General features: G+C 34.0%; 24 protein-coding genes, 4 long non-coding RNA genes, 1 other non-coding gene and 3 pseudogenes across 36 annotated transcripts in view; 15 read left to right on the top strand and 17 right to left on the bottom strand.

Moving 5' to 3' along the window:
• The window catches only part of LOC9308608 (bidirectional sugar transporter SWEET7), a 6,720-nt gene extending 4,800 nt beyond the window's left edge, over positions 1 to 1,920 (bottom strand). The window contains exons 1-5 of one of the 3 annotated variants that reach the window (XM_021021942.1): positions 1,668 to 1,920; positions 1,546 to 1,582; positions 789 to 1,170; positions 482 to 601; positions 55 to 239 (exon numbers count right to left, since the gene is read on the bottom strand). In XM_021021942.1, the coding sequence (XP_020877601.1) occupies positions 55 to 239; positions 482 to 601; positions 789 to 1,170; positions 1,546 to 1,582; positions 1,668 to 1,716 (773 nt within the window). In that variant the 5' untranslated portion in view covers positions 1,717 to 1,920. Of the gene's footprint in view, positions 240 to 481; positions 602 to 788; positions 1,171 to 1,545; positions 1,583 to 1,667 lie in introns of all 3 variants that reach the window. The other 2 variants (XM_021021944.1, XM_021021943.1) reach the window with 2 other exon arrangements.
• Positions 1,921 to 12,214: 10,294 nt separating this feature from the next.
• On the bottom strand, positions 12,215 to 13,464 carry LOC110227417 (annotated as a pseudogene).
• A 3,953-nt stretch (positions 13,465 to 17,417) lies between these two features.
• Positions 17,418 to 20,453, bottom strand: LOC9310719 (protein KINESIN LIGHT CHAIN-RELATED 1). Its single transcript, XM_021022158.1, has 4 exons — positions 19,565 to 20,453; positions 18,813 to 19,426; positions 18,153 to 18,444; positions 17,418 to 17,877 (listed from the first exon to the last, which is right to left on the bottom strand). Exons 1-4 carry the CDS (start codon positions 20,254 to 20,256, stop codon positions 17,640 to 17,642), a joined length of 1,836 nt encoding a protein of 611 aa, XP_020877817.1. The 5' UTR covers positions 20,257 to 20,453; the 3' UTR covers positions 17,418 to 17,639.
• A 1,246-nt stretch (positions 20,454 to 21,699) lies between these two features.
• On the bottom strand, positions 21,700 to 23,731 carry LOC110227142. Its single transcript, XR_002330931.1, has 4 exons — positions 23,598 to 23,731; positions 23,261 to 23,360; positions 22,541 to 23,093; positions 21,700 to 22,222 (listed from the first exon to the last, which is right to left on the bottom strand). It is a non-coding gene; the product is annotated as an uncharacterized LOC110227142 (long non-coding RNA).
• A 59-nt stretch (positions 23,732 to 23,790) lies between these two features.
• Positions 23,791 to 25,628, top strand: LOC9310718 (F-box protein At5g25290). Its single transcript, XM_021020486.1, is given in 4 exon segments — positions 23,791 to 24,637; positions 24,639 to 24,857; positions 24,860 to 25,498; positions 25,500 to 25,628. Coding segments are annotated over 4 exon segments (1,230 nt in total). The 5' UTR covers positions 23,791 to 24,394.
• Positions 25,629 to 29,462: 3,834 nt separating this feature from the next.
• TRNAG-CCC lies at positions 29,463 to 29,533 on the bottom strand. The gene has a single exon. It is a non-coding gene; the product is annotated as a tRNA-Gly (tRNA).
• A 91-nt stretch (positions 29,534 to 29,624) lies between these two features.
• LOC9308607 lies at positions 29,625 to 30,243 on the top strand. Its single transcript, XM_002874604.2, has one exon. It carries the CDS (start codon positions 29,740 to 29,742, stop codon positions 29,983 to 29,985), a length of 246 nt encoding a protein of 81 aa, XP_002874650.1. The 5' UTR covers positions 29,625 to 29,739; the 3' UTR covers positions 29,986 to 30,243.
• A 1,210-nt stretch (positions 30,244 to 31,453) lies between these two features.
• Positions 31,454 to 33,204, bottom strand: LOC9310717 (BTB/POZ domain-containing protein At3g05675). Of its 2 annotated transcripts, XM_021020199.1 has the most exons (3): positions 33,005 to 33,204; positions 32,875 to 32,913; positions 31,454 to 32,712 (listed from the first exon to the last, which is right to left on the bottom strand). In XM_021020199.1, the coding sequence occupies exon 3, from the start codon at positions 32,693 to 32,695 to the stop codon at positions 31,844 to 31,846; it is 852 nt and encodes a 283-aa protein (XP_020875858.1). In that variant the 5' UTR covers positions 32,696 to 32,712; positions 32,875 to 32,913; positions 33,005 to 33,204; the 3' UTR covers positions 31,454 to 31,843. The 2 variants fall into 2 exon arrangements, with proteins under 2 accessions (XP_020875858.1, XP_020875857.1); XM_021020198.1 differs by lacking the exon at positions 32,875 to 32,913.
• Positions 33,205 to 33,907: 703 nt separating this feature from the next.
• Positions 33,908 to 36,484, top strand: LOC9308606 (plant UBX domain-containing protein 10). The gene is made up of 4 exons (XM_021022421.1): positions 33,908 to 34,883; positions 35,212 to 35,382; positions 35,480 to 35,662; positions 36,096 to 36,484. The coding sequence occupies exons 1-4, from the start codon at positions 34,029 to 34,031 to the stop codon at positions 36,321 to 36,323; spliced, it is 1,437 nt and encodes a 478-aa protein (XP_020878080.1). The 5' UTR covers positions 33,908 to 34,028; the 3' UTR covers positions 36,324 to 36,484.
• Positions 36,485 to 40,494: 4,010 nt separating this feature from the next.
• LOC9310715 lies at positions 40,495 to 43,068 on the top strand. Its single transcript, XM_021021033.1, has 8 exons — positions 40,495 to 40,840; positions 41,153 to 41,304; positions 41,816 to 42,083; positions 42,160 to 42,256; positions 42,349 to 42,473; positions 42,557 to 42,641; positions 42,728 to 42,854; positions 42,978 to 43,068. The coding sequence occupies exons 2-8, from the start codon at positions 41,155 to 41,157 to the stop codon at positions 42,993 to 42,995; spliced, it is 870 nt and encodes a 289-aa protein (XP_020876692.1). The 5' UTR covers positions 40,495 to 40,840; positions 41,153 to 41,154; the 3' UTR covers positions 42,996 to 43,068.
• Positions 43,064 to 45,658, top strand: LOC110227282 (ATP-dependent DNA helicase PIF1-like). Of its 2 annotated transcripts, none has more exons than XM_021021032.1 (3): positions 43,064 to 43,633; positions 43,717 to 45,357; positions 45,479 to 45,658. In XM_021021032.1, the coding sequence occupies exons 1-2, from the start codon at positions 43,087 to 43,089 to the stop codon at positions 45,354 to 45,356; spliced, it is 2,187 nt and encodes a 728-aa protein (XP_020876691.1). In that variant the 5' UTR covers positions 43,064 to 43,086; the 3' UTR covers position 45,357; positions 45,479 to 45,658. The 2 variants fall into 2 exon arrangements, with proteins under 2 accessions (XP_020876691.1, XP_020876690.1); XM_021021031.1 differs by having other exon boundaries at positions 45,473 to 45,658.
• LOC110227284 lies at positions 45,617 to 46,054 on the bottom strand. The gene is made up of 2 exons (XR_002331067.1): positions 45,881 to 46,054; positions 45,617 to 45,789 (listed from the first exon to the last, which is right to left on the bottom strand). It is a non-coding gene; the product is annotated as an uncharacterized LOC110227284 (long non-coding RNA).
• Positions 46,055 to 48,353: 2,299 nt separating this feature from the next.
• Positions 48,354 to 53,118, top strand: LOC9310714 (oligopeptide transporter 7). The gene is made up of 9 exons (XM_021021030.1): positions 48,354 to 48,489; positions 48,563 to 48,955; positions 49,258 to 49,412; positions 49,509 to 49,606; positions 50,581 to 50,850; positions 51,133 to 51,432; positions 51,570 to 51,825; positions 51,972 to 52,154; positions 52,249 to 53,118. The coding sequence occupies exons 1-9, from the start codon at positions 48,459 to 48,461 to the stop codon at positions 52,855 to 52,857; spliced, it is 2,295 nt and encodes a 764-aa protein (XP_020876689.1). The 5' UTR covers positions 48,354 to 48,458; the 3' UTR covers positions 52,858 to 53,118.
• A 960-nt stretch (positions 53,119 to 54,078) lies between these two features.
• LOC9308605 (N6-adenosine-methyltransferase MT-A70-like) lies at positions 54,079 to 57,702 on the top strand. The gene is made up of 7 exons (XM_002874600.2): positions 54,079 to 55,234; positions 56,044 to 56,142; positions 56,364 to 56,447; positions 56,532 to 56,863; positions 56,936 to 57,152; positions 57,245 to 57,324; positions 57,398 to 57,702. The coding sequence occupies exons 1-7, from the start codon at positions 54,149 to 54,151 to the stop codon at positions 57,567 to 57,569; spliced, it is 2,070 nt and encodes a 689-aa protein (XP_002874646.1). The 5' UTR covers positions 54,079 to 54,148; the 3' UTR covers positions 57,570 to 57,702.
• Positions 57,550 to 58,875, bottom strand: LOC9310713 (2-keto-3-deoxy-L-rhamnonate aldolase). The gene has a single exon (XM_002872489.2). It carries the CDS (start codon positions 58,786 to 58,788, stop codon positions 57,712 to 57,714), a length of 1,077 nt encoding a protein of 358 aa, XP_002872535.1. The 5' UTR covers positions 58,789 to 58,875; the 3' UTR covers positions 57,550 to 57,711.
• Positions 58,876 to 58,968: 93 nt separating this feature from the next.
• Positions 58,969 to 60,875, top strand: LOC9310712 (putative F-box protein At4g10740). The gene has a single exon (XM_021021878.1). It carries the CDS (start codon positions 59,073 to 59,075, stop codon positions 60,243 to 60,245), a length of 1,173 nt encoding a protein of 390 aa, XP_020877537.1. The 5' UTR covers positions 58,969 to 59,072; the 3' UTR covers positions 60,246 to 60,875.
• A 2,133-nt stretch (positions 60,876 to 63,008) lies between these two features.
• On the top strand, positions 63,009 to 68,258 carry LOC9310711 (serine/threonine-protein kinase BLUS1). The gene is made up of 21 exons (XM_021022686.1): positions 63,009 to 63,126; positions 63,217 to 63,439; positions 64,011 to 64,265; positions 64,348 to 64,472; positions 64,570 to 64,614; positions 64,923 to 65,004; positions 65,065 to 65,133; positions 65,227 to 65,397; positions 65,481 to 65,546; positions 65,631 to 65,699; positions 65,807 to 65,878; positions 65,976 to 66,253; positions 66,376 to 66,497; positions 66,590 to 66,684; positions 66,869 to 66,925; positions 67,009 to 67,110; positions 67,203 to 67,257; positions 67,344 to 67,399; positions 67,496 to 67,563; positions 67,656 to 67,707; positions 67,834 to 68,258. The coding sequence occupies exons 1-21, from the start codon at positions 63,098 to 63,100 to the stop codon at positions 67,876 to 67,878; spliced, it is 2,136 nt and encodes a 711-aa protein (XP_020878345.1). The 5' UTR covers positions 63,009 to 63,097; the 3' UTR covers positions 67,879 to 68,258.
• On the bottom strand, positions 68,105 to 69,891 carry LOC110227656 (ankyrin repeat-containing protein BDA1). Its single transcript, XM_021022687.1, has 2 exons — positions 69,505 to 69,891; positions 68,105 to 69,355 (listed from the first exon to the last, which is right to left on the bottom strand). Exons 1-2 carry the CDS (start codon positions 69,815 to 69,817, stop codon positions 68,334 to 68,336), a joined length of 1,335 nt encoding a protein of 444 aa, XP_020878346.1. The 5' UTR covers positions 69,818 to 69,891; the 3' UTR covers positions 68,105 to 68,333.
• Positions 69,892 to 71,681: 1,790 nt separating this feature from the next.
• Positions 71,682 to 75,946, top strand: LOC9308604 (FACT complex subunit SPT16). Of its 2 annotated transcripts, XM_021021425.1 has the most exons (3): positions 71,682 to 71,826; positions 72,024 to 72,095; positions 72,477 to 75,946. In XM_021021425.1, exon 3 carries the CDS (start codon positions 72,501 to 72,503, stop codon positions 75,729 to 75,731), a length of 3,231 nt encoding a protein of 1,076 aa, XP_020877084.1. In that variant the 5' UTR covers positions 71,682 to 71,826; positions 72,024 to 72,095; positions 72,477 to 72,500; the 3' UTR covers positions 75,732 to 75,946. The 2 variants fall into 2 exon arrangements, with proteins under 2 accessions (XP_020877084.1, XP_002874642.1); XM_002874596.2 differs by lacking the exon at positions 72,024 to 72,095.
• Positions 75,947 to 79,261: 3,315 nt separating this feature from the next.
• Positions 79,262 to 81,471, top strand: LOC9308603 (F-box protein At4g00893). The gene is made up of 2 exons (XM_002874595.2): positions 79,262 to 79,516; positions 80,145 to 81,471. Exons 1-2 carry the CDS (start codon positions 79,488 to 79,490, stop codon positions 81,241 to 81,243), a joined length of 1,128 nt encoding a protein of 375 aa, XP_002874641.2. The 5' UTR covers positions 79,262 to 79,487; the 3' UTR covers positions 81,244 to 81,471.
• A 333-nt stretch (positions 81,472 to 81,804) lies between these two features.
• Positions 81,805 to 84,541, bottom strand: LOC9308602 (annotated as a pseudogene).
• A 3,257-nt stretch (positions 84,542 to 87,798) lies between these two features.
• Positions 87,799 to 89,227, bottom strand: LOC9308601 (annotated as a pseudogene).
• On the top strand, positions 89,097 to 89,764 carry LOC110227416 (F-box protein At4g12382-like). Its single transcript, XM_021021511.1, has 2 exons — positions 89,097 to 89,102; positions 89,155 to 89,764. Exons 1-2 carry the CDS (start codon positions 89,097 to 89,099, stop codon positions 89,632 to 89,634), a joined length of 486 nt encoding a protein of 161 aa, XP_020877170.1. The 3' UTR covers positions 89,635 to 89,764.
• Positions 89,765 to 93,731: 3,967 nt separating this feature from the next.
• On the top strand, positions 93,732 to 95,583 carry LOC9308600 (DAR GTPase 2, mitochondrial). Its single transcript, XM_002874594.2, has 7 exons — positions 93,732 to 93,936; positions 94,040 to 94,225; positions 94,323 to 94,473; positions 94,555 to 94,625; positions 94,798 to 94,894; positions 95,001 to 95,191; positions 95,271 to 95,583. Exons 1-7 carry the CDS (start codon positions 93,766 to 93,768, stop codon positions 95,523 to 95,525), a joined length of 1,122 nt encoding a protein of 373 aa, XP_002874640.1. The 5' UTR covers positions 93,732 to 93,765; the 3' UTR covers positions 95,526 to 95,583.
• LOC9308599 (protein IQ-DOMAIN 1) lies at positions 95,512 to 97,703 on the bottom strand. Its single transcript, XM_021023880.1, has 5 exons — positions 97,469 to 97,703; positions 97,150 to 97,392; positions 96,526 to 96,813; positions 96,319 to 96,441; positions 95,512 to 96,215 (listed from the first exon to the last, which is right to left on the bottom strand). Exons 1-5 carry the CDS (start codon positions 97,574 to 97,576, stop codon positions 95,685 to 95,687), a joined length of 1,293 nt encoding a protein of 430 aa, XP_020879539.1. The 5' UTR covers positions 97,577 to 97,703; the 3' UTR covers positions 95,512 to 95,684.
• A 13,743-nt stretch (positions 97,704 to 111,446) lies between these two features.
• On the top strand, positions 111,447 to 112,713 carry LOC9308598 (uncharacterized protein At5g39865). Its single transcript, XM_002874593.2, has one exon. The coding sequence runs from the start codon at positions 111,597 to 111,599 to the stop codon at positions 112,572 to 112,574; it is 978 nt and encodes a 325-aa protein (XP_002874639.1). The 5' UTR covers positions 111,447 to 111,596; the 3' UTR covers positions 112,575 to 112,713.
• Positions 112,714 to 113,034: 321 nt separating this feature from the next.
• Positions 113,035 to 115,370, bottom strand: LOC9308597 (GTP-binding protein BRASSINAZOLE INSENSITIVE PALE GREEN 2, chloroplastic). Its single transcript, XM_002872482.2, has 3 exons — positions 114,051 to 115,370; positions 113,802 to 113,969; positions 113,035 to 113,560 (listed from the first exon to the last, which is right to left on the bottom strand). The coding sequence occupies exons 1-3, from the start codon at positions 115,269 to 115,271 to the stop codon at positions 113,156 to 113,158; spliced, it is 1,794 nt and encodes a 597-aa protein (XP_002872528.1). The 5' UTR covers positions 115,272 to 115,370; the 3' UTR covers positions 113,035 to 113,155.
• A 5,430-nt stretch (positions 115,371 to 120,800) lies between these two features.
• On the bottom strand, positions 120,801 to 123,371 carry LOC9308596 (polyadenylate-binding protein-interacting protein 12). Of its 2 annotated transcripts, none has more exons than XM_002872481.2 (9): positions 122,639 to 123,371; positions 122,378 to 122,488; positions 122,246 to 122,290; positions 122,101 to 122,173; positions 121,902 to 122,014; positions 121,745 to 121,804; positions 121,546 to 121,662; positions 121,304 to 121,365; positions 120,801 to 121,209 (listed from the first exon to the last, which is right to left on the bottom strand). In XM_002872481.2, the coding sequence occupies exons 1-9, from the start codon at positions 123,005 to 123,007 to the stop codon at positions 121,149 to 121,151; spliced, it is 1,011 nt and encodes a 336-aa protein (XP_002872527.1). In that variant the 5' UTR covers positions 123,008 to 123,371; the 3' UTR covers positions 120,801 to 121,148. The 2 variants fall into 2 exon arrangements, with proteins under 2 accessions (XP_002872527.1, XP_020878669.1); XM_021023010.1 differs by having other exon boundaries at positions 122,378 to 122,491; positions 122,639 to 123,174.
• A 1,122-nt stretch (positions 123,372 to 124,493) lies between these two features.
• Positions 124,494 to 125,346, bottom strand: LOC9308595. Its single transcript, XR_002330872.1, has 2 exons — positions 125,033 to 125,346; positions 124,494 to 124,874 (listed from the first exon to the last, which is right to left on the bottom strand). It is a non-coding gene; the product is annotated as an uncharacterized LOC9308595 (long non-coding RNA).
• Positions 125,347 to 126,233: 887 nt separating this feature from the next.
• On the bottom strand, positions 126,234 to 127,630 carry LOC110227674. Of its 2 annotated transcripts, none has more exons than XR_002331361.1 (4): positions 127,429 to 127,630; positions 126,992 to 127,148; positions 126,843 to 126,899; positions 126,234 to 126,744 (listed from the first exon to the last, which is right to left on the bottom strand). It is a non-coding gene; the product is annotated as an uncharacterized LOC110227674 (long non-coding RNA). The 2 variants fall into 2 exon arrangements; XR_002331360.1 differs by having other exon boundaries at positions 126,992 to 127,145; positions 127,429 to 127,628.
• A 6,336-nt stretch (positions 127,631 to 133,966) lies between these two features.
• Positions 133,967 to 135,185, bottom strand: LOC9310706 (pectinesterase inhibitor 5). Its single transcript, XM_002872479.2, has 2 exons — positions 134,642 to 135,185; positions 133,967 to 134,388 (listed from the first exon to the last, which is right to left on the bottom strand). The coding sequence occupies exons 1-2, from the start codon at positions 134,849 to 134,851 to the stop codon at positions 134,047 to 134,049; spliced, it is 552 nt and encodes a 183-aa protein (XP_002872525.1). The 5' UTR covers positions 134,852 to 135,185; the 3' UTR covers positions 133,967 to 134,046.
• Positions 135,186 to 135,325: 140 nt separating this feature from the next.
• On the top strand, positions 135,326 to 136,700 carry LOC9308594. Its single transcript, XM_021023829.1, has one exon. The coding sequence runs from the start codon at positions 135,541 to 135,543 to the stop codon at positions 136,261 to 136,263; it is 723 nt and encodes a 240-aa protein (XP_020879488.1). The 5' UTR covers positions 135,326 to 135,540; the 3' UTR covers positions 136,264 to 136,700.
• The last annotated feature ends 554 nt before the right edge of the window (positions 136,701 to 137,254 follow it).

Here is a 137,254-nt window from a genome sequence, read left to right as displayed (position 1 = left end):
TTTTATATTCATAACCTTGATATTGTTCTTAAAGCTTTTGGATACAAGAATTAAACATTGTTAAGTTCTTGGTTGGTATTCGCGGTTTTCTCAGATTCAGTATGAGCGATCGCACTTGATAAACCGATGTAACCAGATTGTTTTTCTCTTTCCGCCAATATTTTTTTTGTGGACTTATAGTAGGCACCGTACAATATTAATTGAGCCAGTCCAAATAAACATCCTATTCCATTTGGTATCTGCAAATATCATCCATTATGAAAAACAACATTAAATTACTCTCTTTTCTTCAAGAAAAAAAATTAAACAATTCAAATTTTACAACCTACACACAATACTATATACACATTTTTCTTTCAGTTTTCTTTCATGAAAATTCTTTACTCAGGTATATACATTTTTTTTCTTGTCACATAAGTTTTAAATATAGTTTTATAGGTGCAACATGAAATTTTTATGAAAGAGACAGAAAAAAACTCACAGCCATGAATGGGTCGAAAGGCATGAGAGCATAAATGGTCCAAACGCCTGCGTTTAGAAATCCAGCTACCGATAACCAAAACGGCATGAACTCCACACTTTTTGTTTTTATTACCATTTTCTTTATATTTCATGCAAGGACAAATGAAAATGGTTAATGAAATGTTGGTTCCTACCATAATTTAGTCAAAGAAAAATAAATACATGGACCAACAAAAATAGGGAAGAGATTTAAAGAGGAAACAATAACTTCTCAAAGAAGAACACAAGCTTCTAAATAAAAAAAATGAAAATGAAACGTTACGTACCATAACAGATAATGGAGAAGCGTACATCATAACGTTGAAAACGCAACATACGATTCCAACACTCATAGTACGTTTTTCGGTAGTGTGTTGGAGAGTAAATACCAAAACCGCGAGAATAGCTATGAACGCGGTTTCACCCGCTATAACAGCGGATATTACCAACCGTTGTTTTTGGCGGCCACAATAAACGAAAAATATGGTAAGGAAAACGATTTCGATCAAAATCCCCGTTCCGTTGATTGTAACGACCAATGTACTGTCCGGGTGCACCGTTGGTAGCCCGTAAAGAACCCAAACCAAACAGTTTATGAGAGTCGCTAAATACGGTATTGGTGAATATTCCTCCACTGACTTCTTTTTCACTATCCGGACAAATGTTGGCCTGATGTAATGAGACATTAATTAAAAGTATTAGTCCTTTATTATAGATAAATACTTTTTTAACTTTTCTCTTGTTTTGGAAGAAAATCTAGTACATAAATAAAATGTCTTTATTGTTATTATTAATATCATAGGAAAAAAAGATTATTCTATGAGAAAAAAAAAGTTTCAACTTTTAACATTATGATTACACAGAAAATTTAGAAAGCTTTCAGTGAGAAAGAAAAAAAAAACTCTCAGATCTTTCAAGAGGAACCCATGTGTTTAAATTCATGAAATAAGTTTGGTTTTCTTTAAGAAATTCGATTTTAGTTTTTTTGAATCTCTCTTTCATTGTTTCTGGAATATTATTTAAATCATATAGCAAAATACTTACGTTGGTGACAAGAACAGACATAGAGCGATGAAGTTTCCTGCAAACAAGATCATCCCAAGTTAAGAAGAAAAACAAAACATGATATTAAAAATAACTTGTAGATGTGAAAAATCTGGACTAACCTATTATCCCCACAATCTTCCGAAGAAGGTTTAAATGTGCAACCACCATAATTTTGAGTGTAATTGGTGATGATGAAATTTTTCAAAAAAAAAAAAAAAATGGTGGTGATGAAAAAGAAAAGAAATTAACTAATTATCGAGAAATGTGAGAAACCATTTTTTTGCTTATAATCAGAGAAGAATGTTGGTCGATTGGGTAGTGTTTATATAGAGAGAGATCATAGAGAACGCATAAGTGAGAATACAATGCATGCACCGTGTGAAAGAAAAAGTAAGTACAATTAAGTAACTCTTGTTTTTAACTTTTTAAAACTAATTTTGGAGAGGGTATTGAATTAAAAACAAACATTTATTAGACTTGTGTATAAACGAAAAATGTATTGGTATTTATTCATTTGCTTCACTTTAAAATATGTTTGAAGTATTTACATTAATTATAAAGTAAGCATCATTTAATTTGTTTGCTGTATTTAGTTAAAAATGTAAGGGAGTGTTATTGGTTTGTGATTTAGTAATTAAGTAACTCTCGTTTTAAACTTTAAAATTAATTTTGGAGGGTATTGAATATAACACACACATTTATGAGAGTTGTATATAAACTAACAAATGTCTTGGTAATTATTCATTTGTTTCAATTTTAAAGATGTTTAAAGTTTTACATGTAGATAAAGAATTAATTTGTTAGCTTTTTAGTTAAAACATTATTTATTATCTACCTAAGAAATATTCAAATAAAAATTGTCAGAAAAATAATAATAAAGTTTATTAATTTGTATTAAAAGTTGAAAATATCAAATCAAATAAAATTTTTTAAAAACATCACTTAATATAATACAAAGGGTGTATATATTTTTCTAACCAACGTAATAAAAGAGTTAGTTTGTTATTATTATAAACACTAGAGAATTAGATTTTCTCACTGCAATTTCAATGTTAGTAGATTGGCTGATGTTAACTTTTTAAATATATAAAGACCAGAGTCAAAGCTCGTTATGAATATTAAGTATTATAAAATAAAATTTAAAAAAGTATCAGTGTGTCACTAAAAATTTTATACTCCGCTAAATTACATTTGGCTTTATCTCATAATGCATTTTTATTTTTCGTGAGCTTTATTACAATGCATTTATTAGGCACATATCAAATTTAATTTTAATTTGGGGATGTCAAATCTCAAAGAATACCTTTAATATTGTGAGATTTTTCTTCTTCCTTTCTTAAAGGAAAATCTGACGTTATTCAAAATTTTTTTTTAATCTTACTAATGTAAAAGAAGAAAACATGAGTAAAATTTTTAGTCGATTTCGAAGCACTACAAAACAAGCTTTTGTTAGGTAATTTTGGTTTCGAAAATGTAATTTTTGAGACGGATTCTCAGGTTCAAATGAAGGCTATTCAAGATTCAGCTTCGGGGCTGCGACTCACCAACTATATGGCAGATATTCTATGGCCGCGAAGAAGGCATCGGAAACCTTCATAAAAAAAAAAAACTTTTGTTAGGTAATTTGATCATGTCATCAGTATTGTATATTTGTATATGATACGAAAACAATCATTTAGAAAAATAACTAGGAGGCAAACTAAATGTTGTTCTTTTTATCATGCCCATTTTTCTCCCAACCAAACCTCTAGTATACAATTCACAGTTAAAATTAAAGGTTTTGGTATAGATCATTTACCGATTGAATTACTAAGAATAATGTGGTCAAACATTTTAACTTTTGATAATTATGTTCAAATAGTTTTTACCACCAAAAATATAAGAAACTCACATTCCAGAAGGGTCGGTGAAAGAAGTATTTCTCAAGAACCTTACGTCATTAGGTTAATGTATATACTAGGAAATGTGAATGGATGTATGTCTATATCCATGTAACAAACAAAAATACATCTACATGTGTGTGGATGTGTATGAAATTGTATATGATCTCTGTTTATTTCCTTGCAAGAAACCACAAGACATCTATATTTATATACGTAACTAAATTTGATAGAAGAGACCTCTTAGAATGATGTAAAATGACATCTACCAACACACATTTAAACGTTCAGGGCATTTATTCATCTATATACAGCATGATACAAACAGAAATTTCCAAAGGAGAGTAAGTAATAATGTTTTCTTCTCTAGTTTTAGTAAACAATAATTACAAAGCTTTCAACCTATAATATTATTTAGAGTCAGGATTAGAGTAGGTTTGAGGCCTTTTGCGAATTAACACGAAATCTTTTCAAAAGAGAACATTGTGAAACATCCTTCAACTTTTTCTTAAGTAAGAAACAAAATCAAGCTAGCATGGCGTAAATTAAATCTATAACTAAGAAAATTATAAGAAAATTTTGCAAGATAAATTTTGTGTCAAACAAAAAGGTAACAACGATAACATTATGTCAATCCGTTTTGAGTAGAAACGCGTCCTGTGAGTAGGAATATATGAGTGGTGTTTTGTGAGGATTGTTCGATGCTTAAATGATGAGTATTTTAACCATAAGATCGGAAACTAGAATGAACCAAAAAATAGAAGAAAGATAACAAGTCCTTGTTAGTCATTTTTCAGCTGCACTCCAGTCAAAAGATTTTTTCTGACAAATCAAACTCCAACCTTCACAAATGTCGTTGGTGCCGGCGGTGTTAAATTTTGTATACACAAAGTCTTTTTTAACAGATTTTTGTAGGTTGGAGTTTGATTTGTTTGATTTAATCTAAACTAGTTTTTGCAGTTTGTAGAAAAATTGTATATTTTTGTCACTAAAGACATTTTTAGTTGCCAACCAAATTAAGGAAACTCAATTCATAATCACTAGATTACAATAGAATTGGTTGTCACATATTTCTACCGTATAATTTATGAATTATGTAAGAAATAAAATTGATAGTCATAAATTTCTTATGAAGCCTCTCTGTTTTTGATGTACGTTGGTTTTTGTCTGGACCGTCGTAATCCGAATATCATATCAAGTTTCGACTGCATTTGTCATACAAGTCACATAGTAGCTGAAACAAAAATCAAATTTGTACAAGTAAATAGGAGAAGACTTGCAAGTATCCTACTTTATAAATTACACAAGTTAGAAAAACATTTATGAAAAAAAAAAGTGATTGAATTAAAGAAATTCTCAACCTCAGAACTTGAAACCAAGGCTGGGCCATTTCTTAACAGAATACTCTTTCTTGGGAGGTCTTGCGTTAGGATCAATCAGATTCTGGAGCGACTTGGCTTTGTAGTTCGGCGACGGCCCAGTTTCCTTCAAAAGCTCGGCCAGACGCTTCTTTTCGTCCTCAAAATCCGGATTCGCTCCCGAGCTTTTCCTCTCTCAGCTTCAGATCCTGCTCTAATATCTCAACTCCTCTATCCTGTAAATTACAAATAGCCATCACAAAAAAAGTCTTTAATGTTTTGGCCTAGTAGTTTTCATTAAGGATGTCTAAACTAGTTTAACCAATCCAAACTAAACCGAAACCATACCCAAAAATCTGTACTCAACTGTGGTATCTTTATCATTCGTGTCCAAGTTTTCTCATGAAAGTTGTAAACAACAATTATGATTTTGAAAACTAATAAAGTATAAAAAAAAAGGACATTTTTAGTTCTCAACTTAAAATAAGTATCATTTAACCATTTCATTACCATAAATTAGTTCTTTCCCATACTACTACTACCATTGAATTTTATGAAATTCTTTTTGATAGCTATAATTTTCTTATATCTCTGTTTTTTTAGGATCAAATTCTCAGGGGCTCTCCAAGCTCAATATTTTTTCTCAAATGCTCCTCTTCTAAAAAGAAATTTCTTTTTGATTTATTTTAAATCGAAATATGAGACAAAGACTTTGTAACCCTTAAAAACTTCATCTATTTACGACCCAACCAGTCTAATCGGATCATCAATTATCCGAACTCACACTTATTGGGTCATATCCAATTAAAATCTTTTTTTTTTTCTTTAGGGTTCGTTCAACCTTTGAAAGAAATCATTTGACACTTAACAGTTTTTTTTTTTTTTCTACTTCTTCGACGTCAAACTTGGTATAACTACAGACAACTACGTCTTTGTGTAAGTTAAAATCAAGTTTTCATTTTGGGTTTTGTATAAAAACGATTGAAATTAGGGATACCATAATTAATCGTTAGTCGATTTGTTTGTGTAGAATCTGAAGTGATGGAATGGAAGTGCTAATAGAATCGTTTGAATGGATGTGTTAATCTGATCGATAAAATAGAAGTGATAATCTAATCGATTGATTTTGTTTGTACGTTTGTGCAAGAGAGTAGTGGCTCGAACAAAAAACCCAACTGTATCGAATCCTATAGAACCAGAGAAAATCATGGAATAAGAATATGGCATAAGTGGATTATGAAGCAACAAATTCAATTTCTCGCAGGGATTCAACAGTATAATCTATACACTTTAGACAACTAATAGAACTTGGTATAACTATATTTTTTTGTAACTTATATAGAAATTTGGCATAACTACGTCAGTTTGTTAAACTTAGTACAACTTGGTTAATATAGTTATTTGAAATTTTTGTATAACTAGGTAAAACTTGGTACGTAGTTGTTCTACCCAGATTTTGTTCTCTCTCATCCTTTTTCTCTTTCTATAGTAGAAAATAAAAAAATTGAAAATTTTCAAAATTTTAAAACCGTAAAAAACGTGGGTCAAACTGCTCTCGGTCAAACTACGCCGTCATAAATTGCAAGTGGGCGCCGTAAAACAAGTACATCTGCCAGGTGGCACTGCAAAAATGAACATAGTTATTCCTAGTTTTCAAGTTGTACTCGCATATACACAGTTGTACTTTTTGAGATTTTTTGAATAATTAGTTATACTTGGATTGAAACTAAATTTTTTTAGTTATACCCATGATTTTAGTTATTTGAGGTACATTTCCTATGTTTTCATGCAAAAATATCTGTCAAAACGTTATTTTTGTGTGTTTTGCAATGCAATGGGGATAACAATAACAAAGTCATCTTAAAAGTATAAGGTCTTTCTTATACAAAAATGAGTTTAATGAAAACTATCTTATAAATTTTGTTAAACTAATGTTATTTAAGAAGATTTGTTAAATTTCTAAAGTGCATATGAGGATTTTATAAATGGTCTAACTAATTTATTAAACAATTTGTACAAAAATGAGTTTAATGGAAACTATCCTATAAATTTTGTTTAACTAATGTTATTTAAGAAGATTTGTTAAACATTGGTTAAATTTCTAAAGTGCATATGAAGATTTTATAAATTATCTAACTAATTTATTAAATTACATATAAAGATTTGTTAAATTGGTCGTAGTTGTACCATTAAGAAACCAAGTTTTATCAAGTTATACAAATATAGAGTATCAAACATTAAATACAGACACAAATACACAAATACGGACTGATATGGAATGTTATGATTGGTCGGAACAGTCAATTTTCATTGTTCAAAATAATAGCTTCTTATTGGTCAAATTATTTTTGTTATTTATTATTAAATTTGATTTTATAAGGGTAAAATAGAGTTTTTGTATTTTATTAAGAGTAGGAGAGTATGTGAGATTTTTGGAGAGTAAATAGATTGACAAGTGAGGAGTAAGGAGCTCCTCAGATTTGGACCCGTTTTTTTATGTAGGTGGGTTTTGTGGACCGTCGTAATCTACTAATTAATATCAAAGAGGGAGTGAATTTTAAAAGATTAACATTAAATTTGTTGAATATGACATTATATACTACTAGGTTATCGCTGGGAAACTTATTTACAATTTTTTAAAAAAATTTATGTATTAAATTTACAAAATAAACATTTGATTGTGTTTATGTATTAAATTATTCAAATATTTGAATTATTACATAAAATTTACCGTGTTTTTATGTTATATCATAAATATTGTATAAAGATGTCAAAAAGTTTTGTGAATAAAAATGTAAAAAAAAAAAAAAAAAAAAAACTGTGATTAAAAACACTTTTGAAACATATTTTATGAATGTAAAATTATATATTAGTGACCAAATACATGACGAAGAGTTATAATAAAGAGATGAGACTGTCCAAAAAGTTTTCTAGGTATACTATTGACATAGAACACTAAAAAATCTCATTAAGGGTATAAATATCTAAACAATCCTATACTATTATTTGGGAAGTACATCCTATAAGTCGTAACGTTGATTTTGTAAGAAATTACAATGTATTCCATTAGAGATCTCTAATCATAATCATTTTAATTCCATGTCACTAATATATATTAACGGGTCAACGGGTCAAAGGTTTAAAGATATTAAAGAGATTTTGTTTAGATTTTACAATTGTTATAAATAAAATTTATAAAGAAAATGTTGTTATTCACGTATGATAAAAGTATTCACTAATCAAAAAATAGAAATAGATCATTTTTATTTACATTAATCACGCATCAAATATTTTATGTTATTCAGTTTCCATAAAATCCTTTGAAAATATTGTTGGTAGTTATAATTTGTTTAGATCTAGATATAAATTTGTGCTATTAAAATTTATTTAATAAAAATTTTACAAATTTTGTGGTGTACATCTAAAATTTAAAACCTAAATTGCTAACTACTCCGAGTTTGGTAACTATATTTTCGTTTGTTATTTTTAGTATTTATTAAAATTTTAAAAAATAAATGCTACATAATCTATTTTTCCATTTATTTTCTATAAATGTAAAAGAAATTTCTAAGATTTTCATAATAAATACAAAATTTCTAAATATATTTAATGCTGAATATTCTTAAAGTCGAGATCATACTCAAATCTTTTTATTTCCTTAAATAAGGCTTTTTTGTTAAAAAACAAAAAATTTATATCTTTAGTTAATTATTTTAGTTTGAATATGTAAATATTAAAAGATTTAATCAAAAGACTATCATTCAATTTATTAAGATTGCTCTACATGCTAAAAGAATATTCTACTAGAAGATTTTAATTTCTTAACCCTAAATCGACATCTCCTCTTCATTATATAAGATCATTCATTTATCTGAACAAGACATCCATTTTTTTCTTTCCAGTTTTATATGATTTTATTTTCTTTCTAATTTTGCTCAATCAAATTTATTTGTTTCAGTTTAGCTTTCTTATTATCACATTATATATAATTTCATATACATTGATGTTAATATCGTTTTCTAATATAATTTTTTTTCTACATTATGCAGGTGCATATTATATTTGATAATGGAAAAGCATATTTCACATTTGATTGGGATGTAATTTTGAAAGTTCAAGGTACAGTACTTTTAATTTTCCATTGATGCTACTTTGATATATGCTTTAACCAGATTTTAAGATTGAATACTATAAAATTACAGCGAAAAAATGATAAGATTTGTAAGCTTAGATTTTTACTTTCAAATATATTAAAACTTGTTAACAAAAATATATTTGAAAGACTTGCTAACAAAAATTCTTTTTAATGATATTTGCGTTTTATCTTGCGTCTTGTCGTTGTTAATTCATAGATTTATTCCGTAATCAAGAAAGAAGAGATAAAATTCTTATCAAATATTCGTTTTCTTTTATTTTAAAACAACATGATACTGGGCCAAACAAAATCCAATATAGCCCACGTAAAAACTTAAACCCAATACAACTACAGTTAAACCTCTATAAATTAAGGGAGATTCGCAAAAATGCCCCTTTTTCAATATTCCTTTTCAAAAATGTCCCCTTTGGCTGTCCATTTTTAAAAAATACTCATTTTTATGTACAAAATGACTAAATTATCTTTCTTTTAATAAAATATTTCACAAATATATAAGGAAAACATGACAATGTGCACACATCAAAATTACAAATTTGATTTTGTAAAAACTTGTAAAACCTTTAAAATTTTCCCGTAAAAATTTTTCCCGCCAAAAAAAAATTTTTGCGGGAAAAGTGATTTTAAGGTTTTTACAGGGTATTTATAAGGTTTTACAATGTATTTTAAAAGGTTTTACAACGTATTTATAAGGTATTTATAAGATATTATAAGAATTTACAAGCTATTTTATAAGGTTTTACAAGTTATAAGGTTTTACAAGTTTTTTATAAGGTTTTACAAGTTATAAATACCTTATAAAACCTTATAAGTACCTTGTAAAACCTTTTAAAATACATTGTAAAACCTTACAAAACACTTGTAAATACTCTGTAAAACCTTTAAAATACTTTGTAAAATTTTCCCGCCAAAAATTTTCCAGCCAAAAAAATTGCGGAATCACTTTTCCCGAGAAAAAAAAAAATTTGGCGGGAAAATTGTGGGATCACTTTTCCCGCCAAAAATTTGTGGGATCACTTTTCCCGCCAAAAAATATTTTGTATTTTGTGGACCTAATTTTGTTTCAAATAAGGGTAAAATGGTCATTAAAAATTAAAAGAGGGCAAACTTAAAAATGGACTCTCAAAGGGGGCATTTTTGAAAAGGGGTATTGAAAAAGGGGCATTTTTTAACAATTTCTCATAAATTAATACTCGATAAATTAATAAACACAATAAAATAATAAATTTTGCCGGTCCCAAGTCGGGCCAGTGTAAAAATTTACCAAATTCGATAAGATAATAAGATAATAATTTTTTTCAAATCTCTATGTAAAAATATGGTCCCAATAATATCATAAATTAATAATCGTGTGAATTTACATATATATATAAAAAGATAATATATTTTTAGTAGTTTTTAAAAATAAATTTCTATTCATAAAATAGCTAACTTATGTAAGTTTTCAAAATTTAAAAAAAGTATAATTTTTACTTAAATAATCGTATAGGCCGTTCAAATATAACAGTTGAAGTCACTATGTTACATATTTTTTGTATATGTGAATTTATTTATAATCTAGGTTATTATTGTTTTTAAAAAATTATCTTTCTTCTAAATATTAAATATTCAAAGTCTAAAATTACCAAAGTTAAAGCATCTAAAGCATTACTTTTAGTCTTTTATTTAAATCAAATTATTTTTTCTCATATTTAAAAAAAAATATAAATTAAAAACAAAAACTCTCTATAAATTAATATCACTATAAATTAATACATTATCATGGTTTCAACATTATTAATTTATAGAGGTTTTACTGTTTTTTTTTTTTGCTCTCAATGACACAATGCAATTATGAATACCTAATTGAACCAAATATATTGTTAATCTCATATAAACAAAAATACAAATCTAATGCAGCTAAATATATTTGATATACAATACAATATTCTCTCCTTCTTTATTACCAAGTCATGTTTTTCAACCAAGTTAAGATTAAACAACATTTAATTCCTACAATAAAATAACCCAATATGATATAGAATATAGATTTAAAATTTATCATATAATATTATTTAATTCTACAAACAAAATATACAACCATCGTCAAATGAAATATATAACATTATATCCAAATAGTAATAAAAATTAAATATTATGATATATTCCCTTTTATACTATAGTAACTATACTATTATACTATATTATTTCTTATTTTTCGAACAAAATATACAATTTAATTCATAAAAAAATATTAAATCTCATGCTGTATAGCACGGACCATGATCTAGTTAGATCTATTATTTCTATTACCAAATATAGTCTAGAAAATCTCACCCTAGTACTATCCATGTAACCAATAAAATATACAATATCTTTTTATTTAATATATTATAGAACCAAAAACTATATAACGAAAAAATAATAAAATATCTTAAATAAATAAATATTATAGAACTAAAATATATATAACTTGTTAGGTAAGAATTTGAATATTATCAATTTTGATAGTAGAAAAACATTAGTCCATACATCATGCTCGTGATTTTGATATCTACGGATGACAACTATGACATCGACAAACTTCTTCTAAATAAACAAGATATGTACTTGATTGGTATGTCAGATTAACACTTGAATCAATAGAACAATAATTTTAAGCTGAATATAAATGATATTTTTCTAAAACGACAAAAATATACTATTATTTAGTTGATAAATGAACCTTCTCTAATATAGTTACAATTTTAAAACATGCAGAATAAATGAAAAAATCGTCTGTTATCTTCCATGTGCAAGTTTATGTGAGTGGTATACTGAGATAGTATACCTCTAATATAGGCTTCGAATGGTAAAAGCAGTTCAAGCGTTGCAGATCATGCAGATCTTGCAGAAGATGCAAGACAAGTGCAAAACATGCAGAACATGTAGGACAAGTACAGATCATGCAGATCAAGCAGTTCAAATATGAGTTCGAATGGTGAAAGATGTTCAACATGTACAGATCAAATTATTAAATAATAAATAGTACACAATATAACTAAAAATTTATTAAGAACTACATATTGTTATAAATTTTATTAAAAAATACATATATAAAATACAGTTTTATTTTTAGTTTATTTTTTATTTTATTTTATATAATGTTATAATATATTATGCTATGTATAAATAAAATCATATAAAACTAAAATATATTAATCTATTAAATAATTTTAAATATTAAACATAAAATATCCAAATACAACACATAAGAGTGAAAAAAAAGACAATATATAAGCAAAAACGAATTAAATTTAATGGAAAGTATTTTGATTTGCCCATAACATATCAGCAATATTTTCTCTTATATTTGCCATATGATTTCGGTCAGGTATACTACCTCTCTCCATGTCATCAAGATCATTCTCAGAATTTACGTTGTTGATATTTGTATCTCTCATTACTTCAACAAAATCCTCATCAAAATAATTCAAAATTCTGATAAAATTATGTAGTCCCATTGTAGCCGTTACCACTCTTTTTTGAACATCAATATCATATCTGGGAAATTCACAAAGAATCCTCCATTTTTCTTCCAAACTCCAAATGTCCTCTCAATAACAGAACGTAGAGATGCATGACATCGATTAAACAACTCTTGTTTATTCCTAGGAGGAGGACCATTGTAGAACTGTGACATGTGATACCTAACAACTCCGTTCCGCGAAGATCTATAAGGTGCCAAAAAGCCTTGTTTATTTGGATACCCAGAATCAACTACATAATACTTGTCTCTTGGAGGCAAAGGAAATTCAGAATCATTATTTTGTGCCATCGTTAGAACTGCTGTATCGTGACACGATCCAGGTGCTCCATTCCAAACATATGTAAACAACATATTTATATCACATGTTGCCATGATATTAAACGATGTTCTATCGTGTCGATTTTAATACATTCCTTGTAGTTCAGGCTTCACCTTAACACATACATGAACTCCATCTATAGCTCCAACAAATCCACTGAAATATGGCCAATATCTTCGATCCGTTTGTAGTTTTTCAGGAATTCGGCGTAGTTCTTGTCTTGTTGGAGTCTTGATATAATCACAAGCAAGTAACTCTGTCGCTCTAAGGACTTCAAAAAATTTCCGATTCACTGTTTCTTGCGTTCGTCCAAATCGTAACCCAACATCTCTTTGAACTTCATTGTGTCCACATATCCGTAAAAACATGGCAACACTCTCTTCAATGCTAACATTCAATGTAGGTTGTAATCCATAACGTGTTTCCATTACGTCACATAATGATCTAAAACAATCAAGAGACATTCGTAGTAACTGAAGACAAGCAGCACTATCTTCTTGTATTCGACGCCAAATATTTCTCCATCCCAACCCGCCATCTGTTTGAATTGGCCCTCTTTCAAAATTTCGATTGTAGTAACTCAATGACGGTTGAAATATTATGTAAATATTACACATTTATGAAATATAAACAATGAAAGATAGAAATTTAGAGTTATCTACAATCAAACATAATTTACAAATTAATATGTATGAAATTATTATGCATATCTACATCATAAAAAGCATATCATTTTAAATATCATAATTTTGAATTATTCTATTTGTAAGTATATATAAAAATAAAAGTATCTATTAAAAATATATTAAAAATAAAAGTATATATTAAAAAATAAAAGTATATTTTAAAGTATATACTAAAAATAAAATATTAATTAAACTAATACTAAATAAACTTATAAGAAGCAATATAAATTTAATTACTTTAAATTAACAAACTTCTTTTACTAGAATATTGCAAAGTAAAGATGTAGTAGTAAATTAAAAAGTTAAAAATAAATTTTTTTTTTAAGAAAATAGATTGATGCATGAATCTATAAATGATTAACAAAATATATATTTATGTTGTTTGGCTAATATTGTTCCTTACGATTCTACATCATATAAACGAAATTTTAATCTACATTATTGCATGAAAAAATAATAAATAATCATAACTAATGACATCAATAAATTTAACATAAACATCAAAACAAAATTAGGATAAAAAAAATTAATTTATACCTGTAGATAAGGCTCCCTTTGATTTTCAACGTTGCTATTTCCACTTGAACCACTTCTTATAACACTGTCATGTAAGACATATTTTTTTAGATTAATAGTTTTACCAATTTTATTATTAATATGCAAATATTTAAAATTATAGGAATTATTTTTTTAGAAGAAAACTCATCTATCTATTTAAATAAAATTTAAAAATTGATTTATACTAAAATAACATACATAAAGTTGATTTACTAATTTGTTTAGTCTCTATATTTTAAAACCTTGAAGAAAAAATTAGGATAGAGATATAAACTACACAATTATAACAATTTATAAAAGATATTTATACTATACATAAATAAATAAATACAATAATATTTATTTCTAGTTTTGTAAAAAAAAAAAAGCTACATTCTACAAAAAAAAAAGCAACGTAAAAATAAAGAAAGAGAGAGAACAAGACACTCACCTTTTTTGTAATGTGATGCAATTGGTGAAGTACAAAAGAGTGTGTTTGTGTTTTTATAGAAGAATGATACTATTATTTATTTTGATTTTCGTTTTTTGTTTATTAAAAATTGATGATCTGCTGTTGGACCACTTCAATTGACGTATGGGAGAGAATTCTTTAATTTGACCTGCTTTTATCACTAAAAGACAAAAAAATTTCTCTACATGCAGACGGCCCACTTTTCTACTTTTTTCCCTGATTGGTAAATTAAATACAGTTCACCTGTCTCACACGTTGGACTGCCAAATTTCTGTCATAACAATCAAAGCCATAGTATACTGACTGATATTTACTCAGCGGAATCACGTTTTAAAAAAAACTATGGGAAAAGTAACTATATAGTTTTTAGGTCAGTGCAATCATTCAAATTTTTGATGTATTAAACAGGAACAGCTAGACAATGAAAAAAGCAAAAACAGCCATCAAGCAAAAGATCGTAACACTCAATCTTTCCCCAAATCTCTCCTTCGCGCCTTTCAACCGTAATCTCTGCACACCAAATTTCTTTTTTCTGGACACCCTTCTCCAAGAACAATATCAACTTTTTACCGCAACTAATCATCGTTGACTTTGAACTTATTAAGGGTAATTTTTCAAGACCCTTCACCTCCCCCCAAATTCTTTGCTTTAGATCATACGTTATCAAAATATTTTTACCACGTTTATAGCGATACATTATGTCGTCTATAACACAACCGTGATACTTATAATGCAGGATCTCATCCGTGTCCCATTTATCTGCAGGCCCAAGTATGATTAGACAGTGGTACCAGATCCAAATTCAAATCTTAAGTGTCACATTCAACATGTCCAGTTTTTCGCATGTGTAGAAGGTGCAAATGCTCATATCTCATAATATATTACTCTCTCCGTTTCAGTTTAGTTGTCGTTTTAGGATTTAAATTTTGTTTCATATTAGTTGTCGTTTTAGGTTTTCAATGCAAATGTTTGGTGAAAATTCCAGTTTTATCCCTATTTTTTTAATGTTTTGGTCAATGATATTTTTTATAAAATATATTAATAAAGGGTAAAACAGAAAATTTAATGTTTTTCTTAATTTGTGTGAAAAAATCTTAAAAGACAACTAAAACGAAACGGAAGGGGAGTAGCAAATATTTGTCTTATTTCATACCAAACAAAAATTGTTTTATTTCTGGCCCAAATTTTAATTAGATTTATTACATTAAATGAGGGACAGGGCTCAACGTTTTAAGGACTTAGAAATTAATTATTTATGTTTTGTGAATCTGCCAAACTGGTTATAAAAAATAAAAACTTGCCTGACGTTGGTGGGAAGCTTTTGAACCACCTAGGATCCTTCTCCGAGACTGGTTTTGTCCCATGCTCCCACGTTTCCGTTCGTGTATCAAACACCATGATAATTCTCGACTCCGGAGCATATGATGGTTCATCTACGGACTTTCCGATTACATTTATCTTCTCGTTAATGACCTTAGATCTCAATATCCCAGATAACGTACATGTTGGCAACATGACGTGCTACGTGAGTTCGACAGTCAATGCATAACGCAGTAACTAGATGGTACCGGTGGCCAATTAAAACGATCGTAAAGTCCGCCCATGACAAAGATGTTGGAACCCACAACATCATAACTTGCCCATACGGGCATAGGCGGGAGTGACAAGATAGGGGCCAAACCTAACATGTTTGTTTTGTTTTTTCGGTTAAGAATGTACCAACGAGTAACATTGTTTTCGATTTCTAGCACATTGACATACATACAATATTCAGTGGAGCCGAGCAAAGATCGCCTCTTGTATAGTTCATCAGTCAAAGAAATCAGAAATCGGAATTTCTTACACACAAGGGAGAGATCTGTTGGGTATGTTTTTTCAAATTGTTTTGGGCCTTATGTTTTCAAAATGGGCTGTATAATTCACGTTGGTTTTGTGTTAATACTAAGACCTGTTTCCAACAAGATCTGCGTAGTTGAATCTCGAGACACGTGCTATAATGTCCATGATGAGGTCATCTGGAAGTGACATCATCATAGACGGTGATGTCTCATCATTGGCGACTTGAGAATGCATTTCGTACATATACAGAATTAGGCTCAATCAACAATATCCTGATAGGAAGAAAACAAACTCATTTGCTGTTTTGGGTTTTGCAAAATGCAGATATATAGAGCCATGGAGGCAAGGGCAACTATACCTAGATGCATGGTCATGATGCTAAAATAAAGCATAGAGATGTGCAAATTAAATCTAATGAGATCTTACAGTTATGAATTATGTTATGTGTGTTAACCATTTGTCAAATGGGAAAATAAGGTTGTAATCTTTATTATAATTATTCACATATAGATTAATTAAATCTTATTCAATTTACTATTTAATTTTAACTTATAAATAGGCAAATTTTCATAATATTATAAAGTTATCATAAATTATAAAATTTTCATATGTGATATTGCAAGTTTTTCCTTCTTTTTTTTTTTTACTATAAGAGTATTAAACATATGAAATTTTAATTTTAAAAGGATAAAATAGTCTTTCAAATTTATTGAAAATCTTCTCTCTTTTTCTCCATTTTTAACTCCTTCATTTCGGAATTAGATCTTCAAAAGATTTTTTAAAGATTTTTTTTTCATTTAATTCATTAATTTCTATTGATAATTTTCTTTACTTTTTTACTTTTAATTTTGTTAAGTTCTTTGTTATTTATGTAATTTATTAGTTATTACTACTAAATTTAATTGATTTTTTCACAAAATATTAAATGACACATCCAATAATACATTTTCAAAATGCATTTGGTGATAGATTTTTTCACATTTTACTTCACATTCGTACAAATTATATCACGAAGAAAATTATATTTTGAAATGTAAAATTTATAACGGGGCATTTTACTTCATATTCGTACAAAATATCACGACGCAAACATTCATGAAAAATAAAATTATCGGAAGAAAGAAAAAAGTGATTGATTTAATGAAATTCTCAAACTCAAACAAACAGCTCAACACCTTGGCAGTATTTCACCAAACTCAAATAAAAACACTATACATGAAATTAATTCATCAACCTCAGAATTATGATACAGAAAACAGATCAGATAAAAATGATAACAATAATAAAATAAAATATTGAATATATATGTGGATGATTTATTATATATGATACTTTTTTCTCAGAACTTGAAACCGAGGCTGGGCCATTTCTTAGCCGAAGACTCTTTCTTTGGAGGTCTTGCGTTTGGATCAATCAGATTCTGGAGCGACTTGGCTTTGTAATTCCGCGACCGCCCAGCTTCCTTCAAAAGCTCGGCCAAACGTTTCTTCTCGTCCTCAAAATCCGGATTCGCAGTCCCGAGCTTTTCCTCTCTCAGCTTCAGAACCTGCTCTAATATCTCTATCGCATCCTCTATCCTGCAAATTACATAGCCATCACAAAGAAAGTCTTTAATGTTTTTGTTCAGTAGTTTTTATTAAGGATGTCTAATCTAATTTAACCAATCCAAACTGAACCAAACCCAGTTGGGCATTCCGAGTTTTCATATCGTATCAACCGGGTTTCGATTCCAGTTTAGGTAAAGAAACCCATCAAGTTCACACATTTTGACCCAAACCAGTTGTGTGATTCTGGTTTTGGTAAACCAGTACATCATCAGTGTTATGTCAGATAGTTTTCTTTAATAAATTACCTTCCCATGGCGTCATAGGTGGCAGCCAAATTGCTGTAAACGCCGAGAGTGTCTTGATCGCATGGTCCACGTTCTTGTTCAAGAATCCCTCTTGCTTCTTCAAACAGCTCACCCGCCTCATCAATCTTGAAAAGCTGAACGCAGGCTAGTCCCATCTGGTTTAATACAACTCCGAAGAAGGCAGATTTCTCACCTGCTGCACGTAGCTTTGTCACAGCGCTCTCAAACGCATTTCTTGCGTCCTCGTACCTCCCCAACGTGTAATACATAACTCCCATCCGTGCCTCTAAGCCTGCAAGTATTTACATACAAAGCCAAACTAATGTAAAGGAAGCTTGTAGAGAATTGAAAATATGATGCTTATATAGCTGAAAACTCGTATGTAGATTCATTTTCTTGTCTGTCACAATCTACTTCCATATACTAAAGCCCAGATAGGCAATCAGATGCTTAACACACTAATAATTAGGGTAAGCCTAAACCAGGTAGATTCAAGCCAAGCAAAACCAGTAACGTTAATTCAAGCGGCTTTTACTTATATGGGTGACAACACAAAGATCACTACTTCAAACCCAATATGAGACCAAAATCGCACAATTTCAAACACACTGCAATAACAATCCAGCTAAAAGAACATTCATGGTTTTAAATAAGTTTTACCTGCAATGGCGCTCTGCTGTCCTGGTTTATCCTCGAGCAATTTCATCGACTTCTGAAGTAACTTCAATGCTTCCTCAGGTTCATCCACAGACTCATAAATCGCAGAAATCTCTGTTAATCCACCAGCAATCTCCTCCACAGTTGTCCCAGGCACTGGCTTGTTGTATATCCTCAACGCATTCTCACAGTAAGACTTAGACTCACGGAGTTTCCCTGTCCTATGGTAAAGCTCAGCCAATCTAACAAACACTGATGCAACCGTCGGATGAGTCTCTCCTTTAGAAGCCTTAAACACAGTGAGAGCCTTCTGATAAGAGAACACAGCTTCATCAAACCGGCACAACGACATGTAAATATTCCCAATGCTAACATCAATGGATGCAACCTCAGACTCTTGTCCACTCGCAATCATAGCCATACTCGCAAGAACAAGGTGCTCGAGCGCGTTTTCGTAATCTCCTTTAGCCTCACAAATGATTGCCATCAGCCTCCTATCAGCTGCCTCCTCCAGTGAAGCAGGTTCACTATGCGCACGGTGAATCTCTAGAGTTTTCTTGCATAACTCTTCCGCTTTATTGAACTGCATTGCTTGAACATATGCTTCTGCTAAGTACCTGAAATTATCAGAAATTTCAGAAACTTAGATCTAACCAAAATAGTAACTTTTAGCAAACGTAACCTAACACCGATACTATATTGGTATTAAGAATCTCAAGAGTTTAATTAACCATTATATGCTTAATTAAGAGAACCTGCAAGTTTCTCCAACTCGTGGATCTGTATCGCCCAAAGTCTGGATCTGGATCTTAAGACCTTCTTCATAACAAGCAATAGATCTATCGATTTGACCAAGCATAGACAACGTATCACCAAGTTGCATATGACCGGAAAACGCAGCGAGAGAGTGGTCAGGACCACGGGTCGGGTCAGGGACCTGAATAGCTCGCTCAAGAGGTGGTACTGCTTCATCGAATCGACCGAGACTACAGTAAATAGCTGCGAGAACATGAAGACTCATAGCTAGGTCAAGAACAGGTCCGCCATCGCTACCGCCGGGAATAGGTGGAGCAACGGCGGCGCAACATCGCTCAAACGATTTAGTTGCTCGGATCGCGTAATCTAATGCTTTATTAGGACCTTCACCAGAAGCAATAGCGTCACGAGCTAATTTGAGAAGGAAAGGACCGAGATCTGGATTATCTAGAGATGGATCGTCGACGTCGATAACGGCGGCGGCTGCGGCGGAGGAGGATACGGTTGGGGAATCTTTTTTGCCGCTGGATCTACCTGGTGATGGTTTGGATCGAGATGGTGTAGAGGAAGGAGTCTTCTTCATCGGAGTTCGCGGCGGGTTTGAGAGAGGTTGCGTGTCTGGTACGGCTACACGTAGCGGCGGTGTATCGGCTGGTGTTTTGACGGAGACGAGACCTGGCATTGCTGGCATGAATGTGGGAAGTGAGAGAGAGAGAGAGAGAGAGAGAGAGAGAGAGAGAGAGAGTAATGGCGGATTTGGTTTTGGATCGAATTTTGAGATCCAAGTGGAGAAGGAGACGAGTCAGTCAGTGAAAGAGGTAAGGGTAGTTTCGTAATATTGTTTTTGATTGGGGGAGATAATGGTCATGTTGTTGGAAAATATTGGTAATAAAAGTACTTAGTGAGACAAGTGATAGATAGATTTTACAAGATAGAGAAGTTTGCATGCCAAGGTTCCAAGATTTTTACTGTTCTTTGTTCTCAATCAATAAGTTTTTTTTTTTGGGTTTTGTTAAAAAAAAAGTTTCTAAAAATAGTCAATTTTTGCAACTTTATCTTTTATCTTTAAAAAAAGTAGAATAATTTTATGGAATTAAAAATAATACGCAATTTAGTCATTTTTTCCTATTGTCAAGTTCTTAAAATTTTGATAAATAACATATCGAATCAAAACCATTGAGACGAAGAGTTCAAAAATACCTTTAGAATGTTAAAAATCAAATGTGGGTGATCGTAAAAACGTTTATAATATATATATATATATATATATGCTAAATTGCGTATTATTTTTTGATTTCATAGATCACAAAGAAACTAATTTTTTGTACTATATCACTAAACCACCATCATTTTGGTAATTCAATCTTTTTTTTCCTGTTAAAATAATTAATATAATATATTATTCTGTGTTTTTATAAACGTTTTCGTAAATTCAGTAATACATAACAAAATCAAAAAATTAAAAAAAAAGTAAGAATATTTTGATCTATAAAAAATAGGAATACGAAAAAAAAAAAAAAGAACTAAAAACACAATTACTATTAACATCGAAAACAAAAACTTAAAAATGACTTAATGAGGACAAATATAGGAAATAAAAGCACAATTTTCTTATTGGATATCATTTTGGTCGATACATGCTTCATCATCCTTCGTTGTACTAGGACACTAGGTAGTTGCAGTGGTAGGTGATCACCGTCAAAAACAAAGTTCGACGTTTCTCACAAATTGTTTCAACCAGTATGATACTGCCAAGTGGAAGTGACAGAGTAGATAGAACTCGTGCCAGCTATTAAAGAAATAACTTTAAAAAATGTCTGCTTGGTATTTTGGTAATGATGGACCAACTAATAAATTAAGACTTTTAAACACTAAATAATGAGGGAGATAACAGAAAGAGAACCAAAACCAGCTAGGTTTTTGTTGTGTCAATCCATAGATCATGTGGTAAGATACGCTTGACGGTCCATGTCACCAAAATTTGGAGCAAACTTTTCTATCTTATTCTAATTTATGTTTGGGTGTGACTTCATACTTCGGCCCATTCTTCCTACCCATTGGGCTTGAAATTTGGCCCATTCTCTTTCGATAAGAAGAGAAATCGACGGAGACTTGAGGAAAGCCACAACGCTTGCTTCACTACAAGAAATATGTACATTATTAGCAAGAGAGAAGAGCTATTATATGTCATCAATAGCGTTTTCATAAACGCTGTCTTATGCCCCTGTTATGGTAGATCCCCACATACGATAGCGTTTTTAGCACCCTACGGTAGACCCCCACTTACGATAGCATTTTCGTATAATAGCATTAGTCGAATGCTATAATATACTTTGTTATTACACACGTTTAGTGCTGTTTTATATACTGTCGTAACATATTTTCGTTATATAAATTAATTTATTTTATAAAATAAATTTTATATTGGAATCCAATTTTATAAAATTTACTTAATTGGACATATATATAACTTTTCTATTTTATAAATCATCAACAAATAATATTACATTAACTAATTAGTCAAACAAGTCTTACATAACACCAAGTCTTATACTAACATCATAAGGAAAGAGACAAACTTCAATCTCTTCAATTTCTTCCCCTCTATCTATTTCACCTCCTCATCAATTGTTCCTATTAGAACTCCCGTCCATAGGCTACATGAAACAAAAGATTTTTGAGTGACGACACTTCATGAAGAACTATTGAGTCACGTCATGATTAAGATAACACAACTGAAACAAGAACCATAAGCTAGTAAAATAAAGAGGTTTCAAGTAAATGACAAAAGAACAAGAAGACAAAAGACCATCTTAGAACTCTTATTCACTAAGATGAAAAAAGAAATCGACACATGGGAATGCATCTACCAAACATACACATATGTATACTACGTACTTGGTTAGCATGGACATAATCATGATAGCCATAGAATTAAGCTAATAGGGAGTTTAAAACTTGAAAAAACGTCTTACCACTTAAGCTCCTGCAGCCACATGCAAGCTCCTTCTCCTAAACACCTTCCTTCTCACTTGTATGTACTAAACAAACATAAATGAGCAAAACCAAGACCTTTAGGAAAATTAAACTCAAACTTAGAAAGTAGTATATAAATGACAGACAATGAGTTTATTTCCAAGCTCTCCATTATCATCTAAGAGCTTTAACTCTTCGGAAGCATCAACAAACGTTTTTAGAGATACTTAGAAGTCATAGAAAGAACCTTTCATGGCCTGAGATTGATAATTCAACAAAAATTATGGTTGGTCTAGTTTTCCAACTCTGCTCGATGCTCCTGCAAAGTAAATATTATGGTTGGTCAAGAAAAGAAATATATTTTTGCACTCTGTACCTAGTTAGGAGTTTAATTAAGTAAAAAAAAAAAAAAACTGCACACTAGCTAGTTAGAGCATAAACTTGTCAAAGGATATAGTTACATTCAAATTAGCTTCTCCTGAGACTGAAAAATAACAAGTCCCTGTTGAATTCGGCAACAATGAAGCCAAAACTTGCTCTCTTATCGAACTCCTTCACATCCAGAAAAGTGTTAATCGAAATATCAAGTTTGCATCAAAATCAAGCAAAGCACAGGAAAAAAAAAACTCAACATTTAAAATAGAAACACACAATAATTGAATGTTCGAAAACTTACTACAAATTAGAAAAAAAAAAAAAACAAATCATCTAGGTCATACCATCTTTTTCTTGGCAGCGACCTTCACTCCTTTCTTCGTTGGCCTTTAAAATATGTTTCAAGACCCTCAAATTTTCTATCTTTAGCATCGCCTTAGCTTCCTTCTCATAAACGAATAAGTTTAATTCATAAAACAACTATAATCAGAAAAAAAATTCTCATTGAGGCATTATGTCGAACAACATAAGTTCATTAAAAAAAATTGTATTCATGAGTGTAATGAAGTTAATATCAAATGACTTGTGATGAGAGCAGAGAAAAAAATCTGCAGGTTTATCTTCGTTCATCCACATGGTGAAACTAAGAGACGAACTATAAGCAGTTAACAGGGAATTAACCTTGAGAAAGAGGACTGGATTGAGCTACTTGAAATTGATTCTCGGGAGAACTAGTCGAATCTCCAGGCTTCACAGACCCAACCTGCAAAACACAAAGGAGAGAACATTAGAACTTGAGATTTATAACGTATTACTGCAATTTTTGGACATTAGAACATCTCCTTCCCCCCCCCCCCCCCAACACTTCCTTACGTTTAGAGATGAAGCCAAAACGATGTGAAGATCTGAGAAGAAAATTGAACGCACGAACGAGGGAGACAACAAACGGCGTTTTAGCTAACGATCTGATGAAAACTGAAGATCTGACCCATAGTTCCCCTTTCAAAATCCAACCACAGCGCCGTCGCAGTAATTTCATCAAACACATGGTCTGCGTACAACCGCCAAAGTTTTTAGACACAAAAAAATGACAGAGAGGGAGGACGAGAGAGGGATAGAGCAAGGGAAGGGACAATTGCTCTGGCTAGGACGAGATTCAGTTCGTGGGTATGAGATTTTTAGATCTCAGAGGTTTTTTTAAGAAAAAGAGAAATTATTTTAGATCTAAGAAGTTTTTCGATAAAAAGCTATTATTTTGCCGCTTAAGTGAATAATTTGGTTAAGTGTTGGCGGACTAGGTGATTTTAGATTCCCGCTTAGGGAATTTTTATCTTAGCGTTTAATAAATGCTATTATCTAGTAACCAAGATTACAAACTCATTTTTAATAGCAGTAAGCGAAAATGAGCTATCCTCTGGTGCTATCAATATCCATATTTCTTGTAGTGCTTGCTCCTCCTAAATTTCTTCACTGATTCCATGGAAACTCCTAATTCTAGCCACTGGTCAGACCTTCCTTTCGATATCTTGAGATCTCTGTTCGAATGTTTGAGTATTGTAGATTTCCACCGCGCTAAGATCGTGTGTACGAATTGGTACGTGTGCTCGAAACAAACGTTGCACAAGAAAAGGAAATCTCCATGGCTGATGCTGTTTCCAGAAGATGGTTGCGTGCTATACAATCCAGACGAAGATAGGGTTTACTATTAGGAATGTGGGACATTCTAATATTTACAAGACAAAGAAAGACTTATCAAAGACTCGATTCCTAGCAAACTCAGGTAACTTGTTCCTCACGCTAGATTCTAAATCCAATCTCTATATCATAGATTTGTTTAGCGAGAAGAGAATCAATCTCCCACCTTTAGACTCAATCAAAGGCCTATTTTTTACTCTTAAGCGAATAGGAGATAAGGAATTCGAAACTAGATTTACTAGACCTATAGCTTTGGTTACTACAACCAGAATGTGGTTAATCTGAGAGGTCTTTTGTGGGTAGATGAGAAGAAGAAAGAAGAATACACTGTTGTGTGGTTTTTCGATACGGGTGCCAGTTATATAGCCTTTTGCAAGAACGGGGAAGATCATTACCGTAGCATTCCAACAGATATCGATGTAATTCATAGACAGTTACGAGGCATATCTGATATGGTACTCCGGGGTGACATTCTTTATGTCTTCACGATTCGACGATACATTCGAGTCCTGGATTTGTCTGGACATGAAGGTTACAATGATGTTGTATCCAACACTGATCTATTATCACCACTTTACCCAGCTTCTCATCCGAGTAGTGATGATGAAACCACATATGATGGAGCATTTTCTAGACATAACATTGCTGTTACAACATCAGGAGAGGTTTTATTGGTCGAGAGCATCGTTTATGATGATTCCTCTGACTCTGAAATACCACCTATGATCGGCTTCCGCCTCTACAAGAAGGTTCCTAATCCAGATCCGGATGAGTTTATATACAGACCGAAGGTGTCTGTTGAGGTAGATTCTCTAGGTGATGAGGCTCTCCTTTTGGATTTAGGTCTCACTGTGCCTGCTGACCATACACTTGGTATCCAACCAAACTCCATCTATTTCACCCGTCATGACCGTCTCCGTAACTGTAAACTGAAACCTTCATGCCGGGCCCGAGACATCTGTGTGTTCAATCTTGAAACAAAGAATGTCACACGCTTCCCTAGCCTCTCTTACTTAGGGGCCAAGGATGCTCAATGGTTTCTTCCGTCTTAATTTGCTTCTCTCTGCTTTTATTTTCTAGGTTCTGTTTTGTTCTGTTATATCCATTGTGTGGTCTATGTTGCAACAAAGAATAACCTCAAATGCTTCCCCATGGTTTCTCCCTAGCTCTTGATTTGTTTTTTTTTCATTTTTATATGAATGTGAGTTTCATTAAGGAATGAAGAGGGATTGTAATTACTTAACAAAATTTGCTTAACAATATTAAGGAATAAAGGCTTTGCTTGTCCCAAAAAAACAAGAGAAGCCTTCCAGATTATAATCAGACTTCCTTAGGACCTCGCGAGCCAATGTTGCATTAGGTCACCGACGGCCTTTCTTTTTCTTCTTGCTAATATTGTGTCGCACGTATCAGTCATCAGTCAATCCAGTCTCTTGAAAGCTGTGTCCATGGTTAAATAGAATCCATTGTGAAATATGTTGTTGCGCTCTAGCCATATGACATAGATAGTTACTTGCAAAACCAAACATGCGGAGAAGTTATGGTTGTTCTGGGGCTGTTGATTATTAGAGCCTATGTGTAACAACTTACAATTCTAAACTCTCGTTTGTATTAAGAAAGTAAACACGCATTAATCTTGTTTGAGAGGTACTCAACTCCGATATTTCTGAAGGAACATTCCCCAACTATGTAATGAAGCCCATAAATTTTATCCATTATGTAGAGCTAGATGTATGAAGACTCAAATGGTTTTGGGGACTTTTAAGACACTCGGAAACGAAAACGGACAATCTGCAGGCCAAGCCTAACCCAACACATCATTGAACGGGTATGGACATAAGATTTTAGGCTTATTAAACACGGGTCTCTTGGACCAGAACATGATTTGTGGGTTGATAAGATTCCTATTTTCTAACAAAAATAAATAAATTTTGTTGATAATATAAAGAATTTTAATATATAAAATTAGAATAATTACAAAAAATCTATACTATATAAAAGTCGAGGCTATAAGCTTCTGAGGCCGTCCACGTGGGATTTAAAACGACCAATTAGGACTAGTCATCTCATTAATTAACATATTTTGATTATGATAATTTTCTATTTTAAAGTTTTAGTAAAGAGGAAAAAAAAACAATAAGAGAAATATTTGTAATTACTGTATATTCTTATGTTATTTAAAAAGATACTATAAATAATCAAAATGTAAATTTTTATTTTTTATAGATTATTAAATTTACAAACAAAATATCTGAAAATATGAAACAATTCTGAATAGAAATTTTGTTACTAAATACATAAACTAAATATAATAAAAAGTAAATACTTTTGACATTAGTTAACATTTTTTACATTACATTAATTAATATTTTAAAATTTTAATACTTTATATATTAAGATATTTATGAGAAAAGAATATATATATATATATATATATATATATATATGTACAGAATAGAAATGTAAACTTTTTAAAAACAACATATGGAAATAAGAAAAGCAATATATAGAATAAAAATGTAAATTTTTGAAAAACATTAAACTAATTTGCTTATTTTGTTAAGCTTCTAATTTTTCAACAAAAAAATATTTAAAAAAACATATTCGATTAACTTAGGATCATATAAATAATAATCGGAGGCATCTGATTTTGATCATAATTTTTTAAATTATAAATTTCAAATTGTTAGTAAGAATGACTGTTGGTAACTACTTTTAATTGCGCCTCTTTTTATTTTTTTCATCGCTTTTGCCACTGTGGGCACTTTTCTCTGTCCGTCAGGCTGTTTCTGTTTCATATCTTTGATGAGCCGTAAAACATGTGTTTATGTATGATGTTATATATGATTTGATGTTGTTTGCGTACAATTTTTGGGTCTGAAGAAGAAGGATCGATGATATGCATCATTGGTCGATGTTTGTGCTTTTTCATATAGGTTATGAGTCATAAGACCTTGATTTGATTGTTCGAGTTAAATTTATGGTTTAAAGAAGAAGGATCAATGACAAGCACACATGTTTTATTAGCTATACATGTGGCCATGTTCATGTTGTTTCCTCTGCAAGTAATTTGCAATTTTGTAGGATTTTTGTTTGAAAAATTTCAAAACGTGCGTATCTTAAATCGAGTATATGTGTGAAAGTATCAATAATTGAGTACAGGTGGTGGCTATGCTGGTTGAATAGCAGACATCTTATGAGAAAATAGGAAATAATTCTGGTCTTGGACGTTGCAGGAGGTTCGCTGGGAAACAAGTTGTGTTACTCTAAAATAAATTATTTTGATTGGTTATTTAGTGGTTCTAACAATTTCAGCATCAATTGATTGTGCCCAAGAAGTTTCATGGACTAATAAATCTAATGAAGTGGTGATGGAGGTAAGTTAAGGAACATACATGTAAGACCATGCAAGGAAACCCTCTTCGGAAAGATGTCTAGCCCAATATAGTGAAAATTGTTTACGTTAAAATGCAAGTGGATAAAACTATGGCTAATGAGATAACTTCTTGTGTAATTTTGTTCTTTTAACTTAGGTTGTATATACTTCAGTTGGATGGTATCTAACCAGGCAAAATGTATAAAGACTTGTGTTGAAATTATGGAAAAAGTTGTTCTTCTTAGAGTACCAATTTAAATCAAAAACGGGAATTGACGAGACGTAAGAAATGTAATAAATTTAATTGATGAGAGTTTCCTTATATAATAAACAATTGACGTCATAACCTAGGTAACAAAGATGGTAGTTTTTTATATGTAACAATAAAGGAGAAAGAGAGAAACGCGGATAGATTGGCGTCAAGCGAAAGAGCGATATATAGATTAGATAGAGAGAAATCCATTGTCGTGAGAAAAGTTCTGATTGGTTCATATGGTAACGTTTGGTTCAGATGTAGCTGAAACTTGATGGCGAGGTTTCTGGTATTACTTTCTTGAGGTTTAATGATAGGATATAGATTTAAACGGCTTTTTAGAAGAAAGTGTCTTCAACATGTTCGAGAAGATTTCGTTTAAAGTTTCATATCTGACCAGCAAAGTGGAGACATGAACATCTAAATAATATGAAATTTGGTAGGAGTATTCTCGAGAACGTGGAACTAAGTTTTGGTAGAAAGGCATCAAATTTCGAGTTCAAAAGGTCAAATGAACGACGTTATTTCAGGTAGTTAATTCATAGGCTTATGAAGATATGTTTGTATAATATTAGTAAGTTTAAATTTCTTGCTCTGTTTTCAACCACATAACAACAATGTTTTATATAGAAGAAGATGAAGAAGATGAGAAAGAAAGTGAGGAAGATAAAGAAGAAGAGGAAGAGTATAACGAAGTAGCAAAAAGTAAGGATGATAACATACATGAAAAATTGACAATGCAGATGACGAGAAGAAATATGAAGAGTAAGAAACGATGAATGTGAAGAGAAATACGAAGAGATAGGTGTTGGCGGCCAATTGAATATGAGAAAACAAGAATGATTCATGATTCTTTTGATAAGATTTTTTTCTTAAACACTATTAATTTTTAGAATTGTGCATTTGAAATGAAAATTTTGCTTTAATAGTAATTCAAAAACTATCATCAATCGTATTTAATTTTCACAAAAATATTTCATGGGTTCAAAACCTAGTAATAATAATAAACGTTATATACTTATATTCCATTTAAAAGTTGTTAATTTTATTTTTAAAGAATTCTGCGTACCGTCCGTCAACCTGAACATAACTATACAAACTGTTACAATAGGAAAAACAAATTGTCGCCGTAGAACCCTGGTACATACGTATACGGATCAAATGGGTGCGGGCTTCCCCGTTTGCCATTTCGAAGGTCCATACGTATAAAGAGAAAAAAAATTGCGCATCCAGGGAATCGAACCCTGGTCAGTACCGTGGGAGGGTACTATGATACCACTACACCAGATGCGCTTTTTGTTATACAATTCCTCATAACCAAACTTATCCGTAAACTATCTTTCAATCAACATTTTTTTTTTTAATAACCTTTTTTCAATCAACACAACATATTTCTGCATCGCCAAAAAAATCCCCAAATTCGTTTCTCTTCGATTCAAAACCCCTCCCCCAAAAATACGATCTTTGATCTTTTTCGATTCCAATCGAACCGTGAAGCCATGGATAACAGCAGCAGCATCAATTCCACCGCTTCCACCGCCTCAAATCTAAGCACGGCTTCCCTCGAAAAGCTAGATCAAGCGGCGAGCTGGGTTAGCACCACCGTCATCTCCGCCTTCTTCGCCTCCCTTGAGCGTTGCTCATGCGTTAATCTATCTACCTCTGATGATGATGATGACGGCGAAGAGTCTCACAACCGTCCCCTTGCTCTCTCCGCCGCTACTCACCCAGACGACATCGTTTAGCCTCCTTTTGACTCATCCTCCTCCGGTAATTTTTTTTTTTTTGGGTTTCTTTTATTAATCGGTGATGTGGGTCTTTTAGGAATGTATCTCCGATGTATAATGCTATGAAAAAGATCAGACCTTTTGAATTGTATATGCAAGATTTGGTGTTTCATTTGACATCTTTTATGTGTAAACGTTTATGACTATTACCTTGCGTTTGAACGGTTATGGTTGTGATTATGTGAAGTTTATTTTATATATGCTTGATTTTTGGCATTTGATTTTTGGATCGATTTTGTTGATTTTCGTTGTTTATACTTATGCCAAGATATCTGCTCATCTTCTGTTAAGAACCAGTGGGGGACATAGTTAGTCGCTGCGTTGATGATAGGATTGTGGGAATATCTTGTGTGAGATTAAACTCTTGAGAACTTTGCTTGTGTATCTTTCATAATCATCGGTCTCTTGTTAGTGATGTTTTAACACATTATCTGGCTTCATTCTTTCTTGTTTTTGGTTCGAGGTGATCTTTAAATTTGTAAGGATTTAGTAGTATGTAGAATGTATAGGTATTAGTAAGTACATCTTCTTTCATTTGTTCCTTAGCTAACTTTTGGAGTTTATAAAACTTTTCTCAATCTTACATTGGATCTGATGTCGAGTTTAGATACTTAAAATGCATTTTGGTTTTCCAATTTCATTGTTTTGAGAAGCCTTTCATATTGCAAAAGAAGTATTGGTTTGTAGGTAGATTGGTTTATGTAGTAGTCCAATGATGAGTTGCAATGAGATTTACACTCATCGTTCCAATTGCTAAAGCAATTTGAAATTGCTATGTTGAAGCACAATTAATGACTCTGAGGACTACATTGAGTTTTCTTCTTGTTTTTTTCTTCCCTCCTTAGCTCTATCTCTTTACATGACAAGTTTTAGTGAAGCTGCATTTTTAGGCTATGATAATCATCTAAAGGTTTTGGGGAAAATAATAGGTTTCTGGAAGTGTTTTGTGTTTTATGTATGATTGTCATATTAGTTTCCAATGAGCTTTCTCAATCTCTTTTCCTGAAATTTGAGGTTTGTGTCCAAAAACTTGGCATGATGGTTTCAAGAAAACCTGATAAAATGACGTTTTATAATTTCTCTCTTTTTGGGTACTCAACAAAGTACATGTGCAAGGAGGTGTTTGCTTTTGAAAAAGAAGTAGCAAATTATTCATTCAGTTTCCTTTAATTTTATTAATTGAAAAAGCATACATCATGTTTTCTGCCGCAAACAAATCTTGATTGGGACCATGTAATGTTGAATTACTTTTCTCTTTTTGTATGAAAATGATAATACTTTTGTTGCGGTTCAAATCAAAGCAAGAAGAATAATTGTACAATGCTTAATCCTCTTATGCTAGACTGATTCTCTTTCTCAATTCACAACCAACGGTGTTGTTAGCGTATCAGAAGCTTGGTTCTTCTCCTGTCTTCACCTTTACCTATTAGCTTAAACATAGACCGCACCATTTATATCATTAATCAGGATCAAAGTTACAAGAATCAGGAGCTTTCTGTCACTCCTACTACAATCCAGAATTACAATGAAGCAGCAAACTATTCAAGGAAGATGAAACAAGATTACAAATGTGAGAATTCACGTGGCTTGGATCCCTCCTCTCAGTAATACGGTTGAAATTATCGGGTTATCTTCCTTGGGTCTAGTTTCAAGGCATTGTGAGTGAACTGTGAATTGAACAACGCTACTATCCATCTTCATTCAACCTTTGGAAATAAGCAGACCGGCTTGAGGAAGAAGAAAGGCTTGGAACTTCAAATTGCTTAGCTACATCTGCATTTCCAGTTTCCCGAATCTTGAAAACGATATACTACATTCAATGGTCAAGATTTACAATTGCAAGTCTATCACATCTTTCCAACAACCTTCTCTTTGCAGACTTACTTCTATAACACCAAACCTCAAAAGCTTCACTCAAATCCGGAAACTTCACACCTTCCAACCCAATCCCTCTCATCCATTCGCCAAATACTTCTGCTTGGTCGTTCGAAGGCAATGTCAAAACCAAAGACACCATCGATCCTTCTATGAATTCGCAAAGATCTTCATCCATTCTGTACTCACACTCAGATCCTTCTGCATCAACCAAAGTCTTTAATCTCCTTATGAAAGGCAACCATATCTTCAGAAGACAAGTCCGGCTTTTAGATGGAACAATCACAATTCCATAACCTACCGCTTCTAAAATCTTCCCTGTAACCTCAACTAGCTTAACTTTCACACCCAATATCCTAGAATCTAACTTACACTTCTGAGCAATCACAAGAATCTCACTTGATACATCGGCCCATTTAAAGACAAGATCTTTCATCAACTCCATCCTCGGCAATACTTTGCATAGCCACTCAATATCATAGAGTGTCTTAAGAACACTAAACTCAGTACATTCAGGAAGAATCACAAGCAAAGATGATAATCTATCCAACAACATCGATATAACATTCGAGATACCTAATCGTACAACCGATTTCACTTCCTCTTCAGTAATCAGTAACCGTACCTCTTCGTCCTCGGATAACATGAACTCCACTTGTTCTTGAGCTGAAGTTTTGAGCTCATGAACAAGCTCAGGAGAGTTCTTCAATGTATCAATGGACATAGCGAATCGGAGAGCTGACGAGAAGACATTCTTTGTATTGAGTGATACATCAATGACAGCTTCCTGCATTTTTGCGATGTTTTTAACTGCCAATTCAAATCAAGAAACACATATAAGTATATCATCAATAACAATAATCCTATATCGAATTCAAAGGCCTAAACTTTTCTATAATCAGCAACTCTAATTACAGAAACAACAAACCAATAAGAACACAATTACCAAATTCGTTACTAAAATTTCCTTACTTTCATCAATTTCCCAAATCCGAAAGCAAGAGAAGAACCCTAATTAACATTGAATAGCTCTGTTTTCGTTAATCTAATCACATTTTACGAAGTAATTAAGAAAACAAATAAAACAGAGAAAAGAACTCACTTTTTTTCCAGTAAAAATCTTCCTTTTAAGTTAAACAACAATGGAGGATAATAAAGAAGATTGCTTTGAATAAAGTGAAGGAGAAAGATTGAAACTTTAGCATTCCAATCTCAATTGGATCTTCACACGCTGGTTTAACTAAACCGGTTGGAATTTGGTTTATTCCATCAATTAGGCAGGGGCAAATTAACCGAACTAAACATACCGAACCGGAACCAAAACAAAAAAAAACTGAACCAAATTTTGAAAATATCCGAATGGATCCTAAATTCTAAAACGGAATAAACCGGAATTAAACCGATACCGAACATATTAGTTATTTATAGACCGAATAATCAAAAATATCTATGTTACTAGAAGTTTATTGTTCTAGTGTTTTAAATTTGTTCCACAAAAATTGATTTTCTACATTTTTCCTTTATTTTTAATTAATTGATATTAATAAAACATAGATTTTAAGACGTAATGATTGAAAATAATTAACTGTTTCAGATTACTATTGATTCATAATTTATTAAAAAATATTTAATAAAAATAATTAATTATTAAATAATTAAACAATGATTGTTCCTCAATATATATGAATTTCTAAAATTCAATCTTGTTGAAATAGAGGGAGTATAAAAATACTAAAAATTCTACAAAAAAATAACTATAAAATATCCAAATTATCCAAAAATAACTGTGATATCTGAATGGATACTAAAATGTAATACCGAAAAAAACCGTAACTAACCCGAAATTTTAAAATATCCGAATGGATAATGAAGGCTATGAACCGAACCGAACTGGAATTGGTACCCGAACGCCCATGTTTATAATACGGTGTAGTTTAGAAGTCGAGGGGGTATTATCGGTAATTGCATTCAAGGCCATCGTCATTGTCATTGAATAGATCAACCATTTACTCAAAGAACACAGTTTTCTAGATTCTAGTCTTCTAGAGATAAGAGTGAGAGAGAAGAGAAGAGAAGAGAAGAGAAGATCCAAAAGCGTGGGAAAATCAAATTAAGGTTTTGCGATAATGGTTGATACTGTCGACAAATTAGGTTACTTCCAAGCGATTACAGGTCTTGAAGATGCCGATTTGTGCACTGAGATCCTTCAAGCTCATGGTTGGGACCTAGAACTCGCAATCTCTTCATTCACATCTTCTGATCATGACGCTTCGTCTTCCGCCGCCGTCGATGGTGGTAACAATCACGATCACGATCACGATAACGCCGCCGTGACTCCTGATTATCAACCTCGTGGGATCGTTGACGACACAGAGCTTGTTATGCGTGATGATGGAGGAGGAAATCAAGGTCCAGGAGTGGCGTGGAGGATTATTACTTTACCGATTTCGATTGTTTCTGGTAGCTTAGGGTTAGTTTCTGGAGCGATCGGGTTAGGGATTTGGGCTGCTGGTGGTGTTTTATCGTATTCCTTTGGTATGTTAGGGTTTAGATCAGGGAGAGGTGGTGGTTCGGCTGATTCGTCGTCGGCGTCTCGGCTTGTTTCGGTTTCTTCTGCTGCTGGTGAAGCGATGGAGTTTGTTGCTTTGTTTGATAGAGATTATTGGAGTAATAATAATGCTTTTAAGATTGATTTTGTAGTGGAAGGATTTATGGATGCGCTTCAGCGATCTAGGAGCTCGTTCAAGCTCTTGTTTGTTTACTTGCATTCTCCGGATCATCCGGATACACCTGTGTTTTGTGATGGGACGCTTTGTAATGAAGCGGTTGTAGCGTTTGTTAATGAGAATTTTGTTTCTTGGGGAGGTAGTATTCGATCTAGTGAAGGATTTAAGATGAGTAATAGCTTGAAAGCATTGAGGTTTCCGTTTTGCGCTGTTGTTATGCCTGCTGCTAACCAGAGAATTGCTCTTCTTCAACAGGTAAAGACAGTCATTATTCGGTTTGATCATAGATTCTGCTATGTCATACTTGAATTGCTCTTCATTGATTAGCTTATAATTTTAAACAATGAGTGAAGAAGAACTTTATCAATTTTAAGTAGACTTGGTTATGAATTTCTCTGCATTGGAATTGAATCCATTATACTATATTGTTAAAGTGATTAGTAGTTTGATTCTGCTTTCATCTGTGACCCGGCATGTCTTACATTTAGTGTAAACTAGCTTTAATGAGTTTAGTAATGTGCTGTGTGGCAGGAAATGTAGTTCTTAAGGTTATCGTGATTTTTGTTCTGTTTGCTTGTGACAGGTTGAGGGACCAAAATCTCCAGAAGAAATGCTTGCTATATTACAGAGAGTTGTAGAAGATAGTTCACCTACGCTGGTAACTGCTAGGGTTGAGGCGGAGGAAAGAAGAACCAATCTGCGTCTGAGAGAGGAACAAGATGCTGCTTACCGGGCTGCTCTTGAAGCCGATCAAGTATGTTTCCCCTTTTTTGTAGGCCTGCCCAGAATTTACAAGATTTTATGATTAGTCTTTTGTCTAAATTTGTGGCATTTTTCTATCTGCTGATAAGGCAAGGGAGCGAGAGAGACGGGAAGAGGAAGAACGTTTAGAGAGGGAAGCTGCTGAGGAAAAAGAGGCTCAGGAGAGAGCAGAACGTGAAGCTGCAGAGAAAGAAGCTGCTAGAGTGAGAATGAGACAAGAGAAAGCACTTGCTCTTGGAGATGAACCTGAGAAAGGCCCTGATGTTACACAAGTAAATTCTCCTTCTTCCTTGGCTATTCATTACTTTTCTTTTCTCACATAGTTACTTATGAAAATATATCAATCTATTCATCTTTATTGATTTCATTTGTGACGGATATAGAACGTTCCTCTTTAAAGTTTCGGTTCTTTGGTTGATTCTCATTGATCAAACCTCTGAAAATTTTCGTTCTTTTGACTTTGGGCTATGAGAATACCTGGGAACGGTCTGATTTATGGTATCTGCGAACCGTTTATTTGACCTGAAATGTAGGTTTTAGTATGGTTCCCAAATCTTAGTGCCTCTTTAAAGATTAGGTTCTATCATGGTTGATTCTCATTGATCAAATGTTCTGAAAATTTGTGTTCTTTTGACATGAGGCTCTGAGAATAACTGAGAATGGTCTGATTTATTCCATGAACCGTTTATTTGCCTTGAAACGTAGGTTTTGGTACGGTTCCCGAATGGAGAAAGAAAAGGGAGGATGTTTAAGAGTGAAACCAAGATCCAGACATTGTACGACTACGTTGATTCACTTGGAGTCTTAGATACAGAAGAGTACAGCTTAATAACAAACTTCCCAAGGACAGTGTACGGAAGAGACAAAGAGTCAATGTCACTAAAAGACGCAGGTTTGCATCCTCAGGCAAGTCTCTTCATCGAGATCAACTAAAAACTGCTGATTCTTCTGCTTCTTTCTCCTTTTAGCCCCTCTTATTTTTTTTCAGGTTTTTCTCTATTAAGATATTTAGTTTGTTGCTTCAATTATACATTGGACGTGATATTACATATATAATATACACACATATATTCAGAAGTTGCGCCTCATGTTGATATGTTTATTTCTTAAAGCCATGAGGTTTCGAATTCTCTTCTTTTGTCACCTACCAGGTGAAACTAATTAGATGAAGTTATGACTATGTCAGTTTATACATACTACTTAGAGCATGATTATTGTAAGTCTCTTAGCCAAATCTTAGCCAAATCTTAAGTAATATAAGAATTAAATTAAATGCCAAATGATGTAAATAACTAAGAGACGTTCCTTAGTTAAGAGACAAAAATCTCGTTTCTTCTTCTCTCTCTTCTCTCTCTCTCTCTTACGCAATTTCTTCAGACAAAAACAGAGAAATCAAAACCAATCTGAGGATTCTCCAATGTTCCTCCGGCCGTCCTTCCGCTGTAATCTCATCATCTCCACCGACGTTTGTCGTTCACGGCGTTTTCGGTTAACCTAATCGGCGATGTGGGGTTTCGAAATCGGAGACTATTTTTACAAGATCTCCGAGTTTCGATTTGCAAATCGGAGGTAATGTTTCACCAACTCGGTTTGTCATGGTATGAATCTATCTCTGATTGTATGAATTGATGTGATTAGAGTTTTTAGAAAGTAGGTTTCATGGAATTGGGGATTTGTGTTGAAACTGTTAAGGATTTGGTATTTTCCTCTTGAATTTGATCAAAATTTATGTGTTTTACTTTGAGGTTTTGAATTTGATCAAAAGGTAAAGATGAGTCTTTGGGAAAAAGAAAAGTAGAATTCACTAATTATAATAGAATGCCTAAATTACTAGTTAGATTAGCGGTGTTGATTATCAAAATTGACTTCCACCATCGGTTTCAAAAGCTTGGTTTCATGAGGAAGATGGAGGAGGAGCAAGTTTAGACTAGTGGAGATGAATCGAATTATGGTTTATTATAGATTGTTTATGATCGCTCATATGTTTCCTTCTCATGGGGTGTGATTCACTACAATACATTTTAACAAAATCTAATGTTCTTTTTGACATGGCACTACTTGATTTCTCTGCATTTTTGTTTTATTATTGATGTCGAGCATGCTCACGGGTAAGTTTTCCTTGTCTAGTATCTGATATGCAAATCAACCAATGGAAGTTTTGTATAGATAATTTTACTAAATCTGGAGTGGGAAAGCAATTCAGATTTTGTCAATTGGGTATTTGACTGGTCCAATGTTTTAAAATCTTGATCAGGTTTGAGTTTCATGTGTGCAGTTGAAAGAATGAAAACAAGAATAGGTGAAGCATGGGGAGTCTGCTCACACAAGAAGATCTTGGCCGGCTCTGCGGTGACAACGTTTTGAAACTTGACAAACATTAGTAAAAGTGCTTGTTCTTCGAGTAAACAAAATGCAATTTTGAGTCTTTGTGTTGATGTAACAGAGATAATATAGATTTGATTTAAAAGATGGAGGACATTTGTCTTTGATATGTAAACTGAAGACAAAGAGATGAATAAATTTTTTATGGTTTATGAGTTTTAACTAAAATTATATTCATATCTCTTTAACTTTTTTTTTTTTTTTTTTTTTTTTTCCTTCTAATGGCTTTTTATTAAAACTTATCAAAGATCATTGTTTACAACGGTATTAAGAAACATTGGACATGATGGTACATACACCATTGGTTTGGAGAAGTTCTAATGGTCTTTGCTAGTAAATCCGCACACTGATTTTGTTGACGATGCGTGAATAGAAACTTTGCATCCGGAAACTTATCTCTCCATCCCCATATCGTGTTTAAGAAGTGATTGAGCCGTGGGTTCAAAGCAGAGCCATTGATTATTCGGATTACATTTTGATTATCTCCTTCGAACTCGACCGCTCGGTATCCTAGTGCCCAAGCTGCTTGCATTGCCCATATTAAAGCCGTGTACTTCGCTTCTTCTGTTGTCATCCTCCCTTGGAATTGACCCATCCCACAATCCTGAAAAACTCCATGAGAATTGCGTATAATCCATCCGAGACCGGAGACTTGATTACCTTCATGGTGTGAGACATCATAATTACAAAGTCATCCTCTTTTCGGTTTTCTCCATTTTTAACTGCGCTTCATGGTGCTATGTCTTTTGACTGAGTTTGGATCATCATGGTGTGTGTTATTCATATCTCTTTAACTTAAACACAAATTTCATACACTTAAAACTTTTTTCATAAACCAATTCCATACATTTACACTAAAATAATTTTCAAAAATTTAATATTTAAGAACCACATGTTAAGAGCCTACCATTAATCAGACAAAAATCTTAACTCAAAAATACTATCTCTTAACAATCACTTTTACAAATAAATTACTTAAATATTGCTAAGAGGTATTTCTAAGAGCCTACCTATAATCATGCTCTTAGGTCTAATAATTCATCGTTGCTCTTTTCAACAAGTTTCTTTCGAATTATCTTTTCGTGATTCTCCATTTTCCTTTTGCCTATGCTTCTTACTCGAATGACATCTAGCCGATTCGATTTCTAGAGACTGTTGATCTCGAGAGAGAGAGAAGACTCTTTCACTATGTAAACATAATTTGCATGCTCTCCAATTGTATTAAACATTGGAGGCGAGTCTAGTAGCTGACTCTAACGTTGATTGGGGTGGCTAATCAAGCACACAGAGATCAACTTCCGGCGACTATGTCTTTCTCCGGGAAATCTTGATCTCATGGTCCTTCAAATGCCAACAACTAAGTTTGTGATCCACGACCAAAGCCAAATATAGAGGAGCTTGCAAACGGCGTTGCCGAACAATATGGATCCAAAATCTCATGCTAGGACTCCACTCTCCACTCTCCAAAGCTTCATACAATTGTTTGTTATGATAGTATCAGTGCGGTCTACCTCTCCACTAACCTGATTCAGCGCCAATTCTCCAAACATGTGGAAATTGACATCCATTTTGTCCGTCAACATGTAGATGTCAGCTACGTCCAAGTATTTTATATATGTTTCGTTTTCAACAATATATCGACATCTTCACCAAAGACCTACCAATCTTGGGTTTCACGGAATTTTACTTCGTTCTCAGCGTCCGACCTTATCGGATGTTCCACTATGAGATAACGAAAGATTGGGAAATATGGAATATTATCATAATACCTTATAGTAAGTCTAGTGTAACCTAATGTACGAGTTCTTAGTAATCTAAGGAAAGTAGCATAGAGTTAATTGAGTAGCAATTTACATGACTCATTTTTAGTTCATAACCTAAAACGATCCCAAAAAATTCACATATTTTAACATCTTGTGTAGGTTTGTATCGGCGTAAGTGAAACAAAGCCCGCAGTTTTAGCCCATATTGACATTCTTATCCAAATACAACATCAATTTTCTTTCTTAGAGAAATTTTTTTAAAATCCATCCCGTAATTTCTATCACTATGTTAAATATTAGTAAGAAAAACATCTAGAAAATGTTTAAAACTACTGTTTAATTAAAGAAAATATACAAAGAAAGTCAAATATTAAGACATGTAAACATAATTGGAAGTTTGAAACTATCAAATCACATGGGATCCTAGATTCTTCACATGGTAGGTAGCTAGGCTCACCCTCTAATAGAAATAGCAAATGGAATTATCTATTATGTGTTCTCAGCAGCCCGACCCGTCCATAAAGCAAGTGAAGGACTTGCTTTAGGCCACATGATATAAGAGTAAACGAGAGGGCCACATTTGCTAAATTAACTCTTTGGTCTGCTGGTTAAATAGTCCAATTTTATGTCAGATGTACTGGTTCGAATCCTCCCCTCGCCATTTATGTGTTTTTTTTTGTGGCACTCGTTTTTCTTCTTTCTTTTTCCGTGAGCAGTTTTGTTTTTTTCGTGGGCACTTTCCCCTCTTTTTTTTTTTTCTTCAGTTCACTTATTATTTTATTTGATAATTTAATTCTTTTTTTCTTTCACAAAAAACCTTTAATATTTGGTTTTATAAATAAGACATTTATTTCTTATTCAAACAAAAAAAAACCCTCGACAAATCAAATCCTTATCTAATAAATCACAAGTAAATTTTCAAGTAACTGCAACATCCTCCGTATGACACCTGGCTTAAGTCCCAATTTTTTATCTTTCAGCTTTTAAAACAATTAAATTTTAATTAATTTTAAATAAAACAAAAAAAAATCTCGACAAAACCTTTTTCTGAACGACACAACCGCATCTCGACAAAACCTTCTTCTCCCACGATCTCCAAATCGATCTCCACTTCTCAACAATGGAACTACAAAAAGGTTTCAGATCTCTCAAAATCAATATTCCTTTCAGATTACTTCTCACCCTTATTCCCCGATTTCTGAGAGCAAAAACCAATGATTTCTCAATTTCTCAATCAATTGAACGGTGTATTTCTCAATTTCTCCCTATCTCTACTGAGCCTCCGTCGTTTGATTTGAATCAAAGGTAAGCTTTTCAACTATTTTTGATTATGAACCAAAAACCATCACTCTAATCTTCTCCCACCTCATCTCAATCAAAGTATACTCCGTTGGAGAATTTTGGGCTATTATATGAAAGCTTTTTTTCCTTTGATCCAAAGAGCTTACCTTTTTATGTGATTCTAATCTAAGATATTGCCTTTTGCAAACTTTTTAGTTCAATATTCAATCGTGATCAATCTGCATGTCACTTATTCATCAAAAACCATCATTCTAATCTTCTTCCACTTCATCTCAATTAAAGTATCTTATTTCTTTTTGTGTGTTTGATTTGCAGATATGCCGCTCGACATTACACCTATTTCCCAATTAACTTTAGGCACTGATCCATGTAAAATCAATGTTCGAATTGTCCGTCTTTGGGGTTTTCCAAAAAAGAATAAACCAGAAGAATTTACAGGAATTGATCTTCTCATTGTGGATGAAAAGGTATGCTAATTGGATGTTTTAGTTTGCTGAATTATTTAGTGACGAGAATCTATTGAACTCAAACAAAAATGCTTTGTTATGTAATGTTGTTATGTTAGAAGAGACAGGGAGATGTGATAATAACACGGTTTAGTTTGCTGAATTATTTACTTTGCTGAATTATTTAGTGACGAGAATCTATTGAATTCAAAGACAAATGCTTGGTTATGTAATGTTTGTTATGTTAGAAGAGACAGAGAGATGTGATAATTGTATGGTTTAGTTTGCTGAATTATTTACTTTGCTAAAATATTGAGTTGTTTAGTCGTGAATTCACTTTACAAAAACAGCCTCTGTCTTAGCTGAATTATTTAGTTGTAAGTGGAAAGAGGCGAGAATCTATTGAACAAAAACATGAATGCTTTGTTATGTAATGTTGTTATGTTAAAAGATAGAGAGAGAGATGTGATAATTGGATGAGCATTTTTTTATAACAACTCTGTGATACGTTTTACGTTTTATTTTGAAACAGGGAAGTAGGATACAAGCTTCTGTAAAAGGAAAATTACTCGATAAATTTCAGAAGGACTTAAAAGAAGGGAAATGTTGTGTTCTTATGAACTTTGAATTATGCCCAAATCTAGGAAAATTTCGGAGTTGTGACCATCCTTACAAGATCAATTTCATATTCTACACATGTGTTAAACCAAGCGAGGAGATTCCTAATCTAGAAGCGTGTTTCAACTTATGTCCTTTTCCTGAGATATTAGCAAGAAGAAATGATGATACTATATTCATTGGTACGTTATCTCCACCACTTTTATTTTTCCTATTCATCTATAAGTTATTTCTCAATGTAATTTTCCAAATTTGCAGACATTATTGGTGAGATTGTTGGGATGAATGAAGTTAAGAGTATCACTACTGCTGAAGGTCCAACAAAGTTGCTTAATCTTCAGCTTAAAGATCTTGGGTAATTTTAAAATTCATCCTTTATTCATGTTTGAAATCTTCAGAAGAGACTCGCTTATTGATGTTTCTTAAACAATTCTTTTTCTTTCTCAGGGATTCACTTATTGATGTTGCCTTATGGGGTAAACTTGCAGAAGATGTCTACTCTAATATTAAATCCCAACCATCAGGTCCTGTTGTTTTTCTTGGAAGTTTGATGAAGACTTTGCTATATCAAGGTATACGTATTCTTAAACGTATCATTGAGAAAAAGAGTGTTAAGATGTATAAAACATTTAACTTTTGAATTTTTCTTTTCCAGGTAAAGGCACAGTTCAAAGCTCAAAATTTACAACAAAAGCTTATATCAATTCTCCACTACCAGAGATTCTTCAGTTTCAAGAAGCGTAAGTAAATATACATAATATATGTTTCGTCCTGTTTCATTAGCTTATATTTTCAGCTTTTAAACGCAAATATTTTTCTGTTATAGGTTGTGCAACGAAGAACCAAGATTAGCTATTACTGAAATAATATCTTCAAAGTCGGCTCATATTTCCAAACAATCATTTCACTTATCTGAAAGAAAAACAATCATCGAACTCATGGAAACTAACCAAGTAAGAATTTAATACATAATTATGAATCCACCACTTTTTTTAGCTATCGACTGAACATATTCATTCTTAAAACCTAGGTAATAGCTAGGAAGGTTAATTTACGGTTTTCTAATTTCTTTAAAGGTACATTGCACCATGTGAAGCTGCGTGGAGGATATTTGGATTTGAAATACACTATAGTAGTGTTCATATTCAAAGACTGAATATTCATCTAGAAGGAGAGCATAGTGTTATGTACGATGATGATGATGATGTTGATGAAGTCCTAACCAAAGAAGCAAATCAAACCTCACAACTATTAGAGTGGATGAAAACGAACAGCCGTGACGATTTCGCTAAGACACTCACGTACGCTGAATTTCCATTTTGGTTTGTATGGAACAAGAAAATAAAAGAATGGACTGACCGTCAAAGGAATATAGCATTTGGGAGAATACATCATTTTACTCCAGCAGCGGGTAATTTGTTCTACATGAGGATGCTTTTAAACAAAGCAACAGGAGCTACATGTTTTGAGGACTTACGCACTGTTGATGGAGTCATATATTCGACCTACAAGGAAGCATGTTTTGCCCTAAATCTTCTTGATGATGATAAAGAGTATATTGATGCAATAACCGAAGCAAGTCAATGGGGGTCAGCACAGTATATGCGAAGAATTTTTGTTATGCTTCTTCTTTCAGAAAGTTTGTCAACGCCAAACCGCGTTTGGTCAGAAACGTGGCATTTACTCTCCGAGGATATATTATACATGCAGCAGAAAATCCGTCAGGCACCAGGTACATTTTCATAAGTTATTTAGGTATAATCCATAATTTCATTTAAGTTTAACTGAAACTGATGCTTTATCTTCAACCTGTAGATTTTTCGATGTCAGAGGAGCAAATCAAGAATCAAACTTTGTTTGAAATTGAAAGGCTTTTGTTATCTAATGGAAGTTCTTTAACAAATTTCCGTGAAATCCCATTTCCTGATGATAACAATATCCCAGCTGCGATCAACATGCTCATAAGTGATGAATTATGTTACGATAGGCAAGCGTGTCAAGAGGAATATCACCGTTTGCTACCTATGTTGAACATTGAACAGAAGAATATATTTGAGCGTATAATGGCTACAGTGGATTCAAAAGAAGGAGGTGTTTTCTTTGTCTATGGATTTGGAGGCACAGGCAAAACGTTTTTATGGAAAACTCTATCTACTTACATTCGATCAAAAAGGGAGATTGTCATAAATGTAGCATCCAGTGCAATGGCTGCATTGTTATTAGAAGGTGGTCGCACGGCGCATTCTCGATTTTCAATACCAATACAGGTACACGAGACTTCAACTTGCACCATTACTCCTGATAGTGATATTGCAGCTTTGTTAGAAGAAGCAAAGTTGATCATCTGGGATGAGGCTCCAATGATGCATAAACATTGTTTCGAAGCTTTAGATCGATCTTTGAAAGATATTCTCAACCCTACCAAACCTTTTGGAGGTAAGACTGTTGTCTTTGGAGGCGATTTTCGCCAGATTTTACCGGTGGTCCCTAAAGGTAGTCGAGAACAGATTGTTCAAGCTTCACTATCTTCTTCGTCTCTGTGGAATTCTTGCCAAGTTCTTTCATTAACAAAGAACATGCGACTAACTGTGGAGTCAGATCCATTAGAAGTGGATATCATCAAAGAGTTTTCTGAGTGGATACTAAAACTTGGAGACGGTAAACTTTCTGAGCCAAACAACGGTGAAGCGGAGATAGATATACCAGAGGATATGCTTCTCAAAGACTCTTTGGATCCAATCAATTCAATCGCACTTAGCACATATCCGTCTTTGCTTCAGAATCTTGATGATGGGGACTATTTCAAGGATCGTGCGATACTTTGTCCTACTAATGATGTTGTTGATGAGGTAAACAATTACATCATGGACCTTCTTCCAGGAGAATCACATCAATATTATAGTTCAGATAAGATCTGCAGTTCAGATTCTTCAAGGACGAGGGACGATGGTATCTCAACAGAATACCTTAATTCAATCAGGTGTTCTGGATTGCCAAACCACCTTTTGAAACTGAAGAAGGGTGTTCTTATTATGTTGCTACGAAACCTTGACCAGCAATACGGATTGTGTAATGGAACTAGGCTGCAAATAACACGACTTGGAAAACAGATCATTGAAGCAAAAGTTCTCACTGGAAATAACATCGGCAAGAAAGTCTATCTTCCAAGAATGCTTCTGATACCTACAGATTCTAGATTGCCTTTTCGGCTTCAGCGAAGACAGTTTCCAATAGCACCTTGCTTTGCGATGACTATTAATAAGAGTCAGGGACAAAGTCTATCTCATGTTGGGATATACTTGCCGAGACCAGTATTTACACATGGGCAACTATACGTTGCGGTATCAAGAGTCAAAAGCAGAAAAGGCTTGAAAATTATCATCACTGATGAAAATGGTGAAAGGGTGAAGACAACAACTAACGTTGTCTACAAAGAAATATTTCAGAACATATGAGGTATGTCCTATATCGTCTTAGACCATAACCTTACTACTTTATTCTTACAAATATCCTTATATGTATATATATAACGAAAGTATTCTAATACGTTTTATTTTTTGAGTCATTCAAGTTGCAGATGGAGTGCTTTAAAGCTTGAGTTGCAATTCTCGCTATCTACAATCTCAATTACTATCAAGAAGTGTTTTGTTGTTTAGTCAATCAAACAAGCTTAAAATCCTATGTAATTATTCTTTTTCTTTTAGCAGACAGCTTATTACGATGGAACGTATTTTATTCAATATGTTTTTCATCATCATCCAAAGACAAATCCTCCTGCAAAATCTAATGCTTGAAAAGAATTAAATTCCGAAAACTTACTCCATTTTTGCGTTCTTGGTCGAGAAACACACGTTCAACTAAATGACCGACAATCCTTTTCTCAAAGATCTGAAAACAAATCAGATTTATTTCATATTATAAAAAGTTAATAATCAGATTCATGTGCATATGTATTATTATTGCTTCTCGGATTTCTTACCAAATAGCTTTGCCGAAATCGAAACAGCTTCTAGATGATTCAACTCGACCGGAGACGGAGACGCAGACGCCGAAATTAAGGAGACGAGAATCATATTAGAAGATAAATAGGATTTAGTGAAGGAAAACAAACGCAAATTTCAGGATGAACAATCAGAAAAAAAGAGAAATCGAATAATTTTTTTTGTGAATGAGCTGCAAAAATGATTATCACTCTCGAAGCAATTTTTTGCGTCTACTATTCTGTTTTTTAATTTATTTTTATTTTTAATAAACTAATATAGTAGCCCAATAGCCTAGCAATACTACAAAGAAAATTTAACGATGGCCCAAAATAAAAAAAGATCCAAAATGTTGAAAAAGGGCCGTGCAACGCACGGGCTATAACACTAGTGGTGTAAATAATTTCGAAGACTATTAAAAACATTTAAAGATTTTTAATACTTTTCTAATATTTAAATATAATTTTTTTTAAATTAATGTTTATATAAAAGGCCACATATTTAAAAAATGCTTTAGGCCACCTAAATCATAGGACCGGCCCTAGTTATGAGATTCCATCCATATTATAGGATCTCGGAGATAAAGAAAATAGAGATACAAAAAATAATTAAAAAAATCCATTAGATTTAGTTGGTAACCAAATGATGTTAGTCAATAAGTGAACTAAAAAAAAAAAAATGATTGCTATGAGTCTTTGTCTCTTTGACAAATAATCTATAAAAGCAGTAAGAAAAAGACATGAAAGGTATTAGATCTGCCTACGTGACATTATGAGAATGGTTCATACAAAAAAGATTCTCTCCTTTTTTGGATTCTCACTCCCATATGTAATTCTAAATCTCGTGAATCGCATGTACCTTTTAATTTAGAACAGAAATTTGCAATCTAAATACTTATCTTATATGGGCTTATTTGGTAGATGAAATTTGACAAATAAACACATCGTAACAAAACCGTAAATAAATGATAGTACTTACAAGTGTGATTAAAATATAAACAAATAGCATGCGTTATAATATAAATTTGTATGTTAAACAAACATATGATATTTTCTAAAATTCATACCGAATCCATGTTATATATGTTAGATGCACATACGATAAATAAAATAACTTATTTTATCGTTTTGCCATCTACTCGTATTTGTAAAGAAGAAAATAAAATTTGGCCACTTAGTAATTCTCTACTTACATCTCCTTCACTAACGGGAAAAAATAAATTAAAAAATTATGTATTGTTTCCTACTTAGTAAAAATCTATACTATATAAAAGTCGAGGCCATAAGCTTCTGAGGCCGTCCACCTAGGATTTTAAACGATCAATTGTAATTAGACATGTCATTAATTAGCATTTTTAGATTTTTGAAATTGTCTATATTAAAATTTAAGTAAAAAGGAAAATAAAAACAATGATGTGGTTAAAAAAGAATTTTAACTTTTTCAAAAATGAAGACAATTTTCTATATTAAAAGTTTTGAAAAAAGGAAAAAAACAACATATGGAATAATTAACATTTTTAATTCAGATTAAATAACATTTATAAATTATAAATATTTTCTATAACATTTTTAATCGCTAATTAACATTTTTAGCCATCACTTCAATTGACATTTTCAAATTCTCATATTTTCTATATTGAAATACTTGTGAAAAGGAAAGCGATAATATAGGAATCTTAAATTTAAGAGAAGTTTTTGTTACAATAAATATTTGTAAAAAGAAAGAAACGCATAAAATGTTAAAATAGTTTAGTAGATTTAAATCACTTAATGTATGTGTATATATCTGATGGCATGAGAATCAAGAAAGTAACGTAAAATGTACAACTTCCAATGTTCCTTAGTGAAAAATGTAAAATATACACATCTTCCTGATTTATTTTCCAAAAATGTTAATTTTGTGATGAGAATACGTGTATATAAGCATAATCGAATTATACGTGTATACGTGTATACATAATATTTATCGAATACATATATACGTGTATACGCAATAGGATAAGATTTATACGTGTATACATAATAGGAATTTTCATCGAATTAAGATTCTGCATGGGTAGCTTTAATATTTGTTTCAACAATGAATTATAACATTAATACAAAAACCAACCAGTAAATTAAAGATTAGGCTTATAAAAATAAATATGAAATATCGTTTTGTCCTTTTAGTTATATAATAATAAAAAAACATGAAAGAGTTAATAGCTAAATTTATGTAGAAATTTCTGGCTTTTTATAAAATGACAAAAAAAGTCTTGGCTTAAACGAAAGATTGAGGAAAAATATACAATAATTTTTGTCTGATTTTTTTAAAAAAGAGAGTAATAAATGTCAAAAATTAAATAAGAAGAAAATATGACAGTTGTTGGATATTAGTTGTATTAATTAATTATATCCAACTTGTCATTAAAAAAAAATCCGTTGACAGAAAAAAAAGAGAGATTTAATCAAAATATAGTCCAGGTACTTATTTCAAATGGGCCAACTCTTCAAGACGTGAAGAAGACTAGAAGATAGCTTGTCAGATTCACATCTCAAAGAAAAAAAACAGAGCAAGAAGAAGAAGAAGAAGACAACCATGGAAGAATCAGAACTAGTTCTTCCTCTATGTAATAACAATTCTCAATTTTTAAATATTTTTCTTATAATTTCAATTGTTCTGACAAACATTTTTCGAAACAGTAACAAACCCCAAAGATCTGACAAACCCATCTTCTGCCTCATCATCTTCATCATCGGAACCAAGAGATGAAACAGAGGATCTTCTTTTACCAATCTCCGGCGAAGAAGAAGAAGAAGAAGAGAACTCACCAATCCGACAAGTAGCACTCACTGTTCCGACAACAGACGATCCTTCATTACCTGTCTTAACATTTCGCATGTGGGTTTTAGGAACTCTTTCTGGCATCCTCTTGTCGTTTCTCAATCAATTCTTCTGGTATAGAACAGAACCTCTCACTATCTCCGCCATCTCCGCTCAAATCGCCGTCGTACCACTTGGTCGTCTTATGGCTGCTAAAATCTCCGATAGAGTCTTCTTCCAAGGATCAAAGTGGCAATTCACGTTGAATCCAGGTAACACCAAAATTTGACCTTTTTTTTTTTTTTAATAACTAGGAGATTCTTGGTCTAAGCCCGTATATCCTTCGGACCAGAGGCCAGAACATTTTATATAGTCCCGTCCCAAGTGTCACTCGAACCGACCACCTCTAGAATTTGGCTTTTTTTTTGTTAGACAGAAATCTTCCCGAGATTCGTCAAAACTCGAATATTCTTGTCTTTTAAGACGTCTAACTATGAGTGAAATCGAAATGGAAATGGTTATAACCATTAGACCATCCAAAAACTGATTTTGAACCATTCTTGATTTATTTCAGGACCGTTTAATGTGAAGGAGCATGTGTTGATCACTATTTTCGCTAACGCCGGAGCTGGATCTGTTTACGCAATACACGTTGTTACTGTCGTGAAAGCGTTTTACATGAAGAACATAACGTTCTTTGTGTCTTTCATCGTTATTGTTACCACTCAAGTTCGTACTTGACCTTTTTGATTAGTTTTTTCTTGGAATATTTGGAGTTTGAACGAGTTTATGGTTTCTGATTAGTTAAGTGTGATTGATGTTTAGGTTTTAGGTTTTGGTTGGGCCGGAATATTCAGGAAATACCTCGTTGAACCGGCGGCGATGTGGTGGCCGGCGAATCTTGTTCAAGTCTCACTATTTAGGTAAATAATACACTCAATAATCACTAGAGTGTGTTTCACGTTTTAGCTCAAGTTTTCGATATTTTCTATATACAATACATACAAAAGTAAAGGGGGCAAAATAATTGTGTTTTGGCCAAATGTCATAAAAATTGAAGATGCCATACAATAATAAATACAGTACTAGATAAAATATTCCATTCCCACCTATTTTTAAATATTTTTATATTTATAAATAATACAAAATTAATCTTTGAATATAATATGGAGACATATATGTTTCGTTGTAATATGGTCATATATATACTGTTTTTGTTTAAAGTAAGTGAGAAAATAATTAAAATTTTTATTTTTTTAAGTTATTAGGTTTCTATAGAATGTGATGTTAATACTAAAAAAATATCATGGGACCAAGTTTTATCAGATGTCTTCGAAAATAAACATCATGATATCTTTTTCAGATAAAGACATTTTTGTACGTAACTGTTAGACATATACTCCCTCCGTTTTCGAATAGTTGTCGTTTTAGAGAATTTTTTTTTTTTTTAATTAGTTGTCGTTTTCAGTTTTCGATGCAAAATTTATTACTTTTTTATTTTTTATATTTACTTTTATTATGCAACTTGATTTACTATTGGTTAAATTATGTTTAGGTAGATAATTAATGATATTTTTATATTGAAAAACTAACAACATTAATAATTTCTTGATTTGTGTGCATATAGTTAAAACGACAACTATTCGAAAACGGAGGGAGTATTCATTTTTCTTATTTATATTTTCTTATTTATATGGTGTAAGTTATACAAATGAATGATATTTTTGTATAACTGTTACTTGTTGAATCTAATGAAATTGGTCAATAAATAGAAAACATAAAACCACATGTAGAAGCAAGAGACATATATGTCACTATCCTTTAACAAACAAAAAGAGACATAATTCTATTATGATTATATCTAACACATTGATGTTGTCGTTGGCTAAATTGTCAGAGCGTTGCACGAAAAAGAAGAACGGACCAAAGGAGGGCTGACACGTACACAATTCTTCGTGATAGCATTCGTTTGCAGTTTCGCTTATTATGTCTTTCCGGGCTACTTATTTCAGATCATGACGTCGTTGTCGTGGGTCTGTTGGTTCTTTCCATCATCAGTTATGGCCCAACAGATCGGGTCCGGTCTTCACGGGTTAGGTGTTGGAGCCATAGGACTCGACTGGTCAACCATTTCTTCTTACTTGGGTAGTCCACTCGCTAGTCCATGGTCAGTCCTAAACTCATTCTTGGTTTACTCATTTCACTAAGTCATAAAAGTATGGGTAGAGATAAACCGAAATTGGTTTATAAATCATATATAACCCGGTTTATGAGCTTTATGTCCAGCAAATTGAACCAAACGAAATTCCGGTTCCAATTTGTCATAAATTCTTAATATGGAGTAAACTTAAATCCCAAACCGAATAACCAAATAACCGGTTTGGTTAGGTTCAATTAAGTTTGGTAATTGGTATTGCAATAACAAAAATGCTTTATATGTTTTTAACAGGTTTGCAACGGCTAATGTGGGTGTGGGATTTGTTCTGGTGATATATGTCTTGGTACCAATATGCTACTGGCTCGATGTGTATAAGGCTAAGACCTTCCCTATATTTTCGAGCTCTCTTTTTACGAGCCAGGGTTCAAAGTACAACATCACATCCATTATAGACTCTAATTTCCACCTTGACCTCCCATCTTACGAGCGTGAAGGCCCTTTGTATCTTTGCACTTTCTTCGCAATTAGTTACGGTGTTGGTTTTGCCGCTTTAAGCGCTACCATCATGCATGTTGCTCTCTTCCATGGAAGGTATAAAAGCTCATATATTACAAAGTATTAAAACAATTTCTTGATGACCTATATGTAATTAAATGTATAGATTTGGGACATGAATTAGATTCTTGTTTGCTTGCTTTTGTTAAAGTCTTTCAATGGATTTTTTTCAGGGAGATATGGGAGCAAAGTAAGGAGAGTTTTAAGGAAAAGAAATTGGATGTACACGCGAGGCTAATGCAAAGGTACAAACAAGTTCCAGAGTGGTGGTTTTGGTGCATACTCGTTACCAATGTTGGAGCCACAATCTTTGCTTGTGAGTATTACAATGACCAACTTCAATTACCATGGTGGGGTGTTCTATTGGCATGTACCGTCGCCATTATCTTTACACTTCCTATCGGTATCATCACCGCCATCACCAACCAGGTAAAAAACGATATCTAAATTGAATGACTAAATAATGTCTCAAATTATTTGGAGATTTAGTGCAAATTCATAGTAAACATATGTTTAATGTTACAAAAAATATAAATTTGAGACCCTATTGGTTTGATAAAATAAGTATTTTGTAGGCGCCAGGATTGAACATAATTACAGAATATATCATAGGATATATCTATCCAGGATATCCAGTGGCAAATATGTGCTTTAAAGTATATGGATACATAAGTATGCAACAAGCCATCACTTTTCTTCAAGACTTCAAACTTGGTCACTATATGAAGATTCCACCTAGAACCATGTTCATGGCACAGGTTACAATATAATCTCTATTATCAACTAGTTTATATATACGACTCACTTAATGTTATTATAAGTTATAATACGTTCATAATTTATCGGTTTTAGATTGTTGGAACACTCATCTCATGTTTGGTTTACCTCACAACGGCTTGGTGGCTAATGGAGACAATCCCCAACATATGTGATTCGGTTTCTAACTCGGTTTGGACTTGTCCATCCGATAAAGTCTTCTATGATGCATCCGTTATATGGGGACTTATTGGTCCTCGTAGAATCTTTGGAGATCTTGGTTTATACAAATCCGTTAATTGGTTCTTCCTTGTCGGCGCTATAGCCCCGGTTCTTGTATGGTTAGCTTCAAGGATGTTTCCTAGACAAGAATGGATCAAACTTATAAACATGCCGGTTCTTATAAGCGCGACAAGCTCGATGCCACCCGCAACAGCAGTGAACTACACAACATGGGTTCTTGCCGGATTTTTATCCGGATTTGTTGTGTTTAGGTACAGGCCAAATCTATGGCAGAGGTATAATTATGTTTTGTCAGGAGCATTGGATGCTGGATTAGCATTTATGGGTGTGTTGCTATATATGTGTTTGGGACTTGAGAATGTGAGTTTGGATTGGTGGGGAAATGAGCTTGATGGTTGTCCTTTGGCCTCTTGTCCTACCGCGCCTGGTATTATTGTTGAAGGTTGCCCGCTTTATACGTAAAACGTATTTGCGACTCGATTCGTTTGGGAAATGGCGAAGGCATTTCCAATGCTAGAGTTTGGTCGCTGGATTTGGTGCATCAGTTTGTAAAAATCATTTTTACCTCTCATATATATACAGTATGAGATTGTTGTGTATAGTGTAAAGATGGTTCATTAGTAGGGTGGCGCTATTCAACTATTCGATTTGATTATTTCATTTTCTTTTAAGTCGGTCTTGAGTTTTTAAAATTTCATTATCAATTGAAACTTTGTTTTCATAGTTCGTTTCAATTTTGGTTAAAAGATAAAATGCTATGTTTTCCGTCCTTTGAAGATTTATGTGTCTAGGCCTAGAACCTCTTCATTATTCAAAAAAAAAGAAGCAACTTGTAATGAGTTTATGCGTACCCAATTGGATTATTGTATATCCACAACATATTAACTGGAAAAAATAATTGGTTTTGATTGGTAACTTTGTACCACAACGGTAAAAACTATATTTATATGCCAAAGCGAGACGAAAACAAAATGGTATAGAAGATGTTTGAAAACAATACTACCACTATTACCATTATTAGTATAAACGAATATATATTTCAACACCAATATATCTTATAACTTGTCACTTCTTAGTTATTAGTAAATAGATTTTGGTTTTCGGTAATCATAAAACTTAGGAGCAAGGACGGCCTTCTCTTCTTTCACATTGGCACCAATAATTTCATACGGTATTTTTCAACGGAAACTCTGACCTTCACTTATCAATCCGAAATCACAATTTTTAAATAACAAACCTGAACTATGTAACCGTTAGCCAATTTCAACATAGTTTTTTTTGTAGTTAATGTTGATTAAAATGTTAAGTGGTAATTATATGTTTTTTTGTTTATGAATCATTCATTTTATTCAATTGGCTAAAGTTTACATAATTCAGGTTTGTTATATTATTTAATAACAGATATATGTTGAAATTTGCTAACGGTTACATAGTTCAAGTTATTATTTGAAATTTATGTTGGTTCGGATAAATACAATGAATCAAATTTTTGATTGAAAAACCTCATATAAATAGTTTGAGTTGATATTGGATTTAAATATGATCGTCCTTAAAAGTTTTTGTGACCTAAAAGGCTAAAACTGCTATCTTATATTGTACGACATCGTTTTAGTTACTTGCTTGCAAAACTGCTATCTTATATTGTACGACATCGTTTTAGTTACTTGCTTGCTAAAACCCTTTAAACTTTCTTTTAAGCTTAAGACCTGCACAAAGGAGAAGTCTCTCACTTGAATTCTTTTGTTTCGAAGCCATGGAAACTGAATCGGATGACGTCACCATTACCGTCGTCAAAGACATGAGAGCTCGATTAGAGAATCGAATTCGAAACCAACACGACGCTCACTTAGATCTTCTTTCTTCACTCCAATCCATTGTTCCCGACATAGTCCCATCTCTCGATCTCTCACTCAAACTCATCTCTTCTTTCACCAATCGACCTTTCGTCGCTACACCTCCATTACCAGAACCCAAAGTTGAGAAGAAGCATCATCCAATTGTTAAATCAGGAACCCAACAGCAACAATCACATGGGCATGATTCAAAATCGATGCTTGTTGATTCGAATCAGAGAGATTCTGGTTCTGGTGTTGAAGCTGATGGGTCTAGTGGGAGTCCTATGGTGCTTGTTAGAGCTATGGTTGCTGAGTGTTTGCTTCAACGAGTACCGTTTTCGCCTACGGATTCGTCTACTGTGCTTAGGAAGCTTGAGAATGACCAGAATGCTAGACCGGCGGAGAAGGTGGCGTTACGTGATTTAGGCGGTGAATGCGGGCCGATTCTTGCGGTGGAAACCGCGCTTAAATCGATGGCTGAAGAGAATGGTTCTGTGGAATTGGAAGAGTTTGAGGTTAGTGGGAAGCCTAGGATCATGGTTTTGGCTATTGATAGAACTAGATTGCTTAAGGAGTTACCAGAGAGTTTTCAGGGGAATAACGAATCGAATCGGGTTGCCGAAACGCCTAATTTGGTTGAGAATTCAATAGTTTCTGCTGGTGGGTTTGGGGTTTCCGGGTCGGGTAATTTCCCGAGGCCTGAGATGTGGGGAGGTGATCCTAATATGGGGTTTAGGCCTATGATGAATGCACCAAGAGGAATGCAAATGATGGGAATGCATCATCCAATGGGGATAATGGGTAGACCACCACCGTTTCCTTTGCCTTTGCCGTTGCCTGTACCGTCGAATCAGAAGCTTAGAAGCGAAGAAGATGATTTAAAAGACGTTGAAGCTCTTTTGAGTAAGAAGTCTTTTAAGGAGAAGCAACAGTCAAGGACTGGTGAGGAGTTGCTTGACCTTATTCACCGTCCAACCGCTAAAGAAGCCGCTACTGCTGCTAAGGTGAACCTTGTTAACTTTGGTCTTTAGCTTTTTAATACAAATCTATATGTGACTTTAGAAGCTTTCAAAAGGGATTGAGGAGGAAAAACATAGTATAGTTCACTGCGGACTAGATAAGTTATCTCGATACAAAGCTGTGTTAATTTGGACTAGATAGCAGACTAGATAATGTATGATTCTTGAACGAGTTTTGGAGAAGTTATTAGCCATTTTATAGTTTCTTATCATGATTATAGTGGAGCAGATACTATGCCATTCTGTGTTTTCGTAATTTGTTTTGAGTAAATAGTTTCAGGCTTTACCGTTCTCATCATTTTTTGCTGATCAGAAAAATCTGTGTGTATGCCATGGTTAGTTCTTAAGAATTGGAGTTCTCAGCATTCTGTTGGAGTTACAGTAGGGTGAAAAGCAAAGAGCTATATAACTAAGATATCTGTTTCTTCGGTTTGGATGCTGATAGTTATGGTCCTATGTGGCTATGATCTAGATGGTTTAATGTTTATAACCTGTTTTTAACCAGTTATCACAATTCACAAAACTTGTGTGTTTTGTCTCTCAGTGTGGGGTTGAAAGTTTTTGATACATGGTTTCTACTTTCAATTTTTAAACTTGATGTAGCGAAAGCAAAGATCTCTTTGCACAAAACTTGTGTGTCTGTTGTGACTTTTTCTCTTCGTATCTTGTGAGACCCTTGCCACTGTTTCTAGCCTCATCTCTTCTAGGTGTATTGTTTTGTTAGTTTTCATTTCATCTTCTAATAAACAGCTTGGATCTTGTGATTGACCGGTATATTGTTATGTTCCTTACAGTTTAAAAGCAAAGGAGGATCACAGGTTAAGTATTACTGTAGGTATTTAACTAAAGAGGATTGCCGTCTTCAGTCTGGTTCTCACATAGCCTGCAACAAGGTTTGAACCAACTCAAGTTTTACATTTTACATCTTATTTGATTGATATTTCAGAATGTTATATTGTTAGAATTCCATAACGAACAAATTGAGATTGGTTTGCAAGTCAAGTTTTGTTTGTTATTTTTGCGAGGTTTATATTGATCTCCTGCTATGGTGTCTAATTGTCTATGTTGCTTTGCTGAAATATACTTAGTTCTTATGACTTTTATATTCTTTCAGAGACATTTCCGTCGACTAATTGCTTCACATACCGACGTTAGCCTAGGAGATTGTTCCTTTCTCGATACTTGTCGTCACATGAAGGTAACTCTTTAAATGTGATAGTATTTCGGTTATTGTCGTGTAGATAAATGGTAACTGAGCAACCATTAATTTGAATTTGGACAGACTTGCAAATATGTACATTACGAGCTCGACATGGCTGACGCTATGATGGCTGGTCCAGACAAGGCATTGAAACCACTACGTGCTGATTACTGTTCCGAAGCTGAACTTGGTGAGGCACAATGGATAAACTGCGATATCCGTTCTTTTCGAATGGACATTTTGGGAACTTTTGGAGTTGTTATGGCGGATCCACCATGGGACATTCACATGGAACTTCCATATGGAACAATGGCTGATGACGAGATGCGCACTCTGAATGTTCCCTCGTTGCAGACTGATGGTTTGATTTTCCTTTGGGTCACTGGTCGTGCAATGGAGCTAGGCCGTGAATGGTACGTAGAAAAATCTCAACAAATTTTGGGTATCATGCGAGTTTCCATTAATGGAGTTTTATTTTTGTATAGTTTGGAGCTTTGGGGATACAAGCGAGTGGAAGAGATCATATGGGTAAAGACGAATCAGCTTCAACGTATTATTCGAACAGGAAGAACAGGTCACTGGCTTAATCATAGCAAAGAGCATTGCCTGGTTGGAATCAAAGGAAATCCAGAAGTGAACAGAAACATCGACACAGATGTGATTGTTGCCGAGGTTAGAGAAACAAGCCGGAAGCCAGACGAGGTTTGTCCATAATTGCCCACATATTACCAAATCGTTTCGAATTAGTATGATTCTGGAGTCTTATGTGATGAGAATGATTTGTCAACTACCAGATGTATGCAATGTTAGAGAGGATCATGCCAAGAGCAAGAAAGCTCGAGTTATTCGCCCGTATGCACAATGCTCATGCCGGGTAAAGCTTTCAAACTTTTTACTGTCATATGATTTCATTGTCCTGAATCTTATGAGACTACTGTTGTTTATAGTTGGCTATCACTTGGGAACCAGCTTAACGGTGTCCGATTAATAAACGAAGGTCTCCGAGCTCGATTTAAAGCATCATATCCTGAAATAGATGTCCAGCCACCATCACCACCAAGAGCCTCTGCAATGGAAACAGAAAACGAACCAATGGCTATTGACTCAATCACAGCTTAGTTCAATTCAAAAAAACCAGAGCCAAATGTCTCAGCTTTGTTGGATTCATGTTGCTTTGGTTTTGACACATTTGTTATGGCATCATGATTTTGTAAATCTTTATGGAAAATTAAAGGAAACAACATTAACGAAATTTGAATTTTTATTCGCTCCAGTACTTCTCATCGTCAACATCTTTATCATGTTCCAACGAATCCTCACCATCCGATTCATTGACCAAACCCATCTTGAATCTCCTCACATCTTCAACAGCAGCATTCCTAAACAATCCAACATCAACAGCTCCGGCGACCATATGATAACCACGTCCCCGGATCTCAACAGCTCCGTCGTGCGGCATCGCGAAACCCGACAAATAAGCCCCGCCTTTCGCCGGGTCTGACGTCAGCACAGATTTCTCAGCTTTCTTCATCATCTCTCTCACTTTCTTATGTCCCGGATCCCACAAATACCCCAAACTCGCACTAAGATCCAACGGTCCCATTTGCACACAGTCAACACCATCAACGGCTGCGATTTCATCAGCTTTCTTCACTCCTTCAGATGATTCCACCTGGCACATAATCAGAATCTCCTCTGCGTAATTACTTAAATACCCTTCGTCGATTCCGTAGTTCGAAGCTCGCACCACCGTGTGCGCCGATCCACGGATGCCGTCGGGAGGAAACCGGCAATACGACACCGCTTTGGTAGCGTCTTTGCGAGACTCAATCATTGGGAACATGATTCCTTGAGGACCTAGATCTAGGGCTTTTTTAGCCCAGGTTGAGGAGTTTTCCGGTAATCGGAGAATTGCGGATGTTCCGGCGGCGTTAAGAGCTCGAATACAATCCAAAGCTTCCGGTATGCCTCCGGGACCGTGTTCCATGTCAACGACGACGTAATCGTAACCGGCGTGAGCAGCGATCTCGGCTAATGTCGGCGAGAAGGAGAGTAAAAAGAGGCCGTAGAGAGTTTCTCCTCCACGGAGACGAGATTTCAAGGAGGTTTTGGATCGATTCGTGATCGCTTCCACGGCGGCGACGGGTGAGTGATCGGCGGGAGAGGAAGAGTATCGGATTGGAGTTAGCGTTTTGCGGGAGAATGAAACTGAGGATCTGATTGAGCTGAACTTCGAAGGAGATAATGATTTTCCGATGATCAGAGAAGATGGATTAAGCAGAGATGTCACATCTGTGGTGACGACGACGGCGGCGGGGAAGATTGAAGCGGTGGTCATGGCGGTGAACTTGGGAAGTATCGAAGAAGTGGTAAAAGTGTTTTTGCTTTCGTATGACCAAAAAATAAATTAGTACTCACTTATTAGCGTTTTCGGGATAGAAACTTAAACTGCATGCTGTTTTTTCTTCGAAAAACGACAAAATCTCATTTAGGGTATTTACAAAAAGCCCAACTAGATTCTGAAGCCTTTTTAATAGGCCAACTTCATTTAGGGTTTCTACTTTTCTTGTTCATTTAGGATTTCTCAAGGTCCCTCATTTGAGTTGTTTCCAACTTGAAATAATGACGACGACGATGTCAAATCTTCCAAATGATTTGTTAGAAGAGATTGTCTCTAGGGTTCCTCTAAAATCTATGAGAAAAGTGAGATTAACATGCAAAAAATGGAATGCTTTGTTCAAAAGCCGGAGTTTTACGAAGATGCATATTGGGAAAGAAGAAGAAGCATCAAAGGAATTAGGAGAGACTCGGATGATCGTGATGATGGATTGCAATGTTTATTTAATGGGCATCATCGTCAATGAAAATCCATCCATAGAGTCTTTAGGTAAACTTACTTGTCTACATGATTCAGAACAAGTCAAGATATCTCAAGTCTTTCATTGTGAGGGTTTATTACTATGCATCTTAAAAGTTGATAATACTAAGATTGTGGTTTGGAATCCGTATCTGGGGCAAACAAGGTGGATCCAAACCGGAAAGCATTACCATGCAAGTGGATGGGTAACACTAGATGTTTACAATTACGCTCTCGGATACGAAAATAATAGTGAAAATCGTAGCCTCAAAATCTTGAGGTTTACAAAAGATTTCCATTATCACTTTCCCGAAAACGTCGCTTTATGGTATGAAATCTATGATTTTGATACTGATTTATGGACTACTCTTGATGTCTCTCCACACTGGCGGATAATATCTAACTGTGGTCTTTCTCTCAAGGGAAACACTTACTGGGGCGCTGTAGAACGGAATGCATCCGCACATCATATAATTTGTTTTGATTTTACAATAGGGAGATTTGGACCGCTTCTACCTCTGCCGTTTAAGGCGAGGGGTTCAGATTTTGTGCCACTATCTTCGGTTAGAGATGAGAAGATCGCAGCTTTATTTCGGGCAAGCGAAAAGGTTGAGATATGGATTACGACTAATATTGATGATGCCAAAAATGTGTCCTGGAGCAAGTTTGTTACACTAAATATACCATACCTTGACCAGAATCTTTCATATAAGAGTTTCCTCATTGATGAAGAGAAGAAAGTTGTTGTGGTTTTTGATAACGAAAGAAAAGTCACGCACAACACCATTATTATCATTGGAGAGGCTGGATGCTTGAGGAAATTGGAGCTTGGAGAACCCGTAGACAAAAACTGTTGGCCACTTGTGTGCTCGTATGTTCCAAGTATAGTGCAAATCAAGCAACATAATGAAGGGCAAAAGAAAAACCAAAGTGATTAGGAAAGGCGTCGACATCAATATGTTCAAAACATGTTGAGACATGACAACAAATCAAGCAAGAGGAGGTGGCAAAAGGAAAAAACAATGGAAATTTGATTAGTCTCAATTTACAAAGTCTAGTTTATATGTCTTTCATTTTCCCGGTTTTTTCTTTTAGCAATATTAGTTTGTTTCTTCCCATCTATTGTTCTATATGAAAAAAAAATGTTATGTTTTACTTTTTAATTCTTACAAAACCGCTAGGTGATCCATTAAATGACTAGTTTGGTCAGAAATATCACATCCATCTCCGGAGGCGTGGTTAATACAAGTTGCAAGTATAGAAGAATATGTGTACTTGTCTCATACATTCATTTTGTACTTGATGAGATTGTGTTGCAGCTTCTGACTACGGGTATATGGTTTATTCCTTACATCGTTTCATGATTTGGAAGTTGGTTATACATGTTATGGTTTCTGCACTAAAAGAACTTAATCATTACCATGGATATGAGAGTATCCCATACCATATTAAAGAGATGTGTTTTAGGATTACAACTTTAGAAGATAGAGATACTCGATTTGGTGTCTTAAAAAAGTAAACAATTTTGAACCACATCCATATTTTTCTAATAAGTTACATAAATGAGAATCCACAGTTAAAAGATAGTTTAAGAGATTTTAAAAGCATTTCTCTGCAGAGTTAGAGCAACCTTAATGGTTGGATCCAAAAATTGGGATCCAAACAAGATTCATAATATTTATAATGGAAAATAAAAAAATTTAGATACTTTGAGTGTTTTTTTATTTTTGGACAGTCCAATGGTGGATCAAAAAAGTGAAGATCCAAAAATTTCAAAGTTTCAAAAATGTGTATAAACAAGAGAGAAAGAGAGAGTCGAAATCGAGCAACATAGAGAGAAAATAAAGCTGCAAAATTTTTTCCTTTGTTCAAAAAAACAACCAACCAACGCTTGCCACGTATGCGTGTCCAAAGCTGCTCTAAAAATCCAAAGTTAGAACCGAGTCTATTGTTTTTGTTTATTTTTGATTTATTTTTTAGACACTTTGTGTCTTAGACATCCACTTGGATCCATCGTTAATGATGGTCTTAGGTTTTCTCATGCTCCCATATTGTATTGATCATGTTGTCCTCTAAAAATCTGTCTGCTGGAATCTATTTTTATGAACGAATAGTGCTATTTTTTCAAAATATTTTCTATATATTCCGTTAGAATTTATTTTTACCATATAATTACTTTTACAACCAAGTATTTTTATAATAAAAATTTACAATATCATTTACAATATCATTTTTAGCATAAGTATTTTTTGGTATTTTTGTAGTTGCTTAAGGACACGAGTTACTATGCTACAAGCCCATTCTATGTTCTTATGAATCCAACCAACAACCTTTTTGCAGATTTTGGTGCTTTGTTAGATGATGTTGAACCTTTTCGACGATTGGTTAGGAAGCTTATGTATCTCACTATGACACTATCACTCGTCCTTACATATCTTTTGTTGTAAACAAGGTTTGTAGCTAGTTCTCCTCAGCACCTACATAACCTCGCATATACCAGCTGCTCACGAAGTTCTAAATCACCTTAAAGAGAATATTGGGAAGGATTATTTATTCTGCTGATGATGATGTTTAGGTAAAAGCTTACGTGATTCAAACTAGGCACAATATCATGATATTCGAAGGTCTTGCACTAGCTTTTGCATATTTATTGGTCAATATCTGGTATCTTAGAAATCAAAGAAACAATAGATTGTCTCTAAATCATTTGCGAAAGCAAAATATAGAGGCATGTCCTACAAAGTTGGTGAAATTGTTTGGCTGGCTCGGATGCTCACAAATTTAGGTGTTGAGATTAATTTTATGTTGGTAATTTCCAACATCGTTGTAGGTAGCTAGTGTTGGTCTATCAACAATTACGTTGTGATGCATGTAACCTTTTCTGAACATTGTAGTACAATCGAATATCATGGCTCTATTTTTCTATTTTCGTGAAGCACAAATTACTTAGTAAGTCGAGTTATTATATTATTTGTCTTATGGACAATAAATAAGATGATGTAAGAACGAAACAATATTACACGAAAAAGCAATGGTTTATCAACACATTTTTATATGTCAAAATAAATTATAACTATTAATAAACACGAGACGTAACTTAATTCAGAAATGTTCATACACATGAGGGACAACAAGATTCTTCCCTGAAATATATGTTTGAATGCATTAATGCAATATTCATAGTTGGGATCTTATACCTTTTTATATAAAAGAAAAGATTCAACGAAAAATCTTTCCTAAAAAATTAAGATTCAATTATACATATATTCCTGAAAGTGTTGGAGATAAAAAAAAATGATTTACAAAAAATTTTCTCCTAATTTAATAACATAAATCTCTATAAATCTCTAATGATATTCATAGAATCTCCTAAGGTTAGATTCTTATCACAAGAAAAAAAATCTCTAATAATTAATGTGTCTTGATATTAATTAAAAAAAAGGAAATGATAACTCGAATGGGATATTAATCTAAATTCGTTGACAAAAATGATATTATTCAACGCACACACCAAAGTCATAAGTCAATGTCACTCGTGAAACTATCCAAAGATAAGAAGAGTTATGGATTTCGCCAATCTCTTACACTATAGCCACGTGTCATAATCTTAGATGCTTAATAGACTTGCCACGTCACTCATTGTCTCTCTCGGTTCTCAAATCGCGTTTCTTCTGGTGGAGGTCAAACTTTGATCAGAAAATATAGGTCACACACAACAGCCAAAAATGTAAAAAAACAAAACTTTACAAGGCAAAAAATCCAAAATTGAGTTTATTTTTCTTCATTTTCAATGGTGTCTCGGCTTCGTCTTGCTCTAGAGTACTTCTAAGTCTCTCTTTTCTTACTTCGATTTCGATATTTTTTTCTCTTTTGTTTTTTTTGAAGACGGATTTGGTTGGTGGTTTTTAGGGCTGTTTTTGGTTCGAGACGACGTAAGAAGAAGATGGCGAGTACTAGTAGTGGTGGTGATAAGAAGAAGAAGAAAGGTTTCTCTGTAAACCCTAAAGATTATAAACTTATGGAAGAAGTTGGATATGGTGCTAGTGCTGTTGTTCATCGCGCTATTTATCTTCCGACCAATGAAGTTGTTGCTATCAAGTGTTTGGATCTCGATCGCTGCAATAGTAATCTGGTTTGTTCTAATTTGATCTCGTTTTAGCTTTAGCTTCGAATTTGATTTTGTGGGTGTGTATTTTGTGTGTTGGGGATTTTTGATTTTGGGATACAAAATTGTGATCATGTGTTAGCTTCACTAAAAATTGAAACTTTGCTTCGTTGTTGCTTTAAAGTTATCATCTTTTTTGATGGGTTATGACCAAATTGTTATCATCTTCCCATTTTGTGTTAGCTTCACTAAAAATCGAATCTTTACTTCGTTGTAGCAACAAAGCTATCATCTTTTTTGATGGGTTATGACCAAATTGTGTTATCATCTTCCCATTTTGTGTTTGCGTTTGTGTTAGCTTCACTAAAAATTGAAACTTTGCTTCGTTGTAGCAATAAAGCTTATCGTCTTTTTTGATGGGTTATGACCAAATTGTGTTATCATTTTCCCATTTTTGTTTGTGTTTGGTTGGTTTTATCATTTAGATCATATGGGATTATGAGAGACTTATTAGATCTCTCCTTTCCCTTTTTATACTTGTTTCCTATTCTCGTGTTTCCGTTTCCGCGAATTAATGTAATGTTTTTTTTTGTTTTAGGATGATATAAGGAGGGAGGCTCAGACTATGACTTTGATAGACCATCCAAATGTTATAAAGTCGTTTTGTTCGTTTGCTGTTGATCATCATCTTTGGGTCGTCATGCCATTTATGGCTCAGGGTTCGTGTTTGCATCTAATGAAGGCAGCGTATCCAGATGGATTTGAAGAGGCGGCTATATGTTCTATGCTGAAAGAAACACTTAAAGCTCTTGATTATCTTCATAGACAAGGGCATATCCATCGAGATGTTAAGGTCGGCTACACATTTGAACTTTATGTTGCATCCATAATCGTTGACATGTATTCAAAACTTTTTTTTGTATCTTATATGTTAGGCTGGAAACATACTTCTTGATGACACTGGTGAAATTAAGTTAGGTGATTTTGGTGTTTCTGCGTGCTTGTTTGACAATGGCGATAGGCAACGTGCAAGAAACACATTTGTTGGTACTCCATGCTGGTTGGTTATTGTGGTTTTCTTCATTTGCGGTCTTCTTAAGCTTCACAATTTCTCTCTACTCGAGGGGTGACATGTCATATCATGTTTCTTTTTGTAGGATGGCACCGGAAGTCTTGCAGCCAGGGAGTGGATACGATTCAAAGTGAGTTTATGCTTTGATATCAAGTGCTAGCTAAAACTCTCTACTTATCTGCATGGTCCTTGTCAAATATAGGCATATTGCAGTTAGTTCACTTTGGTATATGTGTCATCAACTTCTCGAAATCGTCCGCTGATTTGAGTTTATCTAGATAGTATTGTGATTGTTTTCGGCCCCACAGCTGTTTAAAAGTTACTATCATTTGAGTATTTTCTATGTCAAATGAAACGGAAGATCTTTAAAAACTGTTTGCATCAAAGAAATGCAATAACAGCTATTGATTGGTTTGGTCTTCTGTACCTTCCTTACAGGGCTGATATCTGGTCTTTTGGAATAACAGCGTTGGAGTTGGCTCACGGTCATGCACCTTTCTCAAAATATCCCCCTATGAAGGTATTCATTATTTTCCTTATGTGTAGTGAGAACAGATCTTATTCCTTTTTCCTGCAACAGGTACTCTTAATGACTATTCAAAATGCACCACCTGGCCTTGATTATGACCGTGATAAGAAGTTTTCAAAGGTACGCGTGTTCTTCCTAGGTATACTCTTATTTTATTTGAATACTTTCCATTTCAAGGATTGTTCTAACTAGAAGATGTCCAGCTGCGCCCAGTCTTTTAAAGAATTGGTAGCATTGTGTCTGGTGAAAGATCAAACAAAAAGGCCAACTGCTGAAAAATTGTTGAAACACTCATTTTTCAAGAATGCAAAGCCTCCGGAGATCTGTGTAAAAAAATTATTTGTCGATTTACCACCTCTTTGGACACGCGTAAAAGCTCTTCAGGTTTGCCATGCTTCTCTCTTTGTCAAGCTTGCAGTACTCGTCCTGTTTGTTCTACTCTAATTGATAGAGTCATTGTTTAACAGGCCAAGGATGCTGCACAGCTTGCTTTGAAAGGAATGGCCTCTGCTGACCAGGATGCTATATCACAGGTGACAAGTGCACAAGTTTGAAATTATTACTCAAGACTCGAATTGCATAATGCTTATATAAAAAGTTATTTTTTTTTATGTCAGAGTGAATACCAAAGAGGAGTAAGTGCTTGGAACTTCAATATCGAAGATTTGAAAGAACAAGCATCCTTGGTAAGATAAGCTTTTATAGTATATCTTAAATGATGCGATTTAAGAAACCATTGGTTTCCGTCAAATAATCCGTTCTTATAGTTTCTTTTTTTGTGTGTGTGCAATAGCTAGATGATGATGACATTTTAACAGAGAGTAGGGAAGAAGAAGAATCTCCTGGCGAACAGTTGCATAATAAGGCTAGTAATTCACAAAGAAATATTCAGAGAAATCGTCTTATGACTCTTCACTTTCTTGGTATCCGGTGGTTTGAACTTATTGGGAAACACATTGCAGGTGAATGACAGAGGGCAAGTATCTTGTAGTCAGTTGCTATCTGAAAACATGAATGGAAAGGAAAAAGTTTCAGATACTGAGGTGGTAGAACCTATCTGTGAAGAGAAATCTACTCTCAATTCAACCGCTTCTTCTGTGGAACAAGCAGCACCAAGTTCAGAACAAGATGTTCCACAGGCCAAGGGTAAGTCAGTGAGACGCCAGACTCATAGTGGACCACTTTCATCCGGTGTTGTTTTAATCAATTCAGACTCAGAGAAGGGTCCTGGTTATGAAAGGTTCGTTATTAGCTAACTGTTGTTTGAGAGATGATTGGATTATAGTATTCTACAGTTCAGATCTACTTCTCCTTTCTTTCACAACTTTCAAGTGCTCCAACATGAAATTTGCTATCTGCTAGGTCTGAGAGTGAACGGCAGCTGAAATCATCAGTCCGGAGAGCACCCAGCTTTAGTGGTCCTTTGAATCTTCCAAATCGTGCTTCAGCGAACAGTTTTTCAGCTCCTATCAAATCTTCTGGAGGTGAGGAAATACATTTTCGACCTTCATGCTGCTTAGTAATTTCAGTTGCTTCTTATTGCGGTTGACTTAGCGTGGTTGTCCATCTTGTATAGGATTCCGTGATTCTATAGATGACAAGTCGAAGACTAATGTGGTTCAAATCAAAGGAAGATTTTCAGTAACATCAGAAAACTTGGATCTTGCAAGGGTGAGTATATCTTTTTCTGCTCTTCACATTCGTCGAAGTTACTAACCAGACCAACCTAACCTAGGATATTCCACTTAGTCCCATGTCGATCTTCTCGAGTTTGTTTTAGTCTCTGTGTTATAGTCTAGAGTGATGATTTTTCACCTGTGTTTTACCTGATTAATTCATACACTTGAATCTACAGTCATCCCCTTTGAGAAAATCTGCCAGTGTTGGGAATTGGATACTTGATTCTAAAATGGTAAGTTTGCTACCACAAAAAGACTTCTTTTAATCAGGAAAATTTATGTTTTCTTACTATAACAATCTTATTTCCGGCAACAGCCAACGGGTCAACCCAGCAAGGAGTCAAGTAGCCATCATGCGTCTCCCTCATTCATTTTGCCTCAGCTTCAAAATCTGTTCCAGCACAATTCAATAGTGCAGGTGAGAAAAGAAGTAACACTGAGACATGAGTTTAACCTGAGTATATGGTTTCTCAAGTTTTGTATTGTCTTAACGGAACTCTCCAACTTCAGGATCTTACTCTGAATCTAGTGAATAGCTTACAACAAGCTGCTGAAGCAACAGATGGTAAGATAGACACTTCTATCCACTTTGTCTTCTTTTATAACGATGGAGAATTGGCTACAGCTGATCAATTCTCATCCTTGTTATAGGTTCTCAAAATGGAAAGTTGCCGCCTTTGCCTCGAGGATCTGACAGCAATGGAACCGTAAGTAGCTTTATCAACATTGTTCTATGTTAGACCTATTATGCAGTCTCAAAAATCATGTCCTTCACATTCTTTGCCTTTGTCTTGGGATCACAGGTTGTTGAACTTACAGCTTCTGAGCGAGAGAGGTTACTCCTCACCAAGATAACCGAGCTTCGAGCTAGGTTGTTCCTCTTCTTTAATCAATCAAACCTTTCTTATTAGAGATCAACGTGGTATAGTCGTTTTAATTGCTTCTCAAATTCAATTTCTTTAGGATGAAAGAGTTGACAGAGGAACTCGAAAAAGAAAAATCGAAAGAGACTCAAGTAAGTTAACACTCTTGATCTCAAGAACAAAACGTTAGAACGAATTTGCTAGTTATTGATACTGAAACCACGTCGAGGACATCTTATATCTGAACCATAATCATTCAATCATCTCTTGTTCTTCAGCTGCAGCAGAAATTGAAGTCAGTCACCGGTCGCGAGCAATTGTAATAGGAGACCGGAACACTGGGCTTGCTACACAGAAGCTTTAGGAGAAGAGAAAAGTATATTTTGTACACTAAGAAAACCAGAGTAACTCTCTGATCATGAAAGCAAAAAAGGACAAGTTCGGTTCTGTTCTGTGTAAGTGCAGAAGCAGAGACATCATCGGCCATTTGTTTCTGACAGAAGAAGCCGGAAACAAACATATAGAGAATAAATAGAGAAGAAAGCTCTTGGTCATGGAAAAATTGTATTTGTTTATCTAATCTAAATTTTTTTATAAAACTTTACATTTTGAAGTAAAAGAATGTTGTATTATTTGTTACTTGTTAGCAACTAATATAGACTCTTCTTTTTTGTGGATTGTAAATGAAACGTTATTTGATATATTTGTTTTCCCCTTTGTTATAAAGATATGATTCTATTACATGGAAACAATCAAAGCTACACAATCTTACTTTCACCTATGAGCCTTTAGCTAAATCCAGAGTTGTCAAGCCTTCAAGAATCATCTCACTTCTGGTTCCGGGTACCTTCTTAGACCGCTTCCACCGCAAGAAAAACAAAACCATGTAAGCGAAAACAATGATTATAACCGAGCCTGCACTACTCGAGAAGTACCAAACTGTATCTGGAGATATAACCGACAAGGAAACCAAGTAAGAAACATATAATGGCACTGCTATCCAAAGAAACCACCATACATAGCCTTCACCAGCTGGTAACAAACAAAACGCCATGAAAATCGCTCCAACGAAAGCCATAGTATTCACACCTCGAAGAACATAGAAATATTTATGACTCATCACAACGGTACCAACACTCTTTTTACTTTCTTCTGCTGCATTTTCTTGGTATACACCTCCTGGTGGCTGCAAAGCTGTTTGGTAAGTAGCTGTGATTATCAGTGCGACTATCACTAGAAGTGCGCTGCGTGTTCCTTCTGAAGTCTGGTTCCTATAACGCGCTGTTTGCGTGAACAAATGCTCCGTGAAACTAATCGGAGATCTCAAGATTTCCGACACTTTCTTGGATTTTGGTAGAGAGTCTCCGCTCTTACCTCCCCATTTTCTGATTATGTTTTCGATGTTACTGTTCCTGTGATGATCACTCTGGTTATGTAAGATATCTAGGGCGGTTAAATCTGTCCGGTTGTAGATGTTCCGGTTAACCGCAGAACATTTTACCAAGATCTTTACTGCTTTGAATCTGTTCTGATATGCTGCTATGTGTAAGGCTGTGTTACCGTCTTGATCACGCTTGTTCAAAAATTGCATCTCTAGCGATTCGGCGTCTGTTTGACGCAGTCTTTGGACCCATCCCAAGAGTACTTCAAGCTCTTCATATCTATTGTTCGAAACCGCGATGTGTAGAGCGGTTTCACCGTTCACGTTTGCATCTCTAATGCAACCAGGACAAGCTAAGAGGAACTCTGTCATAAGATCAGTCTCTCCTCTTCTCACTACTTGATGAAACGGCGTCGTACCTTATATTCGAAATCAAACTATGTCTTAACCTTTCATAGTAACAAAACATCAAATAACTTCAAGAAAACAAAACACAAATCAAATAGGTTGGTCTAGTAAACAAAGATATTTTATGTCATATTAATAAAAAAAAATGAAAGATATATACCTTCTCTTCCTCGAAGGCGAACGAGGTCAGGATCAACCTTGAGTAAACTTAGAACTAACCGTGTTTGACCTTCCTCTATAGCAAGATGCAATGGACTTAACCCGTATGTGTTAAGTTTTCTAGCGAAAGACGGCTTAAGATTCATCAACTCCATGGCAAAAGCAAGGTTCCCAGAAGCAGAAGCTACATGGAGAGGAGTGTTGATGAAAGGTATTGCATCAATGATTTCAAGAATGTATGGATTCTCATGGATACGAGCATATAATTCATCGATGCTTCCGATTTGAGTAGCTACGATCAATCTTGGATCCATTTTGTCAAAGAACAAGAAGAAACAATTTTTTCAAGAAAGAGAAACATTACATTTACTTATATAATATATATGTCATCATTTGAACAAATATCTGATGTTAACTTGACCCATCATTTGTTTAATGGAATTGATTTGATTTGACTAAATTAAGCCAATATAAGACAAACACTAGATGAACTCAGAGAAAGAGACTACAAAAAAAAGTCTTCTCTAGGAAAATTACAATTGAAGTAAAACTTGAACCATTAATTTAAGAGAAGATAAATCCTATCAACCCAACACATTTTGAAAATCAAAATTCTTAACTTGAGAGAACTTGCATGAGCTCTCAAGTTATGAACTCATATTATGGCCAATCTTATAACCATATCAATAAAACGTCGTCGTTTTTAAGTTAAATAAAGCTTTTTGATCATATCAAAATGATCAGCAACGAGATAGTCGAGAATTCGACATGTTCCAGTACCACAACCAAAGTCATTGGCATTACTGGAGCCATTGGAGTAGTGGCTGGTATAATCTCATGGATGAGCTCAGGCTTGGAAGAGAAGGTTCAACAAGAGAAAATGATTTTAGGTTTTTAACCAGTGCTCACTCTAATATACCCTTGTAGGTTGTAACAAGACCTTGCTCGAAGATTTTGTCTAGATGATGCAATATACCTAGTTGTTCAGACCATGTTAAGAACTAGCTTTTGTATCATCTAGACAGAATTTTCAATGACCATTTTAACAAAGAGAGAGATCCAAAAATTCTCAATGACACATAGCTCAGTTAGAATCTTCAAAATCTCTTTCTTTTTCCTTTTCTTTTCGTAAACTAAAATTGTTATACCATAAAAAAAAAATAGATAAAAAATTTTTATTTCGAAAATTAAGGAAACAAAAGAAATAAGGAAACCTTTATTGGTTTGTTCATTCTCCATATAGTGAGTGACACGTCTCTTTTTTTTTTTTTTTTTTTTTGTGAAAAGTGACACGTCTCTTTAATTAGCAGAAAATTTAAGTGTAATAAATGTCTTCGAATCAAATAAAAAAAGATGGGTGATCTCAACAAAATATAAGGAGAAATAAAAGACAAAGAATCACTAATGATATATTGACATCTCAACCTAGGAAGCACGGAAGCACGTATCCACTTTCTAAAATTTCTAAAAAATCATTTTCACGTTTCCTAACGCTTGGCTTCCACGTACCCGCTTCTGATTCCATGCAACCTAGATCTCAACGAACTAGTGACTCTTTCTTAATTTATTTTGTTTTCGACGGTTTTAACCTTTGTTTTTGAAGAATGATTATAACCTGTCTATATGTAGGCTTCTCATATGTTTTATGAAGTGTCTTTGAAAAGGGTTGTGTAACTTCAAAGCCATATCTTGCTGTTGCTGCTACATCTGTATCATTTCCTACTCAACAAACTGAAACCGAAATTAACATGGCCTCTTCGATTCCGCAGTCTACTGTTCCTGATTCCACTAATCCAGACAATACAGTTCTACAAACTAAAGATGTTCAAGACTCTATAAGTCATCAAACCGCGCATGCAGAGTCGGTAGCAAGAGAACCGCAATCTCCTACGCCATTTTAATGATGACGATATAGGAGTTGAACATTTAAAGCATGATGGTGTCCCTGAGGAAATGCAGTCTCCACCTTCTAGAACTGATGACTTCACCACTCAGCCTAAAACTTGGGAGACAAGATCTTTATACAACAGAGCCTTCATCTTCCACAATGACGGATTTTTTCATCAAAATCGAAAACGATATAATTAATGGGCTTTTGTTAGGCCCAACTCAAGTTGGTGTTTAACACTAAGAGAAGCCCACCATCATCAAAATATAAACTATGTTCCACTCTCAGAATTGCCTCGTAGAAGCCATTCTCTGGTAACTTTCGCTTACTCTCTCCCATTCTCTCTCTCGAAGAGAGCCTCGCCGGAGCTTTTTCTCTTCTCATTTCACGGCCAAAACCGCCGTCGTGTGAAGCAACAACGTTATTTTTCTTTGGGTAACCATCTCCTTGATTTTTCTATTCTTCCCCTTTTTCGATTTCTCACTGTTTTTAATCTCGATTAAACTTGTTTTAATCTCGTTTTCGTGTTCTTCGATTTGATTCTTCCTCTATAATCATGTTCTTAACTCGATCCGTTTTGATTTTGTAGCATTAGACAAGTTATTGTTTTTTCTTCGTTCTTCCATTTCTAGGGTTTCTCGGCGTGCGAAGCTTCTATTCGCGGCTCTGCTTTATTTTTTCAGATTTCTTTGATTCTATTCGAGGTGGGTTTTTTTTTTCCTACCCTAATTTTTCTTTCTGTGTGTTAAATTTGGTTGAATTTACTGCAAATTTTGACCTAGTTTCAATGCTATTGGAAACCCTAGATTTCAATTCTGATGCGTTAAGTTCATATCTCTCGACATTGTTTCACGTTTTTGGCATATTAGTTCTCAATTTCACGTTTTTGTTGCCAATACTTTTTATATATGATTATGTTGAAGAAAAAAAAGTGTTGAATATTTGGTATTCACGAGATTAGGTTTTGTTGTCGTTTCAATGTTTGATCTGGTTGATAAAAAGAATTACTTTTTTTTTTTTTTTTTTTCCTGATTAGTGAAATCTTTAGGCTTGTTTCTGAGTATTACATTACTTTACCTTCGCAGATAAGTTGCTTCTGGATTCTTTAGATGGCAGACTCTCGGAATGGTAATGCGCGAGCTCCTAGTGGAGGAGTGCCTCCAAAGGCTGGGAATACTTACTCCATAGATGTTAAAAATTTTATCTCACGTGCAAGAGCCTTGTATGAGCACTGGAAGAAGCACAGTGCAGACCTATGGGGATCTGCAGACGCTCTTGCTATTGCTACACCTCCTGCTTCTGATGATCTGCGCTACCTGAAATCGTCAGCGCTGAATATTTGGCTTCTTGGGTATGAGTTTCCAGATACGATAATGGTTTTTACTTCAAAGCAGATCCATTTCCTGTGTAGTAGGAACAAGGCATCTCTGCTTGAAGTTGTGAAGAAAGCTGCACATGATGAGTTGAAGGTTGATGTTATTATGCATGTTAAGCCTAAGGGTGATGATGGAACAGGGCTGATGGATGCCATATTTCTAGCCATCCGAGATCTATCCCGGGGTGATGGAAATGATTCACAAGTTGTAGGACACATTGCTCGTGAAGCTCCTGAAGGTAAGCTTCTGGAGACATGGACTGAGAGGCTAAAGAATGCAAACTTCCAGTTTGTAGATATAACTGGGGGACTGTCTGATCTCTTTGCTGTTAAAGACGATACTGAGGTCATGAGTGTGAAGAAAGCTGCGTATCTAGCCTACAGTGTGATGAAAAATGTTGTTGTTCCAAACCTTGAGAGTGCGATTGATGAGGAGAAAGACGTCACCCACTCTGCCCTGATGGATATCACTGAGAAAGCGATACTTGAGCCAACTAAGGCCAGTGTGAAGCTGAAGGCAGAAAATGTTGACATATGCTACCCTCCGATATTTCAAAGTGGAGGCAAGTTTGATCTCAAACCAAGTGCTGCAAGCAATGATGAACTGCTCACTTATGATCCAGCGAGTATCATAATATGTGCTGTTGGTGCTCGGTATAATAGTTATTGCTCAAATGTTGCCAGGACTTACCTAATAGATGCAACTTCTCTTCAGAGCAAGGCATATGAGGTTCTTCTCAAGGCACATGAGGCTGCTATTGATGCTTTGAGGTCAGGAAGAAAGATAAACACTGTCTATCAAGCTGCCCTTTCCGTTGTTGAAAAGAATGCCCCTGAGTTCGTTGACAAGCTAACTAAATCTGCTGGGACTGGTATTGGTCTGGAATTCCGAGAGTCAGGATTAAATATAAATGCAAAGAATGATAAAGTATTGAGACCGAAGATGGCATTTAATGTGTCTCTTGGTTTCCAGAACTTGGAATGTGAGTCAGAAAGCCGCAGCAAGAACAAGAAATTCTCACTTTTGCTAGCTGACACAGTTCTCGTCACAGATCAGAAACCGGAGCTTCTAACGAAGTGCTCTAAATCTGTTAAGGATGTGGCTTACTCCTTCAAAGAGGATGAAGAAGAAGAGAAACCACGCAAGAAAGCTAGGACCAGCGGTTCTGAGAACTACATGACCAAGACAGCTCTTAGATCAGATGATCATGTGGTGTCGAAAGAAGAGCTACGGAAGCAGCACCAGGCAGAGCTGGCACGCCAGAAAAATGAAGAAACTGCCAGAAGGCTTGCTGGTGACAGGTCTGGGGCGGGGGACAGCCGGTCTACTGCTAAGACTTCAGCTGATGTGGTTGCGTACAAGAATGTTAACGACATGCCCCATCGGGATTTGATGATCCAGGTTGATACGAGGAACGAGGCTGTATTGTTACCCATCTATGGTAGCTTGGTTCCATTCCATGTGGCTACAATAAGAACAGTGTCAGGCAATCAAGATACCAACCGGAACTGCTACATCCGTATCATTTTCAATGTCCCGGGCACACCATTCAACCCTCATGACTCAAACTCTTTGAAAAACCAGGGTGCTATCTACCTCAAGGAGGTTTCATTCCGGACCAAGGATTCAAGGCATAGCAGTGAAGTAACTCAGCAGATTAAGACCCTTAGACGGCAAGTCATGGCCCGGGAGTCAGAGAGAGCTGAAAGGGCGACATTGGTGACCCAAGAGAAACTTCAGCTTGCAGGGAACAAGTTCAAACCCCTCAGGTTGTCCGAGTTGTGGATCCGTCCGCCTTTTAGTGGGCGCAAGAAGATTCCTGGGACACTTGAAGCTCATGCAAATGGTTTCAGGTATTCAACTACCAGGCCTGACGAGCGCGTGGATGTCCTGTTTGCAAACATAAAGCATGCGTTTTTCCAGCCTGCTGAGAAGGAGATGATCACCCTCCTTCATTTTCATTTGCACAACCACATCATGGTAGGAACCAAGAAGACAAAGGACGTCCAATTCTATGTGGAGGTAATGGATGTTGTGCAGTCTTTAGGTGGTGGGAGGAGATCAGCCTATGATCCAGATGAGATTGATGAAGAACAGAGGGAGCGCGATAGGAAGAACAAGATCAACATGGATTTCAATCATTTTGCAAACCGGGTGAATGATATGTGGCAACTACCCCAGTTTGCAAGTCTGGACCTTGAGTTTGACCAACCTCTGAGAGAGCTTGGTTTCCATGGTGTTCCGCACAAGACATCTGCATTCATTATACCGACCTCGAGCTGCCTAGTTGAGCTGATAGAATTCCCGTTCCTGGTGGTCAGTCTGAGTGAGATTGAGATAGTGAATCTTGAGAGAGTTGGGTTTGGGCAGAAGAACTTTGACATGGCCATCATCTTCAAGGACTTCAAAAAAGATGTTCTCAGGGTTGACTCAGTTCCCACAAGTTCGCTAGAGGGGATAAAGGAGTGGCTTGACACTACAGATATAAAGTACTACGAGAGCAAACTGAATCTGAACTGGAGACAGATCCTGAAGACGATCACGGATGATCCACAGAGCTTTATAGATGATGGAGGATGGGAGTTTTTGAATCTGGATGGAAGCGACTCAGAATCTGGAGGCTCTGAGGAGTCGGACAAAGGTTATGAACCGTCAGATGTGGAGGTTGAGTCTGAGTCAGAGGATGAGGCTTCAGAGAGTGAGTCACTGGTGGAGTCAGATGATGAAGCAGAAGAAGAGGACTCAGAGCAAGAGTCGGAGGAAGAGAAAGGTAAGACTTGGGATGAACTGGAGAGAGAAGCTACCAATGCAGACAGAGAGCATGGAGTTGAGTCTGATAGTGAGGAAGAGAGGAAGAGAAGGAAGATGAAAGCGTTTGGGAAGTCACGACCTGGAACTAGCGGTGGAGGCGGTCGTAGCAGCATGAAGAACATGCCACCATCCAAACGCAGCAAGCACAGGTGAAGAAATATCAAAAATTTCGGATTCTGCTTATCATTGTTCTCATTAGAGATGAAATGAAATCAGTCAGTTATTTTAAATTAGTTTTTTTTTTTTTGTTTTGTTGGCAAACAAAAACTAGCGTTTTGTTCTGGTTTTAATCAGTGTCTCTTTTGTATCATATAAAAAACTGCTTTAGATTATTATGAATTCTATGCCGCATTGAGGCCTTAGCTTTCCAGTCGTTCTTAAAAAAAAGTAGCTAATCGTTCTTAAAATCAATCATTGTTGACTTAAAAATGGCAGAAAATGCCATTTTGAAATTTTGTGTGACTCATCATAATTAAACCCTTCTACTAGAAAATTTATCGTCATGTATGGAAAAAATAGCTCATTTAGTCAGACTAATCGATCATTAAAGGAGATACCTATTATTACGAGTGATGAGTTTGGCAAGAAATTGCCAAAGACGATGGTTATTGCAGATGAGAAGACAAATGGTACGGCTAATGTGTACATGCATACCAACAAGCCATTGACGTTCCAAACGCAATCGGCGGCCAAACCCTTGGCGGCGCCACCTTCCTCATCACGTATTGCCTTGGCTCTGCCTCAATCGCAGGCACTTGAACTTGATGGTATGGCTTCGCCGTACATGCACATGTATGAAAATTCAGCAAATCTTACATATAAATGTCACCACAAGTGAAGACTTCAATTGTATCAATCGGTTACTCATGCACCAACACTTACGTCTTCTTCCTTAGGTCTCTTACCGATCAAACCTAAATATATTGAGTAAAAAATGTGTGAAAAGATTACCATATCTATCATGTTTAAGGACAGCTAAATTTAGAATAATCTAATTGAAGTAAAAATTACTAGATTGGAAAAAAATAATAATACTGATTTCTCTATCATCTCCACATGCTCTCTCATCGTGTAGAGTGAATCCGCAGGCTTAGGGCTCTTCCCAAGCCCTAAAAGATCTACAGCGAATAGTCTATAATTCGAATTCGACAAGTTTGAAAACACCGTCTCTGTCCAAAATGCCGACGAACGGACGAAGATACGAAGCCGTGGATAAACAACACGTCCTCTCTCCCCCTATAAATTGCCTATGTAAATGTTCAATTTTAAAAAATTATATAATTTAGTTACATACTCAAAAACACATCTAATATAACATTTTCTGTTAATAAATATCCCAAAAATCATTTAAAACTATTTATAAAATTTACTATTTGTCAACAAAACGCAGATTTGGCTTGTTTTTTTATGATATTAGTAGAGAAAGTTTTTTTTTTTTGTTTTTTGTCTAAATACCTTTTGGGAGTTGAGTTTTCAACTGATCTTTTACTAAGACGATGTCCAACAAGTGCAATCAATGTTGGACATCTTTCATAGCAGTTACAGAAAATGTGCTATCTTAATGTGCTATCAATGCTCATATTTCTTGTAGTGTGATCAAATTCTTTGGCTTGATCTTACCTTGAACTTGAAGCATCTCAACGACTGTGAAGCTCATCGTTAGTCTTGACTTCATAATCGCTCTCCATTTCCTCTTACTCATCTTCTTAATTGTCGTCACATTCACTAAACTTTTGGTGAGATAGAGCTTAGATAGGGCAGATAGAAGAGATGGCCGAGAATAAAGAGTCTCTGAGATCTCCTCAAACTCAATCTTGGAACATCACTACAAGAAAAACCGGCCGGTTAAGTTAAAAGATTGCATCGTCTTAGTTGGTGCTGGTGTTGGTTTCTTGGAAAGGCAAAAGGGACAGTACGCGTTAGCGAAACTCAAGTTTATTTTTCTACGTTTTTTAAAAAAAGAGAATCTTGGACTCGTCCGAAGTATCAGTTTTTCACTGCCTACTAACATAATTTTTTTTACATATAGATGGGTAAGGTTAATTCCCTTTTTTAAATGATTATTTGTTTCCAAAAATATTTTTAAACAAGTCTTGATAATAGTGTAAGAAGGCAAAACGTTAAAAGTTCCAAATAATTGAATATGTTTCAACTCATTTATAATTTTTCTTATATTTAATATTTTAAATCTAAAAAAAAAGAAAACTTTTAATGAAAAATATTTATATGCTATATATTGGTTATCTTCAGGTGTTTAAGGCTTGGTCCGAGACAGGTTGGAATAAGTCCCAAGAAAACTCTTCTACCTAAACTCAAATCCGGTATTTTTCATGGCCGAGCTGAACTAGGTTACGAATTTTAGCCTTATTGACATCTCTAGCGTTGGCCTTATCGACAAAATTAGGTAATGATGTTTGGTTCTATTTATATATATAGGTATTAATTGTGACACAAACAAACAATTGGAAAGAATACTAGGTATATTGAAGGAAGGAGGGATTTATATCGTATTTAGGATTACTTAAGACTTAGGAATCTTTAAGAGTTAAATTTTTAATTATGTTGTAGAAAGACTTAATGACCGAAGAAATGGTTAGGATTATGTCAGTTGTCACTGGCCATTGCTTTAAACTATCTCAGTCGTTAACTTTAAGGTTAACTAGTGCAATAATACAACTTTGATGAAGTTTAAATAGCAGTCTCTCTTAGATTGTGTGGAAAAAATGTGTACCCGAAAAACTAAGGATGAAATTGGATTTATGTCTTGAGAAATTTAAGATTTATTTGCTGGCTAGAAAACTTGGATGCTATATCAACTATCAAGTTTGTTGGAAGCACAAATTCATAAAAGCAGATATTATATTTCAGGAATGTACACTTTTGAAAAGGGAGTTTGCATAGAATCAAACAACCTGCAAGCAAAGCGTTTGAGAGAGTATAAAGTTTTGTTTATTTAATGATTAGTGTTAGGAGCATTTTGAATGTGTTAGAATCGCAAACTTTGAGAAGGTGTTTGTTTCTTTTGCTTCCGTCATGTGAAACTCGCAATCTATAAAGTTAATGATAGATTAGTCTGATTGAGACATGAATTTTGTTAGTCATGCCCTCAACTATATGGGGTATTCCATACATGACGATAAAGTTTCTAATAGAAGGGTTTATGTGTCACACACATAATTTCAAAATGGTATTTTCTGCCAATTTTAAGTCAACAATGTTTTCTTTTAGGAATGACTAGAACATAAGACCTCAATGGGACATTATTTTCCTAGGGCATAGAATTGATAGTAATCTAAAGCAGTTTTTTATATAATACTATGTAACTCAGGTCCGCGGGCTTGACCCATAATGGTGGGGTGGGCTTGGATATCGTTTTTATGTTCATAAAATAGTTGATTCGCGGGCAAGCCCAAACGGATTGCGGGTTTTAGCCGGTTTTGTACGCAGATTGACAGATCGACCCGCGGACTACAAATGTTTAATAAAAATATTTACTTAATTATGAAAATATACTATGTGATAATAAAAAAATCAATTTAAAAATTATAATATTTAGAAAAGAGTAATCTTAAAGTTATTTTAAATTTAAAATTTGTTAAATTTAAATTTTATTACTTTATTTATTTTTAAAATATAAAAGTTAAGCCTACGGACGGACCTGGACATAGTTTGTTTGCCTACAGTCCAACAACAAATAATGTCCATCGTGGGCTGGCCCAGATGAAAGCGACCGGCCCGTTTGACACCTCTATCTGGATCTCTAAACGGAATACTCGAAAACCCAAAATATCCGAACCAAACCCAAACGGGTATCCGGATGCCTAGTCCTATTTGGTTGGTTCTTATTTTCTAGAGGTGTCAATTCTGACAACGTTTTTACTTCTGCCCTTTCATCTTCTCTAAATCGATATGACAACTTCGAGAGGAAAGTTTACTATGTAAGTAATCGCATCCCTATCTCTCTCTCAATCCATTAGTTTTTTTTTTCGTAATTGTTTCTTTGGGTTTTCGTAATCATATATTTTCGTAATCAATTTGATTGATGTATTTCTCTTTTGTTAAATTCGATCGGTTGAATCTGAATGGGTTATTAAAATTTAGTTTCACAATTTTGGGTGAGGAGGGAATCTAGGTGAGTCGCTCAGAAAATTTAGGGATTCTATGACCTATGCACGATGTTTCAGTTAATTGTTTTTTTTTTTTTTCTCTCTCTCTTTAATCGCAATAATCTTTGGTTTTCTGAACAAAATGTCATATTAAATGTAGATTCTAGCATGATTTATTGATCTGATAAATCTTAGCATGATTTATTTATTGAATCTAGCATGATTCCCTTAAATATTTATACCTTCCACTATGAAACAGTTAGGGTTTCTAAGACGTGTGTATAATTAATAATTGATACTTTCAATTTGAGACAACTTTTATTGTTTTCTGGGCTTTCTTGAAGCATCTTGGTTTGAAACAATTTTTGATCTCATGGTTTTGTGGTATTTCATGTCTTACAGCTCCAAAAGCAAACCTATATATATGTAAGCTAATTTAATGATCGAAATCTTTATGTAGGTCAAACGAAGATGTCAGTAACAATGGGCAAGAGAAGAGGGTTCTGACTTTTGCTGAACTTACCTCAAGCCTATTGCAAATGATAATGTCTTATCTCGTCCTAAGAGATAACATTCGTGCGTCGGCTGTCTGCAAGGCATGGCGTAAAGCGGCTGAATCTGTTCGGGTTGTGGAAAAGCATCCGTGGGTTATCACCTTTCCGAAGCATGACGACTTGACTATCCTCTTTGATCCATTGGAAAGGAAGAGGTACACACTGAATTTACCTGAGTTAGCTGGAACCAATGTTTGTTACTCGAAAGACGGATGGTTGTTGATGCGAAGATCCGGTTTAGTGGACATGTTCTTCTTCAACCCTTATACTCGAGAGCTTATAAACTTGCCAAAGTGTGAGTTGTCCTTTCAGGCAATTGCTTTCTCTTCAGCTCCTACATCAGGTACTTGTGTGGTAATAGCACTAAGACCTTTTACGAGATTTGTCATTCGTATTAGCATTTGCTACCTTGGAGCAACTGAGTGGGTTACTCAAGATTTTTCTTGCTCTCACGGATTTGACCCATACATGCATAGCAACCTTGTCTATGCCAATGATCACTTCTATTGCTTCAGCTCGGGCGGTGTTTTAGTTGACTTTGATCTAGCTTCCCGCACAATGAGTCATCAAGTATGGAATGAACATAGATGCCCTTATATGCATAGTGATGAATGGTTTAATCTGCCGAAGAGAATTTACTTGGCTGAGCAGAAAGGAGAGCTCTTTCTCATGTATACATGTAGCAGCGAGATACCGATGGTGTATAAACTTGTCTCCTCGGATTGGGAGGAGATGAGTAGTACTCTTGACGACGTGGCAATCTTTGCAAGTATGTACTCCTCAGAGACGAGATTGGGTGTTCTTGGCATGTGGAACAGTGTGTACTTCCCAAAGTATGGTTTAGATGGCAAGGGATGTGTCTCCTACTCGTTTGATGAAGGCAGGTACTATCCGCGTAAGAAGCTTCCAAAACCAACAATATGGCAAATGCAGAAAGAACTTTGCCCTCTTAGGAGTCTCTGGATCGAGCCACCGTCTAAGGACATCTTAGATTTGATGAAATGATAAGCAGTTGTATTATGGTAAAGGTAAGCTGAGCTAGCTTTGCCTTCGAGTACTTTATATATTTGATCATTGCATATGTGAAACTTATGGCGAGTTTAAGATTCAGTACTGTAATGAAAACTTACTTTTCAGCTTTATGTTCCTCCGAAGTCTTTTGTATGTTACTGATTTGAGGTTATGCAACATTTTGAGTTTTATATTTTAACTTCCATAGTCTTTTGCATGTGATTGAATATCCATATCATTCGGTAATTTTAGCCTAAAACTTTAACATGAAGATTTCAATTTTATTAATATGAATGCTCATATCATATAGTATAATATAGACTATGGCTCATATCAAGTAACCCATATGGAAACTTTGCTATTGCTTGTCCCGCAAGAAACTCATCACCATTACTCTTACTCGTGGGAACATCCTCGTATCTCATAATAATAGTGGTGAATCCAAGATTCTCACTCTTTCTCCTCTTCAATAACTTAGGTTTTCATTTTTTACCTTTTGGTCTTTGGCATTTAATTATTTACAAGACCAACAGTCAGAGATGCCAAAATAGTATTTTCTGCCAATTTTAATTCAAAACAATGTTTTTTTTTAACAACGACTAAAAGAACCTAACACCACAATGGGACAATATTTTCCTAGGGCATAGAACTGAAAATAATCTAAAGCAGTTTTTTATATAGTACAAAAGACTGATTAAAATTTAAAACCATAACAAAACACTAGTTTTTGTTTGCCAATAAACAGAAATAAAAAATTCTGGAAAATAAATGTCTGGTTTCGTTTCATCTCTAATAAGAACAATGATAATCAGAACTCGAAATTTCTGATTCTTTTTTCACCTGTGCTTGCTGCGTTTAGATGGTGGCATGTTCTTCATGCTGCTACTACCGCCTCCACCACTACTTCCAGGTCGCGATTTCCCAAACGCTTTCATCTTCCTTCTATTCCTCTCTTCCTCGCTATCAAACTCAACTCCATGCTCTCTGTCTGCATTAGTAGCTTCTCTCTCAAGTTCATCCCAAGTCTTACCTTTCTCTTCCTCTGACTCTTGCTCTGAGTCCTCTTCTTCTTCATCCTCTGACTCCATCATTGACTCACTCTCTGAATCCTCATCCTCTGACTCAGACTCAGCCTCTACATCTGATGGTTCATATCCTTTGTCTGACTCCTCAGAGCCGCCAGATTCTGAATCGCTTCCGTTCAGGTTCAAAAACTCCCACCCTCCATCATCTATAAAGCTCTGTGGATCATCAGTGATTGTCTTCAGGATCTGTCTCCAGTTCAGATTCAGTTTGCTCTCGTAGTACTTTATATCTATAGTGTCAAGCCACTCCTTTATCCCCTCTAGTGAACTTGTGGGAACTGAGTCAATCCTATAAACATCTTTTTTGAAGTCCTTGAATATGATAACCATGTCAAAGCTCCTCTGCCCAAACCCAACTCTTTCAAGATTCACTATCTCAATCTCACTCAGACTTACCACGAGGAACGGGTGTTCTATCAGCTCAACTAAGCAGCTCGAGGTCGGTATAATGAATGCAGATGTCTTATGCGGAACACCATGGAAACCAAGCTCTCTCAGAGGTTGATCAAACTCTAGGTCTAGACTTGCAAACTGGGGTAGTTTCCATATATCATTCACCCGGTTTGCAAAATGATTGAACTCCATGTTGATCTTGTTCTTCCTATCTCGCTCTCGCTGTTCTTCATCTATCTCATCTAGATCATAGGCTGATGATCTCCTCCCACTACCTAAAGACTGCACAACATCCCTTACCTCCACATAGAATTGGACGTCCTTTGTCTTCTTGGTTCCTACCATGATGTGGTTGTGCAAATGAAAATGAAGAAGGGTGGTCATCTCTTTCTCAGCCGGTTGGACAAACGCATGCTTTATGTTTGCAAACAAGACATCCACGCGGTCGTTGGCCGTTGAATACCTGAAACCATTGGCATGAGCTTCCAGTGTCCCACGAATCTTCTTGCGCCCACTAAAAGGCGGACGGATCCACAGGTTCAACAACCTTAAGGGTTTGGACTTGTTACTTGCAATCTTAAGTTTCTCTTGAGTCACCAATGACGTATTAGGACATAATGTCCCACATCGGAAGTTGGAAGGGATCTTAAGTAATATATAAGGGATATGGGTCACTCCACTCATTGCCAATTGGTTTTGAGTTGGAAGCCCATATTCTAATATGGTATCAGAGCCCGATCCACACATGTCCAACCCGATCTGACCCAAAGATGGTCCAATCATCGACAAGGCCCAAAATTGATACCGTCGATCTAAGCCCAAACATTCCGAGATTAATGGTCAAAGAGCCATCATCTCGAGGGGGCGTATTAGGACATAATGTCCCACATCGGAAGTTGGAAGGGATCTTAAGTAATATATAAGGGATATGGGTCACTCCACTCATTGCCAATTGGTTTTGAGTTGGAAGCCCATATTCTAATATGACGTTCTTTCCGCTCTCTCTGACTCCAGGGACATGACTTTCCGTTTGAGGGTCTTAAACGACTGAACTACTTGGCTGCTATGCTTTGAATCCTTGGTCCGGAAGGAAACCTCCTTGATGTAAATAGCGTCCTGATTTTTCAAGGAGTTGGAGTCATGAGGGTTTAAGGGTGTACCCGGGACATTGAAGATGATACGGATGGTATTTTGATTGCCTAAGACTGTTCTTATTGTAGTCACGTTGAATGGAACCATGATGCCGTATATTGGTAATAATACAGCGTTGCTCTTATGATCAACCATGATCATCAAATCCCGAGGTTGGGGAATGTCGTTAATATTCTTGTAGACCGACATGTCACCAGCAAGCTGATCGAATACAACCACAAACCAAGAATCAAACGTAGAAAGAAAACCCTAACAAAGTAAAACTTCAACGAGAACAAGCTCTCTTCTTTTGGATGCCTCTTCTAAGACATCTCTATATATAAGAAATCGTAAACATAAACCTAAAGAGAAAAGGAATAAAAAAAGGAAACTTGATCTGTAAAATAAAAATCTGTTTTATTATTGAAGTCCAAATTGTGTTTCCTTTTTCCTTTATATATTAAGTTGTATATTATACTAATAAATCTTGAGCAGATCTAGGGTTTAGAACATCTGTAGCCCTCGTCTTTCGTTTCTATAGCCGCTGCGACCTCTCTCCCTAATAAGTAGTTCATATAATTGATGCTTTATCGAAGGAGGAACATGATAGTACAAACTTGTCGATGACGGCTAGGGTTTTGTAGAATCAAAGAAAAAGAGAAGGTGAAACGAGAGAAATTTTGTTGTTTATTTATTTGTGTGGTCTTAATTTTTTTTTATGAAAATTAATTCTTATAGCATTTTTGTGATTATCATAAAAAAAAAAAATAGGGCTAATATGAAATTTTTCCAAAAAATATACTCCCTCTGTTTCATTATATTAGATGTTTTAGGGATTTTATTTTGTTTCATATTATAAGATTTTTTACAAGTTTCAATGTTAATTTAAATGCATTTGACCACTTATGACTATTTATATTTTGCAGTCATTATTATGATTCGTTGAATTTTTTTTTAACTAAATATAAATGATGTTTTAAAAAGAAAATAAAGGACCTAAATATGTATGCATTTAACCTTAAACCTCTTAAATTTTGAAACAAAGGGAGTAAGAGTTAATCGAATAAGCCCTCGATTTCCAAAGAGTATTAAATGATTATTATTCTAAAGTTAACTTTGGGTAGTTTTCACGTATATTAATGACTTTATAAAACAACAAGGTAACAGAAAAAGATGTATATAAATGGTGAAAAATTTTACTAGAGAGTTTAAAATTTCTAGGATTCTACTTTCTAAGATTGATAAAGTGTGAATGAAAAAAAAAATAGGTTTAAAATTAAAAACATTTTTATAAAATAATTTTTTTATACAGTCCCTTGGTGTGTTCATGGATCATAATATTACCTTATTTGATTAATATAATTATAGTATTTAAAAAAATGGTATATCTCCATGTTAAAGTTTTTGACTATACTTACTCTTTGATTGATATGAAAATTAAATCACATGGAAAAAGCTATGGAAGTTACTAAATCTTTTTGCATAACCTCAAATCAGTCACATACAGAAACTTTGAAAGTTAAAACATAAAGCTTAAAAGTAAGTTTTCATAACATTACTGAATCTTAAAGTCGCAAGTTTCATACATGCTATATATGATCAAATACATATACCAAATAAAAAACGAAAACTCAAAGCTAGCTCAAACCCAACTGAATTTTCTTCTCCACAAGTCACAAACACCATACCTATATATCATACTAATGAATCATGAACATATTCCATCACAAAACTGTTTGTTTTTCTCTCTTTGAACTTTTGATTTCTTTAAATCATTCTCATTCTCCTTTACTTCTTTCAACAAAATTACATACTCATACTTATACTAGGTTTCTTACTTACTACAACATGATTACTTAGACTCTAAACATAATAACAACTTCTACTAGGCCATGCTACTAGGCTCTAGTGTACAAGCAACCTTAAGTACCTTATTTTAGACTGCAGCTACTCATCAACCACTCTTAACTAGGCATGAGATTAATATCCGCTATCCGCGAATATCCGTATCCGTATCTGGTTTTTGATCCGGAAAAACGGATACGGATACGGATAGGAAATAACGGATATTTTGAAAACGGATACGGATTCTCTTAAAATTAGAAACGGATAACGGATATCCGGCAAAAAAAAAAAAAAAAAAAAAAAAAAAAAAAGAAAAACTTAAAAGCCTTTTAATAGTCCATTATCAAGTGTTAAAGCCCAAAAAAAACTTGTAAGCCAACTTTTTTAATTGTTTTTATTTTATTTTTAATGTTAATAAATAAATCATATGACAAAAAATAAAAATAAATTTTTAAAAAGGATTTAAGAAGTTGATTAATGTCTTTTTTTTTTAAGAACATCACTTGAATCTTTTAAACTTTTTGCTACTTTAATAAATTCTTTGTTTTTGTAATGTTTTGTATATATAATCAACTTCTAGCTATTTTGTGATTTTTTAAAGCTTTTTATGTATGATATTAATGAATTTAGGATTTTAAAATACTATTTCCGGTTTACCAAAAAAAAAAAAAAACACTATTTCCGGATATTCGCGGATATCCGCGGATATCCGGATTTTTAACAAATATCCGGATACCGGATATCCGGAATTCCTGATCCGGATACAGATACCAAATTAGCGGATAATACAGATACGGATACGGATACGGATATCCTAAAAAAACCGGATATCCGCTCCGTTTACAGCGCTACTCTTAACAACTCTCTTAACACTTAACAGTTATACTTGGACAACTCAATTACTCCTACAATTGGGTTTTAGTTGGACCCATTAGACAACACCTTTCTTATGTTGGGCCACACCTTAACCACTTAGGCCCACTCCATCTCTTAACCCAAAACACAACATGTTCTTTTGACGTTGACTCCTTCTTCATCTTCTCCAAAAGATTAGAGAGTTAATCGAATACGACGAGTACATACCCGTGTTCAAAAAATCGCTAGGCGCTAGTCGGGCAGTGAGGGTGTGCCTAGCTCCTAGCAAAAAATCGGAGATTACACAAGGATTAGTTTTAGGGTTATTTAATGTTTTAAAAACATATTAATCCATTATAATTAAGAAATTTATATAATATTGTTTTTAAAATTACATTAAACACATGAAAACAAGATTTTAATCTCAAATTTATGATTTTTATACAAATTACGAATTTAAGTAGCATGTTTTGAATGTTAGATAAAAAAAAGTAAAAAAAAAATGGGCTAGGTGTCGTCTAGATAGTCTAGGCGGACAAAAAATCGGACCAGTGATTTGTTTACCGATTTGGACAAAATCGCCGCGGTTCCCCTCCGATCAGCGCCTAGGCGGCCGAATTTTAGAACAAGGGTACATACTATTAAATAAGAGAAATTTATTGTTTTCAACTTAATTTGGGTATTTTTTAGTTTCACATATATTAATGGCGTTACAAAATAACAAAGTACTAAAACAAAAGGAATATAAAATGGTGAGAAAATTTACGAGAGAGTTTTCTAGGATTCTAAAAATGATAAAGTGTGAATGAAAAAAATAGGTTTAAAATAAATAAAAACATTTTAATAAAATTAATATCTTCTGTAGTCCCTTGGTCTGCTCATGGATCATAAGACCATGATTAATGGCAGGTTCTTAAGAAAATCTTAAGCTGGATCTTAGCAATAAATGATTAAAATTAAATCTCAATTAAGCCATTATTGCTAAGAGAGTTTCTTAGCTAAACAACAAAAACATAGTTAAGATCCATATTTTACAAATATATTACTTAAATATTCTTAAGATTTATTTCTAAGACACTATGGATAATCATGCTCTGAGATTACCTTATTTGATTAATAAAATTAGCATTCGTATTACAAAAAAAAATGGAATATCACAATGTTAAAGTTTTTGGCTAGAATTACTATTTGAATGATATGAAAATTCAGTCAGATGCAAAAGACTATGGAAGTTAAACAATAAAACTACAAATCTTTTTGCATAACTCAAATCAGTCACATACAAAAACTTTGAAAGTTAAAACATAAAGCTTAGAAGTACGTTGTCATAACATTACTGAATCTTAATGTCGCCATAAGTTTCACACAAGCTAGATGATCAAATACATATATCAAATAAAAAAACAAAAACTCAAAGCTAGCTCAAGTACTTACCTTTACCATCACTCATTTGCTTATCATTTCATCAAGTCTAAGATGTCCTTAAAAGGTGGCTCGATCCAAAGACTCCTAAGAGGGCATAGTTCTTTCTGCTTTTGGCATATTGTTGGTTTTGGAAGCTGCTTACGCGGATAGTACCTACCTTCATCAAACGAGTAGGATACACATCCTTTGCCATGTAAACCATACTTTGGGAAGTACACACTGTTCTTCATACCAAGAACATCCAATCTCGTCTTTGACGAGTACTATTTCGTCTTGCAAAGATTGCCATACCGTCAAGAGTAGTACTATTCATCTCCTCCCAATTCGGGGAGACAAGTTCATACACAATCCGTATCTCGCTGCTACATGTATACATGAGAAAGATACATGAGAAAGAGCTCTCCTTTATGCTCAGCCAAGTAAATTTTCTTGGGCAGATTAAACCATTCATCATTATGCATATAAGGGCATCTATGTTTATTCCATGCTTGATGACTCATTGTGCGGGACGACTAAAATACCACCCGAGCTGAAGCAATAGAAGTGATCATTGGCATAGAAAAGGTTGCTATGCATGTATGGATCAAATCCATGAGAGCAAGGAAAATCTTGAGTAATCCACTCAATTGCTCCAAGATAGCAAATGCTACTACGGACGCTATATCTCATCAAAGGTCTTAACGCTATTACAGCACAAATACCCGATGTTGGGGATGAAGAGAAAGCAATCGTCTGGAAGGACAACTTACACTTTGGTAAGTTGAAGAATAACATGTCCACAAAATTCGATCTTCGCATAAGAAACCATCCATCTTTTTCGAGTAACAAACATCAGTTCCAGCTAACTTGGGTACATTCAGTTCGTACCTCTTCCGTTCCAATGGATCAAAGAGGATAGTAAAGTTTTCATGTTTGGGAAAGGTGATAACCCATGGAGGCTTTTCCACAATCCGAACAGATTAAACGGCTTTACGACATGCCTTGTAGATAGCCGACGCACGAATGTTATCTCTTAAGACAAGAAAATACATTATTATTTCCAAAAGGCTTGATGTAAGTTCAGCAAAGTCATAACCTTGTTCTTTAGCCCATCTTGATGTAGGTCAAATGAAGATGTCAGTAACAATGGGCTGGAGAAGAAGGTTCTGACTTTTGTTGACCTTACCTCAAGCATGTTGGAAATAATAATGTCTTATCTCGTCTTAACATTCGTGCGTCGGCTGTCTGCAAGGCCTGGTGTAAAGCGGCTGAATCTATTCGGGTTGTGGAAAAGCATCAATGGGTTATCACCTTTCTGAAACATGACGACTTGACTATCCTATTTGATCCATTGGAACGGAAGAAGTACACACTGAATTTACCTGAGTTAGCTGGAACCGATGTTTGTTACTCGAAAGACGGATGGTTGCTGATGCGAAGATCTAGTTTAGTAGACATGTTCTTCTTCAACCCTTATACTCGAGAGCTTATAAACTTGCCAAAGTGTGAGTTGTTCTTTCAGGCAGTTGCTTTCTCCTTGGGCCCTACATCAGGTACTTGTGCGGTAATAGCATTAAGACCTTTTACAAGATTTATCATCCGTATAAGCATTTGCTACCTTGGAGCAACAGAGTGGATTACTCAAGATTTTTTCCGAAACATGACGACTTGACTATTCTTATCAATTCTTTGGATTCAAGTTATCTTTTAAGCAGACGCACAAATGTTATCTTTTAATACAAGATAAGACATTATTGTACATATTTCCCTAAATTCGTCAAATCATGTACATATTATGTGGCTCAAAGACTATAATCTAATATAATAGTGAGAAACCTTTGATATATCATTTTCAATCTAAAAGTATTGATGGGTAGAGATAGAGAGGGGATAACTCACAAGATAAGCTTTCCTTTCCGATCGGTCATTTTTCGATTTCAAGAAGAAGAAAAAAGAAGACAAAAGTAAAAATGTTATCTCACCATTGATACCTCTATATATAATAACCAAACATCACTACTTAATTTGTTGTAGATAAGGCCAATGTTAGTTTCCATTAGGGTCAAAGTCCATTGTCCAGTCCAACCCGATCATGAGAAACATCGTATTCGATTTTAGATATATATAACTAAGTCCAAAAAATTGGGCTTTTTAAAGTATATAGTCTTTTTCGCTGAACCTAATCGGGTTTGGACTGGCTAAAACCTCGAAAATATCCAATATGATATAGATTTTTAGTCAAAAGGTCTGGTATATATGATATTAATTAGATATTTTTGAGTATTTCAGCTATCTGAACTCGGTTGGGTCAGCCTAAATAACTTTGTACCTTAGAAGTCCAATTTTTTGGACTTAAATATCTAAAGCCAAATCCGGTGTTTTCATGGCCGGGTTGGACTGGGCTTCAGACGTTGGCCCTAATTAACAATTTTAACGTTGGTCTTACCTAAAAAAAATAAGTAGTGATGTTTGGTTCTATTATATATAGGCATAATATTTTTTTTTGTCTATTTATCTTCTATAAATAAAAATGATTAATCGAAGAGGAAATCTTATCTTGTGAGTTCTCCCCCTTTCTATCTCTTTCTCAATACTCTTAGATTGAAAATGATATGTGTTAAAGGTTTCTCAAAGTATTTTATTATTATATCTTCGAATCACATAATATAATATAGATTTTTAGTTGAAAGGTTTTATAAACTATGGCACATATATAAAATGTATAAAATAATGATTTTTATTTACAACTAGACAAATGTTATTTATTTGATAATACTGTGTTAAGTTGAATAAAATAATTCAAGGAATTGAAAGTGCTAATACTGTTGGAACAAATAATGAGTGACATTCTGGGATAAATGTGCAATGAATTGGTTAACGTTGAGGTGATTCAAAAAATTAAGATAAATGTCAAAAATGTATTTTTTCGATTAAATAATCATTTTATTTTTATTATGATTATAGTTAGTGATACAAACCTCAGAATGCACCTACGATTTACGCTTCTCCGTTTGAAGGCCTATAGCTTGGATGGTATGATGGAACGATGGTAGAGATGAATGATGAAGTTTTGTCGTTGAATCCACAACATACAAACCAGAATGATTGAATTTCAAAAATCTAAAACGCAATCAAACCAGACTATATACGAAATCACACCAATAGACTTGAACTAATAAGACTTCAAAGATTAAATATTTTTGAAAGAAAACACACACTTTTTATTACATAACTTGAATACAAATGAAAGCTAAGGTGAGATTATATAGAGGCTTATACAAACGGTTATATGTTCTAAAGAAGTAAGAAATCACCATTAAATAAAAAGAGCCGTTGGCCAATTAAATGATGAATTTGGCTGATATAAGGAAAGTCTTAACGCTCCTTGTATTTTAATAGCTTTGGGAGGAAGTGGAGCGTCTTTGGAATGACCAGATACATTGAAGGGAAAATTGGAAATAAAGGATAAATATTTAAGTATTTGTCCATATATGAATTCTATGAACAAATATCAACTATTCCTAAACTACCCCTTGCATAAGATTGAACCAATTGTTTCAAAAGTAATTAAGAAAAATATGTATTAAAATGATAAAGAAGACATGAAGATATATAAAATGTCAAAAATATATTATTTTGTTTTCGTTTTAGATGGATATAATTTGATCTATAAAGTTTAGAATATGTCTTCTGAAATTAGAATGTATATTCTATACACTCTACATGTTCTACAAAATTTAGATTATGTATTCTACACACTCTACATGTTCTACAAAATTTAGAAGTCATTTCTGTTCTACGGTATTTAGAATACTAGTTTCTACGACTTTTAGAATACATATTCTATACTTTGTTCTTTGTTCTACAAAAATTAGAATATGTTTTCTAACATTTACTTATGTTCTAAGAATGTTAGAAAACATATTCTTAAGATTTTTTTTATTCTACAAAAATTAGAAAGTACATTCTATCTAATTTAGATTGAAAAAAAAAATCTTAAAATATGGAAATTGAATATAGTGAATTTGATTACATCTGCAAATTACAGAAGTTAAATTCTGAATACTTTAAAATTCTTTATACCTAAGTGAATAGATTATAACACAAATTAGAATTTTTCTTTATACTTCACACTTTTTCCTATAGATTACGCTTAATTTCTTGTCTCAAAACCCGGAAAATTAGTTGAATTTTGAATACTTTAAAATTCTTCATACCTAAGTGAATCAAAACCCGGAAAATTAGTTGAATTTTGAATACTTTAAAATTCTTTATACCTAAGTGAATAAATTATAACACAAATTAGAATTTTTCTTTATACTTAACACTTTTTCCTATAGATTACGCTTAATTTCTTGTTTCAAAACCCGGAAAATTATAGTTGCGCTCCATAAAGAAATTGAAATCAAGAGAGAGAGATAGAGAGAGAGATTGAAGAAGAAGAAGGAAAAAAAATTATTTAATATGGCGTTATTAGAGAGGAGAGAACAATTACGAAAGCTTAACTTTGATGAGCAAGAGAATCAAAGAAGAAGAGGATATGAAATTATCTACGGCAAAACAAATAATGGAATGTAAATAAATGTTGATTTTGTCCTATATTTTTTCCAAATTGTTTTTAGAAAGAAATCAATTTAATTTTAAATTTTTTTAATAGTTTAGTAAGAATTTAAAAGACTAGGGGCATATTGGGATTTTAATTATATGAAATCATATATGACCAATATTAAAGTATATATGACCAATCATGAATATAGAATGTATAGATGGACAATAGTTTAATTATTTGTCCTTTATTTCCAATTTTCCCTACCTTGAATGTGGTTTTAGAAGGCGTTCAAAATGATCATAATAGAGCCGTTGTGATTCGATCTCGCTTGAACTTGATCCGGCTAATCAAGTGAGGTGTGGTACACCTTAAGACGTGTAGATAAGTCTCAAGATGATCTCCACGTTTCCAAATCTGATTTTGAGGTGTGCCTAGATGAAAGAATTATAAATCTTCCTTAAATGGTTCCATGTTTATCCGCTGATATGGATCAAAACGTGGCTTTGGGTGGGGTCTTTTCGTTGAACAAAGAGCAAAGTATATTATTAATATGTATTCTAAATTTCATAGAAATTAGATTTTAAATATTGTAGAATAGAAATAATTTTTAAATTTCGTAAAAACATGTAGAGTGTATAGAATACATAATTCAAATTTTCTAGAGCATGTAAAGTGTATAGAATACACATTCTAAATTTCACAAGGTGTATTCTAAATTTCTTAAATCAAAATTTATGTATGTTGAAATAGTTTTTAAAAATTAAAATTAAAAATTATTTTAAGAAAAAAACAATGATGTAGCCATCTCATAGTTATCTTTTCTATGATTAATTTGTACACAAAACTGCATAATTTAGGTAACAAAAAAAAATGAAAACATTAACAAAACGGTACAATTTTGATTTTGTACTTTTTTCAAAAAAATCGACACATATGTGGTTCCGTATAAATATTGTTTTTAATTTTTCTTAAAATATAATATTGTGGTCATATAATTTTTCTTCAAAAATTAATAGTTCATATAATTTTTCTCCATGCTAAAACACAGTAAATTTTACCAATTTTACTTTTTCAATACTTTTTTATTAGATTATATTTATTTATACTATTTTAGTGACAATTCTTATTTTATTTTATACAACAATTTATATAATTCACGATGGGATATAGGCTTTATGTTTGAAGCATTTAAGGGCCCAATTGAGCTAAATGGGCTTTATTTAGGCTCCAACGCGCAGATGTTTATGTTGAAAAATGGCAACGGCTAAAAGCTGGAAGATAGCGAGGGAAATCGGAGACGCCGTGATCAAGGCGTCGAGAAACCCTAACCGGAGATGGTACGGACCTCACATGGCTGCAGCAGTTCGAGCAATATCCGAACGTATTCCGCTAGTAGATTTCGTACTTGAGATCAGAGACGCTCGTGTTCGTTTTCTTTTTCTCCAGCACTGTGTCTTCCAGGTGTTCGATTAATTGCCTCAATGAATGAAGAGTTTTTTTATTTGTTCCTTCTCTTTTGTGTGTGTAGATTCCATTATCTTCTGATTATGAGTTGTTGCGAAAGTTTTCTCCTTTTCCGTCACAACGGATCATCGTGTTGAACAAAATGGAACTCGCGGAGCCTTTGGAGTTGAAGAAGTGTATAGATTACTTTGAGGAAAGAAAATATCTTTCTTATGCAGTAAATTCACATAACAAAGAGTGTGTCAAGCAAGTAACATTTTTTATCCGCTTATTCTCTGGATTTTCTTCTTTCGGTTCTTTTTCGTTATGGCTAAAGAAACTTAAAAGAAGACTTTTTCTTTTTTCAGTTTCTCAACTTCTTGCAGAGTCAAGTTAGGGAATTGCACAAAGCTGGTTATTCGGGTCATACCACTACTATGATGCTTCTTGGGATTCCTAACATCGGAAAGTCTGCTCTCGCCAATTCCCTTCATCAAATCGGGAGGATTAGTGCTGCAGGTGAATCCTACCTCATCAAGTATTTGTTTCTTTGCCGGATTTTCAGTTTTTCATGATCGATTTTAACATGTTCATTTACAGAGAAAGGTAAGCTAAAGCATACAACAGTTAGTTCCCAGCCTGGAGATACTAAAGACATTATGAGCTTAAAGGTTTGTTGTTCCCTCCTCAGAATACTTTAGATTGTGCCACTGTTCGTAAATTTTTCAAGCGCTTCCGTTCGTGACACTTTCCTGTGTTAGCTTAATGTCCTTTAAAGGTACTTTCCTTTCTGTTTGTTTGAGGTCTGCATTTTAGTATGGTTAGAGAATTTCTTTGTTTCAGATCGGTAGCCATCCCAACGTCTATGTACTGGACACGCCTGGAATTTTTCCTCCTACTCTGAATGACGCTGAGATCTGCTCAAAATTGGCATTGACAGGTTTGATCAGTACTAAACGCAAACGGATTGATTATATAGCCGTTAAGGTTTTGTTTCTCTATTCTCATTCCAAGAGAACTTATCGGGTTTTATTTACCTAACGCAGGAGCTATCCCAGATGATATAGTTGGGGAGATCAAACTAGCACGGTTATTTCTGACTATACTAAACTCGAGCTATGAATACAAGAAATGGGCTAAACTATGCAAATCTCAGGATTTAACAGAGAGTTTATCCGATGAAAGCTCCAAGTCTGATGGCAAACGTAAGAGACAGTACCCAACAGATCATACACAGGTACCAGACAATAGCATTATTATCTGCTAATCTAGTCTTGCATTAGTTGTATCAATTTTCCTCTTTTCTCCGTCTGCAGGATTTTATAGTTTACGACGTTCGAAGAGTTCTATACCAGACAATTTCAGCATTTGACGGAAACTTAGAAGACGATATCAGCATGGGAAATCTTATAGAGACACAATTTGCTGCCTTAAGAACGGTTCTTATGGTTCCAGAAGAAGCAAGTGAGTTTACTGATCTCAGAGTTGCTTCTAAGATATTGAATCTATATAGAACTGGTAGACTTGGACATTACACTTTGGAACATGTCTCTGATATAGCCAAATATTAACCTTTAAAAGATTATGTGATTGTGATGATTAAAGATCAATGTTAAGTTGTTTAACTCAGAATTTGTAGCTTTGTTACCTAATTAAGCTTCTGACACAAGGAGTCAAGAAACTAAACAAATCCGATGATTGTGAATATTACAAAAACAAAAAAAAGTGTCTCACTTTAACCACCGGAGCTCAGTCGTAGAACAAGGCGAGATTTTTCCGGCGAAACCATCACCGTAACAACAAGAGTAATCCGATTCATGATCACCCCAGAGACAGCCATTATAAGCACTCTTAAAGCTTGGACTCCTCAAACTATCTTCATCCGCATAACACAGCCGCTTCTTCGCTGTCCCAACCGGTCTCCTCCGTGGCGTGCTCTGAGTCCTTGCCTTAGCCTTCGCCGACTCTGTAGCCGACATGTAATTCGGCTGCATTGAGGAAGGCGAACATGGTATTCTTGGACTAGCTGATCTCACTGCAAAGGATCTTAAAGTTCTGCACGACGGTGGAGTCGCTGGATACGATCTTTGATGATGATGAGTGGTTACAGTCTCAAAAGTCTTGATGGGAGCTCTGGTAGTAGAATTGGTGATTGTGTCGTCCCATTGCTTTGTAGCCATCCACCTATCAAGCCATTGTGTTCTCTCTAGAAGCTCCCTATCGTCGCCGGCTGATTGATTCCGGTAAGACCGACTCCGAATCTTTCACATAAACAGAGTACATTAGTATCCTTTCTCACAAAACAAGAGTTTTCCAAAAATAGAAATTCTGATTTTAAAAAAATGTCAATAAATAAATAAAAACCTGATTTGAGAGAGCAAGTGCTTGAGCTTTCTCTCGTTTAATAGCAATCTCTAATTTCTTTTGCAAAATCAATTCTGTTTCTTCCGAGTTAAATTCAGCATTGCACCTACTCATGTCCCTCGACTGAAAAAATACAAGACAAATGTTATTGTCACCATCAGAAGAACAAGTAAAAGATGTGGTTTAATTAATTTTTCAATCACTAACCAAAGATCTACGGCTACGGATGTCTTGAAGATATGTTTTAGTGTCCCAAAAACCGTTAGATTCAGCGAACATCGAGTTACGCCTTGCTTCCATGTTACAATTACTGGATGGTGATGATGCTAAGAGTCTTGAACGTTGTTGTTGATGATGATTAAGCACTTGATCTTGAACTCGAACCAAAGCCTTGATGCATCTTAGAGTGAGTTTGGCTTGGTTTCGTACATTGTTACCTCTCACTAATGCTTGTAACTTCACTATTCCTCTCAATGCTCGTAATGCTCTCCTCGCCTTTTTCATATAAACGCTAATATTAGACGAATTTTTGACAAACAAAAATTTCATTTTAAAAATTAAGAACTCATAAAGAAAAATAAGACAAATTTTTGACAAAATAAAAGTCCATTAAAATTTCAACAAAAAATTATAACTCATTCTAAACAAATCTAGAACTCATTATAAAAAAATGAAAACAAATTTTGACAAAAAAATTATGATAACACATAATAATTTCAAAAAAAAAGTTTAAAATCAATTAAAATAGCAAACTAATAAATTTCCTCAAAATTACGTGTTTTACGTTACAAAAAATAATAATAATTTAATTTTGTTTGTTTTTTAACTTACGAGGTAGCCTCGGAAAGCTGTCTGAATAATAATAATGGCAGCCCAATGACGTCTAATATAACCCGGAGTTGCCGTTAGCTTAACGATCTCGGAGACAGCATCATCCACGGCGGAGACAGTCACCGTCGGTTTCTCTTCCTCATCTATCTCCACCGTAGGAACCGTACGGACAGAATCTTTTACTAAAGAGTTTGTGGTTTCGAGTTTGGTCTTTCTAAAAATCCATCCTTTCTTTTCTTTTCTCTGCAATTAGCCAAAATAATCGAATCTTTAGTGTTAAGACGAGGTTAAGTAATTCGTAGAGACTTTAAAGTAAGACCTTATAATCAGTTTCTTTGTGGTGAGTCTTCTTGTCGGAGTCTTTTGACGGTGACCAGAGAATCTTTTTCACGGCGGTGAACCATGACGTTCCGTTCTTCTTAGCCATCTTGAATTAACGTTTTCTATAATTGACAAACCAGAGAGAGAGAGGAAGAAAGAGAAGCTTTAACTAGCTATTAGTGAAGTTGATGCTCATGTAAGTAACTATAACACGAGACGAAGGAAGGTAGCATGAATGTGTATATATATATAGTATACAAGACAGAAATCATAAATAAATGAGTTAATAGAGTCTTCTAAATAAATGTTATAACAATATGTTAATTTAGCTGATATTCGTAAATTACAAAAGAGTACTTGCTTTAATCAAGATAAAAAAATTACTCCCTTTATAGAAACTAAGAAAGGATACCAACAAAAATTTAGACATGTTGATAAATTGTGTTTTGTCCCGATCGAAATCTATTTTGAAAAACAACAAATTAGTCATATCAAATTATTTTATATAATCTTTTACAGATAGATTTATCAATCTGTAAATTGTGTTTTGTCCCGATCGAAATCTATTTTGAAAAACAACAAATTAGTCATATTAAATTATTTTATATAATCTTTTACAGATAGATTTATCAATAACTAATACTCAAGTTGAGTATATAGAACCTTAAGTTAATACTCCCTTCGTGTGCTCACCAAAAAAAAAATACTCCCTTCGTGTTTTTACATATAATGTTTAAAGTGTTTGCACACTATTTAAAAAATTAATAGTCAAGTCGATAATAGTATACAATGTGAATAATATAAATAGTCAAAATCAATATTTAAAACTAATAAATTTTGCATTGAAAGTTGAGAACATCATCTAATTTAAAAAATCAAATAAATAGAAATGGAGAGAATATATCGTAATTTCCTATAAAGAAAAATAAATTATTCCCTACGTTTCAAAATATAAGGCGTTTTAGCTAAAAACACGTCGATTAAGAAAATCTACTTTTTAAAAGTTCAGTCAATCATAAAAAAGACTGCGTAATAAAAATAATCATAAAATATTAAAGTAATATATAATTAATTTGCATAGAAACTTGAAAACGACTTATATTTTGAAACAAAAAAGTTTATCCAAAACGCCTTATATTTTGAAACGGATGGAGTAGTATAATAAATTGGACTCTTACATAGATTCATATTAATATTTATACATACTTTTTATTCTAGGAAATAAAACTTATGCAACTTTCTTAATTTCCATAGAGAGTAACTACTGTAATTGAATTTAATTGTGAATTATAGCTAACCATATTATCTGCTAAAAAAAGGAATACCATCTTAAGATTTTAGTTTTAAGTTTTTTTTTTTTAGTTTTAATTTTTTCTCTTGTGCTTGATTATTTTACATTTAAAACAGTTTCGCTAACGTCCAAAAAAAAGCATCAGTTTACTCACCAAAAAAAAAAAGCATCAGTTTCACTTTCTCCACTGAACAAAAAGTAGAAAATATAACAGCTGTTCATGAACTAATGATACTTACGATAAAACAAAAACAACTAAATTAAGAATAGACTAAAAATACGTGTGATGGTGATTAATTATATATAACAATTGAGGGTGCATAAGAATTGTTGCAGCTTTTTGGTTATGTTCTACTATATTAATAGGCAAATGCACTTGCACAGATGTTACATGGGATTATTAAATATAACAGTTAATGTAATATAGTAAATGAAGATTTTTGACGGTCCAAGATGACATTGTAAATGTTTTCAAGAAGTAGAGAGAGAGCCACATACTTTAATGCCTCGTTGTACCAAGAATCCAAAGTTCCAAAAATGATTTTTATTGTTTTCTTTGTAAAAAGAATTAGTTTTTTTTTGTAAATTGTAATTTAGCTTCTTTCATTGGTGTTGTCACGTGTTTACACAATATAGATTCAAGTAACTACGTTTCTTCGTAAATTACAAAATGAAAAGAAGATTAGTTAAAAACTGTGATATATAAAATTTGGGTGGCTAGAGAATGTAGTCTTCAAGAATTGTTATGTTGGGGATAATAGTGATGAGAAATCATAGACGAAGTATTTTATTGGATCAGTGTTTCTCTCTCTTTTTATGATACATTAAACAAAACTGATTAATATGATGAGAGTTTAATAAAAAAAATGTGTGATCGAATAAATATTTTTGATTTTTGTAATGATAAATCTAAAAAATCCATTTATTTATATAGCTAGGGTGTGATTAGTGGAGAATAATAGAGTAAGTGAGAGTAAATTAGAAAAATAAAAGTGTAATTTAGAGTAATACTTTTACCTTACTTTAGTTGGAAGAAAGTTTTACTCTATTTTTCTCCTTTAGCTAAAACTTGATGATATTATTTCTTAACATTTTCAACTCTATTGGTAAAAGAATAGATAATATAGCCCGCCACTACAACCGATAGGATCCACAGTTCTTAAATTTTTATAACCAAAATGACCTACAAATTTTTCCATAAAAGAGGTGGATTGTTTTGTTTCCGAAAGAAATAAAAAATCTGGCCGGTGTTGTTTCCAAATATCCCGAAGATAACCGATAGTTGCCTTATTCCCGAGCCCTTGACAATTCCAACTCAAAACCTTCATTTATAAACTTTGTGTTTTGGTGGGTTGCGTCCACCCGTAAAACCTTTTACCGTGCTATGGTGCGTCGGTTTATGGCCTTCATTCCCATAATCATTATGATACTAACAAAAAAGCTCTCGAGAAAAGTTGGAGATGGTGACGGCGCTAGGGTAATTACCCGACCATGCGTTTGTTTTTTGCGGCGAGGGTGGATTGGGATAATAATGATTATCATGTTTCGGTTTTATTTGAAAGCAATCGGTTAATCGATGTTGAAGCAATTTATAAGGGCAAAGTAATTTATCTTACTTTTGTTTATGGAGACCCGGTTCCTAGTAAGAGGGAACAAGTGTGGGAAAGGTTAACTAGAACCGGCTTATCTCGAGACTCTCCGTGGTTTTTAATTGGTGATTTTAATGAATTAACTGGGAATCATGAAAAGAGAGGGGGTAAATTAAGACACGCGTCTTCTTTTATTCCGTTTAATTTAATGATTCAAAATTGTGGTCTTCTGGAATTCCCATATATCGGAGATTGGTTGTCTTGGAGGGGCTGGCGGGATAAGAAACCGATACGATGCCGTCTAGATCGGGCCCTGACAAATGAAGATTGGCATGAATTATTCTGTAATTCTTTTGTTGAGTATTTAAAAATGGTAGCCTCTGACCATTCACCGGTTTTAGCTACTATTGCGGATAAGATACCACGCGGGAAACAAAGTTTCAGGTTTGACAAAAGGTGGATAGGAAAAGAAGGGTTATTGGAGACAATTGAAACTGGTTGGAATTTTGATACTGAGCCAGGAGATGGGAAATTTGTGGAAAAATTGACCAATTGTCGGCGAGCAATATCGAAATGGCGACGGGAGCTGACCCCATATGGTCGACAAACAATTGAGGATTTAAAATCACAACTATCTGCGGTGCAGCGAGATGATGGCCGATCACGGGTGGAGATTACGGATTTAACAATTCGGTTGAAAGAGGCTTATAGGGATGAGGAATTATATTGGCATCAGAAAAGTAGAAGTTCTTTGCTGCAATTAGGAGACAATAATTCGAAATACTTTCACGCTCTAACGAAACAGAGACGGGCGAGGAATCGAATTACGGGTTTACACGATGAGAATGGGATCTGGTCAACGGAGGATAAAGTGGTTCAAAATATTGCGGTTTCTTACTTTCAGACATTATATACTACGACAAAACCCGAAGAATTTGAGGATGCGTTAGAAGAAGTACAAAGGCTGATTACGGATCAGATTAATGATTTTTTAATAGCTTCGGCAACGGAGGGAGAAGTGAGAGCAGCTCTATTTATGATGCACCCGGAGAAGGCTCCCGGGCCAGATGGTATGACAGCTTTGTTTTTTCAAAAAGCTTGGACTACCATTAAAGTAGATCTTTTATGCTTGGTTAATTCTTTCCTAGAGGATGAGATTTTTGATAAACGGTTGAATACGACAAACATTTGTCTAATTCCAAAAACGGAAAGACCGACCAGGATGACGGAGTTACGACCTATTAGTCTCTGCAATGTTGGTTACAAGATTATATCGAAGATTCTTTGTCAAAGACTAAAGACGGTTTTACCAAAACTGATCTTGGAAACACAATCGGCTTTTGTTGAAGGGCGGTTAATCTCGGATAACATTCTTATTGCACAAGAGATGTTCCATGGCTAAGAACTAACCCATCCTGTAAAGGAAAATTCATGGCTATAAAAACGGATATGAGTAAGGCTTATGATAGGGTGGAATGGATTTTCGTTGAAAAGGTTTTGAACAGATTGGGTTTCTGTGAAAAATGGATTAGTTGGATAATGTGGTGTATCACTACAGTCCAATACAAGGTTCTCATTAACGGACAACCTCGTGGTCTAATAATTCCGGAGAGAGGATTACGACAAGGAGATCTGCTTTCTCCTTATCTATTCATTCTTTGTACAGAAGTACTAATTGCGAACATACGGAAAGCTGAACGGGAGAAATTAATTACGGGTATAAAGGTAGCAAATGCATGCCCTCCGGTTACTCACTTGTTGTTTGCGGATGATAGCCTTTTCTTTTGTAAGGCTAATAAGGATCAGTGCGGGGTAATTTTGGGGATTTTAAAGCAGTATGAAGCGGTCTCGGAACAACAAATTAACTGTGGAATGGATTTTCGTTGAAAAGGTTTTGAACAGATTGGGTTTCTGTGAAAAATGGATTAGTTGGATAATGTGGTGTATCACTACAGTCCAATACAAGGTTCTCATTAACGGACAACCTCGTGGTCTAATAATTCCGGAGAGAGGATTACGACAAGGAGATCTGCTTTCTCCTTATCTATTCATTCTTTGTACAGAAGTACTAATTGCGAACATACGGAAAGCTGAACGGGAGAAATTAATTACGGGTATAAAGGTAGCAAATGCATGCCCTCCGGTTACTCACTTGTTGTTTGCGGATGATAGCCTTTTCTTTTGTAAGGCTAATAAGGATCAGTGCGGGGTAATTTTGGGGATTTTAAAGCAGTATGAAGCGGTCTCGGAACAACAAATTAACTGTGGAATGGATTTTCGTTGAAAAGGTTTTGAACAGATTGGGTTTCTGTGAAAAATGGATTAGTTGGATAATGTGGTGTATCACTACAGTCCAATACAAGGTTCTCATTAACGGACAACCTCGTGGTCTAATAATTCCGGAGAGAGGATTACGACAAGGAGATCTGCTTTCTCCTTATCTATTCATTCTTTGTACAGAAGTACTAATTGCGAACATACGGAAAGCTGAACGGGAGAAATTAATTACGGGTATAAAGGTAGCAAATGCATGCCCTCCGGTTACTCACTTGTTGTTTGCGGATGATAGCCTTTTCTTTTGTAAGGCTAATAAGGATCAGTGCGGGGTAATTTTGGGGATTTTAAAGCAGTATGAAGCGGTCTCGGAACAACAAATTAACTACTCGAAATCTTCGATTCAGTTTGGACATAAGGTAGTTGACGATGTTAAGGAGGAGATTAGATCTACTTTAGGTATCACTACCATCGGTGGTATGGGTTCTTATCTCGGTTTGCCAGAAAGTCTAGGTGGCTCCAAGACGAAACTTTTCTTTTTCGTCCGAGACAGATTACAGACAAGAATTAACGGATGGTCGGCAAAATTTTTATCTAAAGGTGGGAAAGAAGTGATGATTAAATCGGTAGCTGCGGCATTACCAACTTATGTGATGTCGTGCTTCAGACTACCGAAAACAATCACTTCTAAACTTACCAGTGCAGTTGCTAATTTCTGGTGGAGCTCGAATGGTGAATCCAGAGGCATGCATTGGATGGCCTGGGATAAATTGTGTACTAGTAAAATGGAAGGAGGGATAGGATTTCGGAACGTCGATGATTTTAACTCGGCATTACTTGCTAAACAGTTATGGCGATTAATCACGGTTCCAGATTCTCTCTTTGCAAGGATTTTTAAAGGGCGGTATTATCGGAAATCCAACCCATTGGAAAATATAAAGTCTTATTCCCCATCGTATGGGTGGCGGAGTATATGCTCAGCTAGATCTCTGGTTAAAAAAGGACTTATTAAAAGAGTCGGATCTGGGACTTCTATCTCAGTTTGGGAGGATCCATGGATTCCAGCTCAGTTCCCGAGACCAGCAAAAAGTAATGGATCTATTATGGATCCATCTCTTAAAGTAAACATGTTAATCGACCGCCGGTCGAATTTTTGGAACATTGATCTCCTTAAGGCGATCTTTGACCAGGATGAAGTCGAATTAATTAGTGCCCTACCAGTGGGAGCGATACACAAGGAGGATACTTTGGGTTGGCACTTTACAAAATCCGGCAAATATTCAGTTAAGTCGGGGTATCATACCGCAAGGTTGGATAAGTCAGAGTCTAGCTCCTCTTTCATTGGGCCAGATCTCATTAAGTTAAAGGCTAACACTTGGAAAGTACAATGTCCACCAAGGATACGTCACTTTTTATGGCAAATCTTAACGGGTTGTGTACCGGTTACAGAGAATTTAAAGAGGAGAGGAGTTGTTTGTGACTCAGGATGTGCCAGATGTGGTGCACCTGAGGAGACAGTCAATCACACACTCTTTCAGTGCCACCCAGCACGACAGGTTTGGGCACTTTCTCAAATTCCTACGGCTATGGGGATTTTCCCCTCGGATTCTATTTTTGCGAATTTAGATCATCTATTTTGGAGGATACCTTCGGAGGTTGATTCCAGTGCTTATCCATGGATTCTTTGGTATATCTGGAAAGCACAGAATGAAAAGATTTTTGGAAATGTTGATAATGATCCGCTAGAGGTTTTACGGCTAGCGGAAAAAGAGGCACAATTGTGGCAATCAGCTCAAGTGGAGCTTCATAGTGAAAATCAAGAATCATGGGCAACTCCAAACCGGCCTCGAACGAGGGGGGTGTCTATTGATTCGAATTTCACGGGATATCGTTGTTTTGTGGACGGATCTTGGAAGGACAATGATAAGTCTTCCGGACTATGGTGGTTTTGCACACCATCACATGGTGAGCCGACAACAAGGGGAGCTGCTAACCTCCGTAGAAGCCTATCTCCGCTACATACAGAATTCGAGGCCCTCCTGTGGGCGATGAAGTGTATGATTGGTGCAGATAATCAAGATGTAGCTTTCTTTACAGACTGTTCTGACTTAGTGAAGATGGTGTCTTCCCCAACCGAATGGCCGACCTTCTCAGTGTATTTGGAGGAATTTCAAAGCGACAAGGAAGAGTTCTCCAATTTCTCTCTTTCTCTAATTTCTCGATGTGCTAATACTAAAGCGGACAATCTGGCACGAAAAGTTCGTACGGAACCGCTACACATCACCTATGTAAACAACATTCCTCAGGAATGGCTCTTTTGAGCTCTTTTTAATTTCGGATGACAAAAAAAAAAAAAAATAGATAATATAGAGTAATTGTTCTTTTAGCTGAATTTTTTACTCTAAAAAGTACAATTACGAATCAAACCATGCATAGAGATAAAAGTAAGTTCAAGTTTCAAAAGTTAAGATAAATACAAATATGAATAATATATTCTGAAAATTACCTAGTTTGACTCAAAATTAGAGAAAAATAACTAGATTAACACCTAAATATTGTGGTTTACTAGAATAATACAAATTTTGTGTTAAAAGACCAAATACCCATTTTATTTTCAGTTCTATTAAAATAAAATAATTAAATAGAAAATTAAAAAAATACAAAAAAAATTATAAAACCAAAAAACGAAAATTGAAAAAAAAAAAAACAAAAAATACAAATGAAAAATATATATAAATTGAAAAAAATAAAAAATAAAAAATTTTTTTAAAAAAGGAAAACAACTACCCATTTTATTTTCAATTCAATTAAAATAAAATAATTAACATATAATAACTAAATTAAATAAAAAAATTAGAAAAAAAATTACAAAACGACAAAAAAATTAAAATGAAAATAAGAATCTGTCGTATTAATCTGTCGCGATAAGAATATATCTGTCATTACCTTATTGTGCAGACTAAAATTTTATTTTCATCAATAAAATTGTCATCATACGACAGATTTTTTTATAGTCTATCTGAAATCTGTCATAATATAAAAAAAATCTGTCATAACATAAAATATTTCGGTTGTGAGTATATGTCATTCTAGCAATTTATATTTTTATATAACAAATCTGCTATCACACTCGAGATTTTTTGTTAAGAAAAAAAAACTGTCATAACATAAAATAAATCTGTTATCACTAATAAGTCAAACTAGTAATTATATTTTTAATAACAGATCTTCTACATTATGACAGATTTTTCTCGAAAAATATAAGTCTGACGCCACTAAAACAATAAATCTGCCACACATTTTAATAAATCTGTCAAAATTACGAAAGTCTGTGGTGTCATCATAAAATAAGTCTGTCGTGAGAAAAAAATCTGCTACAAATTAAATATCTGTCGTAATCTATTTTAAGTAAGTCTGTAGGAGAAAAAAAATTTGTCGCAAAAAATCTGTCATAGAAAACTAAGTCTGTCATGGTAAATAAACCTGTCACAACTAACTCAGCAGATTTTTTAAATAATTTTTTTTTTTCCAAATTTTTTTTCACCACGTTTTTTAAATATATTTAAGGGTATTTTTGACTTTTTTTTTATTCCTAACAAAGAGAGAAAGGGTATTATGGTCATGAAAATAACTCATTTAACTCCTAAATTTTTTGAGACATTCTAGTAATTAAACTCATAATTTGGGTTAATCTAGTAACTTTCCCATATATATTTACAACTCCTGAACTTATCACCTATAAATAATTTTCTTACAAATATTTATGTTATTTTTATTGTCGAAACTCAATCTCGATTTGTAAATCCAACCGGTTTAGATTGATTTCAATCGATTTCTGTTGGTTTCAGTCAATCTTAATGAATACTCCCTCTGTCCCATTTTATTAGATGTTTGGACTAAAAGCACAGAGATAAAGAAACAATAAATGTTTTCTCATTTATGAAAATTCAACCAATTAGAAGAAGATACTGTATAATAAAAATAATTAAAAACTATTAAACTAATAAATCATGCATTGAAAATAGAGAAAATCTTATATAATAGAAGAAATGAAAAGGTATAAAACATATATATTGGGGCAGAGGGAGTATAAATTTTGGTGGATATGATCCTAAAACAAGTTGTTTAAACTCACATTATCACATCAATTAACTTATAGATGTGTGTTCTCTAGAGCGACTACAAAAAAAGTGCAACAAGAATTATAGACCAAATAATTGCTTGATTGAATGGTCATGGACATAATATAAAACTTAATTCAGAATTTAATACTCATACCAACATAAGATCCTAATGGATGCATGATAGATACAAATACGACTATAATAAAAACGAGGCGTGCAAATGAAGGACGACAAGACCTCGAAGACTACAAAATAATGGTTTTAGCCAAAATACAACTTTGAAACTGAGATTCTTTAAACTTTTTTAACTTATGTAGCATCGAGAAAAGGTCTCATGAGTGAGTTTGCTTGGACTAGTCAAAATCTCCATGTCAAAAAAATTATTGGGAGCGAATGTTTAGGCACATTTTATTTGGTAGTGCGTTTTGATAGAGCTCGTAAAGGATCCAATATTTAATTTACCGATAAGATTCTAATTATTTTGTATGCATGAATTCCCATTTTTTTTTTAAATTAAATATTGATTTCTTATTAAAGATCAACCCACGAACACATTATGTGCCATTTATAAAAAAACAGTCTAAAAAGTTAACGATAGTCTCCGTAAACCAGTTAAATATGAGAGCGTCATAGTTATATAGCTGATGATAAATTGGAACATCTCATGTTTACCCACCTTAGTGACTTTGGAACCCCATGCAATATTCTGCTGATTACGGAGACGATGATTTCACTAACAGTAAGCAAGTGTGGATGTAGAGTGTATTTAGCTAAACCGGAGTTTTGCAATAGAAGACTTAAAATTTTGTATTTCTTACTGTTGACCTTAAAAAAGATCATAAAAACGCCATTTGAAAACGGGTCAAAAAAATAATATATGGAGGAGAACGTGGAAGTGTTGTAGATGAATTGATTATTCTAAAAGGTCTTATATAACTCTTAAATTAATAATTTGTGCACACTACTTTCGGTTGATTTTAGAATCAAATATTTTTTTATCAAATATATATATATATATATATGTATATATATATATTTCTCATTTAGCAGTAATTACAAAAGAAAAACTTAATAATGATCTAAATCACGCAGTTCATATTTTAGTTGTACATAGAATGAAATCAAGATGAACAACGAAGTTAACTTGAATTTAAATATTTTAGTAGTACATAGAATGAAATCGAGATGAACAACGAAGTTAACTTGAATTTAAATCAATTAATGTGGATAATATCTAGGGATGTTTAATTACAATCTGTATAAAGTTTATTCTCTTATTAGGAGGAATAAGTAAGTGGGATTTAGATTTAGTAATGTAAATTAGAGAATAGAGAGACTAGAGTGCATGATGAGACCATTCCCATGTGAGTTAGTGGTCTATAAATTTTATAAAGTGAACAATAAGTATAAAAATAATTAAGTTTATCAATAGCTATATTGTATTAAGTTGTTCAATTATTAGTACTGACTACTGACAATTGTTTAATTAGTGCGATTAGGGTACACCTATAATCTCAGGGCAATAACGTCATTAACATTGACCACATAATGGGACCTGAATAAGGCCTGAGCCAATAGGGCATTGTCCTACTCTCTGCGCCTATCAATAATTGTTGTTGGTTTCTCCATAACTATTCTTTTCCAAAAGTAATTTACTTTCTAATATTAGAACACTAACACTATTAGTTATTGTTATTGGCTTGTATACCACCACTAATGGGCCATAAATGGTTTAACTGGGCTTAGGATTTGCTTGCCTCACCATCTCACCATCTCATAATCACGAATTTTCTTTGACAAAAAAAAAAAAAAACCACTTATATACCTCTGTAAAACATATATAATCTGTAAAACAATTAAAAACACTTATATACCTCTCGAATTCATTTTGTAGAAAGTTGCGTTGGCTCTACTGGTTCTGTACTTTAGTATATAGGGTAATGGACATGGGTTCGAATTCCCACTTTGTTATATTTTCACAGTTTAAGAGAGAGAGACATCAATTTCTCTCTCGACGAATAAGTTCGCCCTAGCAGCCGCCGTCAGCCTTTGCCTCCCGTTTTGACCTCTCCGGCTTCCGGTGCTCCTCGCCGGTGTCGTGAGAGGGTCCGTCTATTGCTCGTCATGCTTTTACTCTTTAGTTTCAGATCTTTCTCGAAAGATCCCTGACGGATCTAGATGCGTTTGTCTCCGAGCGGCGTTAAGTGGTGGTCTCCTCCGTTTACGGCTTGATCTCCTCTGAGCGTCGTCGTCTCTTGGTTCGTTGTGGAGATCCGTGAATTCTTATGGTTTCGTTGGTGGTTTCGTTCTTCTCAGCCTCGAATCTGGACCATGTCTTTGTATTCGTCGTTGATGCTTGGCGGATCTGTTGCTTCCTCTTCGACTGCGACTAGTTTGCTTCCTCACCGGTAACATTACGTCATTTTGGGTTTCGTCTGTGGTTTTTTGGTGTTTGGATCCTTGTTGTTGGTTAGGTCGGTACAAAGTTGGAGTCTCTGCTTTATTTCCAGTCTTTTGTGGTCTAGCTTCCTTTCTATCGCCTATTGTCTGCCTTGTGGAGATCGCTTGTGTTTCGATCCGGTTCGTTCTCTTGCCGTTTTCAGTCTTCGGTGTGGAGCGGATTGTTTGGACACGGTCCTTGTCTCTACGTTTTATAGATCTGATCGAGATCTCTTCATTGCATTGGTATCTTCTTAGGCGTTGACAAATCGTGGTTTCTTCGTATTCTTCGATTTCGCCGCTTCCAGAAGTTGTGGTTGGTTCTAGTTGTTCCGTCCTAGTTCCCCTCTTGCTGGTATGGATGCCTTGGTTCTCTTTGTGAGGTAGTCTTCATTTGTTAAAGGAAGAGTCGCTCTCCGTTGCCGTGATTTTTCTTGTCCGTTTCGGGTAGCCACTTTGTCAAGATGTTCTCTCATGTGGTTTGATGGTAGGCGATTTGTTTGGTGTTAGGTTCTGGTTTTATTGCTTGTATTTCTCTTGTCTTAGTTTCGAACCTTTCTTTTGTGTTGCTCTCTTTGTATTTCATTAGTTTTCCTTTTTTGGGCTTTAGCTTCCGAGGATTTCTTGTTATCCGTCGGCTTAGTTCTCAGTATCGTCTAGTGCTTAAGTTTCGGGATCATTTCTTGAATCGCCGTTGTTGTATCTTTTATCATGAAATATAACCTATCACTTAGACGGAAAAAAAAAAAATACCTCTCGAGACCTTTTATAAATCATCCTAATATATCCCTTATATATTAATAGAGAAGCACTTTATAAAATAAACCTTATCTTGACGTGTTATTAACTAAACTGCCATGCTGACATGTCGCTCTCAGAGTGAATTTTCACCCATTTAAATTTTTACCCAAATTTTACTAGACTATTTACAGATTTTGCCATTAGTCTTAATACATATATATATATATATATATATATATATATATATATATATATATATCATACAAATAACAAAAAAACGAAATTATAATTAAAAAGCAAATAATTAGGCAACTGATATCATATTTATATTTAACAACAAATCACGGGATCTTTGTTTATTTATATTAATAATCTATTTTCAATAATTAAAAAGGAAAAAAATTGTGTTTATCTTATATTAATAAATTTTTATATTTATATTTTTCTTTATATACATTTATATAAATCTTCTCTAGCAGATGGGTAAAAAGTCTTTTTATATATATATATATATATATATATATATATATATATATATATATTTATGCTTATATTTAAATAATAAAAGATATACATTTTGTTCAAGAATCTCGAATTCAAAACTACAAAATCTCTAAATCTTTCATAAAATTTTATATCTATTGTACTTAAATAAATAAGATAATCTCTTTTCTATACATGTTACAGATACTTAAAATCCGATTTTTTTGGAGTGGTTCTAACTTTTCGAAGAAAAACATTATAACCACATTTATATATAAACCAAAATCTGGCCACATTATAACCTCTCTTTTTTGTCAAACGGTCACATTATAACTATTTCGTAAATAATCCATTCATAATATAAGAATCTTATATTTGGAACACTACAAAATCTTAACTCGTAAACTATCAAATATCATCTTGCTAAAATTTTGGATTTCTTATACTTAAATAATAATTAAAAAATTATTTTTATACTACAAAATCTCGAAATCTTTAAAAAATACGGAAAGACATATTACCATAAATGGTAACATTTCGTCAATAATTTCTTTATCACGTTGAAACTTTATTCAAGGTTCAAATATTCCACGGGTAAAACGTATTCTTATATAAATAGTCCCAAATTTGAATAAAACAAAAAAAAATTATTACATGTTACGTTTTACACAAACGGATCTTGGATCCCCGGATAATAATTTTAATCATAATAATTTTACTTAAATCACTTCATCCCGTACATAGTGCGGATTGTTATCTAGTAATTATTTTAATCTTGTAAGTTTAAACTTTAATTTAACCCAAAAAGAAAAAGGAATAATATATTCAAATTTAAAAAAGCGTAATGTGGAATTTATATAAGTAAATAATATCAAACTTTTAAAATAAACTATATAGTTTACTTTACTATCTATTTAAACCTCAAATCTTCAATCAATCACCATCTTTAACTTTACTTTATTACAAGAACAAAAAAAAAACTATTTGATTTTTCCCAAAATTATATAATTGTTTAAAGAGTACAAAAGCCAAAGTCACATTTTTCCTACTTTTTAGAGTTTTGTCTTAACCTCTCTCACTCGACCGTTCCTCTCAAAATTTTCAAAAACTCAATTTTTCGAATCTCTCAACAAAAGGAATTTTCCGGCGTTAAAACCGATAAATAAATTCAAATCTCCGGTGATAATGGGTTGCGTCTCATCTAACCTCCTAAACCACGACGAAGACTTCCCTCAAATCGGCGGTGGCAGCTCCGCCTTCGGCCACCACATCGTCAAACTAACCTCCACCACTTACGGTCTTCTCACACTCGACCCTCCTCCTCCTTCCTCCGCCGCATTCTCCTCCGATAATATGCCTATGACGCCGCCGGATAAATCTAAGTCATTGTGGTCTGAGCCAAGATTAATCAAGTCTGAGCCGGAGATTATTAACTCTTGGGAGCTAATGTCAGGCCTCGACGGAGAGAGTTTCCGATTCACGCCACTACCGAAGACTCCGGTAAAGTATAAAGTCTTTGGCGGTGAAAACAAAGAGAATTCAGATCCTAATCGGAGAAACCCTAGAAAAATCTTGAACGACGAGGTTTTAAAACCGCTAGATCCGAATTCGGATCCTAATTTGAGAAACCCTAGAAAGTCGTTAGATCTGAAATTGGATGAGAAATTTGAGAGGATTTGTCCTCCGGGAGGAGAGAATCGTGTGGTGATGTACACGACGTCCTTGCGCGGTGTTCGTCGGACGTTTGAGGCGTGTAATGCTGTGAGAGCGGCGGTGGAGAGTTTTGGTGTTGTGGTTTGTGAGAGAGATGTGTCGATGGATAGAGGGTTTAGGGAAGAGCTTGTGAGTCTAATGGCGAAGAGAGTTAAGGACGATGGAGTGGCTGCATTGCCGCCTCGGGTTTTTGTGAAGGGAATGTATATTGGTGGAGTAGAGGAAGTGTTGAGACTAGTTGAGGAAGGTTCTTTCGGAGAACTGATCCGTGGGATACCGAGAAAGAAAGCGGATGGTGCTTGTGATGGATGCGGTGGTATGTTTTTCTTGCCGTGTTTTCGGTGTGATGGAAGCTGTAAAATGGTGAAAGGATGGGGTAGTGCCGCCGTCGTTGTGAGATGTTCTGAGTGTAACGAGAACGGTCTTGTTCCATGTCCTATTTGCAGCTGAGAGATAGTTAGAATTTTCTCTGATTTCACTCTATTTCGATTTCTGTCTATGTAATGAAGCTATTGGGGTGAAACAGAGCAAATCTATGTTTGTTTGATCCATTATGTATAATTCAATACAAATGCTCCATGTTCTACGATGTCTACTTCTTCCTCAAACTTGTCCAGATGAGATCGGTGCTATATTACAAATTACAATAGGTTCAAGTTTATCCGAATCATTACTCCGCTCGTATACTACTGAGCAATGTGATCCATTGGTTCAACATTTTTGCATAATTTGGACCCGACAAGTAAACTCACTCGATTTCGGGTTCAATGATGACTACTAAATTATTACCTTTGTATTTGAATGAATGGTAACATCGATCGGTCACTGACTCCTGCGGTCTAATCTGTTTATGGAGTAATGCTGCACATCGCCCAATCAAAGGATTATTCAACTCTAGTGTTCAGTTATGGTATATGTAATGAACCTTTCTATGAATGAAATAAGCTTTGAAGAAAAAAGAAACATCGATCTCGGTGAAATTCACAGAACGAGTAATTTCAACAAAGAAATAGATAACTAACTTATAAGAGTCATATTGCTGGTAAGATATCTGAAGGCTGTGACACCTCGCGGCAAGTTTCTCTGTCAGATACAGAATCTGAAGAAGACTTGTTGGGTTTTCGTTTCTTCTGCGTTTCCACCTTGTGAATTTGATTAAAATTTCTATCAGCTTTAGCAACGATCTTGGAGACAGTGAAACCAGAGTCTTCAAAAGTGTTTGCTCGTTGCGGGAGTAATGAGTCACGGCAGAAAACATCAATCCCCTCGTGAGTCCATACACCTAAAATCGCTTCTCCTTTTAGTCCTATCGCAAACCAACCAAGACCCGAAACAGCAATATCTACTGAACTTGTGTCCCAACTGCTCCCACTTACTCGGAATTCCTTTCTGACCCATTTCCCCAACTCTTCAACCCGCTTCTCCCCAATCGGCGGCTTCATCAAGAAATCAAAAATATACAAAGGTTAAGACTTGTATCAAGGGCACTGTTCAAATCAATATCTACTACTTCAAGTTAGCTACAGTCTGATAATTCAGATGATCTTTATCTACAATCTACAAGTAATGTTTTCGTTTCATGTCGATTATGTTTTGGAGAAAAACGTTGTAAACTAAATGGTGTTCAATCCAGAAATTCATTTATATCCTATACAACAGAAAAAACCAGAGCTTTACCTGCAATCGACAACCGAAATGGTCCTCAAGTGTTTTGTAAGCATTCTCCTTCTTCCCCATGTGAAGTGGAACATAAGGAGACGCCCAAACAGTTACATATAGAGAATCAACAGACGATTCATCAATGTCAAGTCTCATTAGCCCACCGATATGAACCGTATAACCTTCCTGCAAAAAAAAACTCCAATTAACAATCCCACTTTTTTAACAAGTATCCAAAACCCAACACATTCATCAATCAAACCAAACCTTGATCCTGTAAGTCCTTGGTTTAAGCTCCTTGCTAATATGAACAAGTCTCTGCTCTTCTCTCGTAAGCCTCGTTGTGATCTGATGCGGATTCAACAACCCCGGAGTATCAAACAACTTCGCCTCAAAAGGCAAAACACCTTCAATCCTAATTATCCCCAATGTAGTTCCCGGCACAGGAGCTTCCGTCAAATGCCAAACTTTCCCACCAACAACCTTCCCAACAGCATTAATCAACGTACTTTTCCCGGCATTCTGCGATCCAACCGCCCAAACATGCCCTCTCTTCCCAGCCATAGCTGCCACATCTTCAACCAAATCCTTAATCCCCCAATTCTTAATAGGACTAACAAAATGCAACTTAGTAATCTTACTTAAACCACCTTCACGAGCTCTTAATCTAACCCAATGCTCAAACCTAGTCGGCGACAACGAACTCGGTAACAAATCAATCTTAGTCACAACAACAACAACTCTAGGTACATTTCCTGACTTCCCTTCTTTCCAAGCCATATTATTCTCATCAATCGTTCTCGATACAAGCTTAGCTACTCTCTTTGGAAAAGAACCATCGAAATCAGAAGCATCAACAACCATCAACACAACAGTTCTAGCACCAGAAGCTGAACCTAGTCTCCTACCAACAGTATGATCAAAATCAAAATCAGGAAGAAGATTCTCAACCGTTGGATCTTTCACTTTCCCGTAATGTCTAAGTGAATGACACCTAGCACAAACCAATGGTCTTGAATCTTGATCTGTTTCTTCATGATCTTTAGGGTTTAAGTCAGAACTGTTGATTGGTTCAATGATAAACCCTCGTTTGATTGAGTCTATAAATTCAGGTTCTTGAGAGATGGGTACGAGATTACGAAGATTCAAATCGTTCCTCTGTTTCTCTGTTGATGGTTTGATGAAGAAACCTGGGTGTTTTGGGTTTGAGTTTTGCATATGAACTCCACAACCTGGGCATACGGAGATGGTGATTGAAGTCGTATCGTTGTAGTTCCCATCTCTGTTTAGCGGAAGGAGACTGGAGGAAGAAGAAGAGTAGAAACGAAGAAATGGTGATTTTGATGTAGTGTTGGAGTTATGGAGATTGAGAAATGAAGGAGATGGGTTTGGTTTAGTGGGTATGGGAGATTTGAAGGAGGAGAGAGGAAGAGCGAATAAAGGTTTGAGCTTTGATGACGAAAGCTCTCTCGCTGCTTTCGAAAGCATTTCGCTCCGACGGTAATGAGAAAATGAGATTTAGGGCTTTTTTGAGGAAGAAGACGACGAATGTGTTTAGTTTTGGGAAATTGCGAAAAAGTATCTGTAGTTTTCATATTTCGCAAATAAGTACTCATACTATTGTTTGCGACTTTGCGTTAACAAATTTTGAAACTATTAAACAAATTGTAGGGGGAAATATTGAATGTGAGTTTGATTTTATTTTATTTAATACTTTCTCCGTTTTATAAAGAGTGTCATTTTAACACATTTCACACAAATTAAGAAAATATTGAATTATACATATATGTCTTTATTTAATAAGTGATTAATGATTTAAATTCAATGAAAAGTACTTAAGTTGAGGGTAAATCAGGAAATTCTGTGTAAAAATCACATTGAAAATGTAGAATGACACTTTTTGTGAAACAAAAATCAAACTCTAAAATGACATTCTTTGTAAAACAGAAGGTGTAAAAAGTTAAATTTTATTTAAATTTTAAATCTACAAAATAAATTAATGAAACGTGAAACCCCTACTTTTTGAAAACCTTTTTTGAACACCAACCTTACTATTATTGAGTTGATTTATTATCTCACAAGTTAGACAAAACCTTAAAATTGATTTTTGAAAACCAATGGTGCAAAAAAATTCCAAAATATTTTAGTGTTTAGATTTCAAATTGCTTGTATTAATAGATCAAATTTCTAGCTGAGTTTTTCTACTTTTTCTGATTTATGTTCTTCTTTTTTTTTTCAGTAGAGAGAAATTTTCATTATTCTATAAATGATCAATAGTTAGAGTACATATTATAATTGATATAAACCGAAAGATGCAAGTAATGTTGCTCAAAAGTAGAGTGGTAGTACTAAATATATCATATGTAGTAAGAAATATGAAATCAGAAAAGCTTTGACTTGAAAAATATTCTCCACCAATAAGGTAATCTTTTGCTTTGTTCTTGAATGTCTTGATAACAAAGTTGTAAATGTCGTTGTTCGACATCATAACAAGTGTGATCATGTATTCATGCTCTAATAGATCTTTGCCATCATCATATAGGCCCTTGGCGTTTGTGAGAAACTTATAGGGTCATGGGTGCTTCTTAATCCAGTCAGAAACAAAACCGTTGTAATGTCGAGCTTTTTTCAAGAAAAAAAGAATGCGAAAAGTTGCGGCTAGAGGGTACTTATATTTTCAGAGAAAGTTTGTAGTTTTTCTGATTTATCTTCTTTATGTTGGTAACTAAAGAGATAAGTTAAAAAAAATAGTCAATTTTTAAAACATAATTAGAAAACTTCCTAGTTTATTATTTAAATTAGATAAATACCCACTTTTTAATATTTGCTACTGTTTGGTGATTTTCAAGCCTTCAACAAAACATGTTAGTTACGATTATGCCATTGAAATTAAATTTAATATTTTAGATAGAAATAACTACATAATATGATTTATACAACACATTTAATGTACAGATGTACAACAATATACATATTTTATTTTTATAGTCAATGTACACTATATTAGATGTACGAATAAAAATGTGTACATCTCTGTATATCATAGATTGCTACGCATGTGATAATTCTTTTTCAGTTTCGTATTGAACATAACATAGCAAACATGAATTGTTTGCTTTGCAGAAGAAACACATTTTTACTGGTAAGATTTTTGTTTTACTTTTTGTTATTATCTTTGTTGTTTGTTTAATATACTGTTTTGTTCTTGAATAGTGCCACCAACCTTTACACTTCCCTGTGAAGTGTGAAGATGTTGATCTCTATCTGATGTGGGAACTTCATTAGCGAACAATCCTTAGATGGATCACCATCTTCAGTCGTCCATTACTATACCAAACATTTTGTGAGGTAATTGATTATTTGGTCTAATTTTTATATTGTTTCTCTTTATGTATTGTTAATCACTATTTGTTTAGGTAACAAAATGAAATAAACAATAGTGTGTTTAATTTTGGAAAATTGCAAAAAAATACATGTAGTTTTATATTTCGTAAAGAAGTACTCATACTATTATTTGCCTTAACAAATTTTGAAACTATTAAACAAATTGTAGGGGAAAATATTGAATTTGATTTTTTTTTTGTTAATAAAATCGTTAATTTATTTTAATCTTAAAACTACAAAATAAATTAATGAAACCTGAAAACCCTACTTTTTGAAAACCTTACTATTTTTATTTTTTTGATCAACAACCTTACTATTATTGAGTTGATTTATTATCTCACAAATTAGACAAAACCTTAAAATTAGTTTTTGAAAACCAATGGTGTTAAAAAATTCCAAAATTTTTAGGGTTTTAATTTCCAGTTGCTTGTATTAATAGCTCAAATTTGTAGCTGAGTTTGATTTATATTCTTTATGTTGGTAATTAAAATTGAACATATTTATGTTATTTTGGATCTTGTGATGATCTTGATCATTATATTTCATTGTTTAACTGAGTTCCATCGAGAAGATCGAAAAATTCCGCTTATTAGGGGAAGAAGAACTCAACATACGAATGCAACGATCGTTTTGTTAAACGCACACATTTAATATGGGAAAAATATCGTTTTATCTCCCAACTTTCAAAAAGTGGCCAATCAATACGTCAATTTCATATGTGGCCATTTAAAACATGAAATAAACGTTGACTAACGTTTGAGACATGGAAATTCGTTGACCAGGCCAAAATAGACATGCTGTTATCAGTCGTTAACGAAACCTCTAACGCCCTTTATCACCCGATAACGACTCTGTTAATCAACTTTCAAATTGTGGCCATTTTAAACATCAACTTCATATGTGGTCATTCAAAACATGAACTAATCGTTGACTAACATTTGAAACATTTGAATTCGTTGACCAGGCCAAAATAGACATGTCGTCATCATTCGTTAACAGAACCTATAACATCCGTTATCACCCGAAGTTTTAAAATACCCGAACGGATTCTAAACTTCACAACCCCGAAAACCCGAACCCGAATCCGACCCGAACTCGAACCCGAACAAGTACCGAACATACCCAAAATATAAGTACATAGTTATAATATATTAGTAATATTTATACTTGTAATAACCTAAGTGCCAAAATTATTCGGATGTTAAGATATTTTCGAGTGTTTTAGCTACTTTGGGTTAGATTCGGATTAAAATACATGGGTTTTATAGATTTTTTGAGTATTTTTCAATACTTGGCATAGAATCGGATACAAAATTTCTAATATTTGGATACTTTGGGTAAGCCCGAATCCGAACCCGAAATACCCGATCTGGATACGACCTGAATCAGAAGTTTTAAAATATCCGAACGGATCTTAGTTTTCTAAACCCGAAAAACCCAAACCCGAAAAACCCGACCCGAACCCGACCCGAATATCCGAACGTCCATGCCTAATTTAGTCATATGATGGGTCTACAAGTTTGCTTCCATGATTCCTTTTTAGATTTAAAACAAATATATAAACGATGCTTGCTTCCAATTACTGGCTCTACGATTGTCTCTATATCAAACCATGTCCTTGGATTATGCTTTAAACAAAAAATTTGTCCTGATTTTCTCTCGATTATTTTCAAAACGACGCCGTTTTGGACATATTAACAGAGTCGTTAACGGGTATTTTAAAACTTCGGGTGATAACGGATGTTATAGGTTCTGTTACCGAATGATGACGACATGTCTATTTTGGCCTGGTCAATGAATTCTAATGTTTCAAATGTTAGTCAACGATTAGTTCATGTTTTGAATGGCCACATATGAAGTTGATGTTTAAAATGGCCACAATTTGAAATTTGATTAACAGAGTCGTTACGGGTGATAACGGGCGTTAGAGGTTCCGGTAACGACTGATAACGGCATGTCTATTTTGGTCTGGTCAACGAATTTCCATGTCTCAAACGTTAGTCAACGTTTATTTCATGTTTTAAATGGCCACATATGAAGTTAACGTATTGATTGGCCATTTTTTGAAAGTTGGGAGATAAAACGACATTTTTTCCCATTTAATATTATATCATTCTCTCTCTTATTACTTATTTCCTCAAGTTATTAATCGTTTGAATTGTAATATAATTACAAAACTATCATTACCACAATTTTGACCTTTTGTTTTTTTGTGTGTTTTGGAAAGTACCAAAGGTGCAAAGCTCTCGAAAAGCGCAGAGAAGGATCAAGTACTGGTGTAAGTGCAACTAGCCGCCACACACGCTTGACGTGTGATACTTTGCAGATTACAATATTATCCTTTTTATAAGTTTTATTAACCATTCGATTAATACTGCAATTCTGACCAAGTTGTCTTGTTTGATAATTAAAATTTCTTACATTGACCAAATCAACATTTGACTGATATTAATGTGTTTGCTGATGAAAGTTAACACTTTAAAAGATATTCCCTCCGTTTCAATTTAGTTGTCGTTTTAGGATTTAAATTTTGTTTCATAATAGTTGTCGTTTTAGGTTTTCAATGCAAATGTTTGGTGAAAATTTCAGTTTTATCCCTACTGTTTTAATGTTTTGGCAATGAAATTTTTTATAAAATATATTAACAAAGAGTAAAACAGAAAATTTAATGCTTTTCTTAATTTGTGTGAAAAAACCTTAAACGACAACTAAAACGAAACGGAGGGAGTACAATATTCAGGGTAAATTAAAAAGTTTCCAGAGATTCCTTTCTTTATTTTCAGTCAAAATGTTAAAATGTTTTGATAATTCTAATTTAAATATTTTTGAAAATAGAAATTTGATTTTGTTTTGAGTTGACTTGAACACAGACTATACATTTGGGAAATATCTAAAACTTTAAGGTAGAGGGGTTATTGGTTCATGGATTTATAAAGAATTAGAAATCCAAACAAAAATCATTTGTTATTCAATCATTGATTTTAAAATCCTAATTAAAATCATGTGTTATTGGTTCTATGATTTATAAATACTAGTTAAATTCCTATATTATTCGTTTAGTAATTTGTTTTTGGATTTGAGAATCCAAATTATGTTTTAAATGGATTTGTATGGAATTAAAAGAGAAAAATAGAAGGATTCAAATCCATGGGTAAACACATGTTATTTCAAAATCCATATATCTTGATTTCATAATTAATAGAGATTTCCAAATTCTATATGGATTTACAAATTAATAAACCAATAACACCTTTCTAGATTCCTCATTTTTTCTTATTAAATTCAAAATTGTTTATAATAATTTATAATAATTATATTATTGATATTTTTGGGACGACTTTTGATTCCCGACGTTAACATGAAAACAGAAAAACTTTGAGCATAAATTATAAATCTAATATAAATAATAGGATTTAAATTCTTAAGATTCTTCAATTTTTTTTTAAATTTTGTTAAATGTTTCTGATAATTTTAAATTATATATTCTTGTGACAAACATGATTCACGTTTCCAAAAATTTAAAATGAAAACAGAATTTGACTTGTTCAACTAATAACACAGACTTTTATGTATCCACCTACCATTTTTCTCGAGAAAAACAAAGAAAAAAAAAGAAGGACGATAACAAAGAAGGACGATAAGTAAATGTTTTTAACTCTAAAGAGTCGAAACATTTAAGCACAAAAGCAAGTTTCTAATAACTTCAGGGGTAAGAGAGTATAAATAACTAAAAACAGAGACAATCTTCAAAAGCCTCTCTCAGTCTTTTATACTCTTCTGCTCTGTGTAACTTCTAAACGTAAGAACCCAAATAGAAAAAACCTCTCCCTAAGAGATTTACCCAAAAGCAAAAGGCAACAGAAGCATCATCAAGCTTCTAGCATTACATAAGGGAAAACAAAAGAACCAGAAGTTTCAGACAAACATTCTTTACATGTCTGTGAGGAGCAGAAATATTTATAAAACTTGTAGCTACTACGGTTAATGCATTTGATGTCGCGGGACAGCACGGGAACGAACAGGTGTCTTTGACGGACTCACCCTGTAAAATCCAATCACCAAAATACGATAAATGTTCAGATTCATGATCCATTTAGAGAGCGTGTTAAAGATTAAGAATTGGTTTGTTCTTGGACCTTATCGGTAAAGAGCCAAGAAGGACGCCACTGCAGTTGAGAGCAGCTATCGCGCTTTCAGCCTGCGGAAGAGTGAAAAGATTAAGACTTTGAAGCTTAACCTACCGATACAACCGTATAAAGATGTGCTTTTCAACAAGTTTTTTTTGATAAAAATCATACTCAACTAATGAAAATGCCTAAGCTTTATAGTTGACAATAGAAGGTTGGAAAAAAGAGAGATAACAGAAATATCTGCCTACCATGACAAACTCCACGAAACCGATGCGAGTTGGATGATGATAATCGCCCAGCAGCCTCAGACGGTACACCTCTCCACACACAGACTCAAAAAAGAGTTTTATGTCTGCTTGAGTGAGCTGTTGAAATGTGAAACTAACCAAAGTTAGCAACTTTTTTAAAAATAGCTCAGCGAAGATAACCAATTCAAGAGACAGTCACCTTCTTGTCGATGTTAGTGCAGTAGATAGTTCTCGCACACATCTCACGCTCATCTTCAGTCTAAGAACAAAAAAAAACGGACTAGAAATCAGCATCTTGAGTCTAAAAACCACAACTTTGCACTCATAATGCGATGAAACACAAGAAAAGTTCTCACCCTTGGCAAGAATGTCGGGTTAACCGGTGCAATAGCTGTCTTAGACGGCATAACCTTCACAGGATAGAATCCCAGCATCGTCCCAGACAAACTCAGCGCAGCCCTTGCACCCACTACAAGTCCCAAATTAACAAAACCATAAACCAACCATTTAAAGTCATTATCCAAGAAACAGATTACAATTAGAAACTAATGATACCTTCATCAGTGAACTCAATGAAAGCAAACCTAAGTACTGAGTTGGGATCACCACATATACGACAGTCAACAACCTAAATAAACCAAATATAGTCAACACCATAACACACCACAAACAAAGATTAACTTTTAGAAGTTGCTTAAACCTGTCCAAAGCCGATAAACAAACCAGCAAGCTGCTCCTCAGTGACCTTAAACCCAAGAATAAGTTTAGTATAAGTGAGAATACACTAAAGCCTAAGAAGAACCCACTAAAGAAAGGTGGAGACTTTTAAAACCTGTTGGTCAATATCAGACACATAGACAGTTCTTCGAATGATCTCTTCACGCTGAGCCAAACTTGTCCTAGGATTCATTCTCCTTTTCCCTTGTTGTCCAAACGACTTCTTCTGTTTCAAAGACATAAAAAGGTGACATTTTTCAAATCATAAACACACAAAAAGAGACAGAGAAGCAAAATTTCAAGAAATGAAAATGAAAAATCATCAAAAACCCTAAAGAATAATTTCAAATATCACAGAGAAGAGACTTGTTCTTACACGGCGAAAACCACCGTCTTCGTTAACGGGGAAATTCCCGGCAGCACCAAAGCCATTATTAACGGCGAAGAAACCACCGTTAAAACCATTAACAACTGGCTTAGTGAGTGAAGGAGGAACAAACTCTTTAGCCATGGGATTAAGCTTAGACAAGAGCTCATGAAGCTCTCTCATATCACGCTTAAAACTCTCATCACCGTCGGATCTCGCCACGTGGACTCCGATCTCACCGTGGATTTCATTTCCACCGTGATCGTTGTTAGAAGAGACTCCTGATTCTTGACTGGTGACGGAAGACGGCGGCGACGGCGAGATCAAACCACCAGCTTCCACCGTAGTATTAGCTCCGACGCTCTCAATGACCGCCATGATCAGAAAATTTCGAACAAAACCCAGAAATAAAAATCTGATTTTTGAGAGAACCAACGATCAAGTAAAGAGATTTGAGGAATACAATGAATAGGGAACAGTGGCTATAAGAAGAGAGCCACCAAGAAAGAGAAGAGAGAAGAAGAAGAAGAGGACAAAAGAGTAATTAGCCAAAGGATTAATGGTAATTAAATTTTTGATTAGATGAGAAAGATTAGCGAGGTTCGTTGAGAAATGGCACAGATTAAAAAGCCCAAATCTGAGTTTAATTTTTTTACCGTGGTGAAAAAGTTAAAACGATCGGGTAAAGTAGAAAAATCGGTCGTACTACAGAGAGAAGATCACGCTCTGCAGTTTTCGGACAGAGCTATATCATAGCAAACCTGAATCTACGACTCTTAATAATTATCCAAAAAAAATCATTTTCCAGAAAATATATACTTATTTTTATTTTTTTCTTGTTCATCACTCATTAACCAAACCATATATGAAGAGACTTTTTTTATAGAAATATACAAATGTTAATTACATTTTAATCAACCTTGATATAAGTAATCTACAAGTTTCCACTCTAGTAAACAAATAACAAAATAATACTAGTTGAGAGTTGGGATTAACGTAATGAATGATATGGAGAATCACGACTACTAAAACAACACATGGCACAAAACGAATGCATAGTTTTCTTTGGGTGTATAATATGTTTTCTTAAATAATTACCATCGATGATCAATTGATCATAAAGTCTATTGCAAAAGTTTTAGTTACTTTAACAAAATCTATATGTTTAAATTAAAATTAATTCTTTTTTTAAGAAATGGAGATATTTAAATATGTTTTGAAAATGATTATTTGCTTCTTCTTTTTAATATATTTTACGTTTTTAGTTGTAGCACAAACTGTGACCAACTCGACACACAAATGATTCACGATTTCGGAACTGAGCACATTATTTTAAGGTGGAATAATTTGTCTCTATCAGATTTTGTGCTTCTACCGATCGCCGAATATTTCCATTTTGATATTTTCTCGTACAATAACATCGAAGATTGGAAACTTAACTTCGATCACTACAAGAAAAATAGGTTTTCGTAGCATCCGAATAACGCTATCTAACGATTTTATAGCGTTTTGACAAGCGTTATTTCTGCACCCGTCATAATAGGTCAGACACTTTAGATAGCGCTTTTTCGTAATGTTATTTTATTGTTCTATACAATAGCGCTTAATTGAATGCAATTAAATATAATATAATAGCATATTTATTATGTTATTAGTAATATTATTAACAACGTTTTGGAGAGTGTTATGTTTATTATTATTTATTATAGCATTATACATAAATACAAGATTATATTCATGCAGTATTTGTGTATTTATACATTATATCGGTTTATTAATCTTTTTAATTATTTTTAATTGATCAGTTTTTTTTTGGATAAATTGACATATTAAAAATATCATATTTTATTATTATATGAAATCATTACACAAAAAATTATATTACAAAGTAAAAAGACAAAATTAAAAAGTAAAAGTAAAGAGAGATTAATAGATGAATAGAAACTTCATCATGTGATCCTTCAGGTTTTCAAAGAAAATGGCACTATCATCCTTGACCCTCTTCCCGCATGATGATCGGCCATGACGTATTGCAGAATTTTGTTCAGTGCAAAACCCCAATCATCTTAAGAATTGCACAGATGGAATCTAAAACCTGCAACAACAACCAAAAACAACACACAAACACACACAAAACCTTAATCTCACTGTAAATCCCACTGTAAATCGATTAGAGTGTACAAATCTTTGCTGCATCCAAACACACACAAAACCTTAATCCATGTGACGAGATGGAATCTAAAACCTGCAAACACCAAATTCTCATTAAGACCTCACATCATTTACTTAAAGTACCAATTCTACTTTAATCTAGACATTCAGACGGATACAAGTTTGTTAAGTAAAGAGGAATTAATAAACAAACCATCAGATTTATGGAAACAAGAAGGTGAAAAGTCTCACCCGTGGCTTGAATGGTTTTCCTATTGATGTTTCCAATGAGGCTAGGTTTGCTCCGGTCACCGGTGATTACGGCGGATCTATCTCTTGTGTTGCGTTTTAGAAATATGAGTTCCAGAAGGTGGCTACGGTGTGGGTTGGTCGAAGGCCTATCGAGACATGAGATTTTTCAGGTGAATTCTCGCGGAGGAGTGGCTCGTGGCGGTAGAGGTTTTTGGTCGCCTTGTTTTTGGTTCCGAGTAAGGCTTCGCTCGTCATCAGATTCTCAAGTCTGACGGCTAAACCTAGTTGGATGAAAGAGATGACTAAAAGAAGATGAGGGGAAAAAGTGAAAAGAAAAGAATAAAAAATATATTAAATGGTGTCCGTTAGATTCATTTTAATCAACGGTTCATATTAGAAATAATGTGATCCCTACTTTAGTGGCTTAGCCAATGAAATAATAAAGAAAGGTTATATTTTTTATCCCTTGGATTCACTCTAATCAACGGTCTATATTAAAAACGGTGTGATCTTTATCTTGATGAGTTAACCAATGATAGATTTTTCTATTTGCGTTTTACAAGTTTGGCATTTTTTTTTTTGTTATTTTCACTTTTAATTAGTAAATTAGTTTCGAAATATGTTCTAAATTAATGAAAATAAATTCTAAATTCTAAAACTACTTTCAAATTATTTTATGACATAATTATAATTGTATAATTGTTGGTTTTAGAGTTTAGTATAAGTGTATAGGTTTTAAAGTTTAGGATTTACAAAATAATTCTACTTGAGAGTATTTATGTGTTAGATTTTTTGGCATAAGGTTTGATATTAATTTTTTAATAATTTAAAATTAAAAATTTAGTGTTGAGGATGTAAGGTTAGAAATTTAGGGTTTAGGGTTAGAAGTTTAGGGTTTAGAATTTGTTTTGGGACTAAGAGTTTAGGATTTAGAAAAACTTATTATAATTTTATTATTTATTCGTTGATAGTTTGCAAAAAAAAATGTGAATTTATAAACCTTAAACTAAAGCTTCATAAATCCATAAAATTAATTAAAATCTTGTTGTTAATAGAATTAGAAAAAATCTATTCAAAACCCTATACGGCCTAAACCCTATCTATACCCTAAAATTCTAAATCAAAAACTCACTAAAGTTTCTTATTATTTTGGGTTTTGTAGTAGTTTAATTATTATTTTTAATTCCATTTTATGTTCTTCTTAAGAAACAAAAATTTGTTGTATTCTTTTTTTTCTCTTTATTGATACATATCTAAACTTGACTATTTTACAAAGACAAAAAAAAATGTAAGAGCGTATATATCAAAATCGATAAATGGTATATCAAAAAAAAAAAAAAATTAACAAAGACAACAAATTGTGATCTGTGAGCTCCAACAAATGCATTGTTTCTTTGAGGCTTCGTCCACTCAAGTAATCAACATAAGGGATTGAGTTCTTCCACGAGTAAGAACAAAACTATGAATCTTAGAGCTGGTTCTCTAAAAGGGTATTGAACAAAAAAAACGGGAACACATATTAGAAGCTGTAGAAGTTATAAGAAAGGTAAACTGCATATATATTACCTAAACAATAAAGCTAAATAACTCAGTACATTTAGGAACTCATACATTTACCTTTTAGACTCCATAGGACACAAATTTGCAGCACGATTTAGTCTAAGAATAACAAGAGTTAGTACCTATTTACCTCCTTCCAGGTTCCACACTACCTTCAAGAAGCAATTTAAAGTCTGTTAGTCGAACTATTAAAAACATAGGTTGGTTAATTGAAAATTTCCTTGGAAGTAAATCAAAGCTTGCAACTTACGAGTTCCTTTCATGAATCATCTCCAAATCTGTGAAGAAAATAAACCATATTCTCCATCTAAAGAACATCAACAACAAAACCAAAATTTCTGTCTTTTCCCGATCTAAATTATTACAATACAATAAACTTTTAAAGCAAATTCAACTCACTTTGTGGATTAGAATTGAAGCTGACAAGGAAGACGTATTGATTCGGGGGACTGTCAAAGACCATCACTCTATAATCATCAGATTGCCATCACTATAATCATCTGAATCTTCTTCTCCTTTATACCATCAACGAGCCTCAAAAGAAACCGTACACCTGCTATACAGAATTCAAAAGAAACCCATCAAAAAAATACAAACTGTAACGTTGACGATTTAACAAACTCTTTATCACATCACCAAGGAGGAACAATGGAGGTAAAACAAAATTGAAATTATGAACCCATATCTACAGAGTCTACGAAAGCGAACAACAAACAAAATCAAACACCAAATTTGTGATTCGAGCCAAAATCGAAACCAAATAAACAACCAGGTATGAACGAAAAAGAACCTTCTACTGAAGATTATGTTAACTGAAATTGAAAGTACAACATTACCAAATTCGATTTTCGATCGATGCGTGTGACTATTAAGAGGGCTTTGTGGATCGATGAAACTGACGCTTGAGATCGAGAGGGATTGAGACTGAGTGGAGTGAGAGTGAAACAAGAGACGAACAAATTGGGATCGGCAGTGAAGGTTTACTATCGAGTTTCAAAGAAAAAGAAGAGAGAAGAGAAAGCCAAAAGTTTTAGATTTTGTTTATATTTCTCGTGTTCAATATATTATTTTTAATTTTTCATATCATTTTTGGCTTTTTTTCTTTCTTTTTTTCTTACTTAGAAATTTTTGATCCACTAAATTTTTTAGTTTCCCGGTTACCCCTACAATAACGTTTTTAATATCATCTATGCTATCATTGAAACAAAAACTAAGCACCACTATAAAATATTTTCGCGTTCATTCTATCATAGCGTTTGCTTTTTCTAAAACGCTATCTAAAACTTAACTATAGCAAAAACGATAAAAACGCTATACTGCACTGTTATTAATACCCTCATTTCCTGTAGTAGATGGTAACAAAGTCACGAGAGATCTTGTGAAATCATGAGTTCACATGCTAAAAATCCTACTTTCTGTTTATATAGTTTGTAATTTTCAACTTTGAAGCAAACATAATCCAATTGGTTGTTTAAGAATACTTATTTTTCATCATACGGCAACCCAATAATGTGATTTTCAACTACACTAGTGCTATGCTAGTAACAAGACCGAGTTGAAGATTTATGCGCAAAACGAACATAAGAAAAATTGACTATCAGCTAATGACAATCTTGCATTACATGTTCACGTAATGTGTGGATTCTATAATATATGTTTCTATTTGTTTGTGGTTCTAGTAATGTGTAGGTACTGGTACCAACAAATTTAGAGGTCTATGGCAACATTTCAACAATATGGTCTTTTAAATTAGTTAACACGCACCTAAGTATTATATAATATGTAATTTTGATGAATTTTTCTTAGTATTCTTAAAATTACAATGAACAACTAGAAAATAACAAATATCTATATAAAATCTTTGATTGGAAAATTTGTAAAATCTTAGTCAACAATGTAACCGCCGAGTCCCTTTTATCAAAATATAAAAAAAAAAAATTCCACTAGTGAGGATATTACAAACAGTTTCAATTTTCAAGAAAGGTGAAAAAGATTAATTGCAACAAGTATATTATGACTAGTAAAAACTCTTATTTAGTACTATAAGTCTAGGTAAAGGGACATTTGATGTATAAATTCTTAATTAGTATGACACTTGAAACATTTGATGTACAAACTCTTATTTAGTATGACACTTGAAATTAGTGTAAAAGTTATGAATAGATAATTAGTGAGACAATATAAATTTGTTAAGTTTGATTATATTTTAGCAACTTGCCAAATCTTAATATTCGAATTTAAATATAACAATATAAGAAAATTATTTTGTTGTTTTAAATGTATGAAATAAATTTTTTTATTATTTAGATAAAACATCAAAACAGATCACATTGAATTTTTTTATTAACTTTTTTAGAATTAACTGTAAATTCTAAATATATATTTAATTATATTTATATTAATTAATGTGTAAATGCCAAGTAAAAATTAAAAACAAATTTTGGTCATATAATGTATTGATTTATAATTAGTTTAAATTTCTAATTATAAAAAGCAATGCATTTAATCTAATAGAAATTCAAAATATCTAAATTTAGAAATAAAATTTTTTGTAACATTAGATATTAAAAATCTTTTATCTGTGTTTGGCAATTAGTTGTAAGAAAATAAAAATAAATAGTATTTGGAATTAAAAGTGTTTGGTAATAAAAAAATACTAAAATTATATAAAGAAAAAAAAATGGTTGAGAAAAATTGTGGAAATACCACGTAAACACTAAAAAATTTCTTTGCATATATGATTAACCGATTGTATATCTTTCATAAAAACCCCAGCATTTTATCCTTCTTGTTTTAGCGTTTTGGTTAAATCAAATGAATCTCTTCCCCCAAATTATTTTCTTTAAATATTATTCTTCATATTTTATTATTTTCAAAAATTATCAAATAAACCATTTGCACATAAGAATCAAATTCTCTTTTCTTTTCTGATAAAGACTAAAAGAATCAAAATTGTAAAAAGTAGAATGGCCCATTCGGATAAACATGAGTTAAACTAAGCATCACTTGCAGACAAACAATGACAATGACATTACAAGTTTCTGAATTATCCATTACTCTCTCACTCATTATTATTTACCTTTCTTACTGCAAGTAAAGATAAGAAATTACCTTGCAGCCTAATCAGTAACCACCATATTCGTACGGTGGTCGAAGCAGTTACCAACTTACCAGTTCCATCACCAGCTTTACAGCTATAAAGATATGCTTAAAGCTCCTTTATAAATCCTTCATAAATCATAAACCTAAAATTTATGGTATTTTAAATATTGTTTTTGGGTTTTGATGGAAGTTATAGAAGAAAGCATAAAATGTGGTATATTTGAGAATTAATTTAGAATGGATGTAAACAATTTGGACAACAACAAAAAAAAAAGACTGGATGTATACAATAGTAGTTGTAACATATCTAGTTATGTACGAGATACTAAATAATTAAGAAATACGACATATCAATTGATTTTGTCTACATTATTTTAGATTTACATTACTATAATTTGTTTTATTCTTCTAATAATTCCTATGTTTTATGCTGTTTTTATGAGTTGAAAATCTGTTAATCCAAACCAATAAACGTTCGGAAATAATAAATGTGCTTTGATTTGGTATCTAGTTTTGTAATTATTGGGGATAAATTTAGCAAATCTACCTATTTTTTTTTCGTATTTTTGTATATCTTCTTAAGAGAATTATTGTATTTTTGGAATCAAAGCTGAAAATAGTGGTTTTAGATTATTCCTTTGGTTTAAAATGCTGCCTAATTGTTTATTTTATCGGCCCAATAGCTACCAAACTCTTGTCTTGTACTATTATTTTCCGGAAATCGAATCGTACTACACATCTTTTAGTTTCCTAGCAACCACCAAAATACCAAATCTCATTTATGTTTTGTCTTTTCCTTCGAAAGTTATTTGGTATCACCGAAATAGTTCTCTTTTGTTAGAAAATAAAAAGGGAAAAAACCCGAAAAAATTGCCATTTTTTTTTTGGCCGTTTAATACCTGTGTTTTTAAATTTGGAATAAAAATACTTCATTTAATTTCGATTGCCTTTTAAAACTATCGTTTTTAAAAACTTGGTAATTTCGAACCCGATAACTTAACAGTCGTTACTGGGCGTAACAGAATTATTTAACGGCGTTAAATTTTAACCGGGAAAAAATCCGAAAAAACCGCCATCTATTTTTTTTGGCCGTTTAATACCTATGTTTTTAAATTTGGAATAAAAATACCTCATTTAATTCCGATTGTCTTTTTAAACTATTATTTTAAAAACTTGGTAATTTCGAACTCGAAACTTAACAGACGTCACTGGACGTAACGGAATTATTTAACAGCGTTAAATTTTAATCCCACATATTTATATAAATATATACTATCTCTTTGCAAAACTTTATGTGATAGTTAATGTGGCTTGGCGGTTGCATGTGAGTTTTGTAAACCTCAGGAGCTGGGTTCGACTCTTCAAGACTTCAACCTCATTTTTTTTTTATTAATTGCTTTTTGTGTTCTTCATCTTCTTCGCCGGTGGTGACGACGACTTCTTCTTCTCAGATCTTCGATGATGCAAACTGGTCTCTCTCTCTTTCTGTTCTTCACTCGAATCTCTTTTTGATAATGGGTACTTTGCAGTGATTCATCCCATTTATGTATAGATCTGATCTGATTGATGTCGATTTAGTTGTTGTTCTTTTTCAATGGTAGATCTAATTGCAGAATTATTAGCTCAGCTCTAGATCGATTTGTTGAAATCGCTCTATGATTCATCTTTTGTTTGCATTTCGAGTCTTAACTTTGTACTGATGGGAAGTTATTCGAAGTGGAGAACAAAGGAAAAAAAAAAAAAACAGGTTTGAGATTCAAACCCGGATCTGGTGGTTTAGAAAAAGACACACGCTACCACCAAGCCACATTGACATTCTCGTAATGTGTTGTGAGCAGTTTGTATATATTTATATAAACACGGGGGGTTAAAATTTAATGCTGTTAAATAATTCTGTTACGCCCAATAACGACTGTTAAGTCTCGGATTCGAAACTACCAAGTTTAAAAAAACGATAGTTTTAAAAGGCAATCGAAATTAAATGAGGTATTTTTATTCAAAATTTTAAAACACAGGTATTAAACGGCCAAAAAAATAGATGGCGGTTTTTTTGGGTTTTTTCCCGGTTAAAATTTAACGCCGTTAGATAATTCTGTTACGCCCAGTAACGACTGTTAAGTGTCGGGTTCGAAATTACTAAGTTTTAAAAAACGATAGTTTTAAAAGGCAATCGAAATTAAATGAGGTATTTTTATTCCAAATTTAAAAACACAGGTATTAAACGGGCAAAAAAAAATAGATGGCGGTTTTTTCGGGTTTTTTCCCAAAATAAAAATAATACTTTCTTTCGTAATTACGAGTAGATTTTGTCTTCTGTACCAGAACTAGGATCGGACCCGCGGTCCACCGCGGGAGAATATTGGTTTACATATGTTGCGTTTAATATTGTGTGTGTTTTTTAGTAGAACGAATCGTGTAGTATACTTATAAATATTCATAATAACGAATTGTAGAGAAAATGTAAAATTGTTTATAAATATACCCATCGTAATAATTATGATTTACAAATAGAATTTTGTGTTTTAAAATTATAAAATTAGACGATTCATGGGAATTAGAGCAGTCAAAATAGGTCAAAAACCACGGGTCCAGCCCACATCATCTCACTATAGGGCAGATTTGGGAAAATATATTAAACCCGCAAATAAGCGGGCCACATGGATTAATTCGCAGTGGGTCATAGGTATAATCGGTTTTCATCCGCGGGTTGGCGGATCAGCCCGCATATTAGTATTTATTGATAAAATTATAATTTATTCAACATGTGGTAATTTAAACAAACTTTTAATAGTATTTTGATTTATTTATTTATTTTAGTAGTATTTTAAATTTTGGTTACTTTAAAATTATTTAAACAAAATCCATGGACAATCCCGCAAATCCGCATACATTCGCGGGACGGGTTTGTATTTCATATATGCTACCTGCGGGTCGTGCGGACCGACTAACTACAAGTCAAAATATTTTTTGTCTATCGCAAAACGGACTTAACGGGACGAATCAACTCGCTTTGACAGTTATAATGGGAATATTATTTAGTCATACAACAAAATGAAGTTTGGACATAGTAATAATAGAATATGTATCTTATTTGTTAGATGAGAGATTGAAAGATGAAGTATAATGATTGAAAATTAATTATTATTTTTCATGATTCACAAAATTTAATAAATACTTATCATCTTGTTGAATAATTCTAAAATCATATTCAAGAAATCTTTATAAATTGAAAATTAAACTTCTTTGGTAAGCTATAGGTATGAAAATATCATAATTTCGATTTAATCTAATTAAATTAAAATTAGTTACATGGATTTCATATCTATTTAATTTACACGACCAAAATAAAAATATATATTTAATTTACACGACCAAAATAAAAATATCAATTTAATTTATAAAATAGATGGGTTATTTATGATAAATTTTCTAGAAATCTTTAGAAGCAAGTAAAATATCTTTTAATTAATGATGATTGGCTAAAATGAGCGAAATTAATGACAAAAACGTTGATTGTTATGGAATTAGTCCCAAAAATATATGAACAAATTTATTATACGTAATTAATGTATAATATTGTTTGGAATATGCTTTTATTATTAGTTACCATAAGTACAATCAGATTTTATTTGATTTCCATAAATATTTGATTTTATTTCGATTTTTCATTATTAATTCGAATTTATATTCCAAAAAATTTTCAAAGATCCGATTTCAGAATTTCGGGTCAATTTTCTGATTTTAATCCGACCCATTTTCATTTGTACTTCTCTTTTAATAGTATTGAGATAATACTAATATTTTTGATATTACGATTAAGATATAGAGGGTTGATAAGCTTCGAGTTGTGTCCTTGACACGAAGTAAAAAACTACTTGGGTAATTGGGTTTAAACCGAAAAAAAAATGGAAAAAAAAAACAAAAATTGAGTGACGTTGAACCAAACGAAACCAGTATGTGTTGTTCGTGTCGGACGGATCACGATCAGGATTAAAAGGAAGGAAAGAAAGAAAGAAAGTGGTTAAATGAATAAATTCGTCGAAGATCCGTTCACTTCAAATAATTTGAGGCCCATACCAAGAGGCCCATCTTGTTTAGATTCAGCAAGAGAAAACATTTTACCATACTCCAAACTCCAACGTAAACAGAAGATCACGAATTAATGTAAATAGATTAATGCGATGTAAATAATCTGAGATCCTTACCGGAAAAATTCACTTGTAATTTTTTGGTACTTTAATTCAACCTTGGTTCCATCAAGTGACAAGTCTAGAAACAAGACTTATTTATTCCACACATATATAACTAATCAAAGTTGAACTAAATGAAAGTTTTGGTTAATTCTGGTACAACTAATGCTTAAGCTTGCTAATAATAAGACGAATAATAGAAAATAGTTTTACAACATTTGTGTTATAGAAAGTGACAGGAGACTTTTGTATTGGACCATTCTTTTTCCATTCGTCTTCGCAATCGCGCACATAGTCCAAGCCAACCTGCGCAGTTAAGTGAGCTCTGTATGCGAGCATTTTTTGTTGTCCCATTTCATAAGCTTCTTGGAACATAGTGGACGCTAAACCGTAGTTTCTCTCACAAAAGTTGATCCGTTCTTTTCCAATTGGACCACTAAACTTTTGGCGGACTTTGTTGATTTGTTTGGCTGCGTTGGTCACTTGGATTTTGCACTGAGAAAACTGATAATAAATTTTAATGAGTGAGATTAAAATAAAGCAGATTCCCATGTCTCAAATTTTTATTATCGATCTTCATTTTTATTGTGTTCATTCTTTTGTATGGTTTCTATAAAAAAAAAACTCGAATCTCAATGGAGAATGGATATTATGAATCTTTGTTCAACATTGTATTCTAACCATACACTTTATTTTATCAGATAAATAACTAATTCATTATAATTAAAGTAATTACAAACTAATTATCTAACGTTACCGCGATTAAAAGAACGTCGTTGAGGTCGCGTGCTGCTAATATACGCTTGTCTGTACCAATGTATTTCAAGCAGAAGTTCACATCATTTGTTTCCTTGCAAAATGCATGCATGTCTTTAACAAGCATCGCGTTTGCGACTGGAAACTCATGAAGCACGAATAAGAACAACGACAAAGGAAAAATTATGTGTTTAGCAAGCATTGTAGCCATAATGAGAAACAAATGTGTTCGGTATTTTCTCTTTCACATTTTAAAAACAACTTTATTTATGATTGATGATATTGAAAGCTAAAAACTGTTCTTACTAAATTAGGAAAATTTGAATGGTAGAATACTAAAAAGAAAATGAAACAATATTAAATTAGTAAATACAGTAAAAAGTTAATGGTAGTAAAATTTTTGGATTAACAATTTATTGGTGTCAACGAGAGTAACACTGCCTTCCTCAAGTCACTAAAATTAGTAAAATTAATTGACTTGAGACAGTCTAATATAGAAAGAAAAAAGAATTTGAGATTTGTCCCAGAAAAAAGGGCAGTATCTTTCTTCTAAGACCGGCCCATACCGGCCCATTACGGCCCATTACGGCCCATTACGGCCCATTACGGCCCATTACGGCCCATAGTGTAGTAAATCGATAAACGTTATAATTGTCTCTCTATCTTCGGTGAGTCTTCGTCTTCTTCGTTCAGAAATCATAGATTTACGTCAAGATACGTTTCTTTTTTTCTCTATCAAGAATCTCAAAGCTCCTTCACGTAACATTACAATCGTCGTTGAGAAGAGACGAATTGGTTTGACAAAGCTTCGAAATTTAGGGCGATTTCTTGCTAAATTTGTGGAAGAATCAGAGAAATTTAGGCGTTTAGGTTTTTTTTTTTTTTTGGGGTAAATTTGATATGAAGCCACACGAGGATTGGGTTTATGAATCTTGGACTGTAGATTGTGTTTGTGGTGTGAATTTTGATGATGGTAAAGAGATGGTTGATTGTGATGAATGTGGTGTTTGGGTTCATACATGGTGTTCTCGTTATGTTAAAGGTGATGATTTGTTTGTTTGCCACAGGTGTAAGATCAAAAAGAACGACGATGAATTGTCGAAGTTATCGGTTACTAAATCGTTGAGAATGGAGAATTCATCTATTCAGAGTGAGACTGTTGTATTGAAGACTTGTTCAGAGATACCAATTGAAGAAAGGGTTCATGTACAAGGAGTTCCTGGTGGTGATTTGGCTTTGTTTGAATGTGTTTCGTCGGTTTTTAGTCGGCAGCTTTGGAAGTGTTCTGGTTATGTGCCTAAGAAGTTTAGGTTTCAGTATAGGGAGTTTCCTTGTTGGGATGAGAAGGAGAATGTGTGTGATGTTGGTGGTGATGAAGATACTTGTGCTGGTGTTTTGTTGTCTATGTCGAAAGAATACGGTGTGGATGGTAAGGGAAATCAGGGTTCTAGAGGAATTGAGATGACACATTCTCGGAGTGATGTTGACAAAGAGAAGAGCTTGCTTTGTACTTTGAGTATAAATAAGCGGAGGAAAGAATCGGCGGGTGGTTTTGAAGATCGGGTTAAGAAGAAGGTTAAAGTTGCTGACAAAGAGGAAGAAGATGATATAAGAAGGCTTTGATTTGGATACATGAGAGACATTCTGTTACACAACCATCATTTCTTATTTTTGTAGATATTTAAGTTTATTCTTTGAATCACTAGTATTTCGACCTACATTTATTCTACGCTATACAAAGCTCGGTAGTGATGTTGAAGATTGGTAGTGATGTAGCCATTAATATTGCAGCTGAATGCTCCAGGTTCATGCACATGAGAGAAATAGTTGTCCAACATTTCCAATGGTACTGAAGAGCTCTGCAACTAGTGATCTTTTTGTCCTCAAGGCTCAACAAAAGAAAAATAAGCGCAATGTGGCTAAGGAGGAGATATGATTTGGGTTGGTTTTCGAACTGGACGAATTTAGTTTCTTTGTCAATGCTTAAATTTATAACATGTTCACTAGTTTAGATTCTTAACCTTTATATTCAGATTTAACCACAAGGGTTTATGGTTTCATTCGTCTTTCCAATCAACTAACAGTTGTAGGATACTCAACATCCAAATATATGCAATAAAAAGTGAACGTTCTTTCTATTGTCGATCTCTTGGTTTAAAAGATGATGAATAACGAGCAACAAAGGCTCGTTTATCTTGATTGTAAAGTTAATCTTAGTCATTCATGTGAGCTGTTCGATATTTCAGTCTTCGTAGGCACTCGGAATGTTGAAGGCTTCACATACTTGGCGATGTTGCATAAGTGATGGGAAGTTGGGAGGATGCACGAGCCTCGCCTCTCCTCTCCTCTCTGCCTTAGATGAAGTTGAATTCCCTGAAAATTCTCACCTTGATTAATTGCATAAGTGATGGTAAGTTGGAAGGCATTGCACTAAAGGGGCCTGATTTCCTTCTTGTATTCCAAAAACATCTTCTAAGGAATATGAAAGGCTACAAAGCGTTTGTGAGACTTCCGAATTGTTTTGAACAGCTGAGAGCTATTGAAGAGCTAATACTCTATGGCTGCTAAGAACTCGTTAATCTCCTGGAATCAAAGGAGTCTTTGGAGAATTTTG

This window comes from Arabidopsis lyrata (assembly GCF_000004255.2).
Source record: "Arabidopsis lyrata subsp. lyrata unplaced genomic scaffold ARALYscaffold_6, whole genome shotgun sequence".
In the NCBI taxonomy this organism is placed as follows: domain Eukaryota; kingdom Viridiplantae; phylum Streptophyta; class Magnoliopsida; order Brassicales; family Brassicaceae; genus Arabidopsis; species Arabidopsis lyrata.
Note: the sequence above shows the minus strand (reverse complement) of the source record. Positions and strands in the feature narration are given on the sequence as shown.

Bases quoted from the DNA above. Each gene is read 5' to 3' on its own strand.
- LOC9308607 (XM_002874604.2), top strand. From the start codon at position 29,740: ATGGATAACAGCAGCAGCATCAATTCCACCGCTTCCACCGCCTCAAAT.
- LOC9308603 (XM_002874595.2), top strand. From the start codon at position 79,488: ATGACAACTTCGAGAGGAAAGTTTACTAT. The intron at 79,517-80,144 runs GTAAGTAATCGC...ATCTTTATGTAG, and splicing joins TCGAGAGGAAAGTTTACTAT to GTCAAACGAAGATGTCAGTA.
- LOC9308606 (XM_021022421.1), top strand. From the start codon at position 34,029: ATGGTTGATACTGTCGACAAATTAGGTTACTTCCAAGCGATTACAGGT. The intron at 34,884-35,211 runs GTAAAGACAGTC...TGCTTGTGACAG, and splicing joins GAATTGCTCTTCTTCAACAG to GTTGAGGGACCAAAATCTCC. The intron at 35,383-35,479 runs GTATGTTTCCCC...TCTGCTGATAAG, and splicing joins CTGCTCTTGAAGCCGATCAA to GCAAGGGAGCGAGAGAGACG.
- LOC9310713 (XM_002872489.2), bottom strand. From the start codon at position 58,788: ATGACCACCGCTTCAATCTTCCCCGCCGCCGTCGTCGTCACCACAGAT.
- LOC9308604 (XM_002874596.2), top strand. From the start codon at position 72,501: ATGGCAGACTCTCGGAATGGTAATGCGCGAGCTCCTAGTGGAGGAGTG.
- LOC9308597 (XM_002872482.2), bottom strand. From the start codon at position 115,271: ATGCTTTCGAAAGCAGCGAGAGAGCTTTCGTCATCAAAGCTCAAACCT. The intron at 113,970-114,050 runs GTTTGGTTTGAT...TTTTTTTTGCAG, and splicing joins CAAGGACTTACAGGATCAAG to GAAGGTTATACGGTTCATAT. The intron at 113,561-113,801 runs GTAAAGCTCTGG...TTCTTGATGAAG, and splicing joins ATTTCGGTTGTCGATTGCAG to CCGCCGATTGGGGAGAAGCG.
- LOC9310706 (XM_002872479.2), bottom strand. From the start codon at position 134,851: ATGGCTACAATGCTTGCTAAACACATAATTTTTCCTTTGTCGTTGTTC. The intron at 134,389-134,641 runs GTAACGTTAGAT...ATTTATTATCAG, and splicing joins ACGACGTTCTTTTAATCGCG to TTTTCTCAGTGCAAAATCCA.
- LOC9310711 (XM_021022686.1), top strand. From the start codon at position 63,098: ATGGTGTCTCGGCTTCGTCTTGCTCTAGA. The intron at 65,700-65,806 runs GTAAGATAAGCT...TGTGTGCAATAG, and splicing joins TGAAAGAACAAGCATCCTTG to CTAGATGATGATGACATTTT. The intron at 66,685-66,868 runs GTGAGTATATCT...TTGAATCTACAG, and splicing joins AAAACTTGGATCTTGCAAGG to TCATCCCCTTTGAGAAAATC.
- LOC9310717 (XM_021020199.1), bottom strand. From the start codon at position 32,695: ATGCAGGAAGCTGTCATTGATGTATCACTCAATACAAAGAATGTCTTC.
- LOC9308605 (XM_002874600.2), top strand. From the start codon at position 54,149: ATGGAAACTGAATCGGATGACGTCACCATTACCGTCGTCAAAGACATG. The intron at 55,235-56,043 runs GTGAACCTTGTT...TGTTCCTTACAG, and splicing joins AAGCCGCTACTGCTGCTAAG to TTTAAAAGCAAAGGAGGATC. The intron at 56,143-56,363 runs GTTTGAACCAAC...ATATTCTTTCAG, and splicing joins CTCACATAGCCTGCAACAAG to AGACATTTCCGTCGACTAAT.
- LOC9308598 (XM_002874593.2), top strand. From the start codon at position 111,597: ATGGGTTGCGTCTCATCTAACCTCCTAAACCACGACGAAGACTTCCCT.
- LOC9310719 (XM_021022158.1), bottom strand. From the start codon at position 20,256: ATGCCAGCAATGCCAGGTCTCGTCTCCGTCAAAACACCAGCCGATACA. The intron at 19,427-19,564 runs GTTCTCTTAATT...TGATAATTTCAG, and splicing joins CGAGTTGGAGAAACTTGCAG to GTACTTAGCAGAAGCATATG. The intron at 18,445-18,812 runs GTAAAACTTATT...AAATACTTGCAG, and splicing joins ACAGCAGAGCGCCATTGCAG to GCTTAGAGGCACGGATGGGA.
- LOC9308594 (XM_021023829.1), top strand. From the start codon at position 135,541: ATGAAGCCACACGAGGATTGGGTTTATGAATCTTGGACTGTAGATTGT.
- LOC9310714 (XM_021021030.1), top strand. From the start codon at position 48,459: ATGGAAGAATCAGAACTAGTTCTTCCTCTAT. The intron at 51,433-51,569 runs GTATAAAAGCTC...GATTTTTTTCAG, and splicing joins GTTGCTCTCTTCCATGGAAG to GGAGATATGGGAGCAAAGTA. The intron at 52,155-52,248 runs GTTACAATATAA...TATCGGTTTTAG, and splicing joins GAACCATGTTCATGGCACAG to ATTGTTGGAACACTCATCTC.
- LOC110227656 (XM_021022687.1), bottom strand. From the start codon at position 69,817: ATGGATCCAAGATTGATCGTAGCTACTCAAATCGGAAGCATCGATGAA. The intron at 69,356-69,504 runs GTATATATCTTT...TTCGAATATAAG, and splicing joins TCGCCTTCGAGGAAGAGAAG to GTACGACGCCGTTTCATCAA.
- LOC9308599 (XM_021023880.1), bottom strand. From the start codon at position 97,576: ATGGCTAAGAAGAACGGAACGTCATGGTTCACCGCCGTGAAAAAGATT. The intron at 97,393-97,468 runs GTCTTACTTTAA...GGCTAATTGCAG, and splicing joins ACAAAGAAACTGATTATAAG to AGAAAAGAAAAGAAAGGATG. The intron at 96,814-97,149 runs GTAAGTTAAAAA...TATATGAAAAAG, and splicing joins CAGCTTTCCGAGGCTACCTC to GCGAGGAGAGCATTACGAGC.
- LOC110227282 (XM_021021032.1), top strand. From the start codon at position 43,087: ATGTACGATGATGATGATGATGTTGATGAAGTCCTAACCAAAGAAGCA. The intron at 43,634-43,716 runs GTACATTTTCAT...TTCAACCTGTAG, and splicing joins GAAAATCCGTCAGGCACCAG to ATTTTTCGATGTCAGAGGAG.
- LOC9308600 (XM_002874594.2), top strand. From the start codon at position 93,766: ATGGCAACGGCTAAAAGCTGGAAGATAGCGAGGGAAATCGGAGACGCC. The intron at 93,937-94,039 runs GTTCGTTTTCTT...TTGTGTGTGTAG, and splicing joins TTGAGATCAGAGACGCTCGT to ATTCCATTATCTTCTGATTA. The intron at 95,192-95,270 runs GTACCAGACAAT...CTCCGTCTGCAG, and splicing joins ACCCAACAGATCATACACAG to GATTTTATAGTTTACGACGT.
- LOC9310712 (XM_021021878.1), top strand. From the start codon at position 59,073: ATGACGACGACGATGTCAAATCTTCCAAATGATTTGTTAGAAGAGATT.
- LOC9310715 (XM_021021033.1), top strand. From the start codon at position 41,155: ATGCCGCTCGACATTACACCTATTTCCCAATTAACTTTAGGCACTGAT. The intron at 42,084-42,159 runs GTACGTTATCTC...CCAAATTTGCAG, and splicing joins TGATGATACTATATTCATTG to ACATTATTGGTGAGATTGTT. The intron at 42,474-42,556 runs GTATACGTATTC...TTTCTTTTCCAG, and splicing joins GAAGACTTTGCTATATCAAG to GTAAAGGCACAGTTCAAAGC.
- LOC9308596 (XM_021023010.1), bottom strand. From the start codon at position 123,007: ATGGCGGTCATTGAGAGCGTCGGAGCTAATACTACGGTGGAAGCTGGT. The intron at 121,805-121,901 runs GTGAGAACTTTT...TTTTGTTCTTAG, and splicing joins ACCCGACATTCTTGCCAAGG to ACTGAAGATGAGCGTGAGAT. The intron at 121,210-121,303 runs GTCCAAGAACAA...TGGATTTTACAG, and splicing joins CTTGGCTCTTTACCGATAAG to GGTGAGTCCGTCAAAGACAC.